Source organism: Myotis myotis, unplaced genomic scaffold, assembly GCF_014108235.1.
Source record: "Myotis myotis isolate mMyoMyo1 unplaced genomic scaffold, mMyoMyo1.p scaffold_m19_p_2, whole genome shotgun sequence".
Classification (NCBI taxonomy): Eukaryota; Metazoa; Chordata; class Mammalia; order Chiroptera; family Vespertilionidae; genus Myotis; species Myotis myotis.
In genome coordinates, this window is record NW_023416324.1 from 151,375,350 (window position 1) to 151,497,352 (window position 122,003).

Genomic DNA, 122,003 nt, shown 5'->3' on the forward strand with positions numbered 1-122,003 from the left:
ATTACTGCCATTTATGTAAAATAATGTACTGTGACCAAGTTATTATTTTTTGTGACCAAGTTATTTAATTGGGAAATAAAGTGCTTTATTTAAGGAGACTAGTTGGTGTTTCTTGGTGTGCCTCCTGAACTCCTTTGCTTTAAGAGAAGCCAGCAGTGTAGCTTTAGGTCCCAGCCTGTGGACCTAAAACTATCATATTCCTGGTGGTTACTTTTCCAGTTTTGTAGGCCAGGGATACTGCTTATTGGGCATTTTGTTAGCAGTAAAATTTCAAATCATATTTTTAAGATAACCCAGCCAAGGCCTGGCTGGTGTGGCTCAGTTGGTTGAAGTGTTGTCTCATACACCAAAGGCTGTAGGTTCAATTCCCAGTCAGGGCACATACCCATGGTTTCAGGTTTTACATACACACACACACACACAGATAGCCCAGCCAGAAACATAGGTCATTTACTAATTTGTTTTCCTATGTCTACTTAGAAGGTTCTATAAGTAGGTAAAAAGTTCTTGCTGGCTCAATCAGAATATGGGTTGCTAAAGACTCAATTTCTAAATGATGCTTGAGGTGAAATAAAAATAAAAGAGTTTAAGAGAGAAAACTTAAGCTCTACGGGTGAAACCCTGCATGCTTACTTAAGGGCTTCACCTATACGTATAGGCTTGGGTGCTAATATAAGCCAATAGTCTATAACTTACTACAGTTATGAAAACAGTGATTTAGATGGAAAGAGATTAAATATGAGTTACTTTTATTCCCATTTTCTTTGGTGGCCATCAGTCTTAAAAAGTTTTTTAGAGGATAACTATGGAGACAGGGATATTGTAGAAGAACTAAAGTTTGACTTAGGGTGTTTTGTCATGTCTGAGTAAGTCACACATCTTCCACAGAGAAGGACAGAATCATTTTGCAGGTGGTATAGCTACAGCTTGGTATCCCTTCGAAGAAGTAAGAGATGATGACAGAATTTTACTTTACCAACTCATATTTTCAACCTACCAAATAACAGTTACCTCAGGGTACAAGGGACTTTCTCATTTTACTCTGTGCTTTTTTTTTTTTAATATATTTTATTGATTTTTTACAGAGAGGAAGGGAGAGAGATAGAGAGTCAGAAACATCGATGAGAAAGAAACATCGATCAGCTGCCTCCTACACATCTCCTACTGGGGATGTGCCCGCAACCCAGGTACATGCCCTTGACCGGAATCGAACCTGGGACCTTCAGTCCGTAGGCCGACGCTCTATCCACTGAGCCAAACCGGTTTCGGCTACTCTGTGCTTTTATCTACTACTTGCATTTGTTGTAATAAATGTGTTTTGTAATGAAAAAAAAATTCTAGCAGATAATTCAGTTCACAGAAGGGATTGTCTTTATAGTCTTTAGCACCTTAAAGATTAAAACATTCTTTGAATGAAAGATAAACATCTTGATATATAGATCAAATTGAGGTCTAGAAGCAGATCAAATATTATTTAGAGGTAGCAGTTGGGAGCATGACCAGATATTTTAACAAACTGCTGGACTTCCCTTCCTGCTTATCAAGGCGCACTGAAGAAAAATGTGTTTGGTGCCCCACTTTCTCTGAAATTAGGATACGCTGTTATCCATTGCAGCACTGCAAAGACTACCTTTGATGCGTGCCTTTCCATTAGGGGTGGGCAGAAAGGATGGAGTCCGGCAGAATGCTTGTTGCAGATGCTAAGGTACTAACTAGGTGCCTGGCCACATATGACTCCTTTTCTAAGTGCTCACTACTTTTAATTTCTTTTTAACTAAAGTTACATTTGCTAACAACTCACGTTAAGCTATAAGGACATTTTCCTCCACAAGCTCAGGCAAGCAAACACGTCCTTTTTAAAGTTTATGATGCTAAAAATACAGACGCTGCATTTGAACAGTGGAACAGGAACAGTTCCTGTGGCTGATCCTGCTGGGATAAATGCTTTAGTGAACTGATTAGCAACCCAAGAGAAATAAAAGAAGGAAGTACAAACTAAAAAAGAAGTCCTTTAATCCAAGGAATACCTGACAGAACCACCATGTAGATGCATGTGCATGTGGGTGGGTGGTGCTAACACCTGTATGGACCACGGGCATTCCATCCTAAGCATGGCGCTGGCTTGTGTTCCCTGGACACCAAGGACCCTTACATGAGGGCGGGTATCTGACGCTGGACAACCAGAGTCACGGTGGGGCCAGCGCCTGGAAGTCCGGAAGGATTTCAGCTACCTTCTTACGGAGTTGCTCTCGCCTTTCTTCTCTTAATCTTTCCTCTTTCATAAATTTTGCAAACTTCTTCCATGTCTGAAATGTGATCCAGAGAATCCTCCTTTAAGAATAAAAAGGGAAAAAATGTAAAATATTAAGGATAAGTTGACTTTCCATCTGAAGTACATGTAAGAATAATCCTTATGTGACTAAAACATTACTAAGGTATGTAAATCACAACTGGAATTCAGGCTGAGAAATGCTGTAAAGAAAAGAAAGCCACAGAAGTGGATGGGAGTGACCAACAGGTTCTTTTACTTTCCCTTAGGTAGCCAGGGAAGGCCTGTGTGAGGAGGTGACACTCCTGTGCCTACACAACAGTCTGTACGCCACAGAACGTGGCGGCATCTGCCACATTAAGCTCATAGGAAATGACAGACACCCAGTCACCAAAGAAGGACAGACCATTTGTTTACTCTCAAAGGGAAGTGCGTAATAAAATTTAGGGCATTTCTATCCAAAATGCTTACAATCACACAAAACGAAGGAAAACTTACACCTTATTCCTCAAGGAATTTAGATTAAATAAGACATCACTGTATTACAAACATTAATATGGCATACTGTGTGATTTGAATTACATAAAATTCCAAACCAGGCAAAACTAAACTATACAGCCTTGAAGGCTGCATGCTTGGAAGGCAAAAGTGAAGAAACAAAAAGGCAGGGACATGCTCCGCACAAAGCTCAGGAGGAGTTCACCTTGAGGAGGAAGGGCTGGCCCTTGGGCAGAAGCCAGCGGGACCCTGGGGGCCATCAGTGTCCTACTTCTGGACCTCAGTGGTGATGACATGGATGTCCCCTTTATAGTAATTCATTAAGCTGGACTTGCATGACTTAAGCACTTTTCTGTATTAGTGTTATATTTCACAATAATGTTAAAAAATTGAACTTACAAACCTATGTGACATAAAGAATACATACATTTGCTTAAGTGTGTTCATGTACTTCTCATAATTTTATTCTCCTGCCAGTCCCTGTGAAGCAGAGAAGACGGGCACCCTCCTCATTTTAAAGACGGGCCCTGGAGTTCCAGGGGGGTGGTTACTATCTTGTTTTCATCACCAAGTCAGTGGGTGAGCTGGAACACCTCTGCTGGTATCGCTGAATGCCCAGCTCTCCTAGCCTCCACTTCCTCTTTCTGGACATGTTCCAGGTACAGAATATATTGCAGGGCAATTATGCAGTCAAAGAGTGACTTTCCTCAGAGATCAGACCCTCACCTGTCACTGTGCTCCACGGCAATCTTGTGCTTGCTCTGAGAATCGATCCGGGCCTCCCTGACCATGTTAAGCCAGGCCCTGCAAATCTTCTTTTGAAGAAAATGCATACACAGTGTTTGTACTTCTTCCTCCAGGTCAGTCAGGTACTGGGGATAAGGAAAGGAACAGAAATGAGTCAAATAATGTCACAGACAAAGAATTAGAGCAAATAAACAGTACAAAAGAGAAAGAATAGAAACAAACACAAGACAAAGGAACAAAGGACACTGGAGGCAGAAAGAGAAAATGTGGCAGCCAAGCAAACAGCATTATTTCCTTGTCTGAAGGAAATAATGGAACCAGAGGGGGGGAAAACAGTAACAATGTCAAGGGGGTAGATTTCTAGTAAAATCACTTGAGCAATTATGGGATAAGAAACAAGTATAAAATCAAAATTTGATATAATGACACATAATTTATAGAGACAAACAGTGTGAAAAGAAATGGGCTTAAGATTTTATATCAACAAAAAGTTAACGACATTTCCACATTCATTTCTAAGCAATGCATTAGATTGACTATTTTACATTGTTCTTGAAAAAACAATGACTGGACATTCTGGATTGCATCTAATTTTCTTATAGGGATTAAGTAGAGACGTATTCAAAGCTCCCTTCCTGTGCCTTACCCGCTGCCAGCTCCGGAGGACTCTCCTAAGCAACGTTTGGGAATAGCATTGATCGGCCTGGGCCGTCTTCCTAGCCAGGCTCTCCTGACTGCAACGGAGCCAGCTCAGCAGGCACTTCCTCTGCAGGGCCAAAGAATGATGTTCTTCGGCCACCTGGATCATTTTATAAATAAGAGAAGGAAATTATTCCTTGCATTGTAGATCACTTAAGGAAACACACATTCATTCCCTTGGCAAATGATGCTTCAAACCACATGTAGTAGAGAGAATATCTTAAGGACATTCAGCCTATGTCCCTAAAGCTTTGATTACTGACTCTATTTTATGGAGGTTTTAGATTCATCGCATGCATAGCCTTTCAGTGCTGACTCCCTGAAGACCACAGTGACTGGCTGGTTATCAGGAAAATGGAATAAACAGCCTCCAAAGCCATTATTTCGCTTGCACCGAGTTTTGAAGTGGGTGGCTGGCAATGTTCTCAGTTTGTTCTGTTGGAGCTCAGACAGCAACTCCATAACAAACCTCTCTTTTTTTATGTACTTAACGACTGTCTAATTGAGGAAATGCCAATACTTTCAATTAGTTTTGTAGAATGAGCTGTCACCAGCACTGAAATTTAGACATTATCAATAAACCACAAAACCATCTGATAGAAAAATAACATGATGAATAATTTAATGTCTTACCAACTTAAAAGGTCAGAGCAAAATTCTTTCAAAATAAACAACTCCGTTTATAGATTTTAAAAAGGAAGTGTTATATTCTTTCAAGAGGTAAGAGGAAAAAATCCTTCCCCCTTTGTTCTCTCCAATTACATATTTTTCTAAGCCTGTCTAGCTACCCAGCATTATGAATGTGATTGACCCAAACCAAACTCTTGGCAGTCATAATTCTTGGTCAAAATGAGCATTACAAGAGGTCTCTGTGGCACCTGAGATGCTGCCTGTCCTGATTTCTGTCTGGGGACCAAAAGGCAAAGGCAGCCAGAAACCGTAGCCTCCTCCCCTCCCTTCTCTTCATCCTCTGGGAAAACGGAAACAACCAGAAAGAAAACGATTCTCAGAAGGCTCCTTAAAAGTTCTAAAAATGGTTGTTGGAATAGTTGGAATAAATGGAATATAGCATGAGAAAGAGAAAATTCTGAAATGTCTAAATTAAATTACAGTGACCGGGAAGTGAAAGAACGTTAGCCTGTTAATGACTGCTCATATTCCTCCCATTGCCTGTTGGAGCTTCAGGTTAACTTCCAGGTGGCTATTTCCACAGGTTATTTCTACCAGCACCACCTAACTCAGTGGTTCTCAACCTTGGCTGCACATTAGAATCACCTGGGAATCTTTTTAAAATCCTGATTTCTGGGCCTCATCCTCCGGAAATTCTGTTTCTTTGTTACTAATGTTGTGGCCCCACCCCATAACAAAGAAACAGAATTTCCGGAGGATGAAGCCCAGAAATCAGGATTTTAAAAAGATTCCCAGGTGATTCTACTGTGCAGCCAAGGTTGAGAACCACTGACTAACTCCAGGAGCCTCGGCTTGTTAGCACGTGCGTGCACTCTCCAGACTTGCCCACAGCCAATCCACAGGAGGGAACATTTCTCTATGCTGGCCCCGCTCCCCCTTCTCCCCCTTCTTTGCCTACAGCTAATGAGAATTCTTCCAGATTACCTTTCTTCCACCTTCCCTCTGCTCCATGTACAGAAATGCTTGCAAGACTCTGGGACCATGGGCACACTGTTCTGCTCAGCCATGCTCCTGGTGATTTAGAGTCTATGCTGCTTTTGGCTAGCATTTTGGACCAATAAACCTTATTTAAAATCACAGTTGTCATGGAAGTTAATTTTATTTTATATTTTTTAAAATTGTTTTATTGCTTAAAGTATTACAAAGAGTATTATATATGTCTCCTTTTTTTTTCTCCCCTTGACCTTCCCCTGGCCTCTCCTACCCCCCCCCCCCCCAGTGTCTTGTGTCCATTGGTTATGCTTATATGCATGCATACAAGTCCTCCAGTTGATCTCTTACCCCCCCCCCCCCCCCGAACCCTCCTCGGCCTTCCCGCTGTAGTTTGACAGTCTGTTCGATGTTGCTCTGCCTCTGTATCTATTTTTGTTCATCAGTTCATAACGGTCTTTATTATCCATGAATGAGTGAGATCATGTGGTATTTTTCCTTCATTGACTGGCTTATTTCACTTAGCATAATGCTCTCCAGTTCCATCCATGCCGTTGCAAATGGTAAGAGTTCCTTCTTTTTAACAGCAGCATAGTATTCCATCGTGTAGATGTACCACAGTTTTCTAATCCATTCATCTGCTGATGGGCACTTAGGCTGTTTCCAGATCTTAGCTATGGTGAATTGTACTGCTATGAACCTAGGGGTGCATATATCCTTTCTGACTGGTGTTTCTGTTTTCTTGGGATATATTCCTAGAAGTGGGATCACTGGGTCAAATGGGAGTTCCATTTTTAACTTTCTGAGGAAACTCCATACTGTCTTCCATAGTGGCTGCACCAGTCTGCATTCCCACCAGCAGTGCATGAGTGTTTCTGTTTCTCCACGTCCACTCCAGCACTTGCCGTTTGTTGATTTGTTGATGATAGCCATTCTGAAAGGTGTGAGATGGTACCTCATTGTTTTGATTTGCATTTCTCAGATGACTAGTGACTTTGAGCATGTTTTCATATGTCTCTTGGCTTTCTGAATGTCCTCTTTTGAAAAGTGTCTATTTAGGTCCTTTGCCCATTTTTTGATTGGATTGTTTTTCTTCCTTTTGTTTAGTTGTATGAGTTCCCTATAAATGTTGGAGATTAAACCCTTATTGGTGATAACATTGGCAAATATGTTCTCCCATGCAGTGGATTTCTTGTTGTTTTGTTGATGGTTTCTTTTGCTGTGCAGAAGCTTTATATTTTGATGTAGTCCCATTTGTTTATTTTCTCTTTAGTTTCCCATGCCCTAGGAGCTGTATCAGTGAAGAAATTGCTTCGGCTTATGTCTGAGATTTTGTTGCCTTTGGATTCCTCTAGTATTTTTATGGTTTCCCGTCATACATTTAAGTCCTTTATCCATTTTGAGTTTATTTTTGTGTATGGTGTGAGTTGGTGGTCTAGTTTCATTTTTTCGCATGTATCTGTCCAATTTTCCCAACACCATTTATTGAAGAGACTGTCTTGACTCCATTGTATGTTCTTGTCTCCTTTGTCGAATATTAATTGAGCATATTGGTTCGGGTTGATTTCTGGGCTCTCTATTCTATTCCATTGATCTATATGTCTGTTCTTGTGCCAGTACCAGGCAGTTTTGAGAACAGTGGCTTTGTAATACAGCTTGATATCTGGTATTGAGATCCCACCTACTTTGTTCTTTCTCAGGATCGCTGCAGCTATTTGGGGTCTTTTTTTATTCCAGATGAATTTTTGGAGAGTTCGTTCTAGTCTGTGAAATATGCCATTGGTATTTTAATGGGAAGTGCGTTGAATTTATAGATTGCTTTAGGTAGTATGGACATTTTAATGATGTTGATTCTACCAATCCAAGAACATGGTATGTTCTTCCATCTGTTTATGTCTTCCTCTATCTCTTTTTTCAACGTCCTGTAGTTTTCTGAGTAGAGGTCTTTTACCTCCTTAGTTAAGTTTATTCCTAGGTATCTTAATTTTTTTGGTGCGATGGTAAATGGGATTGTTTTTTTAGTCTCTCTTTCTGTAAGTTCACCATTGGTGTATAGAAATGCCATAGATTTCTTGGCGTTAATTTTGTATCCTGCTACATTCCTGAATTCATTTATTAAGTCTAATAGTTTTTTGATGGAGTCTTTAGGGTTTTTTTATGTACAATATCATGTCATCTGCGAATAAGGACAGTTTTACTTCTTCTTTTCCAATTTGGATGCCTATTGCTTCTTCTTCTTATCTAATTGCAATGGCTAATACTTCCAGTACTATGTTGAACAGGAGTGGTGAGAGTGGGCATCCCTGTCTTGTTCCTGTTCTTGGAAGTTAATTTTATTTGTTTAACAAGCACATGTGAGTTTAAGGGAAAATGCTAAATAATCCTTCTGAAGAAAGTGATAGAAACAAACGAGGAATTGTGTAACTGGACCCTTCTCCTTCCTTAATTTTTTCTATCCCTTCCTGGAAGCCAACTCTGATGGGTGAAGAAGCCATCCCTTCCTCGTACTGCCCTCCAGAACTTTCCATTTTACTTTTTATTTTTTTAACTTTCAACTGGTGCCTGGCACCTACATGACCCTCCGATTTCTACGCAGCACAAAGGCTGCCAGAACGGGCAGGATTCTTGGAAGATGGTGATGAGCTCCTCCAGCTTTGTAACCAATGCGCTGTGACTCTGAGCTAGCAGCTCTCTTCTCTAGGGCTTAGCTCCCTTGTCTACAAAGTGAAGGAGATGCAGAGGGCTGCGAATGTTCTAAAATTCTATCTGGCTGTGATAGACTGAAGAGTGGCCCTTCAGGGATAGCTTTGCCCTGATCCCTGGAACCTGTAAGTAGGTGACCTTACATGGTAAAAGGGATTTTGCAGATGTGATTAAGTGAAGGATCTTAAAATGGTGAGAATATCCTGGATTATACGGGAGAGTCCTAAATATAATCACAGGGTCCTTATAAGAGGGAGACAGGAGGATCAGGAAGAGATTAGAGTGATTTGAGGAAGAGGCTGTGAGCAGTGGAATGCAGGTGACTGTTAGACACTAAAAACGGTAAGGAGACATTCTCCCCTTGGAACCTCCAGAAGGAACTTGCCCCACTCGCAGTTTGACCTTAGCCTAGTAGGTCTGGTTTTGGACTTCTGACCTCCAGAATTTTAGGATAATAAATTTGTGTTGTTTTAAGTCACTAAGGTTGTAGTCATTTCTTATAACAACAACAGAAAACAAATACACTGGTATGACTAGAGAGGTGACTCTCAAAATATGGTGCTCGGACAACTTGTATCAAAATCCCCTGGGCTACCTTTTAAACATGCAGAGTCCCTGATACACACTCCCCTTCCCACTCCCCACCCCAGCCAACAATCCAGACTTACTGAAAATACTTGGAGGTGGGACCAGGAAAGTGCATTTTTGTAAGTTCTCCAGATGGTTGTATGATCAAGAAATTTTAGAAATGCTGGTTTCAGATCTGTGATTTTCTGTTTTTATTTTAAGTGGGTTTTTCTCTATTTAAAGCCTATAATTGTTATTTTGAGCTCAAATTCCTGTTTCTATTTTTACATTCTTCTGCATAATTTTTAAAAATATTAATTTACCCATAAATTCTATTTTGTTTCTAAATTTCATACCTTTCTTGATTTTACTCCATCAAAAACAAGGACCAAAAAAAGAAGAGCTAATCCTTGACTACCTTTCCTTTGTGTATTATAGTTAACAATAAAGAAATAGATAAAAGCCAGATAAAACTAGGAGCACTCAACTGGATAGCAAATTATCTGATATGACCAATCTTTGTGGTTATATATTACTAGAGGTCCAGTGCACAAAATTCATGCACAGGTGGGGTCCCTAGGCCTGGCCGGCAATCAGGGCTGATCAGGTTCCTTGCCTATCTGCCTCCTGTGTCTGTCACCACCCACCCCCAGTTCCCCATCCCATCCTGGGGGGAGGGACCTGGGAGGTGGGCCACCAGCCCCAAGGAAGGAACCAGCCCTCGGCCCCCCCTGGGAAAGGGGCCATGCCCGCCGCCACCCACCCCCAGTTCCCTGTCCCAGGTGATTGGGGCCTGTCGGCGGGGGCGGCGGGGAAGGACTGGGAGGTTGGCCTGCAGGCCCCATCAGCAATCAGGGCCTGTCGGCTGGGGCAGCTCCTGTGTTGAGTGACTGCCCCCTGGTGGTCAGTGCGCACCATAGCGACTAGTCATTCCAGTCACTTAGGTTTTTATATATATAGATAAGAAGCAAATTTTAATTCAAATTTCAGATTTCATTTCCAGATTCATTCACTCAGAAGACTGAGGAGTCAGCTCACCCATATCACTACTAGAAAAGCCAAAGCAAACTAGCAATGGCTGGGGGCACAGATGGGTCCAGGCCTCCAGATAGGATGGATTCCCCTGCGCTCAGGCCTGACCACCACAAATGTGCACCCTCAGGTATGTTGGAATACTCAATAGTTCCAGAGCCACTGGTAAGGAGACTGAGGACAAAAAAAGTCAGGGACAAAAGAAAGATAGTGGGAAGGGCATTTGGGGAAAACAAAAAGAAGGAAAGAAACTGTGAAAATAGGAAGAGAACAAGGAGAATGAAGGGTGAATAAACTGGTGAGGTAGGATAAAAAGCAGCCTAAGTCACATTCACAGAGGTATAACCTGCAGCATTACTTGATTTAGTGGGACTCTTATGATATGAAGCATTATTGTTCATCTTTAATCCTGGTTTTCACAACCAAAACTACTAGTCTTACACTGGTCAAATGTGTAAATAAGAGTGGTTATCACTGGTACACATTACTGAGCTTATTATTAACTAGAATTCTAAAGGCAACATTTTATGCATTTTGGGCTTCATAATCATTTAGTTGAATGATCTATGCCTAGATAAATTTGAATTTCGATGATATTTGATTTAATATATCTTTGTGTGGCAGAGTGGTTGCTATTCCCTGTAATAGGATTATATACCCATACTAGAGGCCCGGTGCACAAAATTCGTGAACAGGGGAGGGCCCTCAGCCTGGCCTGCACCCTCTCCAATCCAGGACCTCTCGGGGGATGTCTGACTGCCTCGCAATCCGGGACTGCTGGCTCCTAACCCCTCTGCCTGCCTGCCTGATTGTCCCTAACTGCTCCCCTGCTGGCCTGATCACCCCTAACCGCCTCTGCCTCACCCTGCACCCAGGACCTAGGATTCCCTCCTCTGGCTGGTTGCAAGAACCCGGGATCTGGGCTTCCCTCCTCTGGCCGGCCACAGGCACCCAGGACCTGGGCCAGCTTTGCCCAGGCTGGCTGCAGCCACAGGGGACCGTGGGTGGGCGGCTTTGCCCAGGCTGCAGCCGGAGGCGCTGGCGCCCAGGACCATGGGGCAGGCGGTTTGTCCCTCTCCTGGGCCACAGGCACAGGCGCTGGCACACAGGAGCGCGGGGTGGGCGGCTTGTCCCTCTCCCAGGCCGCAGCCTTGCTGGTCCCCATTCCTCTCTCACGAGCTCATTTGTGCCTGGTTGGTCCCCATTCCTCTCCCCCAGTGTTCAGTGTCTGAGCCGTTACGGCATGAGGGTGTGATGACCATTTGCATATTAGCTCTTTATTATATAGGATTCTTTGTGTATGATTTCATAGTATCTCCCAATGGAGTAGATGAGCCTCTTTCACTTCTTAGTGACTTTTAGTTTAGCGCTATGATTTGCTCTGGCCAACAGAATGTTAGTAAACACAATACAAGGAGAGGTTTCACATGGGTTTACAGAAAAGGGTTTGGCCTTTGTACCTCAGACATTTGCCAGGTGAAAAGCATGCCCTGAATAGCTGCTATAGCCAGAAAGACTGGCTGTGGAGAGACCTGAACCCAATCCACAACTGGTCCACAGACGTGAGTAAGAAATAAATGCCCGAATTATATATATGCCACTGATATTTTGGGGCTGTTTGTTATGTAGCTTTACTGCAGCAGGAACCTGACTAACAGACCTATGGTAATTATTTTTCTCTTTATTACACATAGTTAATAGTGAGAGAGGTCTCTATTTGTCTTATCTGTAAAAATTTAGCTTTTTTCAACCTAATCAATTACAGAAATCTTTCTTTACCTTGGAAGACCAAATCTAAACTCTTACACAAAACAAATAAATACAAACACTCACTTCATTTATCTTTCTGGCTTTTCAATCACCAAACAATACCCAAATCTAATTTTATGCTATTTGAAAAGTCAATTTTCTAATTTTGAGGGGTAAGAGTATGACACTATACCTGGATGTTTTGCTTGCTCTGCATTCTCAATCTCTTCCAAGGCTCCAGACCCTTTTTCCTTAGCAATACCCTTTCATAATGATCTTTGGCTATTGCTTCCAGCTGCTGGTTCCTCTTAATTCTCTTCTGCTGCTCCAGTTCTTTCTGAAAAAAATTAAAAAGTAAAAATGGTGAGGAGGGACCAAGACGACAGCATAGGAGGCTCCTCAACTTCCTTTTTCCTTCAGATGCACTGGATATACAGCCACCCACAGAGAATTGCCTCTGGAAGAAATCTAGAAACCAGTTGAATGACTTCCATACTGGGCGAGTAAGAAAATAAAGCTGAGAAACACTTTTGTCATAAACTCATAGTTGGCACAGCACCATACAATAGGGAGGGAACTCCCAACTCCCAGCTTGCATTTGGACTGCACATCTAAAACCCCAGTTTTTAAAACAACCACCCAAAACACCTGGATTTGAAAAACACTGGAGCTTATGTCCACAAGACACACAGAACTATAGCAAAGAAACAATTCTTACTGGCTGAAAACTTCCCTAACATGGGGAAACAGATATCCAAATCCAAGAAGCCCAAATAATATATATGTATATGTATGTGTGTATACATACACACACACACACACACACACATACACTAGAGGCCCAATGCACAAAATTTGTGCAAGGGGCTTGGTCCTGACAGCCCCAGCTGCCTCGGCCCTAGCAGCCCTAGCTGCCCCCACCCATTGGTCGTTCAGAGAGGTCGTTCCAGAAGGTCGTTCTGCCATCCGGTCTAATTAGCATATTAGCTCTTTATTATATAGGATGACTCTAAAGAGACACACACCAAGACACATTATAATTGAATTGTCAAAAGTTAAAGACAAGGAAAGAATCTTAAAAGTAGCAAGAGAAAAGCAACATGTTACATATAAGGGCAATCCCATAAGACTACAAGTGGATTTTTCAGCAGAAATCCTGAAAGCAACAGGGAGTGGAGTGATATAGTCAAAGTGCTGAAATAAAAAGGACTGCCAACCAGAAATGCTCTACCCAGCAAAAGTGTCCTTTAGAATTGAAGGATAAAGGGTTTCCAGACAAACAAAAGCTGAAAGAGTCTATCACCATTAGATCAGCCTTATAAGAAAGGCTAAAGGGACTTCAAGTTGAAACAAAGGATGCTGATTGGTAACATGAAAACATATGAAAGTATAAAATTTGCTGGTAAAGACAAATTCAGAACACTCTGACTTTGTAAATGGTAGTAAATGAATCACTTATAACTCTCGATTGGCGGTTCTCAACCTGTGGGTCGCGAACCCTTTGGGGGTCGAACAACCCTTTCACAGGGGTCGCCTAAGACCATTGGAAAACACATATATAATTACATATTGTTTTTGTGATTAATCACTATGCTTTAATTATGTTCAATTTGTAACAATGAAATTGAGGATCACCACAACATGAGGAACTGTATTAAAGGATCATGGCATTAGGAAGGTTGAGAACCACTGCTTTAGATAAAGATTAAAAGACAAAGTGTTAAAAATAACTATAGCTATGATAAGTTGTTAATAGATAAACAATGTAAAAAGATATATATTATGACATCAAATATATAAACAGTAGTGTAAAAATAGAGCTTTTGTGTGCATTAAAAGTTATCAGCTTAAAATAGACTATAGCTGCAAGACATTTTATGTAAGCCTCATGGTAACCAAAAAATATAAACCTATAGTAGATATACACACACAAAAAAGAGAAAGGAATCAAAGCATAACAACTAGAAGAATCATCACATCAAAGGAAGAAAGAGAAGAACAAAAAAACTATAAAACAGCAAGGAAATAGTTAAGACAATATAAGTCTACACCTATCAATAATTACTTAAATGTACACAGACTAAATTCTCCAATCAAAAACATACAGTTGCCCTAACTGGTTTGGCTCAGTGGATGGAGTGTCGGCCTGCGGACTGAAGGGTCCTGGGTTTGATTCCGGTCAAGGGCATGTACCTGGTTGTGGGCACATCCCCAGTGGGGGGTGTGCAGGAGGCGGCTGATCGATGTTTCTCTCTCATTGATGTTTCTAGCTCTCTATCCCTCTCCCTTCCTCTCTGTAAAAAAATCAATAAAATATATTTTTAAAAAAAACAGTGGCTGAATGTATAAAAAAGAAGACCCAACTGTATGCTGCCAACGAGAGGCTCACTTCAGCTTTAAGAACACACACACAACCATTTGCAACAGCATGGATGGAACTGGAGAGCATTATGCTAAGTGAAATAAGCCAGTTGGAAAAAGATAAATATCACATGATCTCACTCATAGGTGGGATATAATGATCAACATAATTTGATGAACAAGAATAGATCCAGACACAAATGGCAGGGGAGGGGTGGGTTAGAGAGCAACTAAAGGACTTGTATGCATGCATATTAGCATAACCAATGGACACAGACTCTGGCGCGGTGGGGGCTTGCCTGGGGTGGGAATGGCTGGGGAGTGGGGGGGGGGGTCAATTGGGGAAAAAGAATATCTATGTAAAACTTTAGACAATAAAAAAATTCAATAAAATATAAAACAATGAAGAAAAAAAGAATACATACAGAATGAAAATGAAGGGGTGGAAAAAGATATTCCATGAAAATTTAAACTAAAAGAGAAAGGGTAGCTATACTTATATCAGACAAAATAAACACTAAGCCAAAAACTTAACAAGAGACAAAGAAGGTCATTATATCAGGATAAAGGGGTCAACTCAAGAGGCTATAACAATTGTAAATATTTATGTACCCAACATCAGAGCACCTAAATATACCAACATACTGAATGGAGAAATAGACAATAATACGATAACAGTAGGGAACTTCAATAACTTACTTTAAACAATGGATAGATCATCCAGACAGAAAAAATCAATAGGGAACATTGGACTTAAACTACGTGTTAAACCAGATGCACCTAACAGACATACACAGAACATTACATCTAACCGCAGCAGAATGCACATTTTCTCAAGTGCACATGAAACATTCTCCAGGATAGATCATATGTTAGGACAGAAAACAAGTCTTAATAAATTTAATAGATTAAAATCATATCAAGTGTCTTTTCTGACCATAATGCTATTGAATTAGAAATCAATTATATATTCATTCTTTATACAGTAAATCTCCCAAATTGATTTCATTCACTTTCAGAGCAAGAAAAATATTGACGTTTTTGACTCCCAGATTCCTTTCTATAATCTTGATGTCTAGACTTATATATTCACCTGCCTATCTGACATATTTATTTGGATGTCTAATAGGCATCTCACATTTAACATGTCCCTCTTGTAGAGGCCTTTCCTCCTCAGCATCCAGCAGCTCAAATGTCACCTTCCAGAGAGTCCTTTCCCATCTTGCTTCCCCTATCAGACCTTCCCTTCCCTACTTCTTTCGCTGTTACGTATTACCTGTTTTCCCAGCTAGCATATACATTTTTGAGGGCAGGGCTTTTGTTTGTCTTCTACACTGCTCTATTCTAACACCTAGAACAGTGGTCGGCAAACTGCGGCTCGTGAGCCACATGCGGCTCTTTGGCCCCTTGAGTGTGGCTCTTCCACAAAATACCGACTTCTGCGCATGGGCCACCAAGTTTCAATCGCACTGTCCGTGCGCGCCCGCACGTGGTATTTTGTGGAAGAGCCACACTCAAGGGGCCAAAGAGCTGCATGTGGCTCGCAAGCCGCAGTTTGCCGACCACTGACCTAGAACAATGCCTAGTACATAGTAGATTCTATAAAGATATTTGTTAAACAGACAAATATGCTTGTTAAGAAATTATGGAAGACTTAAAATCTTACCTGGTCTTCTCTGATAAATTTATCTTTTTATCCACAAACTTCATCAACTGTCTATCAATCAAAAGCATATTTATATAGCCATAAAAGTCATTGTCTGATAAGGGTTACTAGAAAGTAAGCTTTTAACAAAGATGCGCACTGAGATGTTAGGAGGGGTTTAGATTTTTATTTTTAAAAGGTCCTTGTGTGAGACCTGTGAATGGCCAGGTTACTGCTGCACCTGACACTAAAGGACACTAAGCCACCATTGGACTATCACTGACCATCCTGTCCCAGGTGGTACTTCCTGCCATTACCAGTGGCTCCCTCTCTGAAGAATGAAGTACATCTAGGTCCAGGGGAATTTCAGGTAACAAGGATCTTTCAGAGAGGACAGCCAAATCTTGATCCTGACCCTGGAGGACTTTTTCCTCAATATGGAGGACAAATAGGTCATGAGCTTTTTCCTGAGGAATTCTTCCAGTTCTTTTATCCTAAAACTGATATCGCAGGACTTATCTTGCATTTTCTATCTAAAGAAATATATGTGAGTTCCCTAGAGAACTTCTTTACCATATCAACAGTCGGGTTGATTATCTATGTAATTAGAAATTATGGTACCACTTTTGCACAATTTGCTGATAAACTTGAGCAAAAATGTACCCAACTAAAAGAGGTGAAGCAGGCTTCCATCAAGCACATACAGAATATGACTGACTTTGAGACGTCAGGCACAGGTTCAGAAATGTAATTATCTTTTTTCTTTTTTTTTTTTAAAAAGATATATTTTATTGATTTTTCACAGAGAGGAAGGGAGAGAGATAGAGAGTTAGAAACAGCGATGAGAGAGAAACATCGATCAGCCACCTCCTGCATATCTCCTACTGGGGATGTGCCCGCAACCCAGGTACATGCCCTCGACCGGAATCGAACCTGGGACCCTTCAGTCCGCAGGCCGACACTCTATCCACTGAGCCAAACCGGTTTCGGCTGTAATTATCTTTTTGATGTCCAGAAGAATAACAATGCTATGGCCTTGAAAGTCGCTGACTGTGAATGGCTCTATAAAGTATAAAGGAGGTAAGAATCACCTCAAAAAAGGAATAAGACCACAAAAGATAAACTGGGTGGAGAAACATACTGTGTGGAGCATCTATGCTAGAGCAAAAGGAGATAAAGGCCCAGGGCATTTTAGAGCTAAAGCTCTTGGCAAAGAAAGCTCAAACACAGCCAGTCTGTAAATGCATCTATCTCAATTGAGACAGCTACCAACAATTGACTTAATAGAAACTAGTTATGTGACAACATCTTTTTGTCTATTGTTGGGGACTGAAATTATATTTCATGTTTCCTAAAAAGGAAAGATTTCAGCTTGGTATAGTGAGAGAAATTAAATAATTTATTGGTCAGTAATGTTTTTCTCATCCTTCTTGCCTTGCACAAGCTGTATTCTTCCAGCAAGAAAAAGCTGGACAAACAGCAAATTAGTAACTTTTTATGAACCAATCAGAGAATTGAAGCCATTACAAATCTGGAGAGACAGGCACCTTTAGGGAGACATAGGGCCCAAGCATTTGCTTATCTGAGGCAGAAGCCACCATACACCATATGAGCCAGTAAGACAATTAAACTAGAAATTTTGGCGAATTGCTGGAGGCCAAGAGTAGGCCAGCATGAGAAAAGTGAAAGCTCCTGGGGTCATAGTTATAGGGAGGTTCCCCCCCTTTGTGCAGGCCTTTGTTCTAGGAACTCCACCAGGCTCTCAAAGAGAGGATCAAGGAGAGTCCAGAGAAGTTCCCACCATGGTTCCTCTGGCAGGGAGAAAAAGCAACCACTGCAAAATCTGCCCAGACCATTCTCCCTTAGGAAAAAGAGACTTCATCTGCAAGTGGCACCACCTGCAGGCACTGGTGGAATGCCACTGTAGCTGTGGGAAGGGGACTGTCTAGGCCACTGCCCTATCTCACCTAAGTGGAGGGGGAACCTCACAGAGTGATGGCCTTTCTGGTCACAGACTGTACACTGGACACTAAAAGAAGGGAACAGAGGGCAGGGAAAACCTCTACTTCTAAAGTAGGAGCAGAAATTCTCCTGAATGCCCAATACTGTGCACTCCAAAGAGTGAGATTTAATCAGAACATTAGAGAATGCTACCCCTTGTTCATACCCTACTCAGCATGCTAACAAACCTCCAGTAATAACAATGGAATACAGCTGAGAGAGCTGCTAAGAGACAGATTCTCTCTGGAGAATAGTACAAAGGGAAGACCTAAGGCCAAAAGACGAGACAAAACAAGTCACTGGAGGAAACTGAAGTGTATGGTACCCACAGCAACAACAAACCTCAACAATAGTAATCATTAACACACTTCAAAAACAGCCCTACTCTTGGCTAGATTATCACACATCTCCACACTAAAAGCCTGTTTATCTCAGTTTCTATTGTCCTGTACAACATGTCTGGCTTGCAAATATATCCTATCTAATAAAAGAGAAACATGGTAATTAGCGTACGACCGCTACCCTTCCCATTGGCTAATCAGGGTGATATACAAATTAACTGCCAGCCAAGATGGCGGCCGGAAGCCAGGCAGCTGGAAGCGAACATGAGGCTTGCTTGCTTCAGTGACGGAGGACTCCAACGTTCCCCGCCTGCCGCTGCCAGCCTCTGGGCTGCAACTCTAAGCAACTATGTAACAAATATAGAAGCTAAACAAAACCCCAGAAACCTGCTTTAGTCGCTGGGCTTCAGCCAGCAGGATCGCAACATTGTTATAAATACAGAAGGTAAACAAAGGACAGAAACCTGCTTTCAGCAGCGGATGCCTAAGAGCTGGAGCCTCAGAGCTAAAGCTGGCCCAGAATAAAAAAAAAAAAAAAAAAAAGGAGCGGTTGGGAGCTTCAGTCACCCACCAGCCTGAAAACAGCCCTCAGCCCCTCACCCAGACTGGCCAGGCACCCCAGTGGGGACCCCCACCCTGATCTGGGACACCCTTCAGGGCAAACCAGTCGGCCCCCACCCGTGCACTGGGCTTCTATCCTATATAGTAAAAGGGTAATATGCCTCCCAGCACCAGGATCAGCGGAGCCACAAGGTCTCCAGGCACCGGGATCAGTGTGACAGGGGGCAGCGCCCAAACACCCTGATTGCCCTGCGGCTTTGTATGACAGGGGGCGGGGCCACAACCTCCCTATCCGCCCTGCTCTGTGCCTGATAGGGGGGAGCTCCCCAAACCCCTGATCGCCCTGCGGCTCTGTGTGTGACAGGGTGTGGCGCCCCAACCCCCCCACCCCACGGGCCCTGCTCTGTGTGTGACAGGGTGCGGCGCCCCCCCCCCCCCAAGGGCCCTGCTCTGTGTGTGACGGGGTAGAGCCATAACCTCCCCATTGGCCCTGCCCTGAGTGTGACAGGGTGCGGCGCCCCAAACCCCTGATCCGCTCTGCTCTGTGTGTGCCAGGGGGTGGTGCCCCAACTCCCCTATCGGCCCTACTCTGTGAGTGACGGGGGGAGCTCCCAAACCCCCTGATGGGCCCTGCTCTGTGCGTGACAGGGGGTGGCGCCACAACCTGCCCATCGACCCTGCCTTGAGTGTGACAGGGGGCGGTGCCCCAACCCCCCAATCAGCCCTACCCTGAGCGTGACTGAGGGTGGCATCGAAACCTCCCGATCCGCCCTTCTCTGTGCATGACAGGGGCGGCACCCCAAGTCCCCAATCAGCCCTGCTCTGAGCCCGACCAGGGGCTGCACCTAGGGATTGGGCCTGCCCTCTGCCACCCGGGAGCAGGCCTAAGCCAGCAGGTCATTATCTCCCGAGGGGTCCCAGACTGCGAGAGGGCACAGGCCAGGCTGAGGGGCCCCCCCTTCCCCCCAAGTGCACAAATTTTTGTGCACCGGGCCTCTAGTATATATGAATTTGTGCATGGGTGGGGTCAGGCCAGTGGGAGTGGGGTGGGTGGGGGGGGAGGGTGCAGGGGCACTGATTGGGGCCAGGCCAGCTGGGTGGGGCCGCAGTATGCGTCACAGTGACTGGTCGTTCCAGTCGTTCTGGCGTTCCAGTCACTTGGCTTTTATATATATAGATACATTGGTATGTCAAATATATACAGGGTTCCCCCCCAAAGGTATACACACTTAAATAGCTGATAGCTCAATTTTGAAAATAAATTGTATTTTAATAAATATTGCCTTTATAATTATTAAAAGTTTGTGTATATCATTTTTGGGGGGGCACCCTATATAGATGACATACCAAAAGACAAAAAATAAAGCCTGGAAAGGTAAAGCAATCATCATCAGAAGAATCAGATATGATAAAGATGTTGGAAATATCAGAGAGAGGTAATTTTAAATAATCTATGATAACAGTGAAGGCTATAATGGAAAAGGTAGTCATCATTCAATATCAGACAGGTAATTTTAGCAGAGACATGGACAAATATAATAAAAGTAAAATGAAAACATCAGAAATTAAAAACAGGGTAACAGAAGTGAAGAGAGCCTTCAATGGGCTCTTCTCTAGATGTTACCCAGTTAAGGGAAGAATCAGGTAACCTGAAGTTAGGGCAATAGAACTTATACAAACTGAAAAGCAAAGAGAAAAAAGACTGAAAACACAACAGGTCATCCAAAAGCTGACCAAATACCAAACAATGTAACACAAGCATAAGTGGAATCCCAGAAAAATGGAGGTGAAATATTTGAAGAAATGAGTAAACATATTATAAAATAACTGACCACGTATCTAAGAAACGTAGAGACCACTAAGCAGGGGAAAACAAACAAACCATACATACAAATATTATATTCAAAGTGCTGAAAGCCAAAGGTAGAAAAAAATCTTGAAGGTAGCTGAGGGGGAAAAACTCACCTTACCCATTGTTATGGACTGAATATGTATGTCCAGATAGATACACTAAAGCCCTAACCCCCAGTGTGGCTGTATTTGGACATAGGGCCTCTAAGGAAGTAATTAAGGTAAAAATGAAGTCTTTAGGGTGGGATTAGTGTCCTTATATGAAGAGAAACCAGAGAGCTCACATGGTCTCTCCCCCTCGATGTGCATGCACTGAAGAAATGCCATTGGTGGACACAATGACAAGCTAGGAAGAGAGCCCTCACCATAAACCAGCCATGCTGGACCTCTGATCTCAGACTTACAGCCTACAGAACTGTGAGAAAATTAATTTTTGCTATTTAAGCCACCTACTCTGAGGTATTCTGTTATGGTAGCCTGAGCAGACTGACACCTATAAAGGAACAAAGCTAAGAATTAAAGCAAACTTCTTGGTTTTCTTGCCAGAAACCAGCCAAGCAAGAAGACAATGAACTAACATCTTTAAAGTGTTGAAAGAAAAAACTGTCAACCCAGAATTCTATATCCAGCAAAAATACCCCTCAAAAAAATGAAGGAGAAATAAAGACGTTCTCAGATGAAAAAAAATAAAAGGGAATTCACTACTAACAGACTTACACTACATGAAATGTTAAAGGAAGTTCTTCAGGCAGAAGGAATAAGATATAGATCTTATTTAGATCTTAAACTTAGATCTACACAAAGAAATGGAAGAAATAAAGGTAAAACATAATCTTCAGCTTATTTTTAATTACACTAAAATATAACTATTTATTTTTTTTTTATTTTTATTTTTTTTAATATTTTTATTGATTTTTTTTTTACAGAGAGGAAGGGAGAGAGACAGAGAGCCAGAAACATCGATGAGAGAGAAACATCGATCAGCTGCCTCCTGCACATCTCCCACCGGGGACATGCCCGCAACCCAGGCACACGCCCTCGACCGGAATCGAACCCGGGACCCCTCAGTCCGCAGGCCGACGCTCCATCCACTGAGCCAAACCGGTTTTGGCAATATAACTATTTAAAGCAATAAAAGTAACAAGGTATTGGGCATATGTATGAAATATATAAAATACATGAAATATATGACAATAATGGTGAGAGACTGCAAGGCAAGGATGTCTCCTCTCACTACTCTTACTCAACCTTGCACAGCAATACCTAGCTAGTGCAATAAGGCAAGAAAATAAATAAAAGTCATACATATTGGAAAGGAAGAAATAAAGGTGTCTTTATTAGCAGACTACATGGTTGCCTATGTATAAAATTCCAAAAAATCCACAAAAACCTCCTAGTAAGGTTGCAGGATACAAGGTCAATATATAAAAATAAATTTTATTCCTACATGCTAGCAATGAATAAATAAAATCTGAAGTTTTAAAAAGACACCATTTACAATAATACCACAAAAAGGAATACTTAGGTATAAATCTAACAAAAAATATGTAAGATCTGTGGGAAAGAAATAAAAACACTCATGAAATAAGTGAAAAATCTAAATAAAGACTCAATATTGTTAAGATGTCTATTCTTCCAATTTGATCTATAATTCAATATGATCACAAACAAAATTTTAGCAAGAGTTTTTATACATATCAACAAGATTAGTCTAAAATTTATATCAAATGGCAAAAGAACTAGAATAGCCAAAACATTGTATAAAAGAATAAAGGGGAGAATTCACATTTAATATATTCAAGATTTACTGTAAAGCTACAGCAATCAAAGACAGTGTGTTACTGTTAAAGAAATATACATAAAGATCAACAGAACAGAACAGAGAGCCCAGAAATAGACCCACATAAATACAGTCAATTGATTTTTGACAGAGGTATAAAGGTAATTCAAAACAACTTAATATTAGAAACCACTAAAATTACATGGAACACATGTTGGAAAATGCTACTTCAGAACCCTTATGTAATTTTTAAGGGAGGTAACGGGGCTGTTTCTAGAGATTTCTTAGGCTGTCTTAGCAAGGGATGAATTATAGTACATGCCTTTTGCTCCATGGACAAGCTGAACCATTCTGTGGATACTCAGTCAGCCTCTTTTCCCAGCCACTCCTACCATTACCCAATGGGCGCATAAACAAAGTGGCCATGGTGGCTATACAAGGGCTCAGCAATGCAGACTTCCATTCCCCAAGGCTGACTGGCTATGGCCACTGCTGATTGCCCAATCAGACAGCAGCAGAGACTAACACTGAGTCGTCAAAATGGCACCATTTTCTGGGCTGACCAGCCAGCTATCAGATGGCAGGTTGATTATATTAGACTGTTTCCATCACAGAAGGAGCAGAGTTTTGTTTTTAGCGGAATAGACACTCTGAATATGGATTTGCCTTTCCTCTAGACAATGCTTTTGCCCCAAAATACTACCCATGGACTTACAAGGTCTCATTTATGGACTTACAGAAAGTTTATCCACCATTGTATTCCACATTGGCATGGCTTCTAATCATGGAGCTCACTTTACAACAAAAGAAGTGTGGCAATGGGCCTATACACATGGGACTTGTGTGTTCTACCATCCTGAAGAAGCTGGCTTGACAGAATGGTGGCATGGTCTCTTGTAAATGTTTTTAAATTGATTTTAGAGAGAAAGAGTAAGGAAGAGGGAGAGAAACATTGATGTGAGAGCGAAACATCAATTGGGTACCTCCTGTACACCTGCTACTGGGTATAGTGCCCGAAATCCAGGCCATGTTCTTTGACAGGGGATCAAATTGGTGGGTGTAGGGCTGGCATGATCTTGTGAAGACTCAGTTGCAGTTCCAGTGAGGTGGCAATACCTTGCAGGTTTATGGTAAGGTTCTCCAGAGGGCTATATATGCTCTGAGTCAGCATCCAATATATGGCACTGTTCTCCCCATAGTCAGGATTCACAGGCTCCAGGAATCAAGAAGTGGAAGTGGGATTGGCACCACTCATGATTACCTCCAGTGATCCACTAGCAAATTTTTTTCTTCCTTTTCCCACAACTTTATGTTCTGTTAGTCTAGAGCAGGGGTGGGCAAACTTTTTGACTCGAGGGCCACAATGGGTTCTTAAACTGGATTGGAGGACCGGAACAAAAGCATGGATGGAGTGTTTGTGTGAACTAATATAAATTCAAAGTAAACATCATTACATAAAAGGGTACAACGGTCTTTTTTTTCAATAGTTTTATTCATTTCAAATGGGCCGGATTCGGCCCCCGGGCCGTAGTTTGCCCACGGCTGGTCTAGAGGTCTTGGTTTCAAATGGGGGAATGCTTCTATCAGGAGACATAACAATGATTCCACTGAACTGGAAGTTAAGAATGCCACCCAATCATATTGGGCTCCTTATGACTCTAAATCAACAGGCAAAGAAGGAAGTGCTGACTGGGGTGAATAAACCTGACTACTAAGCGAAACTGGAGAGTATACTGTTCCACAGTGGAGGTAAGGAAAAGTATTTCTGGAATACAGGAAGCCCCTTAGAGTATATCTTAGCATTGCTATGCCCTGGGGTTAAGGTCAAAAGAAAACAACAACAGCCCAATCCACACTGGGCTACTCAGGAATGAAGGTTTGGGTCACCTCACCAGGTAAAAAACTGTGATTAGCAGAGGTGCTTGCTGAAGGCAAAGAGAAGAGTGGGTAGTAAAGAACATAAGTTATAAATACTAGCTACGCCCACTTGGCCAGTTACATAAATGAAGACTGTAATTGTCATGAGTATCCATTTCTTATTTTGCTATGAATATATTTATCTGTGTATGTATCTTTGTTTTCTTGCCTTTCTTATTCTATTATTATGTAACATATGATGTATTGGCTTTATATCACGGTATTTAAGTATTATTCATTTTACATTATAGTACTTAAGTTATGGGATATCAAGGAGAAGAAGAAATATCACTCAAAGACTTTACCTCATCTTCTGGGGCAGAAGTTAGAGCATTTCTGATTGTATGTGGGATAGTTGTATCATGTTAGGCAGAATTATAATGTTGTTATTTCCTTTTTTGAAGATTATGTTGGTTTCATATGTGTATGGATAACAAGTTGACAATGAGGTTAACTCAGCCGTGGGCAAACTACGGCCCACGGGCCGGATCTGGCCCGTTTGAAATGAATAAAACTAAAAAAAAAAAAGACCTTACCCTTTTATGTAATGATGTTTACTTTGAATTTATATTAGTTCACACAAACACTCCATCCATGCTTTTGTTCCGGCCCTCCGGTCCAGTTTAAGAACCCATTGTGGCCCTCGAGTCAAAAAGTTTGCCCATCCCTGGGTTAACTTGTGATGGTTAATTTTGTGTGTCAACTTGCCTGTGCCACAGGGTACCCAGACTAAGATTATTTCTGGGTGTGTCTGTGAAGGTGCTTTTGGATGATATTAATATTTGAATCCATGGACTCAGTAAAGTAGATTGACCTCCCTAATATGTATGAGCATCACCCAATCCTTTACAAGCCTGAATAGAACAATAAGGCAGAAGAAGGAATTTGCTGCTTTTGCTTCCTTCCTGCTTGAGCTGGGACATGGTCTTCTCCTGCCCTTGAACCGGGATTTGTACCATCAGCCTCCTAATTTCAGGCCTTCAAACTTGGCCTGGAATTATATCACTGGCTTTCCTAGGTCTCCAGCTTCTGGATGGCAGGCTGTGGGACATCTCAACTTCCATAATCATGTGTTGATTCCTTATAATAAATAAATTTTTGTATATATATATATACATATATAATAAAGAGGTAATATGCAAATTAACCCTCACACTCTCACAAGATGGCTGCCTACACCAGGCTGGCTGGGGGGTTAGTGAGGGACAACCAAATGACTGAACAAGCAGGCTGCGTGGGGCGACCAGGAAGGCAGGGGGGTTAGTGAGGGATGACCAAACAACTGAACAGCAGGCTGCGTGGGGCGACCAGGCCAGTGGAGGGGGGGGGGCTGTGAGGGGCAACCAGGCTGGCAGGGCGGGGCAGTTAGGGGCAACCAGGCTGGTGGGGGGGGTGCAGTTGGGGGCGACCAGGCTGGCAGGGAGGGGGTAGTTGGGGGTGACCTAGCCAGCAGCGGGGGGCAGTTAGGAGTGATCAGGCCAGCATGCAGAGGCAGTGAGGGGTGATCATGCCAGCGGGGGGCGGGGCGGGGTGCGCGTGAGAGCAGTTAGGGGCGACCAGGCAGGTAGGCAGGTGAGTGATTAGGAGCCAGTGGTCCAGGATTGTGAGAGGAATGTCTGACTGCCAGTTTAGGCCTGGGGTTGGGCCTAAACTGGCAGTCGGACATCCCCCAAGGGGCCCTGGATTGGAGAGGGTGCAGGCTGGGCTGAGGGGGACCCCCCTCTTGTGCACAAATTTCATGCACTGGGTCTCTCTCTCTCTCTCTCTCTCTCTCTCTCTCTCTCTCTCTCTATATATATATATATATATATATATATATATATCTTTCTCTGGAGAACCCTAATATAATTTCCCATTCAAATCTCTTTCCTTTGAAAATGCCTCTAATTTCTTCCAAATCTTCATGGATCTTGCCTGCACAACTCTCTTGATCTTGTTTGGTCTGGGTGGCACAAAAGAGCATATGCTATACTATACCATTACTATACCATCTTTGATAGGTATGTATTTTAAGGACATATGTTTCCAACTAGAATTTAATGACCTTGAAAAAAAAGAGTTTTATCTCTTACTTTTTTCTCCATCTATTTTCTTCCATTTGTTCATTTATGCACTCATTCGACTCATTTGCTGAGTTCTTTTTTTTTTTTTTAAATATATTTTATTGATTTTTTTACAGAGAGAGGAAGGAAGAGAGATAGAGAGTTAGAAACATCGATGAGAGAGAAACATCGATCAGCTGCCTCCTGCACATCTCCCACTGGGGATGTGCCCACAACCCAGGTACCTGCCCTTGACCGGAATCGAACCCGGGACCCTTCAGTCCGCAGGCCGACGCTCTATCCACTGAGCCAAACCGGTTTCGGCATCATTTGCTGAGTTCTACTATATGCTCAGTACACTGCTAGCCAATACAATAGTGAGCAACTTCAGACTGCTCCTTCTACCCTTATGGAGATTACAGCTTAGGAGATGCAGATACGAAAAAAACAACCATGGAATAGATGCATAATTAAAGCCCTAGTAATGCTTTGAAGGAAATATACTCAGAGTCCACAGAGAGTGACCTAACCTAACCTTGGGTGAAGAGGAAGGTGGGCAAGACTAATCTGGAAGAAGTCATATCGAGCTAAAATGTAAAGAAGAGTAGATTTTCACTAAATAGAGAAAAAGGGTGCAGGTGAGAAAAGAGTGTTCTAAACAGAAGGTCTAGGGTGGGGAAAGTGCACAGGGTCACACAATTGACCAGACAGACACGACTAACCATTTTCTTCAGTCTCTTCTCTTCTCGTTTTTTCTCAAGTTGAGCCTCCTTTTCTTCTGCCTCCCTCTTCTGCCGCTCCTCCTCTTGGGCCTTTAACTGGGCCTGATCAAGATTAGAATTTGTAAAAATCAACACCCTCGATTTGTATGGAAATATGATCCTTAAGTTGAGACTGAGAGAAGTATCTACCAAAGTGTCCACCCCGTCTCTGGAGGAAGCTTGCACTTTGTGATAAAAATAGAAACCCAACCAACAAGTGGTCAGTTGTGGAACTTGAAGGTTTCTCCAAAGAATCGTCTTCTCCTTGGGAAGATGAGACTAAGCATGAATAAGACCATTAACTTTTTATCATAAAAATGATTACTTTCTAGTTCTTCTTTTCATCTGTGAAATACTAAGTCCAAACTATATATAATGTGGGAAAATTTGTTCTTTCATTCATTTAAAAAACCCTCAAAACTGTTAGTAGTATCTATTTTTTCTTAGTAGCACAACATTTACTTCTGAAGTCCAGGTCAAAACTTCGAAAGATAAGAACTCTCTACTTTTGCAAACCTGTCAGGTTGGACATCTACCTGTAACACACTAGTCTTGGTTATCTGTCAATCTTCCAATGTGCTAGTTCTCACTGACATCTGTAACATTTCCTGCTACACAAATGATATTGATGTTTTCCCCTTTATTTTCCTAAAATTGTTACAGAGTTCAGGCCCGTAGGCCAAAAGCCATTTCCAAAGTTGGTATAATTCTATTGCCTCAATAAGCTTAAACAAGCTAGGCTTAACATTTTTTTTTAATAAACACTTATACAAATCCTTTCTCTTGCCTCAGTTTGCATTCTTGATATATTACCAATTTTTCCTCTTCTTGTTTTTGTTTCTTCTCTGCCAAGATCCGCCTACGTTCAGCTCGCTGCGCTGCTCTCTCTTCCATGGCTAGAAAATAGTAAGAGTTCCAATATAAAAAATATAAGGAACACTGAAAAACAAATGTCTCCATTTTACAGTAAAATTTGGTGTTATTAAGGTTTTCTTTTAAGTTGAGTGTTCACAATCTCAGAAATATATGTATAAAATTTCTATAAAATACAATTATATAAACTATAGGTATGTATGTATATCCCCTGTAAGTTAAAGACCTATGATCTCATCCTCAACAATAATGAGCAATTTGCAGATTATGTTTTTAGTTACATTTCTATTAGAATAATGTTTATTGGTTTAAATTAGATAATGTGCCTTGATGATACTTTTAGTATATGAAACTGAGAAACCATAATTTTAATTTGATAATTCCTTTAATGAATGTAGAAGGTGTTAATTATACTTAACAAATACTTTGAGAAAAGAATTACTCCCACTGAATCCACTAATTTTTCCCAAGTCATGATACATACATCTGTATATGTAACAACAACCACCACAAACTAAAGTTTAGGGTCACAATGAATACATTTTAATCTAGTTTTAAGGCCTGGATATCCAGATGGGCAGGAAATGGAACTGTACTAAGCATTTGGAGAGCTGGCATCTGAACGGATTTGAGTGTCAGACTCCTGTTCTTGACAGTCTATTAAATATCAATCCAAAAGAAGCAAATGTGCAAGATGGCCTGATAATGTGACTGTCATCAGCCAGGACTTTCACAGGAAGTGGAGCATGGGTGGGAGGAGTACCAAGTTCTGCTCACCCAAGTCAGCCAATGGTTACTTTTGGTTCCTTGTGTCATATTATAGAGGAAGAACATTTAAGTCCAAGTTTTAAGAATTAATAAACAAAACACTCACCAGGCTGTCTTACAGATATTAAGTGTCTGCTTTGCTGGAAAAGAATAGTGGGGTGCCACAGATGGCAGGAGTGAGGATGCCTTTAAGGAGGCAGAAGCAGACTAGAGGATTAAAGTGAGAGAACCCTGAGAAGTGGAGCCTCTGGTAATATGTCCCTTCCCATCTTTTCTGGAGCTAGACAGTCATTAAAGACTGCATGCAAGGTAGCCTGAGGTGCTAACTTGTTGATCAAATAATAAGAAAAGTAATAAGTGGGCATTTTTAAATCATCCTCAGTGGACACAGATGGCATAAACTGCTGTCCTAGCAGTCAATGCAAAGACTGCTAATTTCTTCATTACAGGAATGAACTTCAGGCACAGTGTCCTTCCGATGACCTCAATTTTGGTTAGGGCAGCAATCTTGCCATAGGTGAAAACTCAGATTTATAAAACACAATCTAATTGTCAAAGTGCCTACCACACATACAAACACATGTACAATGGTTGACTAAGTAGACAGTGAAAACAATTAGCAGATTCATTGCTGGGTTCTAAGGAATGCTTCTCTTCCAACAGTATTGTTTGGTTTAAATAACGATGTCTATGTTATCAACAATTCTATTAAATTAAAATGTGTGGTTTACAGATTTCATTACTAAAAGCCTATCATCAAGGCACAACTCATTATAAAATGATGTACTAACTTAACATAAATTGCTATAAATTTTAATGTTAACAAAATATAATGATAGGCGATCTTGATCAATGTTTATTCTAGGCAGCTACTCAGAGTTTTCTCATTTGTGTATGTGTCCCATTTTTTAAAAAATCACAATACAAATCTCAAATTAGAGGAAAATGATACACCGCCCAGCAATTTTTTTTTATTGGCCGGAAAGGCCCAAAGTTTGGCAGAAGAGGCAGGAGAAAAGTTGTGGAACGCTCTGGTGTATTCCAGTTCTCACGCGTCTCCCCACCTTAGACCGACCAGGTTCTGCCAAGCTCAAAACCCAAGAGTGGCCTGAATTCAATCCCAGCACACTCTACTCCACCAGGGAAGATAACCACCACCAAGACCAAACCAAGACAGCCCTGCCTTTAAGTATGGGATGGGGTGATATCAGCTTCCTTGGGTTCCTTCTGGGTCCAGAAAGATAATTTTGGGAGTTGCTTCTACTACCGTCAGTCCCAGGGGAAGCAACAGGAGAACTAGAGAAGGAAAAAAAAAAAGAATTCAGACCAATAACCAGTGTTGTTCAAAGCCCTTGCGCCTGAGGAACTCAAAGAATTTTAAAAACTGTAATCCTTTCTCTCTGAGATAACCACGCATTATTACACCCACTGGATAAATTGGTGTAATAAGGCATGGAAAGGTTGAGTGACTGGCCTGCACCTCCAGTGTGTGAAGCACTCCCACTCTCACCCCAGTACTTCAAATCAATAGTGTCACCCACTTATCCTACCATCTGTCACACATATTGAGTATATCTCAAGCACCTCTGAAACCATCCTAAATGGCTTTTAAGAAATTTGGACTCTTATTTCAGGCTCAAAAATGTTTACTTTTATCCAAAACAACTATAAATTTAAGCTAGATAATTGACCATCCTGAGGGACTGCTCCATTTGGACCTGATACTGTCTGAACTGACTTCTCAGCACTTAACATGATCAGAAACCCATTAAGTCAAGCTAAAGCAAGTAGGTATTTTTCTCTTTTATTGGTAAAAAGAACTCCTAGACCAGTGATGGCGAGCCTTTTGAGCTCGACGTGTCAGCATTTTGAAAAACCCTAACTTAACTCTGGTGCCGTGTCACATATAGAAATTTTTTGATATTTGCAACCATAGTAAAACAAAGACTTATATTTTTGATATGTATTTTATATATTTAAATGCCATTTAACAAAGAAAAATCAACCAAACAAATGAGTTCGCGTGTCACCTCTGACACGCGTGTCATAGGTTCGCCATCACTGCTCTAGGCAGTTGCTTGCCTTAAAGACCTATTTATATCTGCCATGTACCCATCACAATGCATGGGCCTATTTGATCTGAGAGGGCACAACAAAAGGAAAGCAGAGATCACGGAGCCTGGAAGCCAGGTAGAGTTCAGGAGCCCGTCTACCACAAAGTGAAAAATTCCAAATAATGAGTCCAGAGAGTGTTCTGATGCAATGGACATACTTTGAAAGCACCTGGCAGGTTCTTTCAGGTTCTTCTTCTCTGGGGTTTGACAGCAGGCGGCTCTGTGTGTCCATGAGGGCTGCATTGCGCTCTGCTGCCCACCGAGCCTGTGCCAGCCTCTGGCTTTCCTTCAGCTCCAGAATTGTTTTGTGCTGTTCCTGAAGTTTCTTCTTTTGCTTCTCAATCAGCTGCTGCTGGAAGACATGGCGATTGTGGAAATGACCCATGCAAATGGGCTTTGCTTTCTGGCTGGTGGTTCTGAGCTTCTCGTCGCTGTCAGGCTGCTGGGAGGCCTCAACATCCAAGGTCTTATGCGGCTTATTGTCAGAGGTATTCAGAGGGACATTCTGGAGGGGAACTTGCAAGGTGCTCTTCGTTGGTCTTCCTAGGTGGGGGCTAGGCATGCAATCACTGCTCTCTGAGGGAGGCTTTTCCCACAAAAGGGGCCCGGCAGTCACCTGAGAGAGAAGAAAAAGGTTACAGAGCACAGCTGTTTGAAGGACTGTGCTGCTGAGATCCAACTTCAGCCAGTTAGCATCGTTCTGTTCAATGGCACAACCACCCCACACCCCAGTCAGAGGTCCTGTGCAGCTGGCCTGGCTATCTCACAGGCCGTCAGTCTTCACCCTGGGAGCCACTCTTAGAATGTGCAATGCTGTTGGCCAGGAAAACTGTGTGTGTGTGTGTGTGTGTGTGTCGGGGGTGGGTGGGGGTTGGGTGGGGGAGGGAGGGAGAGAATAGCTACAGCTGTACAAACCACTGACATGGGCCAGAACATTTGTAATCAGAAAAGTGTGCTCTCATAGATATCTAATTTGGATAGTTCATTTGTAAATTAGACAAGATTACTCCAGATATATAACACAGGAATTTTAATCTGCATGAAGTAACTGAATTCTGCAGAAAATTGAAAATTCTGTGGCAAAGGATATAGTTTTTCTCAAGAATATTTGAAAACTAAAGAATCTACACTAATAAAAGAGAAACATGGTAATTAGTGTCACTCTGCTACCCTTCCCATTGGCTAATCAACGAGATATGCAAATTAACTGACAGCCAAGATGGTGGCCGGCAGCCCGGCAGCTTGAAACTAACATGAGGCTTGCTTGCCTCAGTGACGGAGGAAACCAATGTTCCCCGCCTGCGGCTGCAGGCCTCTGAGCGGGCAGTTTAAGAAACTATGTAACAAATACCGCCGGACTTCAGCCAGTAGGATCGCAACATTGTAAGCAAAGGCCAGAAACCTACTTTCAGCAGCGGAGGCCTAAGAGCTGGAGCCAAGCCTCAAGCTGGCCCAGAATAAAAAAAAGGAAAAAAGGAGCGGTTGGGAGCTTCAGTCACCCCCCAGCCTGAAAACAGCCCTCAGCCCCTCACCCAGACTGGCCAGACACCCCAGTGGGGACCCCCACCCTGAAGGGTGTGTGACCAGCTGCAAACAGCCATCATCCCCTCACCCAGGCTGGCCAGGCACCCCAGTGGGGACCCCCACCCTGATCCAGGACACCCTTCAGGGCAAACCAGCTGGCCCCCACCTGTGCACCAGGCCTCTATCCTATATAGTAAAAGGGTAATATGCCTCCCAGCACCAGGATCAGCGGAGCCGCGAGGCCTCCCGGCACTGGGATCAGCGTGACAGTGGGCAGCACCCAAACCCCCTGATCGGCCCTGCTCTGTGTGTGACAGGGTGCGGCACCCCAACCCCCCTCCCCCCCCACGGGCCCTGCTCTGTGTGTGACGGGGTAGAGCCATAACCTCCCCATCAGCCCTGCTCTGTGTGTGACAGTGGTGGCGCCCAACCCCCTGATCCGCCCTGCTCTGTGGGTGATAGAGGGTGGCGCCCCAACCCGCTGATCCGCCCTGCTCTGTGTGTGACAGGGGACGGTGCCCCAACTCCCCTATCGGCCCTACTCTGTGAATGACAGGGGAGAGCTCCTCAACCCCCTGATGGGCCCTGCTCTGTGCATGACAGGGTACGGAGCCCCAACCCCCCTGATGGGCCCTGCTGTGTGCGTGACAGGGGGCAGCACCCCAACCCCCTGATTGGCCCTGCTCTGTGCGTGACAGGGGGTGGCGCCGCAACCTCCCCATCGACCCTGCCTTGAGTGTGACAGGGGGCGGTGCCCCAACCCCCCAATCGGCCCTACCCTGAGCGTGACTGAGGGTGGCATCGCAACCTCCCAATCCGCCCTGCTCTGTGCATGACAGGGGGCGGCGCCCCAACTCCCCAATCGGCCCTGCTCTGAGCCTGAGCAGGGGCTGCACCTAGGGATTGGGCCTGCCCTCTGCCACCCTGGAGCAGGCCTAAGCCAGCAGGTCGTTATCTCCCGAGACTGCGAGAGGGCACAGGCTGGGCTGAGGGACCCCCCTCCCCCGCGAGTACACTAATTTTTGTGCACCGGGCCTCTAGTACCTTTATAAATTTATATATATAAAAGCCCAGCAACCAGAACGATGGAATGACTGGAATGACCGGTTGCTATGATGTGCACTGCAGTGGCCAACCGGCCCAACCGGGGCCCCAACTGGCCCCGCCAACATCTTGTGGCCCCTCCCCCTGGCTGGCCTGGCCCCCTATCAGCCCCCCAAACCCCAATCGGGACTGGCTGGCCAACCTCCCTCATCCCCTCCCCCACTGGCCCGGCTCAATCGGCCCCATTGGGGTGGGCTGGTCAGACCCCACTCTAGTCAATAATACTCATTAAAATAGCTCTTTAATAATAGTTATTTCATTGCTTCTCTTGCCACTAGTAAATTAATCACAGGGTATTTGTTTTCAGACTAGAGGCCCAGTGCACGAAATTTGTGCACTGGGGGAGGTGTCCCTCAGCCCAGCCTGCACCCTCTCCAATCTGGGACCCCTCTGGGATGTCCACCTGCCTGTGGGATCGGGCCTAAACCGGCAGTTGGACATCCCTCTCACAATCCGGGATTGCTGGCTCCTAACCACTCACCTGCCTGCCTGCATGACTGCCCCTAACTACTTCTGCCTGCCAGGCTGATAACCCCCTAACTGCTCCCCTGCCGGCCTGATTAATATCTAACTGCTCCCCTGCCGGCCCGATCGCCCTCAACTGCCCTCGCCTGCCAGCCTGGTCGTCCCCAATTGCCCTCTCCTGCCAACCTGATCTCACCCCCAAGTGCCCTCCCCTGCCAGCCTGATCTCGCCCCCAACTGCCCTCCCCTGCCAGCCTGATCTCACCCCCAATTAACCTCCACTGCTGGCCTGATCTTGCCCCCAACTGCCCTCCCCTGCAGGCTTGACCCCCACCCCCAACTGTGCTCCCCTGCGGCATGGTTGCCCCCAACTGTCCTCCCCTGCTGGCCTGATCTTGCCCCCAACTTCCCTCCCCTGCCATCCTGATCTCGCCCCCAACTGCCCTCCCCTGCCAGCCTGATCACCCCTAACTGCCTCTGCCTGCCTGATCGCCCCTAACTGCCCTCCCCTGCCACCTGATCTCGCCCCCAACTGCTCTCCTCTGCCAGCCAATTTGGTTCTGATTGGTTGGTTTCTATGCCAGTCAGCGTCTCTGGGCCTATCAACGGGGCCTGATAAAAAAGGCGGGGCTGATCAGCAGCCCTGGTGGAGGCCTGGAGAGAAATGGAGGCACAGCTGCTGACCAGGCCCAGAGCTAAAGAGAGAGGCAAGTGCTGATCAACAGCTGCCACAGAGGCTACGGATTAGACCCTGCTTCTCTCTTCAGGCCTCTCTCTGGGCCTGATTCACAGCCCCCTCAGCAGTGAGTGTTGGGTCACTGTGCCTGCAGCCATAGCAGTCAGTGCTTCCAGTTGGTCGAGCCTCCTAGTTGTTGTGGATGTGATAGACCCAGGGTTTTTATATGTTAGGATTAAGGCCTGGATTAAAGTTTAGAGTCCTAGTTATTCTAAAACAATCTATTTGTGGGAAATATTGGCACACCCAGGATCAATGGACAAATATCTGTGTTACATAAGAATAATGTTACCTAATAATATTTTGTATTAGCACATGGCTTAATGGTTATCAAAGCTTTATCATTTATATCTCATTTACTAGACTGAGGTATTACAATTACAAGTTCTATACAGAAGGAAAGAAAACAGAATTTTTAATCAGAAAAATTTATCCTAGCCAAAATAATGTCATAGTTAAAAATGTCTTTTCTAGAATGGTTTGATGCCATGGTCTAATTTCTAACCAGTTTTTGATTTTACCATCTGCAGTGGTATAAGGATAAAAATACTGTGAACTATCTTACATATCTTAGAAACCTCTAGTGCTAACAGGGTGCCATACTTGGATACTCAAAGATATTTTTCATGATGATGGAAATATTTTCTTTATATTCAGCTGAAGTGAAAGATGTGGTATGTGAAAACTCTGACATGTTAAATACTTTTAAAAATGACCTTCTATTTCAGAAATGTCAGTGGACATTTATTCATGAGAACACCTGCTTAAGTAATTTAGCATCAAGCGGGGTACATGTTTTAGGCCCTTTTAAACTTTGTGGTAATGACATATTATTAACCCAGCAAGGCTGTAAAAGCCTTGAGTACAGCAACAAGATTTCTTTTGGATCATATAACTCTTTAAGGTGAAATTACAGAAAGAGAGAAAAGCTTACTGGTACAGATTGTACTTAATAGAACAGAACTGAACAATCTGGCTTAATCAGAGAAAATCACCTATTAGCTAACTGATAATTCTGAAAAATTTCAAGGTATAATATATGTGTTTATAGTAATTGAGTTCATATGATTGTATAATTAATGCGCATCTAACTAAAGATATTATATTTTCACTAGAGACCTGGTACACAAAATTCATGCATGGAGGGGGGCATCCCTCAGCCTGGACTGCACCCTCTCCAATCCAGGACCCCTAGGGGGATGTCTGACTGCCGGCAGTTGTACATCCCTCTTGCAATACGGGACCACTGGCTCCTAACCACTCACCTGTCTGCCTTCTTGATCACTCCTAACCACTTTGCCTACCTGATTGCCCTTACCCACTCTGCCTGCCTGCCTGATTACCCCTAACCTCTCTGCCTGCCTGATCACCCCTAACCACCTCTGCCTGCCTGCCTGATGCCCCTAACTGCTCCTTAGCCAGCCCGATTGCCCCTAACCACTCTGCCGCCTGCCTGATCGCCCCTAACCGCCTCTGCCTCAGCCTCTGCCACCGTGGCTTTGTCCAGAAGGATGGCCGGAAGACATCCCATCTATCCAGTCTAATTAGCATATTATCCTTTTATTGGTATAGACTAGAGGCCCAGTGCACAAAAATTTGTGCACTTGGGGGGGGGTCCCTCAGCCCGGCCTGTGCCCTCTCGCAGTCTGGGACCCCTCGGGAGATAACGACCTGCTGGCATAGGCCTGCTCCCGGGTGGCAGAGGGCAGGCCCAATCCCTAGGTACAGCCCCTGCTCAGGCTCAGAGCAGGGCCGATTGGGGAGTTGGGGCGCCACCCCCTGTCATGCACAGAGCAGGGCAATTGGGAGGTTGTGATGCCACCCTCAGTCACGCTCAGGGTAGGGCCGATTGGGGGGTTGGGGCACCGCCCCCTGTCACACTCAAGGCAGGGTCGATGGGGAGGTTGCGGCGCCACCCCCTGTCACGCACAGAGCAGGGCCCATCAGGGGGGTTGGGGCTCCGTACCCTGTCATGCACAGAGCAGGGTCAATCAGGGGTTTGGGGAGCTCCCCCCTGTCATGCACAGAGCAGGGCCAATCAGGGGGTTGAGGAGTACCCCCCTGTCATTCACAGAGTAGGGCCGATAGGGGAGTTGGGGCACCACCCCCTGTCACACTCAGGGCAGGGCGGATCAGGGGGTTGGGGCACCACCCTCTATCACACACAGAGCAGGGCCGATCAGGGGGTTGGGGCGCTGCCACTGTCACACTCAGGGCAGGGCCGATGGGGAGGTTATGGCTCACCCCATCACACACAGAGCAGGGCCCGTGGGGGGGGCGGTTGGGGCGCCGCACCCTGTCACACACAGAGCCGCAGTTGATCAGGGGGTTGGGGAGCTCCCCCCTGTCACTCACAGAGCAGGGCCGATAGGGGAGTTGGGGCACCGCCCTCTATCACCCACAGAGCAGGGCCGATCAGTTGGTTGGGGTGCTGCCACTCTCACACTCAGGGCAGGGCCGATGGGGAGGTTATGGCTCTACCCCATCACACACAGAGCCGCAGGGTGATCAGGGGGTTGGGGAGCTCCCCCCTATCAGGCACAGAGCAGGGCTGATCAGGGGGTTGGGGCGCCTTCCCCTGTCACGAACAGAGCAGGGCAGATAGGGAGGTTGTGGGCCTGCCCCCTGTCACACACAGAGTCGCAGGGCGATCAGGGGGTTTGGGCGCTGCCCCCTGTCACACTGATCCCGGTGCCGGGAGGCATATTACTCTTTTACTATATACGATAGAGGCCTGGTGCATTGGTGGGGCTGGCTGGTTTGCCCTGAAGGGTGTCCTGGATCAGGGTGGGGGTCCCCACTGGGGTGCCTGGCCAGCCTGGGTGAGGGGATGATGGCTGTTTGCAGCTGGTCACACACCCTTCAGGGTGGGAGTCACCACTGGGGTGCCTGGCCAGCCTGGGTGAGGGGATGATGGCTGTTTGCAGCTGGTCACACACCCTTCAGGGTGGGGGTCCCCACTGGGGTGCCTGGCCAGTCTGGGTGAGGGGCTGAGGGCTGTTTTCAGGCTGGGGGGTGACTGAAGCTCCCAACCGCTCCTTTTTTCCTTTTTTTTTTTTTTTTATTCTGGGCCAGCTTTAGCTCTGGCTCCAGCTCTGAGGCTTCTGCTGCTGAAAGAAGGTATCTAGTTTGTTTCGGTTCTATAATCGAAACACTGTAAAACTCCAGCTCTGAGATCCCGGCAGGCTAAAAGCTGGTTTCTGGGGTTTTGTTTAGCTTCTATATTTGTTACAGTGTTTTTCAAACCGCAGGCTCAGAGGCCGGCAAAGCAGGCGGGGAACGTTGGAGTCCTCCGTCACTGAAGCAAGCAAGCCTCATGTTAGTTTCAAGCTGCCTGGCTGCCGGCTGCCATCTTGGCTGGCAGTTAATTTGCATATCGCCCTGATCAGCCAATGGGAAGGGTAGCGGTCGTACACTAATTACCATGTTTCTCTTTTATTAGATAGTATTGTTCATGTTATACTTTACACTCTGGAAAAGATTAGAGTTTATCTAATAACTTACAGAGTCTCTTATAGCCCTTCATTTTCTCTAATTTTTGCTCAATTTTTTTACAACCCAGATAAATTATTGATAAATTATTTTGATTTTGATTTCAGATATTTGGAGACCCTTTTACTTGAGTCTAAATTATGTAAGTATTTTAGTAATTTTTCTGCTTTACACAGGAAAAAAAAACTTTCTGCTGACTTCCTTTTTTTCATTGAAAGGTAACAGTGGAACTCTGTAAGGTAAAAGGTTCCACACAGCTATTTCCCAAGATAGAAGACTCTCCTGGGTCTCAATGGAAACAAAATCCTTTGACTGACATAAAGGTAGGTAAACTGCTTAGGGGAAGAGACCAGGATGTTACATAAGGCACAATAAGCATCCTCATGATCCCCTTTGCTGAGAGACTAAGCTTAAATGAAAACTAACTACTTACTAGCAGGAGTCAGAGTAAAAAACAAGGTTGGGGACCCTCTAGTGCCCACTTCAATTTCACACATCTGAGTTAAGTACTTAACAGCATTATGTGGAGGGATGGAGGGGCCTGGGGTGGAGGTGAGCAGGTAGAGCGCCTCCTTTGAAAGGCTTTTCAAATACAAGTGCAATTATGAAAGAAAAAAACTGGTAGGATTGCCTTTATAAAAATTTAACTGTGTATAGCACAAAACACTATAAATAAACCAAAAAGACAAATGACAGAATGAAAAAAAAATTGCAAAACATAATAATAAAAGCATCAATGGTCTTAAAAATATAAAGAGCTCCTATAAATAAGAAAAAGATAAATAATCAAGTAGAAAAAAGGGCATGAAGACAAGTCACTATGTATCTATCTTACTATATATATTTTCATTTACTACATATATATGTAAATGGGAAATGTAACAAATGTTTAACCTCAGTAGTAAAAATCCACAGCCCTGGCTGGAGCTCAATGGTTAGAGCTTTGGCCTACGCACCAGGGGGTCTTGGGTTCGATTCCTGGTCAAGGGCACATACCTTGTACCTCAGTTGCAGGTTTGATCCCTGGCCGTGGTCGAGGCGCATGTGGGAGGCAACCAATCCATAGGTCTCTCTCACATGGATATTTCCCTCCCCCTTTTCCTTCCCTTCCACTCTGTCTGAAAACCAATGGAAAAAAAATATCCTTAGAAAGGACTGAAAACGACAACAGAAAAAAAAAACCCACTTGCAAATGTTGAAGCAATAATATGAAAATATTTTACCTGTTAACTTGGTAAAAATGAAAAATATGTTAAAATATGTTCTCAGAAAAGAAAACAGGCACTTCCTACGGTACAACCTTTTTGGAAGGGCAACTTGGTAAGAGTCTTTAAAATGTGCATTCTATTGTTAGGTAATTATCCAAGGTAAAGTATTATGGACGTGTGCAAAGATTTAGCTACAAGGATGTTCACTGAAGCTCTGTTTGCAATTGTGGCAAACTGGAAACAACTTAAATGTCCAGTAATAGAGGAGGAAGTAAACAGATTCTACCTTAAAATTCATGATAGAATATCATGCAGCCATTACAATATGATGGCACATAATGGTAGTCCTTACTTCATGGGTGAATATTCATCAGGTTCACCTGCGGAACTTTAAAAAACTACAAGGGCTCCACTCCGAGATTCTGAATTAGTGGTCTGATTCTACAGTATATGCTCAGTTGAGAACTACTGTTTTGAAGACTTACTGACTTAAAAAAATTCTCATGTTATATTATGAAAATGCAAAAGATATCTTTTAGAAAAGCAGAAAAATATTATTATTAAAAAGAAAAACACATGGCCTTCCTTTTTCTGTATTATGGCAGATTAATGTTCTCAATGATTTGACTGAAGAAAAATTTAAAGCTAAATAAAATACTGAAGAGCAAACTTTGGATATACCTGAATAGAGAAAAGACTAGATGGCTCTACTTCAACATGTTACTGGTGGTTATCTCCAAATAATGAAATTATAGGCTATTTTTCTTTTTCATCTGTCATTTTCTTCTACCAAATTGCTACAATTAATATCTCTGATTTTTCTCACTAGAAAAATAAAAACATAAACATTCCCCTCTTATAAGTCACAAGGCTCATTTAGGAAGAAAATGTATGATCAAATAAGAGGAATTCAAGAGTTGTAAACAATGCTTTATATTATCTGTTCCTGAAGGAGTCTTTCTCTTAGTTGTTTTAAATTTCCTCTATTATGTCCCTCCTAAGCTTGAGCTACATCAAAGTTTAAATCTATAGTAATAAAAGGGTAATATGCTAATTAGACTGGATAGACCAGACATCTTCCGGACGTCCTTCTGGACAAAGCCACGGTGGTAGGGGCCAAGACAGAGGCAGTTAGGGGCTATCAGGCCAGCAGGGGAGAGTGGTTAGGGGTGATCAGGCAGGCAGGCAGAGGCAGTTAGGGGCTATCAGGCAGGCAGGCAAAGGCAGTTAGGGGCGATCAGGCATGTAGGCAGAATGGTTAGGGGTGATCAGGCAGGCAGGCAGGTGAGCGGTTAGGAGCCAGCGGTCCTGGATTACAAGAGGGATGTTCTAGGGGTCCGGGATTGGAGAGGGTGCAGGCCGGGCTGAGGGACTCCTCCCCCGCCTCCCTGCTGTGCAGGAATTTCATGCACCAGGCCTCTAGTCCTATCTAATAAAAACAAAAAGGGTAATTAACTGTACCTCCGCTATGCTTCCCATTGGCTAATCAGGGCAATATGCAAATTAACCACTAACAAAGATGGCGGTTAATTTGCATACGCAGGCTCCAAGCGGTGGAGCGAAGCCAAACAGCCCCGAAGCCGCGAGAAGCAAGGCCTCACCGCCCCGGGATCAGTGGAGCCGTGACGCCTCCTGGCCCTAGGATCAGCAGAGCCACGAGGCCTCCTGGCACTGAGATCAGTGGAGCCGCGAGGCCTCCCAGCACCAGGATCAGCGGAGCCGCGAGGTCTCCCAGCACCGGAATCAGCGGAGCCACGAGGCCTCCCGGCCCCTGAAGCAGCATGACAGGGGGCAGCACCGCAACCCCCAGATCAGCCCTGCTCTGTCCGTGACAGGAGGTGGCGCCCCAACCCCTCCCCCCACATGGGCCCTGCTCTGTTCCTGACAGGGGCAGCGCCACAACCCGCAGATTCGCTGGCTCTGTGCGTGACAGGGGGCAGTGCCCCAACCCTCCGATTGGTCCTGCTCTGTGAGTGACAGGAGGTGGCGCCCCAAACCCCCTCCCCACCATCGGCCCTGCTCTGTGCAAGACAGGGGGCAGCGCCCCAACCCCCTGATCAGCCAGCTGTGTGTGTGACAGGGGGTGGCGCCACAACCCCCTGCCCATCAGCCCTGCCCTGAGCGTGACAGGGGGTGGCACCACAACCTCCCCATCAGCCCTGACTTGAGTGTGACAGGGGGCGGTGCCCCAACCCCCGAATCGGCCCTACCCTGAGCGTGACTGGGAGTGGCATTGCAACCTCCTGATCCACCCTGCTCTGTGCATGACAGGGGGTGGCGCCCCAACTCCCCAATCGGCCCTGCTCTGAGCCCGACCAGGGGCTGCAGGGCAGGCACCTAGGAATTGGGCCTGCCCTCTGCCACCCGGAAGCAGGCCTAAGCCAGCAGGTCATTATCCCCCAAGGGGTCCCAGACTGTGAGAGGGCACAAGTGGGGCTGAGGGACACCACCCCCTGCCAGTGCACAAATTTTTGTGCACCGGGCCTCTAGTGTGATTATAAAAAGAGGATGCAGTTCAAAAAAATGAACACTGATTGAAAGTTAACCTTTGTGCATTACAGCAGCTCATCTTTTAGATAGCCTAGGCAAGGCAACCTGACAATGGCTAACATAGCCCAAGCTACCCAAGTGCAAAGATCAAATGCAAGTGATTAATAAGCAGGAAGACTAAGCAAAAGAAAAGCAAAGTACCTCTCCTGTAGGCGGCTCCACCGTGGCTGTTGCCTTCTTGAGTAGACTGGTGCCTACTGACCCAGCTGCACTGAGTTTTCCTAGTGATGCTGCCTTCAACAGCTCACCCATTTTCTTCCTTGTTTCCTCCTTTGTTAGAGCCAGCTCTTTCTTTAGGATCTCTGCACGATGCCAATGCTGCCATTCTGTAAAGTGGTGGCGGAGAACGTGCTTCCGGTGATGCCAGTGCTGCCATTCTGTAAAGTGGTGCTGGAGAACGTGCTTCCTGTTATACTCAGCGGCCAGTTGTTGTTTTCTAAGCAACAAAGCACTTCCATTAAAAAGGATAAGCCATTTACAGCTTGTTACTTGGTGATATAAATGAAACACAAGTCCAGAGGAGTCCCAGAAATTCTCCACTTAGCTCCACCTTATCCTTCCATTTCAGCTAAAAGGAACTGGTTTATAAAATTCCCTGGTGTAAAGGGTCTGCTCATGGGAGGCATTGGCACTTCAAGACATTACCTCAGAAGAAAGAGTGACTATTCTGTTCTATCATGTCACAAAGACACATTACATTTTTTGATTACCATAAAATAGCTTCTAGAGCTTTTGGAGGGGAAGGAGCAAAAATAATAGGTATGTAAGTAAGTACTTTTTAAAATATGAGGGAGATATCCAGCTATCTGGGAAACCTAAGGAAGACAGAAATTTGGGAGGAAGGGAAAGGAACAAAACTTTAGTGAACTGTCAACAATTAAGTATAAGACTTATAAGTGTCAACATGAAACTAAGAAGGTAGATCTGGGAAGGGAGGACTTACTTGGCCAGGGAATGATTATCTGAAAAGAAGGACTCACAGACCCTTTAACTAAATGATTGAAGGACCGCCCTGTGAAGATAATTGCTAAACACTAGACACGTGTGAAAGGCAAAGACAGGCACTGCTCCCATGGAGCTCCCTCCCAGGCTAGTAGGGATTCAGGTTCATTCTCTTCCTACGGAAGAGCTCCTGGAAACGTCATGAACATTAGGGGAACTGACTGAGTGGAGGTAGGAAGTACCAGCTACATGCCCTCCCCAAAGGGACTCTCCATTAGGAGACACCTTGGAGCGGCCGTTGAGAATTCAAGCCTGGGTTTTCTGAGCTCCATCTCTAAGTGGATGCTTACTGTCCCCGAAGAAGTGAGGTATAGAGCTTGGAACTTAGTCGCATCAGGGGTCAGCTTCGAAGTTTAAAACCTAATATTGTATAGCTACCTACTTGATTTTATCTTGTAAAGGGGAATCAAATAAGTTCTCTATAACACTGTATGCATATCCATTTCTGTTAAATAAACATAATGTTTAACTTCCTCATAGACTTTCTGGGGTCATAACAAAATCATAAAGTTCTTAAGTCAAGGTGTCAGGAGAACCTTTCTACGGTTCTTAAATACTTAAGTGACTTTGAAATCTTTTTGACCAACACCTACAGTAAGAAAAAAATGTTACACTGTGATTCAATATGCAAATTTATGTGTGCATGTGTGCATGTATGAAACAAAACTATATATAACTGAAACAAAAGTTTCACCAAACAATATTTACCCTATTATCAGAGGCGCACTCAGATATTTCTGTTCTAATATGTTCTATTTCTTTAAAAAAACATAGCTCATCTTGAGCTTGATTTCAGGACCCACTAAAGAGTTAAAGCCCTTAGTTTGAAAAAGACTACTTTAGAGTCACAGACTTTAGCCTATGTCAGAGGAGTTGAATGAAACAACAAATTAATGAGAGTAAAGTTGATCGAAATGATGCATTGCAGGATAAATACTAATAGCAACTCTGCAAAGAGTATTTTTTATTATATTTAATTGCCTCTTTATAATGAATTAAATAATTGAATTGTTATTCAATGAATACTTAGTGATTGATAGATTTTGTAATGAAAGTACAATATAGGTGGTAATAAGTATTTATATTTTATTATACTCTGATGGAAATAAAGTATCTAATATGAGATGAAATAACCTTGAAATAAAAATTTTAGAGGACGCAAGAATAATAAATAAGATAGCAACACAGGTAAGAACAAAGCTCCAACCTGGCCCATGAGACACAGTGGTGGAGCATCGACCTATGAACCAGGAGGTCATGGTTCAATTCCGGGTCTGAGCACATGCTGGGGTTGCTGGCTCATTCCCCAGTAGGGGGCGTGCAGGAGGCAGCTGATCATGATTCTCTCTCCTCATTGATGTTTCTATCTCTTTCTCCCTCTCCCTTTCTCTCTGAAATCAATAAAAATATATTTAAAAAAACACACACAAAGAAAAACAAAGCTCCAAAAACCCTACAGAACTTTACATAATTAAGTGAAAATCATCAATTTTCACAGGAGAATGTACATTGCTCTGATTAATGTGAAATTTGATTTACAACAATCTTGCTCAGAAAGGAGGAGTGTGAAATTTACCTGAAGTGTTAATTTCATGTTTTTACAGCATAAACAAGCCAAAACAAAACTGAGATTTTGACTGTCAGGGAAAAGATTATTTGGACACTATCAAAAGGCAAAAAGAAGAATATATTTGAAGTATAACAAAAACTCAAACAATAAGAAAATAGGTACCAAAAATGCATGTTCACTATAGTGCTTAGAGCAGGGGTGGGCAAACTTTTTGACTCGAGGGCCACGATGGGTTCTTAAACTGGACCGGAGGGCCGGAACAAAAGCATGGATGGAGTGTTTGTGTGAACTAATATAAATTCAAAGTAAACATCATTACATAAAAGGGTACGGTCTTTTTTTTTTTTTTTTTAGTTTTATTCATTTCAAACGAGCCGGATCCGGCCCGCGGGCCGTAGTTTGCCCACGGCTGGTTTAGAGCCTACTCTATAATGGTTTTGCAGGCGGTGTGAAGATCTATTTAAGATATTGGTGTTTGTGGGTCGATGTGGAAGCCAGGGGTCCAGAGACAAGGCTGGGTCTACTCCTGTGCCCTTGCAGTTCACCTCAGCAGTGACAATATTCCAGATAAGCCAATTTCTATACTTTTAAAAAGATGACACAGAAAACATAAATATTTCTGAAAGTGAAAAATCACTTAAAAGCTCAACCAGATGTGATTTACTTAGGAATGTTAAGCTAAAGAAATCGTTTCACAGCCCCAGTGAGGTTGGGACAGCCCCGGTGAGGTTGAAACGACCCCGGTGAGGTTGGACGGCCCGGTGAGGCTGGGAAGGCCCGGTGAAGTTGGAATGGCCCCGGGGAGGTTGAGACGGCCTGGTGAGGTCGAGACAGCCCCGGTGAGGTCAGGACGGCCCCGGTGAGGTTGAAACAGCCCTGGTAAGGCCGAGACGGCTCCGGCGAGGTTGGGACGGCCCCAGTGAGTTTGAAATGGCCCTGGTTAGGCCGAAATGGCCCTGGTGAGGTTGGGACAGCCCCGGTGAGGCCAAAACGACCCTGGCGATGTACGGCACCGGTAAGGTCGAGACGGCCCCGGTGAGGTACGGATGGCCCCAGTGAGGTACGGATGGCCCCAGTGAGGGCGGGACAGCTCTGGTGAGGTCGGGACGGCCCCAGTGAGGTCAAGACGGCCCTGGTGAGGATGAAACGGCCCCGGTGAGGTTCGGACAGATAATGGGGACCAGTATAGACTGATGAACAGGGTTAGATGCAGACGCAGAGCAGCATTGAACAGACTGTCAAACTACAGTGGGAAGCCTGGGGAAGGTTGGGGGCGGGGGGGCGTTAAGAGATCAACCAAAGGACTTATATGCATGCATATAAGAATAACCAATGGACACAAGACACTAGGGGCTAGGGGCCGAGGGAATGTCAAAGGGGGGGAAAAAGGAGACATATGTAATACTCTTTGTAATACTTCAAGAAATAAAAATTATTTAAAAAGAAAAATAAAGAAATCGTTTCAGACACAGGCTACAGATAATCACTGAATGCAAGACAGAGTTCCCCTATGGAAAACATCCTATCCCAGTATGCTGCCAAGATGAAATCAGGGAATTTGTGGCAAGATCATATAAACTGAGCATCACAATTATATAACTGCATGCAGATAAAGGCCATCTCTAAAGACCTAAGAATATAAAATATAAAAGGCTTAAAGAGGAATTTAAATCTGAACCATGATGCTTAGAACCAACAACTCAAATGATACTTAGTGGTTGGTGCATATTATAGAACCAGGAAGTCAGAACACTAACAGAACACTGGGCAAGTGACTGAAAGTTTCTAAGCTTCAGATTCCTCCTCTAAGTAACGTCACCCTTAAAAAAAAGCCCTATGCTGCCTGTCCTACGTAGAACAAATTCTCATGTAAGGTAATAACACTATCTTAGGACATTTCTAGGTATTGAAAGAATGTCGTGAATTTTTAAAAAGGAATGAGCTCATGAACACAGACACTGGTGTGGTGATTCCATGGGGGGGTGGGCAGGAGGTAGGTGGAGGTGGAGGAAGATATAGGGGAGATAAATGGTGATGAGAAAAATATAAACAAAATAAAGAAAAAGAAGGAGCCCTAACTGGCTTGGCTCAGTGGATGGAGCATCAGCCTGTGGACTCAAGGGTCCCAGGTTCGATTCCGGTCAAGGGCATGTACTTTGGTTGCGGGCACATCCCCAGTAGGGAGTGTGCAGGAGGCAGCTGATCGATGTTTCTCTCTCATTGATGTTTCTAACTCTCTATCCCTCTCCCTTCCTCTCTGTAAAAAAAAAAAAAAAAATCAATAAAATATATTTTAAAAAAGAAAAGAAAAAGAAGGAAATGAGAAATGACAAATAAGTAACCACATACTAGTGATCTGCTTGTGTGCCGAGATCTGATGCAGAACATAAAAACAGCAGTGCCACTAACAGCTGCATTTGGGATGAGCAGCTTCAGCAGGAATAGGAATGGAAAAAGGTAATGTTTTCAATAATGTACCAGGTAGCCCCCAGGGAAAACGTGGAAGACAATACAGTTCTATTATAGAGCTTAACAGGAGCCAGACAATGCAAGTCTGTCCTCCTGCCCCTCTGACAGACATATCAGGTTTATCAGCTTCAGATGCCATTCAGTTTCTGGATACCCAGGAGTGCATGGAGGGAAGGGCAATATAACATGTTAACAGAGGTACTCCACAAATGACTGCCCAAAAGAATGCTGAAAGTGGGGACTACCTGACACCCTCAATCCCACTGACATTTCTTGGTTTCTGCTTGCAGCAGCTACCTTTGAGTTTTTTACTCCACCTTTAATATCCCAACCTTCTTTGAGCAAAATCACCCACCTAAATAACCTAAACCAAGTTCTAGAACAAAAAACAAGATGCACAGAGCCAGGGATTTTTAGGAAAGCAGCACAAAGTACAGTTTGTGTCTAATAGATCCTTTCTTCTCACATATTTCAGCATGACTTGTCATTTGTTAATTACTTCTCTTATTTTTCATCTGCAACCACCTTAAGTGAATTACAGTATAGTTGAAAAAAACATGGTTGTCTTAGGGAAGCATCACCTGTAAGCTTCTTAACATGGAGCTGTGTGGTATAGAAAAAAGCATCTGACTCTGAATCAAAAAGACCAGGATCTAGTCCTGGAGAAGCTACTCTTAACTTTATGACCTTGAGAGAATTATTTACCCTCTCTGGGCTTTACTTTTACCATCTGTAAAATGAGGGGCTGGATTAGACAAGTGTTCAGGTGCCTTCCTGCTCTAAGATATTTTTGCTCTAAAGTTTTGTAGTAAAAAATTATTATAACTTAAATATTTTCTCTCTTCCATTTTTTTTTTATGAAGGTGTTTAATGGAATGTTTGTGTATGTGTGTCTACGCAAGTGTGTGATGAGTAGGTGTGTAATGGCTTTGTAACATATAGAATTAAAACAAAAAAGTAGTACCCATTCCAAACATTTAAAAAGAGACATCTGAAAATAATTCACAGATATGAGACAAAAAGTTCTGAGATTTGAATAAAAATTGGCACATTATGAAATCCCCATTTAGTGTTTTTATATTTAAACAGTTTAATTGCAATGGACTCTCAAGTTCTTTAGATTTTTTTTCTACAGGTGTCTTCTGGCATGTAAACTTCACAAGCCACTTTTAACTTTAACATCTCAATTTCTACTCCTTTATGCCCTTACTCATGTTGCTCCCCTTTTATAACACCTCCAGTTTCCCTTCTTTATCCAACAAATCCATTTCCAGCTATTCCTATTTCAGTTAGACTTAATCCCTTATGTCAATCACTAGGTCCTGAGAATTTAGAAATGAATTATGAAAGAGTTCTCTATGTTGACTTTTTTAATGAAAATTTTCTATAGCATACTGTAGAAAGTAAAATTGACTAGGCACCCCTCTTGCTTAAAAACCTTCAAGAATTTGCCTCTATTTACAAAAAAAAATATTTAAACTCCTTGTCCTGGCATTCAAGGCCTTTTGCAAGTTGATAAACTTTACAACCACATGCTTGATGATCGCCAGCCAATATGAATGGCTACACTCCATGCCATCACCTTGTCTCCCCATTCCCACTTAGGAGCATCCTACTTACTGTGCAGAGCCCAGCTCATGACCCATCTTCTTGATAAAACCTTTCCTGGCACTCTGTAGTACAGAGTCTCCTTAGTTACAGCGACACTTCCCTCTGCTAAGGTCTTATCAGAGGGGATGCTTTACACAGTTTATAATGCTATTCAATAGCTCTACTGTTTCTAGATCTTGTTTTCCCCACAAAATTGTGAGTTCTTTGAGGACAAGGAGCCATGCATCAGTCTCCTACAGATCCTTCCCAGGGCCTAATGCTGTCACATGGTTGTACAATTCCAGGGGGTGTCATTCCTTTCTGCATAACAATGCCCAATGCTTTCATATACCATCCCTTTAGTTTCTCACCCTGAATGAATAACAGGGTTGTTGGTAGAGAAGTGAGCAAATATAAAAACATGAACTGCCCTCTCCCAAAGCAACAAATTGTTCCTTCTACATATATGATTTTGGTTCAAGAATGGAAAGTTAAACTTGGAAATGAAAAGAACAGAATGTATTTAAGATGATGGAGCAAAGAAAGTTTTACTTGAAGACAAATTTTGTCATTCACAAGAATAAGAGGAAGTTGATAAAAAGGTGTCAAAACCTCTACACAAGATGAAGAACAAAAGATGGGGGAATGGGAGGAATAACTCTTGGCAGGTCTGTCCTCCCAGATGGATGTTCTCTGTGTCCCTAATTAATATTCTATGTGCAGATAGTGATTTCTACCAATGTGAATTACTGGCATATAAACCGAACTCTGTCTTCTGAATTGTAAAACAGTCCAAGTGAAATGCTGCTACATCTGAGGACAAGGGAAAAAGCATGATACCTGCTTCCTTTATGAAAGGAAAGCATGCACATTATTATATTTTTATTAAGTAACCAGAGGCCTGGTGCACGAAATTTGTGCATGGGGGGTGTCCCTCAGGCTGGCCTGCACCCTCTCGCAATCCAGGACCACTGGCTCCTAACCGCTCACCTGCCTGCCTGCCTGATCACCCCTAACCGCCTCTGCCTCAGGCCCCTGCCGCCATGGCTTCGTCCAGAAAGACATCCTGAATGATGTCCGGAAGGTCGTTTGCCTGTCCGGTATAATTAGCACATTACACTTTTATTATTATAGATTTTTCTGCTTTTCGGTTAGATTTTTCTAGTTTGGGATGCAACAGAAAACAATTGTTAGCACATTTTATAAGCAGGTGAGATGATTCCAGTGAACAGAGTTTGAGAATTCATTTCTGGATTCATCAAGAGGAAGGTTGTCCTAGATAAATGCACTAGAAGGGCTTTCATGGTAAACAATGGTACCTGTTTTCTTCCCTGAGCTCACGCTCCATGGCTTGGGTCTCCCGCTCCAGCCTCCGAGATCTCGTGTAGTCTCTCCAGGCCTTCAGGACCTTCAGTTGAAACTTCCAGTCAGACAGAGTCCCAGCTTTCCCCAGCTTAATCCTGTGGTCAAGAATCAGCTTGTGCCAGGCAGAGAAATAGCGCTTTTGACACTACAATTGGAAACATTTGTAAAATCACCACTGATCAGCACTAGTGTTTCTAAAATAGAGCCCTCTCCTCAGATTTCTGCCTCACACTTTTTCTAACAAAATTAGCAACTGTTGTGTTAATAGAAGGGGAACAGATCAGACACAATTACTTTATGGCTAATAATGACAAGAAATATTCAAGTCATGCAACTGAGGCACTCTCAGCCTCATGACTTAAACTAAAACTTCATCCTCCTTATAAGGCACCAGTTCTATGGGGAGCTGGAGTAACAGTCACATTTAAGGTCTAAGACAAAGGGCTTGTTTGAGAGGCTTGAAAGACCTGCTTCCAACAGGATCTCCTGTGCCAGGCTCTCTTGGAATTTACAATACCAACCATTTAATTTATCCCTGTTACTAATTCTGCTGATGTCCTGCATGAATGAACATGGGAGGTCCCATAAGGATGGAGTGGGTTCTCTGGTCCCTGGGAACAAGACAACTAAAAACAGTAGCTTGAGCTGGGTGACCCCTAACTATGTTAGGGCCTTGGTGGAGCAGGCCTAGAGAGAGTGAGACACTCAGGCTGCCTGCAGTCTCCCACTGTATGCATGTGACAATAATCAGACAAGGTCTGCTGACCCTAAGGATGCCCTAGAGAAGTGCTCATGGCCCTTGTCTAAGAAAACTCTCTGAGATCTAGTCCTTGTCTGTATCTTCTACTTTCACAGCGAACTTTATGTTCCTGGTACTCAAATTACTTTCATCTCTTGGCCTTACACTAACCATACTGTTTCACACTTTTCTATCTATGGTCATCCTAATTCCTCCCGCCCTTTCTTTCCTCTCCCAACCCTGAATACTTCAGGAGTCACCTCCCATAGGGAGCCCTCCTATTACCCATCACTCTCCCCAAATGTCAGTGCCCTTCCAGAGCAATCTATGCCTTCTTCAGTCAAGACACTCAACACACTGCATTACAATCACCTGTTCACTGGTTTGCACTAGACTGGGAGCCTCTGGAAGGAAAGACCCCGGCTCCATAAATGGGAATGACAAGTCTGGGAGCGTTACCAAGTATGGGGAGCACTAAATGGAAAGCAACCTCATAGGAGGTGCCTCTGTGGGAGGTCTGAGGGATGCCTGATGTCCAGCAGCAAGAACTTGGTAGCCCTCCCAGGATCAACCCGATTTACTGCTTCTTTCTTTATAAAAATACTTATCTTTCACTATTTCAACATTTATTAAGTACACCACTGTGTTTGAATTTGGAAACTCTGAACAAAGTTGCTTAAGATATAGATTTTGCGGTGTCATAGGGAGAGAGAATAAATTAAAAGATTGATAATATAGGGAGTATCCACTTGGCCAGAAATATTTTCCACATAGAAGACCAGTCATATTCCCATTTAGACAAAATACAAAATCCTTATTTCCATCAGGAGAAACCAGGGAAAACTTTAATAAACCCTTGTTCCCCTTCTATTATGTCAAATGAGGGCACATTTTCTGAACCTTTATCTCAGATTCAGTAGAAGGAGGGAGAGAAGGTGGAAGAAGAGAGAAACAGCAGAAGGGAGATTTGCTGAATATAGAATATCCTTAAGTCACAACAAGGAAGAAAAACAGCTGCCAGGTGGAGGGGTTATGCTTTTTGCATTACATCTGTTTATCCCACAAAATACATCATGAAAAAATGTTCCCTTGTGTGCCATAGTCAAAAGAAAATATCCTTTACTTATGAGATTCATTTAAGAGATTCCTCTTGAATGACTTGATTTTTATCTCCTAGAATATGTCTAATGATGAAATAGCACAAACATAATCCACTTTGACAATAACACTATTTACTAATAGTTTCCTTCTTAGATTTCTACATTCCTTTTCTCTCTAAGTTCAAAGCACCCTACATGTCCTATTTTATTAATTCGTAGACCATCATTAGAAAATGGAGACTGCAGATATCATTATACTTTACCGTACCAAGCTGAACTTCAAGTAGAGAAGGGCTAATGACTAAATTCACAAAGTAAAGAGTTAGTGGTACACCTACAGCTAACATGGAAACACTCTGGCATCCTGACGACCTTACTCTCTTAGACAAAAAGTCTCTCCTCACAAGGAAGGCATGTTCTTTGCTTTTTTTTTTTTTAATGCTGAAAGAGAAAGAACTTGATATATAACTTACTAGGGTTAGAAAAGCACTGCTAGAACATCTGAATTTAAAAATATATATATATTTTATTGATTTTTTTACAGAGAGGAAGGGAGAGGGACAGAGAGTTAGAAACATTGATCAGCTCCTCCTGCACACTCCCCACTGGGTATGTGCCCACAACCAAGGTACATGCCCTTGACCAGAACCAACCCGGGACCCTTGAGTCTGCGGGCCAGCGCTCTATCCACTGAGCTAAACCGGTTAGGGCTAGAACATATCTGAATTTAAAAGAATGAATTCTACAGTCAATCTATTTCTTTTAAAATACTTAAGTGTAGATTTAGATAGCAAAATGATCAGTTTTAAAGGTCTAAAATTCCGTTTCACTACACAGAAGTTAATAGCAGGAAAGTGACAGACTTCCTTTTTGTCCCGAGGGTTAATGTTGCCCCTCCCTTTCTTATTGAGTAACATTGGTTAGTAAGATTATATAGGTTTCAAGTGTACAATTCAATGATACAACATCTGTATATTGCACTGGGTGCCTACCAACCAAAGTCAAATAACCATATATTTGATCCCCTTTATTCTTTACTACCCCCTACCCATGTACTTTTCCTCTGGTAATCACCATACTGTTATCTGCGTCTATGAGTTTTTGTTTGATTATCTTGTTTGTTTATTTGTTGCTTTTAGTTTTATATCCCACATATGAGTGAAATCATATGGTTCCTAACTTTTTCTGTCTAACTTATTTCACTTTGCCTGATATTCTCAAGACCCATCCATGCTGTGTCAAATGGCAGCTTTCTTAACATCAGGTTGCTATTGTTTTTTTATTGATTTCAGAGAGGAAGGGAGAGGGAGAGAGAGATAGAAACATCAAGGAGAGAGAATTGTTGACTGGCTGCACGCCCCCTACTGGGGATTGAGCCCACAACCCGGGCATGTGCCCGGATTGGGAATCGAACTGTGACTTCCTGGTTCATAGGATGCTCAACCATTGAGCAACACCAGCCGGGCAGCTTGCTATTAGTTTTTATCCTGCCTACTAAAAAATGGAATCCCATTAAAATTTTAATAAAAAAATAAAAGTATGAATGAAGAATAGCTAATTGGTTATTCTTGACTCACAGCAAACATTATTCAGGCAAACAGGAGCCCACAAATTGCTTAAAGGAAAACATTTGGGAAAGGAAAATACTCTCTGTCTCCTCTGGGAGATGCAAGCACTCTGATTCAGAAGGGACGAGAAGTGGCACGCGTCCATAGTCATGACCTACATCCTTTCTATTATAAGTTCCTGCTCTCCCAGGTCAGTTTCTCCTCTTTGGTTCTACACTCCAGAACTATAATAGTGCTTTCTCTCTTAGCTCTTTGAAACAGAACTAGTATTTAAAACCACAATTGGGTTGGAAGAGATATATACTTTGTTGAAGACAGAACTTAATGTTTTAACTAGCTGGACAACCAGTCTGACCTCTCTCCATTCTTACTAGCTTCAGTTCTCTCTGCACCATGTTTTTATTTCTGATAGATTTTCAAATACAGGGATGGGCAAAAGCAGGTTAATAATAATAATAAGTAATATAACAATTAACGTATAAATAATAATGCAAGAATAAACTCCATGTTTCACATACTCACAACTTTAAAACTACTTTTGCCTACCCCTGCATAGTAATGCATTCTTTTACTAACTTCCACATCTCTTTACATAGTTGTGGTGATAAATAAGGCTTCATACAGGTCAATAAAATACTGGAAATCACTGTGGGAAAGACTGTTCCCAAGTACATATCTATAATAATTTCAAAAATAAAATACAAAATGAAATTTAGAAACTTTTTAAGTGAAATGCTTTTCTCCTCTCAAAGTCTGCTATAAGACATCATTTAGTCATTAAGGATTCTGCTCAAGAGAAGAAATGATAGTTCGCCCTGCCAAATTTATTACCTGCACTCAAGTTGCCCTCCTTGTGTTGGCAAGAAGGCTCTTCCCTGAAGTGTAATCACACCACTGTCACTGGGAGTGATTGACATTGGGTGGAACAGCAATTTGCTATCTAATCTTCATTGTAATTTTAACCCTGTCACTAGCGATGCTTGTTCTGATTAATGAAGTGGGTAACTCATCAAAATTCCTCAGCTACTTCCCTTTGTCAGAAAGCTCAATGATAATTGCATCAGAATTCTCTGCTATGGAAAACTAAACAATGAATTGTAAAGAGGACAAAAATGTCAACAAGTTTACAATTTATTTCTACGTAATGGAACTAACTGCGGTGCAACTAGTGGTCTAGGGGAGTTGGCCAAGACTCGAGCGTTAGGAACCAAGCTATCCTCTCCCCTGGGCCCTGACTCCTTGCTGCTCCCAGGCCGAAAGGAACAGACACTCTATCGCTATACAAGGAAGCGATCCACAACTTCTTTTTTCCTTTTGTGGATTACTGTAGCTGGGTGAAAGACGCCACAGACCATCTGAAGTGTCTGGGGTTGGAGAGAGGAGGATGTTGGCAAAATAAATGCCCCAGGAAGGAGCAGCACTGAAAAGTGGTACCCTGCGAAGCACCCTACTCCTGATTTTTGTAATTTTCAAAAGAAAACAGAGGAAATCATTGTGTCTCCTACCCTCAGCCATATACATATGCTCCTATAACTAAACACATTAGGGAAAATACACAGTGCCAAGACTTGACGTGCTGTTGAGTTCCACGCAGAAATCTGGCGGCCTAAACTTGACAACTGTTGCTGTGTGAAATGCTACCTTTGTCTATTGGCTCTGGACAAAAAGCTACATCCTTGTTATATGCTGGAAGATGTGATGCTGATTTTTACATCTGTATTTTTTATTTTCTTTCTTTTTTAAACTTAAAAAATGCTAATTATAAAAATTTAACAAACACATCCAAATATAGAACAGAAGAATTAAACCCTTCACTCAGCTTCAAGAATTATCATCCTATTAACCAATGTCACCCCAATATATTTAATAAAAATAAAAAAAAGAATTATTAACACTGTGCTAATCTTGTTTCATCTCTCCTCTCCCTACTTTCTTTTGGAGTATTTAAAAATAAATCCCAGACATCAGACATTGTATCATTTCACCCATAAAAGCATCGATATGTATTGCTAACATAAGGGCATTTTGTAAATTCTTCTTAATTTTGTTAAGAAGTTTCAATCAATAATACTGCTGTAATGAGCTAATTCTGCTTCACTCTAGTAGAATTCAGAGTGCAATTGCTTAGTCTTGCCATACAGTAAATTCGTAGCCAGTAAGACTCTCTGGGATCTTTTAAAGAAGAATGACCGTAACACAGCTATCACCAGCCATTCAGATAAGGCTCCTTTCCCCACATGGCCTGGACCATGTTTTTAAGAGGGAAGGAAGACTTACTGCTCCTCATCACCTTCTCTGTCCTTTCCTTTCTTCCCCTTCTAGACCTTCTTCCCGGCTCTAGGAGTCCCCACTCCCTGCCCACTCCCCCCTACACCCAGACACACACACACACACACACACACACACACACACACACACACTGCCAAAAGTACAGCTTACCTCAGAATATATTAGACAAATGCTCAATTCACCTCTACAGTAGTCCAACAATAAGACAATGATATGATGTCATTTGTTCCTCACCCATATTGGTCTCAAGATCCTTATAAATATATTCACCTGAAATGTCTAGTGTTTAGGGAAAAGGATATTCTACTCTGTAAAAATTTAGAGGATGAACTTTATTTGTGCCAAAAGGTTCTTTTCTTAAAATTTCAAAGCGGAATTTAGTTTTTTTAAAAGAAAAAAAATCATATATACATGAATGGAATCTGTGGGATCAAAAAAGGCTTCATGTTTGAAAAACAAAACACCAGTGCAATGTGTAAATTGGCCCTCACTGTCCCTTCTGAGAGAATAAGAAACCTGGGTTATTTGTTGGATGAGGGTAAGGAAGAATATAATAACAAAACAAACAACCTCCTTACCAATCTTAGAATTTTACTTGGAAGTTGTCCAGAGAGTTGGCTATATGTATACCAACATGATCCTTGGCAATAAACTTAGAGGATAGATTTACACAACTCCCAATATTCTTCATGTGTGCCTGACATTTCTCTTTTCGGTAGTTTTATTTCCAAAGAGGCTTTTCCTTCATTTCCTTCCCCAAACAGACAACATTGCTGAGAGGATGGTTGCTATGGTTCAGTTCAGAAATTGTTTTGCTTCAGTAGTGTGTAGGCAGTCCTGATAAAACTAAGATCTTTGGGAAGAAATCATGCTATATAAACGAGGTACTTAACTACAGTTCTCATCACCTTGTCAGAAAAAAAATCCAGGCTTTTTCCCCCATACATACCCATGCTTCCTTGGTTTAGTTTGGGGTGACCTTCTCGAAGGCACAATGCCACAAACATAACATTAACAATGACTCTCTAACAGAAAAACCCAACCAAAAAGCAATTTTGGTTCCCCATAGAATAAAGATTTAAGTTAGTGTCAACCCATCTTTCATTGTTCTTTTCAACTTTCACAAGTAGGAAAGATTGTAGACTTTTTATCTTATTAAGAAAACATGAAATGTATTTCAGAATAGGGTGCAAAATTAAGAAGGCTGTTTTCCAAATGGTGTAAGAACTTCATAATCCCTTGTGTTGTTTCTGCTAATTAGCAATGACATGTGGATTGCTGAATCTCCCCAAGAGATTTCACTGTAAGATCAAAGAAAAAATAGGATAGGCTAGAAGTAAAAAATTTCTATAAAAAATCTATAGATTTTTTTCATAAAACAATGAGGCTTAGAAATGAAATGTGTGGGAAAGGTGCATGAATAGTGCTGCACATGAACTTGTGTTTTAATGAGAGCCTGCTCTGTTTCTCTCAGAAAGTCTCCTATTAAATAACATGCTCCAAATGTGATATTAAGAGATTGTTTGGGGTGTTGCCTGGCCGGTGTGGCTCAGTAGTTGAGTGTCAACTTATGAACTGCGGGGTCACGGTTCCATTCCTGGTCAAGGTACATACCTGGGTTGTGGGCTCAATCCCCAGAAGGGGGCATTCAGGAGGAAGCTGATCAATGATTCTCTCTCATTATTGATGTTTCTATCTCTCTCACTCCCTCTCCTTTCCTCTTTCTGAAATCAATTTAAAAAACATATAAAAAAATAAAATCTTAAAAAAGAGGAGTTTGTTTGGGGAGCAAATACAATCCAGAGCCAAAGCACAAAAAGTACAGGAATTAATGGAACCCAAACTAGAGCAACTCTTTAAAACATATTCTTTAAAGTCTTCTTGCAAATACTCTACAGAGACAGCTGCTGGGTTTGTGCCAGTGACCCATTCTGAGGGTGCTGACAGGAGCTTCCTGTTATTTAGCCGCTCACTGCAAGGCAGCTAGGCATCTTTCCTCTTTTTATCCTGTGGCCATATTTAGGCTGCTGAGTATCCAAGTTTCATTACCCAAGGGCAGCTCCAGGCTCCTTTGGAATAGGCTAGGAATGTGGGCTGGGACCAAGAGAATGAGCCCAGAGGGCCTGCTACTCCAATGGCATTTACCTGAGGACCATCCTATCTCCAGCCAAGTCAATGTAAAAGCCTGACAAGCATTGTGGTAGATTTTCCCCATGTCTCAGATACACCCATACACACTGGGGAAATCTAAATTAGAGGTTCACTAACAATCATCACCCTGAAAGGGAAGGAGGACCTAAGTAACTCTGGAAAACAATATTTTGGCTAATAAGGCTAAAAACAAAAATAATGGCATAAATATTATACTCAGTACATTTATTTCCATAGTTACATGGGTTAGGTATTCTAAAACTAATTTATAATATACTAAGATTAAATAAGTAAGTAAATATATTTAGATAATAAGCTTCAGGTTATTCACTGTCAGATAAAAAATTCTAGATAAGCAAGAAGGAAAGGCTATGCTAAAACCTGTGGTGTTGGGTTAGGATTGAAGTTATTTTATTGTATACTAGAGGCCTGATGCATGAAATTTGTGCACTCGGGGGCGGTCCCTCAGCCCTGACTGTGCCCTCTTGCAGTATGAGAGTCCTCGAGGGATGTCCGACTGACGGCTTAGGCCCACTCCAGGACATCCTTAGCGCTTCTGCAGAGGCGGGAGAGGCTCCTGCCACTGCCGCTGCGCTTGCCAGCCATGAGCCCAGCTCAGGGCTTCTGGATGAGTGGCGCTCCCCCTGTGGGAGCACACTGACCACCAGGGGACAGCGCCTGCATTGAGCATCTACCCCCTGGTGGTCAGTGCACATCATAGCGACCGGTCATTCCACTATTCGGTCAATTTGCATATTAGCCTTTTATGATATAGGATACACAAGATAGATACAGAAATAAGTTACAAATAAGGAAGGGGGAAGGATTGTATGACCCTGTGTGTTGCACTGGACCTGGAGGCACCAGTGTGAACTCATGAATTTTAATATGCATACTGACAGCCACAGAAATAAATAAAATGTGTGTGCACGTGTGGGTTTGTATACATACACATATTTCCCATTATGTCTGCCGAGAGGGGAGGGCCTAGAGACAATGACATTCCAGGAGCAGTGAACATACCTAATTCCATGATCTTGGTTTCTAAATATTATTCTCCAATAAAAGGAACCAGGTTCCATGTAGAAGTGGTTGATTCCACGGTTAGGGCAGGGAAAAACAAGATTAGCCTAAAACATCTTGTGGTGATAGACAGAAAGGAAGTACCCAAAAAAGATGGGTTTTGAAAGGGCAAAAGAGTCAACTTGAAACATTTCCTAATGGCCAAAGTTAGAACAATTTGAGTAAGAAAGTAAACAACAAAAATATTAGGTTATAACCCACAAAATAAAATAAATACCCATGAGTCTATATTGATACAGACAAATTATTGAATAAATGAATAAATAAATAACTGGGGAAGAAGAGGTAGTTTTTCCTTTTAGAAGAATTTCAATTAATAAATGGAGAAGAAATGAGGGAAATACAAAATTTTCATTAGACAAATATCACATTATATAATTGCTACAGGCAAGATCCACCAATGGATGCTAAAATTAATAGGTGAAAGTTTAAGAATAAGCAGGATAGCTGCATAATTTCACAATATTTTCTCTAAGACATTTATGGGTTACAAAGGGAAAATAGTAACTTTACAGTGGGGAAACCCATCAGACACAATCTTAAGTGATCAAGGTTAACATCAGCAGTAATAAGACATATTAATGTTATGTACCCCCAATATGATGTGCTGAGATGGGCAGAACCTCACTTCTTGTCGTATTCTTACCAAAAATGCATAATCTCAATCTAAGCAGAAGAAAACATCAGAAAACCCAAATTGGGAGACATTCTACAATATGCCTGACTAGTACTCTTCAAAAATGTCAAGATCATAAAAGATAAGGAAAGATAGGAACTGGGAGGAGACTATGGACATAACAACTAAATGCAACACAAAATTATGGACTGAGTCCTAGAACAGAAAAAGGATATAACAGAAAAACTGGTGACATTCTAATCCTATATAATAAAAGCCTAATATGCTAATTGTCTGACCATTTCTTCAACCAATCACTATGACACACATTGATCTCTAGGGGGCAGATGCTCCGACTGGTAGGTTAGTTTGCTGCTGGGGTCCAGCTGATCGGGACTGGGCGAGATGGGCCGGACACACCCTGGAGCCCTCCCGCGGTCCCTCCCCGGCCCCGATAGTGCACTGGTGGGGTCTCTCGGCTATGGCCTGCACCCTCTCGCAATCCGGGACCCTTTGGGAGATGTTGGAGAGCTGGTTTTGGCCCAATCCCTGCAGGCCAGGCTGAGGGACCCCATTAGTGCATGAATCCGTGCACCGGGTCTCTAGTAGAAGCTATCGTTTAGTTAATGGTATTTAATGGTATCATACCAATGTTAATTTCCTAGTTTTTATAATTACACTATGCTTATGCAAGATATTAATTTTGGGGAAAGCTGGGTGAAGGGTATTCAGGAACTCTGTGTACTCGTTTTTGCAACTATTCTGTATGTCTAAGATCATTTAAAAATAAAAACTATAATAACAAAGTATAGGTTCAAATCAAGCAGAATCTGACAAAGTGGAGATAATTCATTCACAATCTCATGTTTACATACACTGGCTGGTCCTTCTAAAAATTGAGTAATCTGTTTTAGCAGGGCACTACATTTGTAAAATTCTTATGTGTCTAAAATTCATACCTAGCACTTATATCTAAAACATACATTATTATTTCTTCTTGTATAGTGGACTTCCCCAATAAAGTTTAAAAGTTAATCTTATTGGGAACATATATCTTATTCATCTCTCACTGGTTGGGTAATATATCGTGGCACTGTTTCCTTATGTTTCTCAAGATGGCCCCCTGAGTACTCATTTGCTTCCTACTTTCTTTCAGAAATCTGACCTGTTACTGCAGGAGGTCACACCCACTCTGTCAGTCTCAGGAAGGACACAGCATCTAAGAGTCTTTGCCAATCTTTCTCAAAATGTTAATCCCAATTCTTAACATTTCCTCCTACCACACTTCCCTCTTTATTCCTAAAGTCAAAACTCTGACCAAACTCTTGTTGTTTTATATCTGAATTCGTATGACTTCTTGACCGTCAGTCTAAAAAGCCACCATCAAATATGTTTAGCTTAAAAAAAAAAATCGGCTCAGTTGGGCTTAGTGTTACTTTATCCCATCTCTGATGGAGCTTTTGTCATTTATGCCACAGAATGCGAAGTAAAGAAACATTACAATTCCCACCTGGTGATTTTCCTTGTAAGTTTGGATTACGAACTCTTTCAGTTTCTTCTTTCTTTCTTTTGCCATTTTTTCTTCCTCCAGAAGAGTATGAACATCTTGAAACATGCCTTTTTCTGGATATTTTGGAGAACTTTCTTCTTGCTTTTTCTTCTCTCTATTATAACAATTTAAAAATACACACATGAACAACAGACTTAACAATGAGTAATTACAACAGACCATAGTGGAATGACGACTGAATTTTCCATCAGGAGACACAGATTTTTAGATCTGGCTTTAAAGCTACATAATAGGGTAGGTTTTTTTGAGCCTTAGTTTATTCCTTTTTAAAATAAAATACAGGTAAAATGAAATAAAATTGTTATAATGTACTCTGAAAAGTAGACATCTCTATAGACATTTTAGTAAAGTATCTTTATTGAGTTTAATATTGAGTGATATTGTGATCAAAATTTGAGAGTTAACAACTACTAGGTATTCTCTAACAGACATAAATTCTCTCTCTTCTCATAAGGGTGGCACAAAAAAGAAATGAGATTTTTACAATAAGGCATTTATAAGGTTTCTAGGGAGAAAGATAATAAAAGAATCAGGTGTTATTGAGTAAGAGCAGAATTTATATTAATCTTGAAAGAGCTAAAAAGAGAAAATACCAGAACTTAATAAAAATAAAGAAAAGGCCTTCAGGCAAGTCACAAGAGTCTGTTAGTAACTTCATTGCTCATCTTTCTGGTCATCCTCTTTCTCGCCCAATTATTGATTCTTTCTTATCTAGGTCATCCTTATATTTATGTAAGCTCATAGCCACTGCCTTCTTGTTGGAGTATATTAAACTGCATAGGTATGTGAATAAGGTCTATATACTACTAATGTGGTAGTAAACATTAACACCAAGTCAGGAATCAGGATTCATGGACTTTGGCCACAAATCAGCTGTGAAAACTCAGGCAAGTCACCCAGCCTTTCTCCACATCACTTTACATTTGTGGGAACTCAAACTGAAACTGGGATGTCCGAGTATTCTGCAGACATTCTCTCACTAATTCTCTTATCTCAGTGGTTGGCAAACTGTGGCTCGTGAGCCACATGTGGCTCTTTGGCCCCTTGAGTGTGGCTCTTCCACAAAATACCACGTGGGGGAGCACATGTATAGTGCGACTGAAACTTCATGGCCCATGCGCAGAAGTCGGTATTTTGCCAACCACTGTCCTATCTCATACAAGGGAGCACACGGTGTTATATCTTATCTCATACAAGGGAGCACACAGTGTTATATCTTACCACTTGGTTAAGGTGGCTTCTCCAGTACAAAGTTGCTATTTTCCCCTTTGTAATTAATAAATCTCTTAAGGGAAGCTCCTTTGAAACTATGCAATGAAGCAGATTTAGGTTAGCTTACAAATAAGTTAAAAAACCCTACCAACAATACAATTTAACTGAATTTTTCCAAACTTACCAATGCCACACGACACTGTATTAGATGGTTTTAGGCAGATCATAGTGGGCATTTAAAGAAATACAGTTCTAATGCCATGGATCTGATTTTTAAAAATAAGTATCTGTTGTGAAAGTATCTGCTCATTGTGAAAAAGTGGAGGTATACAAGCCATCTATAGTCCTCCCAGAAAAAACACACTAACATGTCAGTGCTATTTCATTGCAGAATCGTTGTTTATTAATTCCTCCACTATTTATTAATGCCTGCTATCATAAATAATATTACTTTAATTATCTTTGCGCACAAATCTTTGTCTGGATTTCTGCTCATTTTCTTAGGGCAGGTTCCCTACAACTGGAAATTCCCAGGTCCTGATAGCAACATTTTTATAGCTCTTGTTGTTTATTGCCAAATTGCTTTCTTGAATGCTTAAATCAGTTTATCCACCTAGAAGTATAGCACAATTCCTCTCTCACTGTAACCGGGGTATGATTTTTAACTTTTAAAAGAAATGACAGGTCAGTGAACATCTGCTGAGTGCCCACTGGAGAAGAGCTTCCTGCTACCATCAAATGTTACTTGCTTCACAATTTATTTTCGGTCTGCCGAGGTTTGTCAGGGCTTAAGAGCAATCTGAAAGGCAAGGCTGACCTCAGCAAGAACTCACGGAAACCCTGGTGACTGCTTTCTAAAAGGAATGGCGTCCGGAGGAGGCCTGAGCCTGGCACTTGAAAGCGAAGTGCAAGTCCACCGCCGAGCTGTTTCAAATGGTGTAGAATGAGAGTAATCAAGAACACAGGGGGAAAGCTGTGTGGGCTGACGGGGTGGGAGGGATTATCTAATAGTCTTGCTGGCCTCTCAGTTTGAGTATTCAGCCACTTCAGGCACGCTGTTCCAAGGCTTTTGCAGCTCATACATCAGTGCTATTTCTCCCAACAAATACATCAGTTATTTCATTTTTGAAGCTCATTTTTTTCATGAAGATTCATAACAGTCCTACATCCTGTGAGAACTATTTTGTTTTTCTTCTTATGTTAGATACTAGTGGCCCGGTGCATGGATTCCTGCACATTGAAAGGAAATCAATTAGAAAAAATATTTTAATATGGCTATTCGCCCTTTTTCTATAATAGAAGTGTCAACCAAATTGACACACATGCAATTGGCACCAGCAAGAGCTTTATATGTAGTGTGCATGCACAAGTCAACTTAGCCTTTTACAGATATAGAATAAACTTGCTTAATTAGACCTGCTTTCTGATTTAGCTAAACTTTTTCCAGCCCAGTGAAGCACCGCAACTCCAATTTCTCTTTCAGGTAATTGTCAGCAACACAACAGTAAATATCAACACAAAGCAGATTGTAGATCACGCAGGGAGACAAAGGGTAAAATATTTAACTGCAGCAGTGTTTGACTATATTCTGCCCAGTGAGAAAACCTGAAATCATTTTCAAGGTCCACCATTTCTTACTTCTTTTCAGTTGGGTGAAGTTTCTAAACTTTCTAAATCTGTTTTCCAGCTAATGAAAAGAAAATAGGATTCTACCGAGTCTCCTATCTGCCTACTCCAGGACTTCTGTGAGGATCAAATGAGATGAGGCACGGGAAAACACTTCACAATTTGGTTAAAATGTGAAATGTTTACACCTGGCTATAAAGCAAGTTGTCTTCCTGGGCTGAAGAAACTGCAAGGAGGCTAATCGCTAGGGAGAGGAAGCTGGGTGTTGCTACGTGATGTCATTACCCAGTGCCCACAGTGACCATTTCTGGGCTGGGCTATGGGTCGTATTTTGTGCCATGGGGTCTTGGCAGCATTGGCTGTGATTTGGTGGGGTGTTGCTCCAAGGTGGTGGCGGGGCCTGTGTCCCACTTGGAGGAAGCCGAGTATTGCTTTGTTGGCGCCAGGTCCATGGTGCTGTTTCTTTGTTTGTTTGTTTGTTTTTAATATATTTTTTATTGATTAAGATATTACATATGTGTCCTTGTCCCCACGTTACCCTCTACCCCCCCAACCCCCCCCGCTCATGCCCTCACCCCCCCCGTTGTCCATGTCCATTGATTAGGCCTATATGCTTGCATATAAGTCCTTTGGTTGATCTTTCCCCCTTACCCCCACCCTCCCCTACCTTCCCTCCAAGTCCTGACAGTCCAAGCAATGCCTCTCCGTCTCTGGATCAGTCCTTGTTCATCAGCTTATGTTGTTCATTATATTCCACAAATGAGTGAGATCATGTGGTATTTATCCGCTCTCCAGTTCCATCCATGCTGTGGCAAATGGTAAGAGTTCCTTTTTCTTCTTCCTCTTCTTAAAGAATACCTTTCAGCATTTCATATAATGCTGGTTTGGTGGTGATGAACTCCTTTAGCTTTTTCTTATCCGTGAAGCTCTTTATCTGACCTTCTATTCTGAATGATAGCTTTGCTGGATAAAGTAATCTTGGTTGCAGGTTCTTGCTATTCATCACTTTGAATATTTCTTGCCACTCTCTTCTGGCCTGCATGGTTTCTGTTGAGAAATCAGCTGATAGTCGTAAGGGTACTCCCTTGTAGGTAACTGACTGTCTTTCTCTTGCTGCTTTTAAGATTCTCTCTTTATCTTTTGCTCTTGGCATTTTAATTATGATGTGTCTTGGTGTGGTCCTCTTTGGATTCCTTTTGTTTGGGGTTCTCTGCGCTTCCTGGACTTGTAAGTCCATTTCTTTCACCAGGTAGGGGAAGTTTTCTGTCATTATTTCTTCAAAAAGGTTTTCAATATCTTGCCCTCTCTCTCCTTCTGGTACCCCTATAATTCTGATGTTGGTACGCTTGAAGTTGTCCCAGAGGTTCCTTACACTATCTTCATATTTTTGGAATCTCTTTTCTTTTTTCTTTTTCGGTTGGGTATTTTTTGTTTCTTTGTATTTCAAATCTTTGACTTGATTCTTGGGATCCTCTTGTCTGCTGCTGGATCTCTGTAAATTATTCTTTATTTCAGTCAGTGTATGCTTAATTTCTAGTTGGTCCTTTTTCATGTCCTCCATGGTCTCACTATACTTATTGAGGGATTCATTAAATTTATCGGCGGTTTCCATAAAATTCTTGAAAAACCTTATAAACGTGGCCTTGAACTCTATATCCAATCATTTGCTTTCCTCCATTTCTGCCATTTGTGACCTGTTTCTTTGTCTCCGCATTTTGGCAGCTTCCCTGTGTTGATAGAATGGCCCTGCGCGCCAGGTGTCCTGTAGGGCCCAGTAGCTCAGCCTCCCCAGTTACCTGGGGTGGACACTCTTGGTGCACTCTTGGTGCCTTGGTTGTTGTAGAATCACTGGGAGGAATTGACCTCCAGGCCAATTGGCTGTGAGAATCAGCTGTGTCTAAAGTGGGAGAACTTCTGTGCTGAAGACACCCTTCTAGGGCAAGACTTGCTTCAGTGGGGCTTTGGTGCTCACTGAGTCTGCTCCCTGAGTGTGTCCCTTATGGATCTGAGGAGTTGCAGTCTGGATGGTTCCCCTCTGACCACTGGGTACAGTGGCTCCTGGATCTAAGGAGGTGCTAATTCAGCCTCTGCCTGAGGCCACACAGCAGGAGCCATGAAGAGGCTCAGCTGTGAAGCAATGCAAGCCGCTGCGGGGCCTTGGGCCTTCTCTTGGAAGTTCCGGGTCTGCCTGGCTCGGCTGCAGTTAGGTACATTCACATGCAAAAGTCTCTGCCGCAGCCTGGGTGGGGCGGGGTCTCAGGGAATCAAAGGGCGGATCAAGGAGCTATGACTGATTCTCCGCCCGGAGTCGCGGGTCTCAGTGACCCGCTAATTGCTGCAAGCACCTCTGAGGGAAAGCCGCCTTCAAGTTCACCCGCTGCCGGACAGACCAGCTTCTCCCCGTATGAGTCCTGGGTCCCCAGAGACTTCCCGGAACCAGAGTTCAGAGCAGTCGGGGGCTTGTGATTCAAAAAGACAGCCGCGTCCTCAGGTGCCACCCCCTTTACTCGCGCGCGCGAGCCGGCCGTACCTCTGCACTTGTACCTTTGCACTTCACCTCTGCAGCTCCTCTGGCTCTCAGCATGCTTTTCTTTCCTTCTAGTTGTAGAATTTACACTCAGCCAGCCTTTCTGTTGTTCTGGATGATGTTTGCTCTGTCCTTTGTGGTAATTTTCAATTGTTGTGTGAGGCGACAATTTCCCGGTGTTTACCTATGCCGCCATCTTAGTTTCTCCTCGGTGCTGTTTCTTTGTAAATGGCCAGTGCATGTCACAGCAGCTCCTGCATTGAGCGTCTGCCCCCTGGTGGTCAGTGAGCATCATAGTGACTGGATGGTCAGAGGGACACTTAGCATATTAGCCATATATATATATATATATATATATAAATAAAGACTAGAGGCCCGGTGCACGAATTCATGCACCGGTGGGGTCCCTCAGCCTGGCCTGTGCACTCTCGAAATGCGGGACCCCTTGGGGGATGTCAGAGAGCCGGTTTCGGCCTGATCCCCACAGGCCAGGCCGAGGAACCCCACCAGTGCATGAATCCCTGCACTGGGTCTCTAGTATGCATATAAGATCTTTGGTTAATCTCTTCCCGCCCTCCCTCCTCTCCCCTTCCCTCTGAGATTCATCAGTCTGTTCCATGTTTCCATGCCTGTGGTTTCTACTCCTGCATTGAGCGTCTACCCCCTGGTGGTCAGTGCGTGCCATAGCTATTGACCAGTCGGCCAGTTGGCTGGTCAGCCGGTTGCTTAGGCATATATATGCATATGTATATGTATTTGTATATGTATATGTATATGTATACATATATTCTTTTTCTCTATCAGTGGCAGTGGGGCAGTGGTGACCTCCGGATGATCATCAGAAGATAAGACTTATGCAATTCACAATAGGGTGAGACACAATTAAACCTTAAGAATGTTCAGGTAACCTAAGAGATGCAAACTTACCAATATAATACCTATTAAAAGTGCAAAACATGTTGAAAATGATGATACTCTTCAATGCTGAGAAAAGTGTGGGAAACTGGCCTACTGCCAGTAATAGTATAAATAAGTCCAACCCATTTGGAAAGCAGTTTGGCAATATTTCAAGAGTCATAAAAAGGCCTATACCATTTGACTCAGTAATTACACTCCTAAGAATATAATTCAAAAGAATAAAAAAGTTCTATGCTTAAGGATGCTCAGTGCACTACTGGTGAAAAAAATCTGAAATAGCTGTAATGCTTACCAGTATAAGGAGGGGAGATCATTGCATAAATTATGGTATAGGACAGTGATGGCAAACCTATGATACGCGTGTCAGAGGTGACACACGAACTTTTTTTTTTTTTTTTTGGTTGATTTTTCTTTGTTAAATGGCATTTAAATGTATAAAATAAATATCAAAAATATAAATCTTTGTTTTACTATGGTTGCAAATATCAAAAAATTCCTATAATGTGACACGGCGCCAGAGTTGTTAGGGTTTTTCAAAATGCTGACACGCCGAGTTCAAAAGGTTCGCCATCACTGGTATAGGAACTCAATGGAGTAAGATACAGATCTTAGGACTCCAATTAATGTGATAATTGCAACCAGAATAACAAATTAAGGCCCTGGCTGGGTAGCTCATTTGGTTAGAGTGTCGTCCTGATACGCCAAGGTTGCCAGTTTGATCCCCAGTCAGGACACATACAAAATCAACTAATGAATGCATAATAAGTTAAACACAAAAAAGAATAACAAATTAGATGTACTTTACAGCTGCAATTAAATATGTTAAAGGACCAAACCAGGAAGAAATACATGGAAAAGTGAAAGAGTTAATTTGTTAAGATGGTGGAATAGTGGGTGATTTCTCTGTTGTGTTTTGCAAGTTTAATGTTTGTGCATTTTAAAAGACTTTGGAGTACTTCCAAAATGACTGCTTAATACACTGCTCATCACAGCTGGCTTACATTTTCCATGCTTCCTGCACTGTGTGCCTCCTCTCAATTATCTCCCTCCGCAGCTTTACCATCTCCCTCTGAATTGCCTCTTCTTCTTTCTTGGCCTCCAGAGCCTTCCTTCTCTTCTCTTCTTGCACCAGATACTGAGCCTCTAAGAAGGCAGATTTTTTCAGGGTCTTTTCAATTCTCTGGCGCTCCAGTTCTTTCTCCCGTCTTAAGCGATTTTCTTTTACCTTAAGGAGAGAATACAAGGGGAAAATGCAGCCTTTCAAGTAGAAAGGGATTTACAAAACTGTGGAACACATTTTAAGTTCAGAATAGACCCATTCTGCTCCAGAACCCCACCATTTATCAGAATAATGGAGAGAATTCATTTGTTTACTGGGTAAGGACCAATACGAAATTTTAAGTGAAGTTAGTTAAGATGACTCTCAACAATTAGGGAATAATCTGTACCATGAAAAAATTGAAAATCTAATGGGTCAGCTGCCAAGTTCTGAACTCTTATTTAGTAATGATTTCTCATCAATAAGATTTTACAAATTGCTCTATTTATTTAGGCCATGCCTGCATACTACTTATAATTTTGAAAAGATTACTATTTCGGTGAGGCTACATTGTTAAGGATAGAACAATGACTTACAGATGGCCCCTGATTTTTAATGGTTCTACCTACAATTTTTTGACTTTAGAATGGTGCAAAAGCAATACATGTTCAGTAAACCATACTTCAAATTCTGAATGCTGATCTTTTTCTAGGTTAGCGATATGTGGCATGACACTTTCTCGTGATGCTGACAGCTGCAGTGAGATGATTTTGCCCACCTGTAGGCTAATGCAAGTGTCCTGAGCATGTTTAAGGTAGGTAGGTGGTACGTTAGATGTATTAAATGCATTTCTGACTCATAATATTCTCAACTTATGCTATATTTATTGAGCTGTAACCCCATTATAAGTCAAGGAGCATCTATATTGCCTTAAGGAACACCACAATATTTTATTCATTTCCATGATGATTTAAATATTGTATATTGATGATTCTGGATCATACTTGAAAACCAAAACCATGAACTTCACAGGTATTTCTGAATAAGCACAATAATTTTTAAAACCTATTAATTCTTTAGAGGCTTGACTAGCTATGAATTAAGGAGTGTTCCTTTCCCTCCTGCTTCATTTAACTTTACCTGTATCTTACCATCCAGTTATGACTTCTAGATAATGGCTATCTCTTATTGAAACTTCTTTTCTCCTCTCTATCATAAATCTAAACCAGGATATACTTCTACCCAGTTTTCCTAACATCCCCAGTGCCGATTAGGCACACTTTATGGTTTAAAGCAATCAGAGATTCAGTGTTATAAAAAGGTGGCACACGTGTATAAACATTAATTCAGTTCAGTCTTAGTTCTGGACTTGTGGCAAAGGCTGGGCCATTCTGATTTCCTGAAGCTCCTCTACAAAGTGTCAGATGCATCTTTTTCCTGTAACCTACTATTCCCTTTGGAGAAAAGAAAGTTTCCATATGCCTTTCTAATTCAAAACAGCTGAACTAGATTTAATTCAGATCTGTCCTCCCTTTCAAATTATCACAAAATGAGTGAATTTTTCAGTTGTCTAGAAAAGAATTACCATTCTAACATTCAACAGAATATTCATGATATTAATATATTGATGTCTCAATTCAAAAACCAAATTCAAGCAAAACCCAATCTACCTATTTGTAATAGGAAGAACCACATCCAAATTAATAAAGTTTAACCCAACACTGTTGGTCAAATTCAATTATTCCTTTTTTGGGGTTTTCTTAAATAGTTTTCTATCCTCAGTTTATGAGCATTATTTTTCTTCTGAAGTTCTTATATTTTACTTTTATTCTTTCTAACCAAACGACAGATGGCACCCTTTTTCATAATAAGGCTTCAGTCTTTATTTAAGCTTATTAAATGTATTATACAAAGATTGCTTCCTGTTATCCATTTTAATTTTGTTTTTCCCTCCCACCTGCTTATGTCTTATCTCCATGGTAAGACGAGGGTCCTTCTGCTGCTTCTTGCCATGGTTTCCACTCATTTCGATATCTTCCAACATCCCAGAATCCACCACATTTTTATGGAGCAGATGGTCTATAAATTTTTGAACAGTGCTACTTTCCTCTTCTTCCTCCAAGTAGCCACATAAATCTGGAAGGAACAAAACAATGACAAAAAAGGAAAATTTAAAAAATTTAATATAATTTCCATATTTATATAAATAATCCTGGTACAATAAAAATACAATATTGTGAGTGTTTAATAAATAGTAACTGATAATGCCAATTGCATGAGTATAGGCCTCAGTAATTAACTACAACTAAGAGGGGAAATAAAACCCTCTACTCATGAATTGCTCTCACCCAAGTCACTAAAGACTCCCCCACTGTCAGATTTAAAATATGTTACTTTAATCTAAACATCCTTGAGGCCTCTACTGCTTTTTAAAAAAATGGCTTAACAATTTACAAAAAATTGTAAATATTTATTTATTTATTTATTTATTTGTTTATTTATTTATTTATTTTTAAGCCAGACTTCCATTTCAAGGGAAACTTTTTAATTTTTTATTTTTAAAATATATTTTTATTTATTTCAGAGAGGAAGTGAGAGGGGGTGAGAAATGGAAACATCAATGATGAGAATCATTGATTGGCTGCCTCCTGCATCCCCCGCTACTGGGGATCGAGCCAGCAACCTGGGCATGTGCCCTTGACTGGACTCTAACCCAGAACCCTTCAGTCTGAAGGCCGATGCTCTATCCACTGCGCTAAACTGGCTAGGGCTAAACCATAAATATTTAAAGTTTACAATATTTTTTGACATACATATACCAGTAAACCATCACTACAGTCAAGATAATGAGCATGTCTGTCAGCCTCCAGAAGGCCCGCATGCTTATTTGTAATGTCTCTTTCCCACTCTTCCCCATGTTCTCTGCCTTATCCCAAGCACCCACAGACCTACTTTCTGTCATTATAGACTAGAGCCCGATGCATGAAATTCGTGCAAGAGTAGGCCTTCCTTCCCCCGGCTGCCAGCACCAGCTTCTCTCTGGCACCCGGGACCCAGGCTTCCCTCTGGCTGCTGGCAGGCACCCAGGTCCCAGGCTTCCCTCCAGCCTCTGGCAGGCACCCAGGACCTGGGCTTCCTTTGCAGCCCTGGCTTTGTCCACAAGGTCGTCTGGAAGGACATCTGGTCTAATTAGCACATTACGCTTTTATTATTATAGATTAGGTTATATTTTCTAGAATTTTGTAACAATTACATCATATGCTATGTACTCTTTTTTTTCTTCTTGGTCAGGCTTCTTTTATTCAGCATAATTATTTTGAGACTCATTCATGTTGTATCAATAGTTTATCATTTTTTACTGCTGAGTAGTATTCCATTGTATGGGTATATCACAATCTATTCACTCATTCACCTGTGGATAAACATTTGGGTTATTTTCAGATTTGGGCTATTACAAACAAAGTTGTTATGAACATTTGTATATAAGTCTTTGTATAAACATATGCTTTCTCTTCTCTTGGGAAGAGAAACTTTTCAAGAAACTGCCAAACTGTTTTTTTCCCAAAGTGGCTATATGATTTTACCTTCTCATGAGCAGTATGGAAGTATTCTAGTTCCTCTACATCCTGACCAATATTTAATTTAAACCATTTTTAAAAGGTGTGTAAGTGGTTACTCATGGTAGTTTTAACTTTCATTTTCCTAATGACTCACAATATTGAACATCTTTCCTGTTGATGCTCTGTTTAGTATACCATGTAGTTCCACACATTATTAAAAATGGGGTCTTAAAGCCTCCAGTTGTCATTACTGAATGATCTATCTCTCTCTTCAATTCTGTCAGTTTTTGCTTCACATATTTTGGGTCACTTTTTATTGATTAAGGTATTACATATGTGTCTTAACCCCCCATTGCCTCCCCACCCTACTCCCGTTCATGCTGGGGAATTTTTGTTAAGTATATATATGTTAATACTTACATTTTCTTGATGGATTGACCCTTTGGTCATTATAAAATGCTCTTCTCTGTCTCTATAGCATTTCTTTTATCTTGGTTTATTTTTTTCTGATATTAGTAAGCTGCTCTTGTTTTCTTTTGGTTACTGTTTGCATAGTATTTCTTTTTCCATCCTTTTACTTTCGACCTATTTATATATTTGAAACTAAATTGTGTCTCTTATAGACAGGATATAGTTATGTCATATTTTTAATTCATTCTGCCAATCTCTATCTTTTTTAAAAAAAAAAATCCTCACCTGAGGATAAATGTCTACTGGTTTTAGACAGAGAGAGATAGACAGAGAGAGAAACACTGATGTGAAAAACATCGATCAAAGAGGGAACACAATATTATTTTCTGTGGCACTAATGGGTAAAAGTTACTGAGGACAAAATTCTAATTCTTCTAACTAAGAGAGAATGCTGTGAAGATCGGAGCCTCACAACAGCTGAATGGGCTCCTCCCAAGTGCAGCCTCTCCACCCTGGGAGGTGTTCAGCAGAGATGACAGCACCCCACCGTAGGTATACTGGAGAAGGATCTCTGTCTGCGGGGTGAAGAGAACAGTTCAGACTAGGTAACCTTGAAGGATTCCTCTAACTGTAAGAACTCATGACTTTGTGATTCCTGAGTTGGGGATTTATAGCGTCCTAACAAGGGGAATGCTGCCAGGTGAGTTCACCAAGGCATGAGTAATGCACGAGGAGCTGCCACTACTGTCACTATGCCTACCATTATGCTCAGGGGAAAAATCTCAGGTTCTTTGGCTACATTTGAAGAATCATCACAAGTTAGCTATTTAACTAGCTCTGTGTACAAGTAATTATTTTCCCTATAAAGATATAAGAAGCATTTTGTAAATATAAAATGATATACGGATGTCTAAATGTAGTCTCTAAAGTAAATAGCCATCCAACAATATATAGGAAGAGGCACTCTTAAACAGCATTATTTACTATTATAATCATCCTATGTAATAAAAACATAATATGCAAATCAACTGAACGGCCGAACAGCGGAACGACCATCCAGATGACCATCTGGGACCACACTATGATACCCACTGGTGCCAGGCCAGCCAAGGCGGGTGCAATGCGATTGGTCGGGGGCCCAGCCATCGCCCCATGATTGCCCCGCAGAGGGAGGCCCAGGCCATTGGCTGGCAGGGCAATTAATCGGGGGCTCCATGGTTGCCCCGCAGAGGGAGGCCCAGGCCACCAACCAGCAGGCTGCAGTGGTGGGCAGGGTCTCCCTCTGCGAGGGAAGCCTGGGTCCTGGGTGCAGGTGGCTGGAGGGAAGCCTGGGTCCTGGGTGCTGCAGGGAAGCTGATGCTGGCAGCCGGGGGAAGGAAGGCCTACTCTTGCATGAATTTCATGCATCGAGCCTCTAGTAAGAATTATAAATAATAGAATATTTTAATTTAAAAAGACATCATGAATTACTAAGAACATAGATAAGTAATTTAAATTGAATCAAGAAAAATTAAAGCCAATTATAAAACTAAACAACACACAGGAAAGTCAAATAACATTTATTATTCAAAACAAATGAAAAGACTTCTTAGACACATTAATTGGATGTTAGAGCTTTGACCGATTAGATCAGTTCTTACCATCAAACCTGTCATATTTCAAATGACCACTGGCTTCTAACACAGGAGGGACACTGGATACAGTGTCTTCAGCTTCCCCATCACTTGCTAGTTCTTGCTTGAGTTTGGTGTCTAACCAGTCATTGACCAGCTCCTGAGCTATCAATAAAACAAGAACATCTTTTAATATTTCAGCTACTTCAGAGACCTTTCTTCATTCAGTTTTCATTCATTCAGTAAATATTAATTGAGCACTGATCATGTGTCACGTGTTATGCTAGAACGAAACAGGAAAAATAAAACCTACCAGACCATGAAGCTTACATTCTAACTGGGGAAGAGAGACTATAAACAAGTAAGTCAGAAAAACAGAGTTGGGGAAAGAGAAAAGGTGTATAAGAAATGGAAGATAGATGTTGATATTTTTAAATTGGGTGGTGAAAGGAGGCCTCACTGAGAAGATATTTGAACAAAGAAGGAAAGCAAGTGAGGAAGTGAGCCACATGGCTATGAAAGGAAATATTATTCTACATAGAGGGAAAGCAAATGCAAAGGCCCTAGGACAGGAGAGTGTCTAGTGTGTTGGAGAAATAGTAAGTAAGCAGTGGCTGGAGAGAAGTGAGTGAAGGAGGTTGGAGGAAACTGTAATGTGGGGATCAAGTTTAGAGCAGTGGTTCTAGATTAGGGTGAAATCGTGCTCCAGTGGACATCTGGCAACGTCTGAAGTCATTTTTGGTTGTCACTACTGGGGGAGGTGACATTGGCATTTAGCAGGTAGGGACTAAGGATGCTGCTAAACATCCTACAATGGACACAGCAGCACCCACAAAAATTATCACAGTGCTGGGTTGAAAACCCCTTCTTTAGAATCTTGACACCATTCTAGGTATTTTGGCTTTTACTCTGAATGCAATGGGAAGCCACAGGAGGGTTGTGAGCAGAGATCACTCGACTATGATGTTAAAATAGCCTATAAGGGGACATACACGGGAGCAGGGCACACCATCTGGGAGACAAATGCAACGATCTAGGAGAAGGGTGATGGTGGCCTAGGAGTGGAGGTATTAAAAATGGCCATTATAAAAAATAATGTTTTGAGGTGAAGTTGACTTGATTGCTGATGGACTGGATGTGAGATGTGAGAGAAAGAAATCTATGGGTTTTTGGCCTAAGCAATTCCAAGGATGGAGATACCACTTACTGAGCCAGGGAAGGCCCAGGGAGCAGCAGGTCTGGGGGAAGATAAGTTCAGTTTTAGACTTCAGTTCAGTTTTGAGTTGGTTATGAGACATCCAAATAGGGATGTCAAATAGGTATTGGCTACACGAATCTGTATTTCAGGGAAGAGGTCTAAGCTGAAGAAATAAATATGGTTGTTAGCATACAATGGTACTTAAAGCTGTAGAAGTGGATGAGGTTGCCAAAGGAGGAAGGACTCACCCTGAGAAACTCCAGTATTTAGAGGCTGAAGAGAGAAGGCAGAACCAGGAAACTAGGAAGGAGCGGTCATTGACACAGGAGAAAGACTATAAAAACTGAATGGGATATCCTGGGAGTCAACTTCATTTGGATTCCTTTCTTAGTGGTAGCCAGAAAATCTTCTTAAATATATAGGTGAGAAAATGTCTACTTTAGCATTACCTTAATCATTATTATCATTATCAAACAGTTTTTATGGGTAGGGCAAGGAGATTTCAAAGAAAAATGTCTACTTCAGCATTACCTTCATCATTATTAGCATTATCACACAGCTCTGAGGAAATGGAGTGTTTCTATATATTGAATGATGCTAAAAGATACTTAATATAGATAGGAATGTATGATATATAAAACAGGAAAAAATGAATCAAGGTAGTAGAAACTAAGTGTAAAAAGTATACCAGCACCCTGGCTGGTATTGCTAAGTGATTAGTATGTCAGCTCATGCACTGAAGGGTTGCAGGTTCAATTCCTGATCAAAGGCACATACTTAGGTTGCAGGTTCTATCCCCGGCCATGGTCAGGTGCGTGTGGGAGGCAACCAATCCATGTGTCTCTCTCATATCAATGTTTCTCTCTCCCTCTCCCTCCCTCCCTTCCACTCTCTCTAAAAATCAATGGAAAAACATATCCTCGTGTGAGGATTAACAACAACAACAAAAAGTATAATAGAAGCAAACATCGGCTTTCAGAGGAAGTCAGGGAAAGGTAGCAGATATTTGTTGAGTAACCTGTGTCTGATAATTCAGATATTTATATGTATAATAACTTACATACAGAATAATTCAGATCTACTAAACACCATTCATTGATAAAGAGGGGTTCACAGTATCCCCCCCCCCCCTTATCCATGGGAGAAATGTTCTAAGACACCCAGTGGATGCCTGAAACAGTGGATGGTACCAAATCCTATGTGTAATGTTTATCCTATACATACATACCTATCATAAAGTTTACTTTATAAATTAGGCACAATACGAGATTAACAATAACTAATAACAGAACAGTTATAACAATGTACTGTGATAAAAGTTATGTGTTCTCTTTCTCTCTCTCTCTCTCTCTCTCTCTCTCTCTCTCTCTCTCTCTCTCAAAATATCTTATTGTTCTACACTTACGTTTTGATTTAAAAGAAACACTTATGGCTTCTTTGGCATATCTGAATTGCCAGCATCACTACTCTTGCACTTTGGGGCCATTATTAAGTAAAATAAAGGTTACTTGAACATAAGCACGGTGATACCGTGATAATCTATCTGATAACCAAGAGACCTACTAAGTGACTAATGGGTGGATAACGAATATGTATATTAGCTTCTGGGCAGTAAAATAAGCAAAAATTAAAGACAAGAGAAAGGAAAGCTTTCTTCCTGAACTCTGAAATTCATTATAGGTTATGCTTTAATAAGTTGTACTCTAAAGAGTTGTTAATTTCACAGCAAAAAATTGAATTATCTTACCTTCTGCATAGATTTCATCATGATCCTCTATTTGCTCAGATGTTTCCAAATCTATCATTTGGCCCCAAAGACTTCTGGATAAATCTGAATTTCCAGCTGAAAATGATTTTGAAACTCCAAATTCTGAGGCTTTCTCCACTCTCTTTAATGTAACAGAAAAAGAAATTCAATAGGATGACGACTTTGTTCAGAGTTAGAAAATTTCTCTCTAGTCCTCAAGAATCTGTTTTTGTTTTTTTAACCAGCTACTAAAATAATTTCATTTTTCCATTTTTGAATGAACTGTGAGGCTTAAACATCCACCTAAAATACTTTCATTCAATAAACATGAAATTATAGTATTTTACCAAGTTTTATTTTTTTATTTTTTAAAAATATATTTTATTGATTTTTTACAGAGAGGAAGGGAGAGAGATAGAGAGTTAGAAACATCGATGAGAGAGAAACATCGATCAGCTGCCTCCGGCACATTTCCTACTGGGGATGTGCCCGCAACCCAGGTACATGCCCTTGACCGGAATCGAACCTGGGACCTTTCAGTCCACAGGCCGACGCTCTATCCACTGAGCCAAACCGGTTTTGGCATATTTCACCAAGTTTTAACAGGTGTTCACAATGTATACATTTGAACAAAATGTTATGTAAACTTTAGGTAACTTTTGTTTGCAGCGGTTCTCAACCTGTGGGTCGCGACCCCTTTGGGGGTCGAATGACCCTTTCAGGGGTGAGACGACCCTTTCACAGGGCTCGCCTAAGACCATTGGAAAACACATATATAATTACATATTGTTTTTGTGATTAATCACTATGCTTTAATTATGTTCAATTTGTAACAACGAAATTGGGGTCACCACAACATGAGGAACTGTATTAAAGGGTTGCGGCATTAGGAAGGTTGAGAACCACTGGTTTAGAGCATTAGTTATGGGCCGCTGACACTTGAATATTTTTAAAATAAAAATATAATATTTTATTAGTTTCCATGCTATTAAGATTTGCATATGAATGTGAGTTAGAGGCAGAGCAGCTATACTTCCTCAAATTACTACTCTGTAAGGAACCTGCCACCGCAGAGGCAAATTATAGATTCAACAAAATTGGGATACATGGTCACTGAATTTTAGTCTTCAGGATATTTTAACTCAACAGTAAGAATCTAGTAAAAAGTTGGCCAAATTCAGGGGTTTGGGGAGGAATTGGCAGAGGTGGACAAACTTTCTTGGCACTTTGGCTTACCTGCACATTATAAATGAACTAACTTTACAATTAAACCCCTGCTTTCCCCCTCCCTACAAACCAGCTTTTCTCCATGCCTGTTGTGTTCCCAGTCTTGTAACTTAGGTAGTGACAACTCCTTTCTTTCAGTTCCTAAAAAAGCTTTTGAATCTCCTCTCCTCTCTCTCTCTCTCTCTCTCTCTCTCTCTCTCTCTCTCTCTCTCTCTCCCCCTCCAGATACAATATATCAGGAAATCTATTTTCAAAATGTATCCAGGATATGACCCCTTCATGTCATCTCTACTGCTATTATCCTGAAAGGCACCACAATTTCCTGACAAGTTTTCTATTATAGTCTCCCACCAGAGAGATCCCTTCAAAATGAAAGGTGTAACATGTTAGAACTCCACTCAAAAACATTAGTTTGAGTACAGTTCATGTTAGAACTCCATGGGTCCCTATTTCATGCAACTCAGAATAAAAGTCTAAGTCCTTATAATGTGTGTTATGGTCCTGCACCGCCAGGCCCTTTGTGAGTTCTCCAACCCCTCCTCTGCTACTTTTCCCATTGCTCCCTCTACTTCAGCCACACTGACCTCCTTGTTCATTCCTCCTCAAATATGCAAGCATGTTCCCAGCTCAGGACCTTTACACTGAGCTTCCCCACTCTGCTGACTGCTCTCCCCCCGATATTCATATGACTGGGCACAAGCACTAGAAGATACTAAGGATTAGAAATAATGTCTATATTTCCTTGTTTTAAAATATTATATCCTTACCATGTATTTTCAAAAGAAACATATAAGAGACAGGAGAGGTCCATCTTAAATTATATTTCAATGAAATAAACATTGTGTCGATTGAACAACTTATTCTTTAAACTAGTTTATTGAATGGTAGCTCTGTTACCAGCTTTATAGTGAACATGAAGGGAAAAACAAAACTAAAATCTTCTGTTCTGAAAGAGTTCACTGTTTCTTGGTTTGTTTCATATAACATGTATGCAATAACTCAAAAACAATTCTAAAGCAATACAGGGTGATTAAACAAAACCGTAAATACCTTCCAAAGTTTATTACTTAGTAGCTATGTTACAGATAAGCATATAGTTTATAAAGGAAGTATCTCAGTTATTTCCATGAACTTAAACATTTTCAATACAGACATACTTTGGAGATATTGTGAATTTGATTCCAAACCACTAGTAATAAAGTGAGTATTGCAATAAAGTCCCACAAATTGTGGGGTTTCCCAGTGCATATAAAAGTTATGTTTAGACCAGCCAGCGTGGCTCTGTGGTTGAGCATCCACCTATGAACCAGAAGGTGACAGTTCAATTGCCTGTCACAGCACTTGCACAGGTTGGGGCCTCAATCCCCAGTAGGGGGTGTGCAGGAAGCATCCAATCAATGATTCTCATCATTGATGTTTCTATCTCTCTCTGCCTCTCCCTTCCTCTCTGAAATAAAAACATATTTTTTAAAATTTGTATTTATACTATACTGTAGTCTATTAAGTATGCAATAGTATTATGTCTAAAAAATACATTATTGCTAAAAAATGCTAACCATCACCTGAGCCTTCATCAAGTCATAATCCTTTTGCTGGTAAAGGGTCTTGCCTCAATGTTGATGAAATCATACTAATTGTGAAGTGCAATAAAGAAGAGCACACGAAAGAGAAGCATGCCTGTATGTGCTCCTGATATGCCATGGCACATTAATTCTATTGTCCATGCTAGACAGACTCTTAGTAGAAAATCACCATCGATAGCAGAAACAGCAGCTACAAGGCACTCCTACATTTCCTCAAGGCTGAGAAGTACAAACATGAGTTTCTTGAATGTGCAAACTTCATGTTCATATGTAATAGTTTTGGGAGTAATATATTTTCAAAAGTACTCACTTCTTTTTTAATCACTCTGTATACAAGCAAATGTGTGTGTGAGTGTCAAAATAATTCCGATGAAGAGTATGAGAAGAGGAAATTAGGTGGTTGAGGTGAGGGGGGAGTTGTTTACTGAGAGGGGCGTCTCAAGCTGAGCTTTAAGGGAAGGATCTGAATTAGCCTCTCAAAGAGGAAGGGTATCCCAGGATGGGGATCAACATGAATCAAAGCAAAGAAAGTCTTATCTGATGGAGGGAAAGGAAATTAGCCTTACAGGGAGTCACACAGAGTATCAGTAAACGGGTTGTTAGAGGTAGACTGATAGAGGGCATTAAATGCCAGTCTTGATTTAGACTTTCATCTGATGGCATGTAGAATCATGAAGGCTCAAGATTGAAGAACTGACACGATGAAAATGTTTGAAAAGCTCAAAGTAGCAGAATGTACTGGAGTAAGAAGATGAGTTAGTCTAACAAATTAGGATGAAGATGAATTGTAAATTGTAGTAGACAGTTGCATTTTGGGTGAGCTATCCCAAGACTTAATAGTTCTACCACATCTGTCTGATTCTAAGTGACTTCAACATCCCCGAGGAAGACCCACACACATTTCCCAGCCTCAAGGTTTGCCTTGATCTCCTGTATTCCAACAGCTTTCCCTTTCATTGGACTTCAGCAACCCAATGACTGGTCATCCTGAACCATGTCATACAGAATTTTCCATTGGTCAAACCAAATGATGATAACCTCCTCTCCAACATCCACCTCCTATCCATGTCTCTCTTTCACTCCCCTACTCCATAACATTGGTGTTGCATCTAACCAAGTCCTCCAGTCACCATATGCCTCCTCTTTCCCTCAACCCAGGAGTCTTTTAAAAGGTTCCCTTCTTTTCCTACTCTGTGTGAATATTCAGCTACTATCCTATATAATAAATTCCTAATACAGTGGGGCCTTGACTTACGAGTTTAATTCATTCTGTGACAGAGCTCGTAACTCAAATTACTCATATGTCAAATCTAAAAGTGAACGAGTGAGACACATGATGCTGGGCTGATGTTGTGGCGTTCACTGTGACATTTGCTGCGCCAACTAGCGGTAGGGTATCTGAAGCTGGCCCGTAACCCGAGTTTTAGCTCGCAACTCAAAGCAAAAAATCGGCCGAGAGACGGCTCGTATCTCGAAAAACTCATTAGTCGGGACACTCGTAAGTCAAGTCCCCACTGTATGTAAATCTACCAAATGGCAGAACAACCGGTGACCATGACACACACTGACCACCAGGGGGCAGAGATGCTCAATGCAGGAGCTGCCCCCTGTTGGTCAGTGCACTCCCACAGGGGGAGTGCCACTCAGTCAGAAGCCAGGCTCATGGCTGGTGAGTGCATTGGTGGTGGTGGGAGTCTCTCCTGCCTCCGCAGCAGCATGAGGACCCCTTGGGGGATGTCTGCCTGCTGGCTTAGGCCCACGGAGAGAGGGCACAGGCTGGGTTGATGGAGCCCCCACCCCCAGTGCACAGATGTCATGCACCGGGCCTCTAGTCTATATATATATATATATATATATATATATATATGCACACACACACACATATATATATATATATATATGTATATATATATATATATATCTCCTATCTAATAAAAGACAAAAAGGGTAATTAACCATACCTCCGCTACGCTTCCCATTGGCTAATCAGGGCGATATGCAAATTAACTGCCAACCAAGATGGCGGCCGGCAGCCACGCAGCTGAAGCGAGCAGGAGGCTTGCTTGCTCCAGTGATGGAGGAAGCCAAGGTTCCCCGCCTGCCGCGGCCCGGCTCTGAGCTCCAAAAGCAACAGAGTTTCAATTATAGAAGCTAAACAAACCCCAGATACCTGTTTTCAGCCAGCTGTGGCCTCAGAGCTGGAGCCGGCTCTCAGCTCCAGTGACAGCAACAATGTTTCAATTATAGAAGGTAAATAAATCCCAGAATAAAAAAAAGAAAAAAAGGAGAGGCTGGGAGCCTCAGTTGCTGGCCAACCTGAAAACGGCCCTCAGCTCCTCACCCAGACTGGCCAGGCACCCCAGTGGGGACCCCCACCCTGAAGGGGGTGTGGCCAGCCTGAAAACACCCATCAGCCCCTCACCCAGGCTGGCCAGGCACCCCAAACAGGACCTCCACCCTGATCCGGGACACCCTTCAAGGCAAACCAGCCGGCCCCCACCCGTGAACCAGGCCTCTATCCTATATAGTAAAAGGGTAATATGCAAACTGACCCTAACAGCAGAATGACTGGGAATGACTGGTCACTATGACACACACTGACCACCAGGGGGCAGACGCTCAATGCAGGAGCTGCCCTCTGGTGGTCAGTGCATTCCCACATGGGGGAGCTCTGCTCAGCCACAAGCCAGGCTGATGGCTTCCAGTACAGTGGTGGTGGTGGGAGCCTCTCCTGCCTCCTCAGCAGCGCTAAGGATGTCCGACTACAGTTTAGGCCTGCTCCCCGCTGGCAAGTGGATATCCCCCGAGGGCTGCTGGGCTGCCAGAGGGATGTCTGATTGCCATCTTAGGCCCAATCCCCCCAGGGAGCAGGCCTAAGCCAGCAGGTGGTCATCCCCCGAGGGGTCCCAGACTGCGAGAGGGCACAGGCCAGGCTGAAGGCCCCCCCCCCCCCCGAGTGCACAAATTTTTGTGCACTGGGCCTCTAGTATGTGTGTGTGTATATATACACACACATATATACATATTATACATATACATATACATACAAGGCTAATATGCTAAGTGTCCGACCATTCAACCATTCAACCTGTAGCTATGATGTGCACTGACCACCAGGGGCAGACACTCAACATACAGGCATGGAAACATGGAACAGACTGATGAATCTCAGAGGGAAGGGGGGAGGGGAAAGAGTGGGAAGAGATTAACCCAAGATTTTATATGCATACTAGAGGCCCGGTGCATGGATTCCTGCACTGGTGGGGTCCCTCGGCCTGGCCTGCACCCTCTCACAATCTGGGACCCCTCAGGGGATGTCGGACTGCTGGTTTCAGCCTGATCCCTGCAGGCCAGGCTGAGGGACCCCACCGGTGCACAAATCCGTGCACTGGACCTCTATTCTAACATAAGCCTCACATCTCTTGTTCCTTTGCCTTTCCACTGAGAACTTTCAGGACTGGATCAATCTGATCTATCAATTTTTGGTACCACAAAAAAAAAAACAGGATTACCTGCTTCAGTCCAGTCCCCAGTGCTGTAGTTACACTGACCTTCCTTTTCTCTTTTGAAGAAAGCCCTGCCTAAATCTTCACCATACTCCACATCCTTTGCATATACTCCCTCCTTTTCCACATAACAAGGTCTTAGCTGTTTTTGAGCGTGTGGTCCACTCAAGTGGATTTGGAATTCTTAGGTCCAGAGGTTATAACTGTTTAGGATATACCTACAGTTGTGATATACTAGGGAGCAAAATCAGAAAAGAAGATAAACAAGTTAACAGAGAGGTAGGAGAAGCAAGAGAAAACAGTGTTTAAAAAAGATAATAGAGGAGAAGATTTCTAGAATAATAAAGTGATAACTGGAGAAATGAACATTAAAAAGTTTGAGGACAAAGAAGAGACCATTAGTAAGTCATTTATGACAATTTCTGAGGAGTGGTAAGAAATAGAAACTGGAGTAAAATAATTGTGGACACTAGAGGATAATAAAAATACAATGGTAAGAAGTCATGGCTACATATCCAAACAGGTTAGATTAAGAAACAAAACAAAACAAAACAAAAACAAGAAAGAAACTGTATGGCAATCAGAATGATGGAGGGGTCAAATGAGGACTCACTGTTGTTGTTTTTTTTTTTCGATAGATTTGAGGACATAATGGAAAAAGAGCTATTGCAGAAGTTTTAGAGGAATAATAAAACCTAACCAAATGAGGACTTACTGATTTTTTTTCAAGATGGGCTATTTGAGGACATAATGGAAAAAGAGCTACTGCAGAAATTTTAGAGGAATGATAAATATCTAACCGAGTCAAGCTGGCTAACAACTACATGAAAGAGGAAAATGGCTCACCGATATTAGCAACCCCTCACCACGTGCTTCCATTACACCAGTAATTCTCCCAACAGCTTTGTTTATCCCTCACTATATAGTGCACTTGCCCTGCGCACTGTTATTTCTAGTGCCCCAAACAGAGGGCTAGCACTTAGTAGGCACTTAATAAATACTGGGTGGATGAATAAATGGTAAACAATGATATCTGGCCTAGGTTCCATTTGGCCTGATGCTCATAATGTCTATCAATTCAGATAAGTAATAACTCTTCAAAATAGTACCAGGTAGAAGAATATTTTCCCAGGAAAAGCCGCATGATTTTAAACCATGTGGTGCACAAATGAACTGAGTATGGCAAGTTGCCAAATTGATACTCAGAGGCATGCACTTCAAGTGGTTTAATGGTATTTTCAACTTAATTGGTAGTTGGACTAAAAAATATATACATTTCAGGTCTCAGACGTTACCTAATCCAATCCCCCCACCCCCTCACTGAATCAAACATAGTTTTCATTAGTCCTAATATTAAGTGACCATTTAGAATCCACTTGAAAACTCTTGTGATAGAAAACACTTATAAAAATGCCCACTCCATTTTTGGATTGCTCTAGTCAGTAGAAGATTCTTAATTGTGATGCACACATAGCTTTTACCTAGTGCATGGGTCCTGTAGGTTAATGTAACTACAGTAGTCTTTCCAATCACCTGAGGAAGGCCTGTCCTAAGGCTTCTCCTCTCCTCTCCTCGCCTCAAGAGCTAAGGCAACATATATAGTCACATGGGAGCAAAAACAACATATGTGCAAAATGGAGACCTATTTGTATTTCTTTTCCATCTGATTATGTCTGACTCTCAATTTTCTTTCTATCTTAATTTGTGCAATATCCTTACCTCAATCCAGTGTCCCACATTGCCAGGGTCAAAAGCAGGCTGTGGAGAATATATACAGAATATTAATACATAGCAATATCATTACCAACTTTGCCATTTTAATCTATCCTTCTGACTAAAGTACATGGAAGTGTCCTTTATTCTTTCCCCAAATTGTTTCATTAGAAACTTCAGCAACAAAAGCACTCAGAAGAATGATAGGAAGAAGAAACACGGAGCCTTCTCTGGGACATCTTCTGAATGTTTTTATCTCCTGCCGAGGCCCACCAGATTCTGATTCACTTGGTTCGGGGCAGGGCCCAGGAATGAGCATTTTTCAAGCTCTCCTGGGTTAAGAGCCAAGATAGAGGAATGCTAGGTATTATGTTGTTTATAAAAACCCAAACACTGATTGCCAGATTTATTCAAGTGTCACAGAAGCAAATCTGCTTAGAGAAGGGTCTGACCTTCTCCCTAGGCCAGTGATGGCGAACCTATGACACGCGTGTCAGAGGTGACACGCAACTCATTTTTTTGGTTGATTTTTCTTTGTTAAATGGCATTTAAATATATAAAATAAATATAAAAAATATAAGTCTTTGTTTTACTATGGTTGCAAATATCAAAAAATTTCTAAATGTGACACAGTACCAGAGTTAAGTTAGGGTTTTTTAAAATGCTGACACGCCGAGCTCAAAAGGTTCGCCATCACTGCCCTAGGCCCTCTTTTTCAGGAGTAGCCTGTAGCATGAGGCTTCCTTTTATTTTTTTCTTTAATCCTCACTGGAGGATATTTTTCCATTGAGTTTTATGGAGATTGGAAGAGAGAGAAAAAGACAGAGAGAAATATTGACATGAGAGAAACACATTGATTGATTGCCTCTTGCATAGGCCCTGGGCTGGAAAGGAGCCTGCAACCCAGGTACGTGCCCTTGACTGGAGTCGAACCCAGGACCCTTCAGTCCACAGGCTGACGCTCTATCCACGGAGCCAAACCAGCTAGGGCATGAGGCCTTTTTATCTTACGTACAGTAGGGATATTGTTTGGTCCAATAAGAACTGGGGGAGGGAGGTACAGTGAGGGATAATCCATCTTCTACTGTTTTACAGAGCAGAAAATGAAGTAGAAATCACATGAATTTCTACCAAGGTCAGTTACATATTAATCAGACAAGTCATACACCTCCTTTCTTCACTCTGTAACACTCAAAAGCTTGGAGAATTCCCCCTAATAGTCACTTAATGAATAGAGGTATTTGCTTTGCTAATAATTCAGGTGGATTTTTAAATAAATAAGGGAATATCTAAACACGGAGGAGGAAAAGATATAATAATTTCACTTACATAACAGTTCACCTTCAAAGTGCCTTACAGAGAACTTATTAATGCAGCTGTGCTGCTGAATAATTTTGTTACTGCAACAAAGAGCTGATTCTATTAAAACACAACTGAATTTTGAGGAGCTCTTGTGATTTTACCATTTCATCCTCTAGGCCAGCGGTTCTCAACCTTTGGGTTGCAACCCCTTTGGGGGTCGAACGACCCTTTCACAGGGTTCGCCTAAGACCATCCGAAAACACATATATAATTACATATTGTTTTTGTGATTAATCACTATGCTTTAATTATGTTCAATTTGTAACAATAAAGTTGGGGGTCACCACAACATGAGGAACTGTATTAAAGGGTCGCGGCATTAGGAAGGTTGAGAACCACTGCTCTAGGCAGTAACAATAGCACTAGCAGCAAAAATCCTTCCTTTGGAGTCCTAAGAAATTGTCCCAAATTTTTACTTTTCATCATCAAATCTATATCCATAACCTTTTTTGGATCCAATGGAACTGGTACATTACAATAGACTCAGACTGTTTCCAACTCTCTGATGCCCCAATCTGCACCCTCCAGTATCTGGGACAAGATACTCACCAAGTGAAATATATCCAGTGTGTTATTTAGCTGGTATATTTAGAACAAACTGTAAGCACAGTTGCCTAGGGCCCTCAGAAAGGCTACATGTCTATAGGTTAGATTTTTAAGAAAGTATAACTTAAGGGTGAAAACAGCTGGTGAAACTGCTCTGGGGCGGAAAGCTGAGAAGCCAGCTCCATTTTGGTACTCTCACCTACATTTAAGGCATTTATTTTTGTGGCTGTTAAAAAGGTAGTCTGCGCAAAGCACACCTCCTGTGACTGACTTTGCACATGCCATTTACATATGTTTCAAGTTTAAAATGGGGTTAGTTTTCCATGGCATGCTAATTCATCAAAAGAGGGAACACATACAAAGAGGGTCTATTTTTAAAATGATGGTTGAATTTAGAAATTCAGAATCAAGTATTGACATATTCAGTATCCACTTGCATTTATGAATTCATTTTAGATATTTTGTAATCAGGCCGAGAACTTAACGTGAAGATCTTCCCCTGCCAATAAAGACCAGTTCCCTGATTTGCAAAACATAAACAATAAAAATGAATGTGCGGGAATTTCTCCAAAACTGTGGGGTGGTAGTAAGGAGGCGAAAGAGGTCGTGAATTCTCTTCAACCGGACGAGCACTACCAGACTCTCCGGTTTGTAACAAGCAGAAACTGAAGTAGAAATCACATAAATTTCTACCAAGAAACAGTTCTTCATGATGCTGCCCACCAAAGCCGCAAGGTACTCAGACCCCAGAGTTCCTAGGGCCCCTTCACCAGGGCAACGCTGGCTTCAGGGCGGTCAAGGCAGGGGCGGGCCAGGTGAGGATGCTCTGGGCGGAAGAGGGAGGAAGCACAGGCAGGGACGCGACTGGCCTGGGAGTCAGTTACGGTCCCGGCGCCCCGTAACTCCCGATTGGGATGGATCACCTTGGGACTCAGCTTCCTTGTTAATTGTTTCCAGCGACTCAGCCCCGTCCTCTTCCTTGAGGAGGACCCTTCCTGGGGCGCCAGCAGCATTTTCCAGGTTCAGGCCGGGAGCTGGGCCGAAGCAGAAACACCCACTCCTCTGCCCACTCCGCTACCGCAGCTCCCTGGGAATTGTAGTTCCCCCGCCAGCAAGGAAGGCAGGTGCGGGGCGCCGGCGAACCACCACTCCCAGGAGGCTTTGCGCGGGTGGAGCCCGTTAGCTCGGTTACCCGTGGCAACGGCAGCTGTCCAAGGTCCGGGCTTTCGCTTGAGTTCGCGAGATTACTTTTGCCTTTTCCTGGCGCCCGGTGATGACGCAATGCTCCCTGATTGGCTCTGCATTCGAGGCGGTGATTCTGCAAGCGGGACACGTGGAAGCGAGCTGTGGGGAGGCTGAGGGGTCTCCAGACAAGAACAGTCGGGAGGTTTGTAGGTGAGTGCCCCCTCTCCCTGAAGGTGTGGGGACTACCACGGGTGATGAGTCGCGTCGCGCCCAGACACTTCCTGGTTGTGTTGCGCTAACTGTTGAGCTCCCCACCACGAATCCCCTTGCCTTCTCTGGGTCTCTCCTGGTGGCTTCCGTGTCCAGATTCTCCCAAACCGTGCGAGCTTTCTCCGCATCTCTGAGTAAAAGGGACCTGCTTTCAACTGGCCTCTGCTGAAGGGTCAAGTTATCAGCCGAAAGCTTCCCCCGGGCCGCCCAGGTTGCTGGAGCGGATGGGAGGATCCCGCATCGCTGAGCCCAGCGCTCCGCGAGGCCTGGAGGTGGCTCCTGGAGTGGCGGTACATCCGTCCTTATGGACCGAGCATGGATGTTTGAGTGGACAGTCCATTCTGGAGCGCAGGGGTGCATTAGGCAGGGTAGATGTTTAGAGCGGGAGCTTTGGACCAGCTACTTCGTGGCTGCATGACCTCAAGCGACTTGCTTAATAACTCTCAGGCCCCTCGGCAAAATGGGGGCGGTAGTACTGAAATATTGGAGTCTGGTAACGATGGAAAGTCAGTGTATATGTATAGAACCCTTCCAGGAAACGTAAACTAAACTGGACTTGAGATTGGTGAAAACGAGATCAGGGAAGCCGTGCCCTCAGAACTTTGCAGTGGTCTTGGGATCCGCTCCGTCTTCAGGGTCCGTCAGAATGGCGATGGTTGATTAAACTGTGATACCTACGCCCGGGCTGGGTAGCTCAGGCGGATAGTTACCAGTAAGTTGGGTAGAGCGTGGACCTGATACCCAAGGTTGCGAGTTCCATCCAGGTCAGGGCACATACAAGAATCCACCAATGGATGTATGAATAAGTGGGACAAATAAATGGAGCAAAATGGAATAGGTGACTTTAAAATTATATCTTAACATTGGAGTAACATAAGTAAACGTTGCATATGTTCATGGACAAGGTTCAGGACCTCTAGTGGGCTACCCGCCTATAAGAGTACAACCTCCCCAGTCAGACTTCTATGATTTAAGTCCTGGCTCTGACACTTCCCAATGGTGACTTCATTAGCCTCGGTTTACTCATATGTAAAATGATCAGTATTTCCCAAGCAGTGTGACTTTTCTCTACACATTGCAAGGCTGAGAGTGAGCCTTGGCTGCATAGCATTCTTTCTATGATTAGTCTTCACTTTCGTCCTTCCATTTGTTTGGATTTTATCAGGTCAGACAAAAATTCAGTAACTGAATTTAAATGGGGTTGATGTCATCATATTGCTCAGGGACTTTTTCCCGTTCCCCTGGATATATAAAAAAATCTTAGGCTGGAAGTCGTCGTAAACATGCTATAATTAATTTTTTTGTAGGTTATATTTGCAAAATGTTTAGTCTTTAAATGTCTTGAAACTTCTTCTGAATTTAATGATCTTTTCTTATCAGGACCTGGAGAATCCCTCAGGATGAAGCTGAGTCTCACCAAGGTAGTTAATGGCTGTCGCCTAGGAAAAATAAAAAACCTGGGCAAAACAGGGGACCGCACAATGGACATTCCAGGCTGCCTTCTATACACCAAGACTGGCTGTGCCCCACACCTGACCCATCACACGCTGCATAGTATCCACGGGGTTCCTGCCATGGCTCAGCTCACACTGTCATCGCTGTAAGTAGTGGACTCAACCATTCCAGGTTTCTACTTTGGCAGCAGCTTAGTTACCTTAACTAAGGTACAGCAAAGCAAAAGACTTTCTTGCTTATATGTGTACAATTTGTAGATTTTTTTAGAATGAAATCAGAAGAAATATATCAAATGTTATACATCATCTGGCCCTAATCTGGAAGGCACGGGTCAGACCTCCATGTTAAAGGTGCTTCACTTTTCCTCTGAACCCAAGGTTCCTCATTGCCACTTCCCCCAAGGGTGACCGGGGTAGGGGCTGCCTTTATGCACCAATCTCAAAAGATTTCTCTGTCCCTGCATGTGTACTTGCATGTGCTACTTATGGAAACAGAGCTAATGGAGTTAGACCATTTTGTGTATTGTGCATATTGACCTTATCCTTTATTGAATAATCTGCTCTAGATGAAATGACTGCAGTATCCTCCTATATAATAAAAGGCTAATATGCAAATTGTTCCCTCCACTGGGAGTTCCAATGGGGGGGGCAGGGTGGCTGCCCCCCCACCCCCAACTGCCTGTGGCACCTCCCCCTCTCCCCCACCTGCTGGACCCACCCCTGCACAAATTTGTGCACTGGGCCTCTAGTTGTGTTGATAATAAACTGATTTGGAAGGAGACGGGGAAGAAGAAATCGAGATATTCTGGAGCAGTTGAACTTTGCCAGTTTCTCTTCTCACAGAACCACTTGCAGATTGAAAACCTTTACTCTGGCTAATGCATCTAGCCTAGTGAGTTGGGACTCTTGAGTAATGGTGTTAATGGTGTATTTGTTGTTCAAGACTACATTTACTGTCACGTGGCATGTTTGGGTGAGAAGAGGACTTCAGTTGTATCGAGTGTCTGTGGAATGATTCATTATTATGTATTTTTCTGTTTTACTTACAGTGCAGAATATCACGAAGTCTTGACAGAATATAAGGAAGGAGTTGGAAAGTTTATAGGTAAAATTAATTAAGTTATTCATGTGTGCCTTATGATGTATTAATTTGGAGTTTGGAGGTGCTGTTTATTCTTTGATCTTTCATTCATACATTTGCTGGTTCATTAATTTAGTAAGCATTTAATGAGCATCTGAGAACCAGACATTGGGGATTCAAAGATGAATAGGGAACAGTTATTGCCCTCATGGAATCCAGAACCTAGTTGGGATAAAAATAAACAGGTAATTCCGGTAGAGTGGTGACTACATTTGAAGATTAGGGGTATGTACATGTATCATGAGAGCCAGAGGGAAAAGCACATAACCTGCTGTAGGGTACATGTGGAAGGAGGTCAGAGTAAAGAAAGAATTTTTGAGAGAGAAGTTGAGGGGCTCCTTAGCTGGATCAAGGAAGAGTTAGCCAGGCCAGGAGGGGGTGTTAGTAGACAGGTATGGGCAGATATTCCAGGCATAGAGCAAAGACCTAGAAGTGAAACACTGCATGGAATTTCCCTAAGATCCAAAGGATTTTTGTTAGGTTTGGGCCTAAAACATAAGGCAGAGGACAAAGAGTTTATGTACTGCTACCTTCTGATGTGTTAATGTTTTCTTTTGGTCCAGAACTAGGATTTTAAATGCAGGGGTATATGTCCATTTATTTATAGGAAAAGCTTAGCAGTGATAGCTGGAGAATAAATTCTTCTGCAGACCATTTTCTCCTGAAGCTTTTTCCAATATCTAAGGCTCACTTAAGTGAATAAAAATCCTGTTTCCATTGGTTATTCAATAGTCTGCTTGTGAGAGAAACTGCATGATGACTTGTTTGTCACAAGGCCCTATGTTTCAGTAGAGGAATTTATGTAATACAGTTTTTCTTGATATGAGACCAGTTTTAATAACCAGCTTTAAAGTATAAAAGTCTAAAATTAAGTGAAAATAGCTAATATAAGCTTTCTACAGATAATTGTAGCAGTTGAGATTGTGGAAAATGAGGTGAAGAACTGCAGAGATATTTTTTTAATTTGCTTTATTTTGGCGGTCTGTTTTCATTGAAATTCTATTCTTTTTTTCTTATGAAAATGCAGGCTAGCATATGAAATTTAAGCACATATGGTTTGCTAAACTTTTTTTGGATTTTTTTTTTTTTAAAAACAACTTTTTTTGACTAAAGAACCTAAGAAACTATCATCTTGAGTCAGTGAAACTTACTGAAAATGAGATTCATTTGCACTATCCTACAGCTTTTAATTCTGCATCTAGGGACTCATGATGTGGGATGGCTTTATCATTAATGAGATTATCTTTTGATTAGATCATTTCATCTTTCCAGGAGCTAGTTCCCCTTGCATAGTAACTACAATGAACATAATTGATACTAAATTTGTCTTCAAAGCAAATCGTGTAGGGTCAGCGTGTCATTAAACACTTTCATTGTATCTCATCCTTAGGATATACCTTCCCTTTGAAGCAATGCACTGTGTCATTAGAAATGAACCTTTGCAGTTAATTTGTTTAGATTAGCGGGTTTCAAAGTATTTTTCATTCATGTTGACAGGCCCCTGTATTTCTAAGTGCATATATGAGCCATTTACTGGGCTCAGTGTTGCTTTATCTAGCAGTATACATCATGAAGCTGTTCTGGTACAACACAGTGTAATTGTTGATATAAGTGCTTTCAAGGGTTCTTGTTTATGTTTATACAGGCATGCCAGAATCGCTCTTGTACTGCTCCCTGCACGATCCAGTCAGCCCCTGCCCAGCTGGTTATGTAACAAACAAGGTATGTTCTCAGACATTCCTCCAAGGCTACAACTTTGTCCCAGCAAGTCAGCCTCCTGTATCCCTCTGCCTGGGATGTTGACCCATTCCTGACCGCTTTTTGCCTTCTCTTTATTTTTATGAATATAATAGGATGGGTGGCTTACAGGAGTTAAAGGAGATCTGCCTGAGGATGGGATTAAGGTAAAGAATGTATCCTCAGCTTTCTCTTGTTACAAAAATTTGGGGCTGGAAAAGGGTTAAGTACATTCTAAAAAAAGAAATTGCCATGATGGTAGAAAACGGTAGTCTTTTGATACATGCTTTATTTGCAGTTTTAACAACCTCAGGAGGAGTGGGGAAAGTTGCTGATGAGTGTTATCACGTGTCCAACTATATATAGTGGAACCTCAGTGTAATACTGCTTGTTTTTAGAACAGAATTTAAAAAAACTGGGTCCACTTTTTAGCTAGTGAAGAGGAATATCAAAAGGACTTCATTAAAAGTTTTCTCTTGAGACATGGCCCCATTGCATTGTCCTTGAGGACAGTGTTGTGGCAAGGTTTCAGTACAGTGTAGGCAGAAGGAAGTTCACAGTTGTGAGTATGTGAAACACAGGTTTATTCTTGTATTATTACTTATTCTTATATATTTTTTCATACGAATAACTGCAAATCTCCTTTGCCTACCCCTGTATACACTACTACTTTACAAATGCAATTCCTTTCCCTGCACCCAATTTATTGATGTCAACAATATGTATTAATCTTACTAAGATTACTATTTTAAATTACTCTTCTGCTTTACACTTCTTTTTATCTTGTAATTTGTATTCAAAAGAAAATATTTTGATGTCAGTTATCTACCCTATTTATAAAGGAGAGAGGATTCATTTAAACATGCCAAAATAAAGACTGTGTGTCGCTTCCCCACCTATGTCCTTGTCAATCTTTTCAGAGAAGAGAGGAGCTGTAGGAGAAGTAACCAAAGGAACATATAGAGCAGTGGTTCTCAACCTGTGGGTTGCGACCCTTTGGGGGTTGAACAACCCTTTCACAGGGGTCGCCTAAGACCATTGGAAAACACATATATAATTACATATTGTTTTTGTGATTAATCACTATGCTTTAATTATGTTCAATTTGTTACAATGAAAATACATCCTGCATATTGGATATTTACATCACGATTCATAACAGTAGCAAAATTACAGTTATGAAGTAGCAATGAAAATAATTATATGGTTGGGGGTCACCACAACATGAGGAACTGTATTAAAGGGTCGCGGCATTAGGAAGGTTGAGAACCACTGATATAGAGGTTCTTGTGTACTATGGGATTTATGTCTTAGCACATAAATTCTGTATGTAACTCAACTTGGTAATTGCTTAATGATGTGTAAGGCCCTAGACCAGGGGCCCTCAAACTTTTTAAACAGGGGGCCAGTTTACTGTCCCTCAGACCGTTGGAGGGCCGGACTATAGTTTAAAAAAAAGTATGAACAAATTCCTATGCACACTGCACATATCTTATTTGAAGTAAAAAAACAAAATGGGAACAAATACAATATTTGTATTTGCATGTGGCCCGCGGGCCGTAGTTTGAGGACCCCTACCCTAGACTGTGCTTTTGGGGCACAACATGAATTGGGATACTCTAGTCAAATATACAATGGTGTGCTGAGGGCTCTCATTTCTATAAAAGAAGTAAGCACACATGTCTGAAAGAACATGGGTGAGGCAATTGATCATGCCAGGGAAGTTTGGGGAACACATTAGAGTAGGTGATATTTGAACTCTGTCTTGAAGGGTCCCAGGCAAAGGAGTAGGGGAAGCGACTTCAGTCAAAAGGAGTGATGTGATCAAAGACAGAAGAATCAAAGTCTGCAGTGTATTCAGGAACAGCATGGGTAGAGTGGGGTGGGCGAGACTGGAAGACTGGGCTTCTAGGAAAGTGTAACAGAATTCTTGGGAGCAAGCTCAGACGTTGGCTTGTATGGCCCTTAAAGGGGCCTTGTTGAGCAACAAGGTTCTTAGAGAATTTGGAGTTTAGTATAGGAACCCTCTTTTACTCACCATGTCTAGGATGTTGAATTGCTACCATCTCTAGTTGTAAAGAAGAATTAAATTGAGAATTGCTTTAGCATTCTGTTATTTGCATTTCACTCTTGCTAATTCCCCATCGTCTTGTTCATTGGCAGTCTGTGTCTGTGTGGGGTGTTGGAGGACGAGTGGAAATGACTGCTTCCAAGTTCATGGCAATTCAGCAGGCCCTTCAGCCAGACTGGTTCCAGTGCCTCTCAGATGGAGAAGCATCTTGTGCGGAAGCAAGTTCCATAAAAAGAGTCAGGAAGTCTGTTGACCGATCGCTGCTATTCCTGGATCATTGTCTGCGACTGCAGGAAGAGTCAGAGGTAAAGCTGTGCATCTCACTGCTACTCTTTCTTGGAAACTCTTGCTAATTGCCATTGCATGACACCGCCTCTTCTGTTCTTCCTACTTCTCTGCTCCTTGCTTCTTGGTCTCTTGTATGCTCTCCTATTCTTTTTTTCCTGACCCATTAATTATAATTGCTCTCTAGGATTTTGTCTAAGGTTCTCTTTACATCCCACTGTATGTGTTCTCATTAGGCAGTCTCCCCCTTTTTTTTTTATTGCTGATAATTCTAAAATACTAGGTACAATCAAGATCACACTGTTTAGCTTCAGGATCGCATAACTACAGGGCTTTAGCTGGGCTCTATTACTAGAATATTCCTCATGCACATCTTAAACTCAGAGAAGAAACTCCGTATCTTTTCTCTTCAAACCTCTTCTTCCTTTTGCTCTCTATCAATGCTCTACTTCAGTTTTTGGCAGCCACCAAGTTTCTCAACACAGAAAGTTGAGTCTTTCAAGACTCCTTTCAGTATCCAATTTAATCTCCAATATTCACTCTCCTTTGATTCCATCTCCCTAAATATACCTAGAATCTGCCCCCTCACCACCCTTATCACCATCTTAAGGCCTCATAACTTCAGATTGTCTTATGTAAATAATTACTTAATTGTTCTTTCTGTCTCTGTTCTCCATTCCACCCAATCCATCTTCAGCCCTGCTGTCCAAGAGATCTTCGTAAAGCACAAATATGAACCGGTTGCCCACTTTCCTAAAAGAATTTGAGGTTCTCCACTTCAGCTCTTACATGGCGTGGACGGCCTGCAGACCTGGCCTCTGCCTGTTTCTCCACCCAGTGTGGCCTCCTTTCTCTGTGGCTGGCACTTGCAGTTCCCTGAGGCATTTCCTGTTTCAGGGCACTGTGCCTACATGCAGACTTCCTTCTGGTCTGCTGCTTTGTTCTTATTCTCAGCCATATTTCTCTTCCTTCCAGCTCCGGCTCATTTATTCCATTGTTTTCATTCGAGGAAACTGCCCCTGACCCTCCCAGGAAGTTCTTTTCACTCTTTGCCACTCCTTTCATTTGGATGTAGCTATACTATAGCCCCAATCGTATTGTACTGCAATGATTTATGTGTTTGTCTATTAACTGTGACCTCCTTAAGCTCAGTTTCTGTGTGTTATTTTTTATCTTCATCATGTAGCAAAATTCCTGACACCCTCCGTAAATACTGATGGTGAATGGTTATGATGGCTGGAGAAGGAGCTGTAGCTGTAAATAAGGGCTCCTGATAGCAGAGTTGGTAGTGACGTTGGAAAAGGAAACGTTCACTAGGAGAACGCAGAGGAGGTAGGAGCTCAGGAGATAGTGACCAGAGGGGAGAATCTGGGTCTGATGATTTAGGTGGTCGTCCTGAGCACCGATTAGTTTTCACTATGGCAGGTGCTTCCGTTTGAGGAACATTGTCATTTTGAGTTTACCCATAAAAATGTAATTTGACTAATACAGTTAGTATACACGAAATAATGAGAGGAAACTTAGTTGTCATTCAGAATAGAACTCTCAGTATCTGCAATAGGAGTTCAGCCTGGGACACTGCTGTGGGTCTGAATTGCTAGTGTTGCTCACTAGCCATTGTTTTGAGCCAGTAATTATCCTTGTAAAGTGAGTAATGTTTGATGAGTAAAAAGGACAGAGTATGACAGGACATGGTTATCAGAAAGGCCAGATGCGCCTCAAGTATTTCTTCTATGTTATACTCAGCCTCACCATTTCATACTGTTTTTGTGTGTCGGTCAAATGCTGGGATTCCTCTCTGTACCCCTTATGTTTATGCTATTGTCTTGATATGATTATTAATAGTGCCTCCTATACTCTTTAATGTGTTCCATTTTAGACAATAACTATATGTGACCCTGCTTCTTATACCCATGAAACGGAATTTCTCAGATAGGGCTGTGTCAGTCACACAAAGTAACAAGCCTGTGTAACTCTGCTTTGTATGTCTGCATACATCTTTTTCTTTTCCAATGATTCCTTCCCCTCTTATTCATTGGATCCTCTTATTTTGAGTGCCCTTAAGTGTTGACACTCCTGAAGGTTTCTGTTGTTGGACTTCTTTTCTTCTTCATACATTCCCTAGGCCAGAGATGGTGAACAGGTTTCATCCCAAGGTGCTTGGAGCTGTGCCCGGTACGAGCAGGAAGAGAGTGGTCTGTTAGGCATGTCTGCCGTGGAAGCAGGAGTCAGGAGTGGCTGCCCAGTGCCAAGGGCCTACCGTTCTAGCTTGGGCACTCACATTTGTGTATCTCACATGTCCATAATCAGGCCTCTGCCGTGGCTAAATGTGTATGTTCCACTGATACCTCAAACTCAGAATACACAAATCAGGATGTTCATCTTGTCTCAGCCTCACTATTTTTAAAAAAAATATATTTTATTGATTTTTTACAGAGAGGAAGGGAGAGGGATAGAGAGAAATATCAATGAGAGAGAAACATCGATCAGTTGCCTCCTGCACACCCCCTAACTGGGGATGTGCCCGCAACCAAGGTACATGCCCTTGACCGGAATCGACCCTGGGACCCTTCAGCCCACAGGCCGATGCTCTATCCACTGAGCCAAACTGATTAGGGCTCACTATGTTTTTTTTTGTTTTTTTTAGGATTATCTGTCTGCTCTTCTCAGCATCTCCCTGGACTTCCAAAAAGGAGCCAGGAGTCATCCTAGAGTCTAGGACAGCTGTGGGCAAACTACGGCCCGCGGGCCGGTTCTGGCCCGTTTGAAATGAATAAAACTAAAAAAAAAAAAGACCGCACCCTTTTATGTAATGATGTTTACTTTGAATTTATATTAGTTCACACAAACACTCCATCCATGCTTTTGTTCCGGCCCTCCGGTCCAGTTTAAGAACCCATTGTGGCCCTCGAGTCAAAAAGTTTGCCCACCCCTGACCTAGACTGTCCTCATCCTCTTCTTGGACAACTAATCAGTTGTTGATTGTACCATCTGATGAGGTTTCAGATCCACCCCTCTTCACCCACTGGCACTGCCTTAGACCAGGTCCTCTTGGACTTTTACTTGGGTTATTACATTGCCTCCTGCCCCATCCTTTAGCCGTGCTCCCTCTTAATTCACTCTCCACACAATATCCAAAGTGTTCTTTCTGGAGGAATAGTGTGATGATGCCCCTCCTGTTTAAGAAGCAAAATTCCCTCTTCATAGCCTCCCTCCCCACCCCTCTGTTCTACCAGAAAGCCACTGTTGACTTGTGTATTTCCTTGCATAGCTTATATTTACAGTTACATACACATAATTACATATATGTGTGGTTTTTATAACATGAATACAATCATATGTTCAGAAATTTCCTTATTCCTTGCTTAACAATATCTTGAAACTCTTTCCTCGTGAATATATTTGTAGTAGAAATTTGTAGAAGTGAAATTTTAGGATATAAAGATGAAACCACAGACATTGTGATACGTGTTGTGTACATGCCCTCCCATGAGGCTGGACTAATTTTTACTTTCTAGTTATCAGGGTATGTAAGTACATTTTTCACTTTCACTTTCACTGTGTTGTTATCTTTGAGCTTTTTTGTCAGTGTGATGGGCAAAAATGGTATCTAATTGTTTCCAATTTGCATTTCCTCACTGTGTGAGGTTTAGTAAGCTCTCCATATGTGTACAGGGCATTTACATTTCTTTTTCGGAAGTTCATATTTACATATCTGTCTAGATCTCAATAGGGCTGTCATTTCCTTAGAGGATTTTTGGAGCTTTTTCTGTGGTGTAGATGTTTACCTATTCCTCCAAAGAGTAAGTTTTCCTTTGCCCTTGTTGATAGTATATTTTACTAGAGAAGGTTTAATGTTTTTGTACTGAAATATGTCAGCCTTTTACTGTAAGTTTTAGGTTGCTTAGGAAGGCCTTCCTTAGACCAAGATTAAAAAAATATTTAATATATTCTAATATTTGCATAACTATATTTTTTTATGTTTAGTTTTACTTTTAAGGATGGTGTGCAGTAGGGTTTTTTTGTTTGTTTTTGTTTTCCAAATGGATAGTCCATTGTCTCAACCAAATAGTTTAGAAGTTCCTAAAGTTGAGTCTAATTAATAATGACTTGGCGGGGACCTCAAGCAGGCCTGGATAGTCATTTAAACAAATTGAAACTATCCCTTTGTCTTTTTCCTCTTGTACCTGCTCAGCATGCATTTAATTTAATCTAAGCTAAAGCATGGCTGCGTTTGCCGATTGCTTCAGTTTCTCCACACAGTCTTTTCATACTTGGGTGGCTTTCAAATTGTGCTCTTCGGAGCAGAGACAGCACCATTCCCTGCATGCTTCCCACTGAGATTTTGTCTGTCCATTGGGCTTCTTTGTAAGGTTCATTTAGATTTTAGACAAAGGTCTCCACTCCTGGAAATGGTTAAAATTGTTCAGTCTTTTTTTACCTTAGGTCCTTCAGAAAAGTACGATCATTGGAGTGATTGAAGGTGGAGATGTGATGGAGGAGAGGCTGAGGTCAGCACGAGAGACAGCCAAGCGGCCTGTAGGTGGCTTCCTTCTGGATGGCTTTCAAGGGAACCCGACAACTCTGGAGGCTAGACTGGACTTGCTGTCGTCAGTTACCGCGGAGCTGCCAGAAGACAAACCGAGGCTAGTGCTGAGTTGGATGCTGGCTGAGCTTCATGGGCGGCAGAACTGGAGTGCTGGGGGTTGAGTATTGTGCAGTCTATACATGGGCATGTCTTTCAATGTTTTTTTTAAATAAATATATTTTATTGATTATACAGAGAGGAAGGGAGAGGGTAGAGAGTTAGAAACATCGATGAGCTGCCTCCTGCACACTCCCTACTGGGGATGTGCCCGCAACCAAGGTACATGCCCTTGACCAGAATAGAACCTGGGACCCTTCAGTCCGCAGGCCAACGCTCCCAGTTAGGGCTCTTTCAATGTTTTGATGTTGTCCTTTCTGGGTTGAGTCTGCTGAGGCTGACCACAGGGGGAATTTCCATCGAGGCTGTCCTGTGGTTGGTTCAGGATGTAGACCAGAGGACAGTTGCCATATGAATGAATTTATTTGATGCTCATTCTAAGTGAGGACAGGTGCCATACTGTTTCTCCTCATTCTTGTGCTAAATGCAAGCACTGTTCCTATGCATTAGAACATGGTTTCCAGGGACAGGTATAAGCTGTGCGGACTCTGGCCTTCCTCAGGGAGAGCTGAGGATGAATCTGTGCTGCTAGCAGAATGAAGATGGGCACTACTAATAAGAACTTCATAGATTTGAGGCAGCGGTATCATATTTTGAAATTGAGGGAGCTGGCAACACTATTGTTCTTTCCATAAATCCCAGGTTTTACTGTGGGCTGGTGAGAAGGGATGATCTACATGATTCAAAGCTAAAAGTCCTGAGTTTCTGGGTGCAGCTGATGTCTTATTAGACTACCCCCAATTTTGTTTTTTTTAAAGAATAGTCTTTTTTCCACTTGGTGTGAATATTTATGCTCTTTCCTATAGATATCATAAGAGGTCTGATTATGACGTGCTGCTTTATACCCCTCGGGCTGTTGGCTAGTATCTAACATGCAATTTTACTACTTTTTAAAAACAGTTATAACTTGCAGTAAAGTGTGTGAATCTTATGTAGAGCTTGATGACTTTTTACACATACACACACACTGTGTAAACACCAGCCAGAATGATATCTTTTCATCACCCCAGGCAGCATTTGCCCCGATTTTAACCCCATTGTCTGTTCATTGCTCCCCCTCCTAGTCCATTCCGGTACAGACTACAATTTAGCGTTAGTATTTCTAGTCTTTTTCTGGACTTCTCTGAGTTAAGTGCTCACAGATGTCTGTTACTGGATTTGAAAGCTGGGATTGTTTTTCTTTCTATAAGTGTGTAGAAACTCCAGCTTCAGTTGGAGAGGAGGTCTAAGACATTACGTTACTTGAGGGAAACTGTAGTCAGAAAAATCAGCATATATTTAAGGGTTCTGGTTGTTTAATATTACATAAGCCTTTTTTTGGACTTCTTTTAGAAATCAGAGAGTCTGTAAGCTTTTCTCTGCCAGTTCATAAAAGGAACTATGGGTAGAAAAACAAACATAAAAAACAGCAGCCAAGCAGCCCTGATCTAGCATCTTCTGGTGTTGTTTTAGTGGTAAAACCTTGGTTGAGTATTAATATTCTCAGAATGCCTTGCCCATACCTCTAAAATTACCACCTCATCCCACCATGCAGACGTTTTATTCATGGTGAAAATATAAAGAAGCATAAATAAGGCCAACTAGATTCCTAGATTCTGTGGGCATAGTTGAAATTCTGAGAGCAAGAGTTGCTTTGTAAATGAACCTATGATAAAAATGCCTTTCTGGAACCAATTATAAAAATGAATTATAGGCAACATACAGTTAAAATATAGAAGTATTTGAGGGGGAACTAAAGTACACAACCTTGCACTCTTAAAAAAAATCCATGTGGATAGGTAGGCTATAAAAGTTCAGTCTAAGACTAGGGAGGTTGTTCAGCACAGATGAGAGGAGGAAGAAAACTAACCTTTACACTATGCTTTTTCAAATATCTCATTAGTTCTCCAAACAGTTCTGTGAGGTATGTATTCATGCTCTTATCTATAGTAATAAAAGGGTAATATGCTAATTAGACCTGACGTCCTTCAGGACAAAACCAGGACACAGGGAAGCCGGTGCCGGCAGCCAGGGGAAGGAAGGCCTACTCTTGTATGAATTTCGTGCATCGGACCTCTAGTTTTTAAAATGAGAAAACAAAAACTCAGAGAGGTTAAGAAACTTTCCCAAAGAACACAGCAAGTAAATTAATAGCAGAGCTCTCTAGCCCAGCTCTCTCTGCCTCCCAAGTAAAGGTTCTTTCCACCACATCTTATTATTTGCTGCCTGCCATGCTAACTATGACTGATGGTTTTCATTATTATTTTAATGCCCTCGTTGAGTCCTGGCATTGCCCTCATGTCAGTGTTCTTATTTTCACAGGCTCATCTGTGGCGTTAGCCTGCCAGATGAGGTGCTCGAGTGTATTGAAAGAGGAGTGGACTTATTTGAGAGTTTTTTCCCTTATCAAGTGACAGAGCGGGGAGGTGCCCTGACTTTCAGCTTTGATTACCAGCCGAATCCTGAGCAGACATGTAGGTCTTTTGAAGTTCATCTCAGTGTTATCCTTAACTTTCTTCTGTTTCCTATCAGTTGTGGCTTGTGATGCCAGCCAGAAATATGGGCATATTATAAAGCCAGCCTTTTATAAAACTTCATCTTTGTTTCTTATCTGTATGCTCTGGCATGTTGGTCCACACAACCCAGGTACTTAATACTATACACATAGCTCATCATTATTAGCAGGTAATTTTGGAGTTAGCAGAAGCAAAAAAAACAAACAAACCACAACACACACACAAAACCTCTTCTATTAACAGCCTGAAAAAGACCATTCACAGTGAATAGTGATGAAAATCTAAGAAAAGAAAACCTTGAACTGCTTGGTAAAAGTTAATTTGTTTTTTCACAAAAGAGTTCTTGTCTGCTTTTTGCAAATCCTTTGCTATTAAAATACAGGGAGTCTCACCACCCTGATCCTAGCGTTACTTTTGCTTTTTTGTGCACACTGAGATGTGAAAGCTGTTTTCCGTTGCGATTATTGCTTTGAACACTGCCATTTTATTTTATTGTTTAGTTATTCAGAAGTCAAGAAAATCAGTTTCCGATTCTGCCATTTAACTGGCAGTAGTAAAGGAACCGGGATGCTGGCTTTGGGCTGGGTCCCTTGAAGCACCTGCCCAGTTTTTCCCGAGAATGTTGCATGCCCAGTGTTTCCTCAGGCCTCCCTGGGTGTGCGGTCCTTTCCCGTCCTGCTGTCATTTGAACTCGTCCTCTGTCACCGCCAACCTTAAATTTGACTAGGGCTAGAGACTTCATTTAAAGGTTCATTTTATTCCCCATAAGTTATCAAAATTTCATTCAGAAGATGTTACACTTTTATAGAGCAACTTAAGCATTAATCTAATTGGAATTACTCGGAAAACAAAATAAATCAGGTTGGCCAAATTCTTATATATATAGGAAGTCAATTTTACTGTCTTTTAGACCAGAATATAATGTATGTGGGTAGGTGTACCATAAACACTTTATAAATGTTCATGACTTTATTTACAAGCTTAATTATTTCCACCAGGACATAGGTAGCTTAGTCATTCCGTACCATGTATATGCAAAATTGAAAAAGAACCTGATATTGTTCCTCTTTGGCTACAGAAAGCTTTTTATTTATGATTAGGAAAATTGAAATCGTTTGAACATTCTTATTAAAGTATTATTAATCACACTTGTGTGTATAGTAATTTATAGTCCTTTGCCAATTACAAAGTGAAAATTACAAAGGAATAAGTTGTCTAATGTAGACAGCAATTCCCTGGGTGAGGATTTCCCGAAAGCCAGGCTTTTATGGGTTCCCATGTCACCACGCAAATTCATGGCAGCAAAGTATAGCCCTGGGCTCATGCTCGGGTCACATCCTCTTTTTCCTTTAACTTGGACCAAATTACCTTCCTAGGACCATCTGCCCATTCTCCTTGGGCCAACCCTGAGATTGTTATTACTTGTTCCTAGAAATACTCATCTACTTGTCCCTTTTTAAGGCAGCTGGCTCTGTGCTTGGGAACTGGTGCTTCTCTTGTAAACCAGGAATGTTTTTTTCTTTTTTTTTTGACTGGAATAACCATTTGTTTTTGTTTTTTTGTTTGTTTGTTTGTTTTTATTAATTAAGTTATTACATATGTATCCTTATCCCCACGTTACAGGAATGTTTTTTTCTTAAAGCAAAGAGTTCAGGGGAATAATTCAAGTCCCCATGTAATTCTGAATAATCTGAGTTCCCTGGAGGACTGGAGTCTCCATACAGAGTACACAAATTTAAACCATATTCTACTTTCAATCTATTTGGAACATAGGCAATTATAAAGCCCAATTAGTTTGCATGTGCATTAAGATATGACATAACACACACATTTATTCACATAAACACAGTAACTAGTTTTTAAAAATCATTTCTTGACAGTAAGATTATATTATGTACTTATAACCATAATTTGTTTAGATATTGTTGAATCTCCAAATTTTAATATTATAGATTTATAGATAATGGGTCTATGATCATCATATACATATTGCTATTTTTCTTTTTAAATATATTTTTATTGCTTTCAGAGAGGAAGGGGGAGAGAGGGAGAGAGAGACAGAAACATCAATGATGAGAGGGACATTGATTGGTTTCCTCCTGCATGCACCTCAACCAGGGCCAGGAATCAAGCCTGCAACCAAGTATGTACCCTTGACCGGAATTGAACCCAGAACTCTCCAGTCCTCAGGCTGACACATCCACTGAGCCAAACCGGCTAGGGCCATATTGCTATTTTTCTTATGTCATTTCCTTGAGATAGGATTCAAGAGTGGAATTACAGAGTCTAAGGGCATGAAATAGCAACTAAAATACGATACTCCCAAAGGCCACTCTTTATCTGACTTTCATTCAAGACTTTTTGTTGGTTTCTCCTTCAGTATTACAACAAAATGGGACTCAGGAAGAAAAACAATATGTGGATCAGTCAAAGAAAATGAAAACAGCCAGTGGCAACCAAGAAATGACACCATTTGAAATTAATCTGAAGGAAAAAAAGTAAGGATTTTTTTTTTTTTTTTTTTTTTAGTTTAGATATTGATTTCTGACTTTTAAATTTCAATCTGTTTTAAAAGTTTACATTACTGTTCCCTTTTCAGTTTATGACTTCATAAAATACTTATAGTTGGGTATTAGTTAGGCCTTCTCAAATTCAGTTTCAGAAAGTCCTTTTTCTGCAGAGGAAGTTGTGTACTTTGTCTTATCAGAAAACTGAGCCTAGTTAACTACTGTTTAAGAAGAGCTGTCATAAAGGTTAGACCAAACCCATTGTTTGCTGTTTTTTACTCCTTCCAATTACTTTAAATAATGACAGAACAAAATAGGGATTTCAAGATAAAATACAACATTTTTAAAAATTTTAAGGAACTTACTATAGTAATGCCTATCTAGTAATAGTACAGATTTGAAAGTTTATGAAAGAATATGAAAATCCTAGTTTTCATCTATTCTCTAGGGCAGCCGTGGGCAAACTACGGCCCGCAGGCCGGATCCGGCCCGTTTGAAATGAATAAAACTAAAAAAAAAAAAAGACCGTACCCTTTTATGTAATGATGTTTACTTTGAATTTATATTAGTTCACACAAACACTCCATCCATGCTTTTGTTCCGGCCCTCCGGTCCAGTTTAAGAACCCATTGTGGCCCTCGAGTCAAAAAGTTTGCCCACCCCTGCTCTAGGGGCTTCTTAATTGTAGGTGTGAAATAATGTTTACCACATTTAACATCTTAAAAAATAGCCAAGGAGTTTCATTTCTATTTTTTAAATGTTACGGTAATATGAATGGTTACCACTAAAGTTCTCTGTATGTTATAGATTTAGCTGGAAATGGGAGTTTTCTTATATCAGCGCTAGATTGGAAGTTACGGAGACTTGGAAGTTGGGATCCCAGCACTGCTCGTGCCTGTCTGACACTTTCCAGGTCATTTGACTGCGTTTTAATAGCTGATAAAAGGTAGCACATATCGTGCTTAGTGTGTGCTCAGCAATGTCCAAGCCTTTTCCTATATTCACTCATTTAATCCGGGGAACAGCTCTGTAAGGTGGGCATTGTTACCATTATAGATGAGGAAACAAAAACAGAGGGAGGTTAAGTGACTTGCCCAAGTAAGCTCTGATCCAGGAATCAAACCCAGGCATTGTAGCTTCAGAGCCCTCCTCATAGCCCCCTTAGTGGTCCTCATCAGTAAAATGACAACAAAAATGCCTGTCTCCAAGGGTGGTTGATGAGATTAAAGAGGTAGTATATAAAAAAGTGGTTTGTAAACTGCAAAACGCTATGCAAGTGAAAGGTCAGACCATGTCTTCTGATACTAGTTTTGGTGGCCAAAGGAGCAATGTGCATTCATCAGAACAGCATTCCTGTTATTACAGTGTGACTGACAGTGCTCAGCCTGAGGGAGCGAACACAGGACTCTCTTTGCTGCTCCCTGTAAGCCTCAGGCTAGAAGGTTATATTCAGCTGAGGAGGACTGCTAACTGGGGCCACATTGCCCTCTTAAGCAGGTGCCCAGCTGTACATTTGGCAGTGATGCTATTAACCATATTCGTTATGCACCGGCAGAATAGGCCGCCTAGGTTGTGGAGTTCGTATATTCCTCACTTTCTGGAATGTCATTCTAACTTCCTTCCTCAGGTACCGCGAGGACTTTGACCCATTGGTGAGAGGGTGTTCCTGTTACTGCTGTAAGAACCACACTCGTGCTTACATTCATCACCTGCTGGTGACCAATGAACTGTTGGCCGGAGTCCTGCTTATGATACACAACTTTGAACACTACTTTGGATTTTTCCACTCTATCCGGGAAGCACTGAAGAGTGACAGGCTGGCACAGCTGAAGGAGCTCATCCGCAGGCAAGCATAGTGAGCCTGGCACACAGGCCTGACTCCACATTGAGCCAGTACCACTGCTGTTCTGTGGGAAGCGGAGAACGAGAAACCATCTTAGCTTTCATCATTTATGTTTGAGAATACGGTCTGCTCAGATAAGGAACGTCTGTACCAAACTGCCCACAGGAGGCTAAAGAGCTTTTTTCTAAAGACTTAAGTGACCTGGATTGATCAGAAAGAATTGAACCATGACCTTTAATATTTCTGTGCTAACTCTTTTAGTCAGTAGAGATTTGTTTAGTCAAAAGCGTTAGATGTGAAGAGACAGCCTTGAAGTGGCAGTGATGAGATTCTGAGGGTACACTGAGGTGCATTGGAGATTAAAGGGAGATGATTGGTCATGAGCAGCATGGCCTTGTGGCCTCATGCCTATTGACTGGAGAAGGAATCTGCTTCATTCAGGCATTTTCTTTGTGCTCAGGGGCCTCTTTTGGGTACTGCCTTCCAAGCTGCTCCAGCAGTATAGTCAGTCAGCAGTGGCTCTTTCGATTTAACCAGGCGCACATCTCCATGGAACGTGGGGCTCACACATTGCTCCTCTGACCGATTGCTCCAATGCACACGCCTTCATTTGGCTACATGGCTACGTGGTCTATTTCTGACTTGTCTCCCTAGAGCTAACTGGAAGCTTCCCTAGCTGCGTCTGGTTGTGCAGGTCCACTATAGTCTGCCCTTTAGGTTCAGTAATAGTCTGACCACATAATAACTGTAGCCTCATCACTTGGGGAGATTCCTCCACCATATGTTCACTTGGATAGAGCTTCAGACTGGCAGTTAGAGGATTGGGGTTCAGTGCTACCCACCCACCTCTTCATGCCTGTTTCCTCCTGAATCATTGGGGACAGGCATGTGGATCGGACTAAATGAACTTCTGAGATTCCATCTAACTCTAATATTTGGGAAACAAATAGTTTTAGATCAGAGTCATAGCCTTACTTACAGTTCTTGCTTATTGATCACCATTGGCCTGATGAAAATGCAGCGGAGCCAGGAGTCAGGCAATAATAGAGACATTTCAGAGTCTAAAAAGAGGTTTGGCTGTGGATTTTGAAGTGGTTGGTGAATTGGCATTAGCAGATCCTGAGGCTGGAAAGACCTTCCTGGATCATCTCTGATCCTGTGAGTTTTTTTACTCTTCCCAAAGGAGTGACATTTGTGTTGATGGTTGTGACAAGTGATTTGTATATTTTTGTGTGCTTTTCTATATTTATGAAGTTTTCTACAAGAACATACCTACACAGCCCTGTCTGGTGTGGCTCAGTTGGTTGGGCATTGTTCCATGCACTGAAAGTTGCTAGTTCGATCCCCAATCAGGGTACATGCTTGGGTTATGGCTCGATCCCTGGTGTGGGGCATGCAGAAGGCAGCCAATCAAAGTTTTGCTCTCACATCAACGTCTCTCTCTCTTTTTCTCTCTCTCTGTCTTTCTCTTTCTCCCTCTCCCTAAAAATTAATTTAAAATATATACAGACATTTATACGCATAGTTTTTGTCAAAACAACAACAGAACCAAAAAGAGGCCTTTGTTTTTGTTTTTTTAAAAAAATATATTTTATTGATTTTTTTACAGAGAGGAGGGGAGAGGGACAGAGTTAGAAACATTGATGAGAGAGAAACATTGATCAGCTGCCTCCTGCACACCCCCCACTGGGGATGTGCCCGCAACCAAGGTAGATGCCCTTGACTGGAATCGAACCTGGGACCCTTGAGTCCGCAGGCTGACGCTCTATCCACTGAGCCAAACCGGTTAGGGCAAGAGGCCTTTGTTTTGTGTGTAGGACTGTGAACTACATTTGTTTTATATTATTGTGCTGTATTTTGCTGTTTGTTTATTTTAGTGGGTGTTACTAAGCATTTTTAAAAAATTATGTGGTTACTACATTTTTATGTGTTGGATGCCCATCTATATGGTTTAACTTTATTAGATGGGAGTAATTCTGTTTTGGAATTCATAACTTTGGAATTCATGGGCATTCCTATTACCTCTCTCCATGAATGGTACGGGTACTTATGAAAGAATCTCTGTTCTCAAGGATCTGATTGTTTTGAAATATATTGGATGGGACTTGTTCATATGTTTATATTCCTTTTCAATGCCAAATCCATTGTTAGAGGACTATTAATAAATATCCCAGAATTTGTATAAAATGTATGAGTTTTATGTTCAAAACACTGAAATTTCTGCCCAATATTGTCCATTTTTCTGGGTCTTTTTCTTATTAGCATATTTGAAAAAAATGTTTCTTTAATGAAACCTATTAAAGTCAATGGCCAGTAAACATTTTGAACTAAAAATATACTGTCTTATTTCCTGTAACTGGTAGTGGATCTACTAAACAAAATATTAAATTTCCATGGTACCAGAAATAGTCTCCAATAGAAAAAGATTTTTCTACATTTATTCCATCTGTAGTCATTGTTTTAAGTGTGCTCACACTAAATGCAGAATCCAGGGAGACTCAGGGATGCATCTGTCTCTTTAAATTATATAATTAGGGATCTTAAGGCCATGCTTAGCACATAATGAAAATAATAACTACAGTCTTTGGAGCATTTTTAATGTGCCGGGCACCTCAGTACATGCTTTCCATATATATCTCATTGACCTGTAGAGTAAAGCTGTCAGGTGTTGATATATTATTCCTGTTACTGAGTTTCAGGAAGGTTGAGGGCCCTGCCTGAGGGCCTACCAGGAATTTCTGGAAGGTTGAGTAGTTTGCCTAAGGTCTTCCTTCCACTAGTTAGCTCCCAGGTTAGACTTTGGCTCCATCTGACTAAAATTCATCAGTTCCCATTGCACTAAGTAGCTTCTTGCTTGTGACTTGCTCCTGGGTTAAAGGACTAAGAGAAGCAAGGACTGAATAGAGGGGCCTCTGTCTTAAGGGACAGATGCTTCTGGAGCCTTGCTGGCACTTGGCCCCTCGCTCCTACTCCTGTAACGGAATAGCCGGCACTGCGATGTGTAGCTACAGTACCATGCTATCACCTGTAGGTCTAAGTGCCATTCCTTGTCCCTAAATCCCTCTCACCCCCCAGTTTGGGGACTACTCCCACCCTGAACTGTGTTGAAAGGGTTTGGGTCTCTGATGGGTTCAAGTGGACTCTTGGATAATCAATAGGAGTCTGAGGTTTCCTGTATGCCTTGGGGGAGGAATATTTTATTCTCTGGGAATAAAGGGAAAAGATTCTTCTAAAACATTTTAAAATCAAATATTAGTATAATTAGAGAATTTTAATAAAAACTTCAAACAAAGACCATCCAAAGGCCAAGATGAGAGTGTGAGAGCAACTATCTTACCCAGGATGTTTTTTTCTGTTGAGGCAGCTTGGAGCTCACTGAGACCCACAGAGTTAAATGATTACCCTGTGCCTTCCTGATTAGGAACAGGCTGCTCTCTGCAGTTTGATTAGTCTCGCTCGTAGCTACGGGATTACAGCTTATTAAAACTGACAGTGCTGTGTAGGGCAGGCAGCCAGGAAGGTCAAACTCACATGCTGAGCCAGCCACCAGCAAGGCTCTGCCTTTACCTGAAGGTTTGGTGTAATTGGCATTCATTTAAAAATTCTTTTCCATTTCTTTCCTTTTAAAAAAAAATACCTTTCAGATCTCTTTCTCATTTTACACCTTTTATCTCCCTTATTCCTCATAAGAGTTCCTGACTTATGACCACATAATCCAAATAACAGTGGGTACAGAAGAAGAGCAAGTCCAGTGTACTAGTAAGCTATGTGAGTTCGGGTCACCATACATCCTCACAGTCCACTGTCCACAACAATCCCGGTTTATGTCTGTGGTGCAGGCATAATTACTAATAGCACCCCCTTTACTCTCAAAAGTGCCCTAGTTTGGACAACAAGTTATGTGGCCACCCTAGTGTGAGTGGTAGAGGTGGCCCACCCGGAGAGAGCACAGGTGTCCGCCCAAATCGGACAGTTGCTACCCACTCGCCAACCGCGGCAGTGCCTCCAATGCTGTGCTGTCAGATCTCCTCAGTCTCGTGGAGAAGCCAAAAAGCTGAATTTTCAGGTGAAATCTCACCATTTTTAAGTGCTGGATCAATTTTTAAGGCCCATCAGCAAATGAGTGGATTAAAAAACTGTGGTACATCTACACAACGTAATACTGTGCTGCTATAAAAAAGAAGGAACTTTTACCATTTGCAACAGCATGGATGGAACTGGAGAGCATTATGCTAAGCTAAATAAGCCAGTCGGAGAAAGATAAATATCACATGATCTCACTCATATGTGGGATATAATGATCAACATAATTTGATGAACAAGAATAGATCCAAAGACAAATGGCAGGGGAGGGGTGGGTTAGAGAGCAACCAAAGGACTTGTATGCATGCATATTAGCATAACCAATGGACACAGACACTGGGGCGGTGGGGGCTTGCCCCGGATGGGAATGGCTGGGGTGGGGGGGTGTCAACTGGGGAAAAAGAAGACATATGTAAAACTTTAGACAATAATATATATATATATATATATATATATATATATATATATATATATATTCTGGTAGCCCAACAAAACCTAGGTGTGCCTAGTTTGTAACCTTTGAGTTAGAATCTGGAGGGAAGTTATTTTTAGCAGTTTAAAATTCTCAGTGGCTCATAAAATACACAGAAAAAGCACCTCAAGTTTCTAGCTCCTGCAGCTGATCACAGGTTCCCACGTGCAGAGATTCTCATGTTCTCCCGACTTCATCGCATGATCACACAGCTCCCAGGACCACTCTAAAAGGCTTAAAGGGGCAGGAAGCATGATCTATCTTATGGATGGGAACTGTTAGGTCTGGGGGAGGAAGGCTAGCAGTTGTTGTGTCTTTCCTCTTAGGGAGTCTGAACAGGCATTTTTCTTCCCAGTTACCACTCCGGCTGTCCTACATCTTACCCTATTTTCTGCTGGCTCTGCCCTTTCAGGGGCGGTAATGATTTCCCAGTTCTCACTTCCCAGTGATCCTTCTGACTTCACAAAACCAGTTGCTACAAAGATATAAGGGCTCCCATTGCACCGTCCAGCATTAGTCCTCTTTGACACAGTGAGAGCTCAATTATGTTTGTCAAGTGAACGCAAATCCTCTGAGCAGTTGAGGCGTTAGCTGCAGACTTGAGCCTACTGAGCACTGGTTACAAGTGACCCGCGCAGCAGTACGTGGTGGGATCCTGACTGAATGTCTTGTCAGTGGTGCTTTTATTTCCTTTGTGCTAGGCAAGCTCCCGATGACCTGACATTTTTGTTCTTCTTTTACTGGGTTCTCCTTCCTACCATTAGCATCTTCTAGTGCTGGCCTCAAAGCAATTTCCCCTGCCCTGACAAGAGGAGCTCAGAGTGAACTTTTCTTTTGTTCTCATTCCTCACGCTCCACTTTGAGCCCGGGCTGAAGTTGCCAAGGAGTTCAAACAGCCCGTGCTTCCGCCAGTGTGCGTCAGAGGGATTAGCACGTCCGCTCTGCACACTTTCCCTAATGTTCACCTCTTTCCCTTAAGTGCTGTCCCCTGCCGTCTGCTCCTTTGTCGGGGAAACACACTTTCTCTTATTATCACCTTGTTCCCGGCCTGTTTCAGATGGCTTCGGCTCGCCTCTTAACAAAATCAAGATGTTGCTATTAATGTTCATCTCTTTCTTTAACAGCTTAGCGTCACCTTCTTTTATTTAGTCCTTTCCTTCTTCCCTCCCAAACCATGTAATCATCTCTACTTCAAGTAAAAGTTTCATAACCATTTTATAACTACTTCTTTATAGTTGTTATCAATAAGGCATGAGTGGAAGGAGATAAAGGGGAGAGGAACTAAAAGAGGGGGTTAGAGGTCCTCCGATAACTGAGAAACAGCAAGCGTCTGCAAGATTCTTCTTTTATGAGGAAACTAGGCAGGATTAGCCCTCAAGACTGAACATCACGAACCCAGTGGCCTAGTGAAGTTTTCCTCCAGTTTTTATGGATGGAATGGGAAGATGGCCTCCCCTTAGAGCCAAGTTCTCCCCTGTGAAAGGAGACCATCTACCAAATTATTAGAATATTGCTCAGAACCATCCCAGAATCATTTATGTTGGTCATAAATCCTTTCAGGAAATCCAGTTACATAATAGATAGGAGCTTTTCAAACCACACCTCCAAAAAGCTAAAATATTTACCCATATTTTTCAGCATTTAATATTCCCTACTCTTTTTGTTCGTTTGTTTAACAATCTTATATAACATTTCCATCACAATTCCATTTATTATTCCCCATAATGCCAGCTGAAGAAAACATAAACTATGTGACTATACTCAGTTCCCCACACAGTAATTCCACATCAAAGGAGAAGAGACTAGAACAGGGGTGGGCAAACTTTTTGACTCAAGGGCCACAATGGGTTCTTAAACTGGACCGGAGGGTCGGAACAAAAGCATGGATGGAGTGTTTGTGTGAACTAATACGTGTTAACACTGCTGCTGGTGAAGGAGCAGAGGGGAGAGCAAGAGAACCCTCCGCTCTTTCGGCTCCGCGGGCCAGATAGAACAGCCGAACCGGGCCGGATCCGGCCCGCGGGCCATAGTTTGCCCACGGCTGGACTAGAATGACAGTATGTTCAATATTTTTTGGTATCTGATTTTGGTTAAACTCTCGAATTTCATGTTGTTTGAGTATTAAAGTCGCTTCCAGTCGTGTTGAAAAGTCAGTTCAATTTTACTTTTCCATTTGAACATTCAGCTACTACCACAAATTCAACATGTCAAAAAACAAATTTAGTCCTAACCAGTTTGGCTCAGTGGATAGAGCGTCAGCCTGCGGACTCAAGGGTCCTGGGTTTGATTCCGGTCAAGGACATGTACCTTGGTTGTGGGCACATCCCCAGTGGGGGGTGTGCAGGAGGTAGCTGATCGATGTTTCTCTCTCATCGATGTTTCTAACTCTCTACCCCTCTCCCTTCCTCTCTGTAAAAAAATCAATAAAATATATTTAAAAACAATACAAAACAAATTTATTGTCTATCTTCAATCAAGCTAGTTCTCCAACGTCCTTGCCTCTGTCCACGGCACCAGTCTTCCAGTCGATCCAGCTGGAAAACTGCTTCCTTGGCTAAATAAAATTATGTATAGAAGCAATGGGGATAAGTTATTTCAAGGGAGAGATCAATAAGACTTGATGACTGGCTCAGAGGATGCAGGTAAGACATGATTCAAGGAAGATTACCACCCATCTAGCCCTTGTTCCCTTGTCCCCTCCCACTCCTTTATTCCTCCTTTAGTTCTACTGTGAGGAGGCTAAGCTGTCTTGAATACTATCTCATTGGGATACTCCCTGGTAAAAACCTTCAATGGCTCCCCAATGTCATCCAGAGCAAGGCTCAGCTGGCTGATGAATTTCTAGACCTGTCATAATCTGACCCTATCCAATTGCTACAGTTTTCTCACCTTTTCCCAATAGTCATATCTTAATACTACCATTCTTCAAGGTCCAGTCCAAGAACCAAATCTTCCACAAAACATTGGCTTTTCTAGGTACCTAGACTCTCAGGATTGGAAGAAGGGCTTTTATTCTGGCTTCCCTTGTTCATAAAGGCACCAACAACCAGCCCACTGGGCATTTGCTTTGCTCAGGCCTTCCGTTCTGTAAGCCTCCCCTCCCAACCATACTGTCAGCTCTTTGAAGGAAGGCTAATTCCTCAGTATTCTCCTTGTCTGCCTCCCCACTCCTGCCCCAGGTTGCAACACATGTGTCTACTGAAATAATTAAAGGGGAACATGTGGCTAGTTTTCTATAGTATGTCTATACCCCTCTGCCTTTAACACATGGCTTGTCCCTTGCCTCTTTTCATTACACATTGCTCAATACTTCCTGTGCTTTACAATATTACCTTCTCTACTGTTCATGGCATGAGACCCAGAAATCAGGATTTTAAAAAGATTCCCAGGTGATTCTAATGTGCAGCCAAGGTTGAGAACCACTGTGTTAAAGGATACAAAGCAGGAAGGAGATCCAGGATTTCAACTGGGTACTGTGACTTGGAAGCCCAGGATTTTTCTATTTCACTTCCTCACCACCCAACAATGTATGTTCCTTATACAGAGAATCTGCTCTCCTCTAAGAACTAAGGCTTGATGTAGATGGAGGCTTGTGCCAACAAAACTTCCTCGTGTGATCACCTCTCCTGGTTGCCCTCTGGGCCACTCCCATAATTACTATCTGATACACTAGAACTGTGAGTCACGATGACTTAATAACTGTTTTCTTTACCCTTTTTGGTCCCAGAAATCTGTAGCTGCATTTTAATGATGATAGGGCTGAGGAGTGACCCAGAGATGGCAATTTTGTCTGGTCAAAGACTCATACATCCTATCTAATAAAAGAGAAACATGGTAATTGGCGTACGACCACTACCCTTCCCATTGGCTAATCAGCGAATATGCAAATTAACTGCAAGCCAAGATGGCGGCCGGCAGCCAGGCAGCTTGAAACTAACATGAGGCTTGCTTGCTTCAGTAACGGAGGACTCCAACGTTCCCCGCCTGCCTTGCCGGCCTCTGAGCTTGCAGTTTAAGAAACATTGTAACAAATATAGAAGCTAAACAAAACCCCAGAAACCTGCTTTCAGCGAGCCGGGATCTCAGAGCTGGAGTTGATACAGAGTTTCGATTATAGAATGCAAACAAACCAGATACCTTCTTTCAGCAGCAGAGGCCTCAGAGCTGGAGCCAGAGCTAAAGCTGGCCCAGAATAAAAAAGAAAAAGAAAAAAAGGAGCACTTGGGAGCTTCAGTCGGCCTGAAAACAGCCCTCAGCCCCTCATCCAGACTGGCCAGGCACCCCAGTGGGGACCCCCACCCTGAAGGGTGTGTGACCGGGTGCAAACAGCCATCATCCCCTCACCCAGGCTGGCCAGTCACCCCAGTGGGGACCCCCACCCTGATCCAGGACACCCTTCAGGGCAAACCAGCCAGCCCCACCCATGCACCAGGCCTCTATCCTATATAGTAAAAGGGTAATATGCCTCCCAGCACCGGGATCAGCGGAGCCGCAAGGTCTCCCAGCACCGGGATCAGCGGAGCCGAGAGGCCTCCCAGCACTGGGATCAGCATGAGAGGGGGCAGCGTCCAAACCCCCTGATCACCCTGCAGCTCTGTGTGTGACAGGGGGCGGGGCCACAACCTCCCTATCTGCCCTGCTCTGTTCATGACAGGGGAAGGCGCCCCAACCCCCTGATCAGCCCTGCTCTGTGCCTGATTGGGGGGAGCTCCCCAACCCCCTGATCGCCCTGTGGCTCTGTGTGTGACAGGTGCGGCGCCCCAACCTCCTCCCCGCCCCCCCCGCCACGGACCCTCCTCTGTGTGTGACGGGGTAGAGCCATAACCTCCCCATCGGCCTTGCCCTGAGTGTGAGAGTGGTGGCGCCCCAACCCCCTGATCTGCCCTGCCCTGAGTGTGACAGGGGTCGGTGCCCCAACTCCCCTATCGGCCCTACTCTGTGAGTGACGGGGGGAGCTCCCCAACCCCCTGATTGACCCTGCTCTGTGTGTGACAGGGTATGGAGCCCCAACCCACCTGATGGGCCCTGCTCTGTGCAAGACAGAGGGTGGCGCCGCAACCTGCCCATCGACCCTGCCTTGAGTGTGACAGGGGGCGGTACCCCAACCCCCCAATCGACCCTACCCTGAGCATGACTGAGGGTGGCATCGCAACCTCCCAATCTGCCCTGCTCTGTGCATGACAGAGGAAGGCGCCCCAACTCCCCAATCGGCCCTGCTCTGAGCCCGAGCAGGGGCTGCACCTAGGGATTGGGCCTGCCCTCTGCCACCCGGGAGCAGGCCTAAGCCAGCAGGTCGTTATCTCCCGAGGGGTCCCAGACTGCGAGAGGGCACAGGCCGGGCTGAGGGACCCCCTTCCCCCCGAGTGCACAAATTTTTGTGCACCGGGCCTCTAGTTTACATATAAATGAAAAGCAAAAGGCTTCATCCAATCTGTTGAGGACCTGAGTAGAACAAGAAGGTAAAGGAAGGATGATTTTGCTGCTCTCTTGCTTGAGCTGGGACATCCATTTCACACTCCCCCACCCCATCAGTGTTTCTGGTTCTTGAGCTTTGGACTTGAAACTTACACCTTTGGCTCCTTTAATTTTCTCAGGACTTTGGGTTTGAACTGGAATTATATGACCAGCTCCTGGGCCTCCAGCTTGCAGGTGGCAGGTCAAATTATAGGACTTCTTAGCCTCCATAATTGTGTGAGCCAATTCCTATCAAAAATCCTCTCTTGCCCACCCCCCTTTCCCTCCCATTACTTCTGTTTCTCTGGAGAATTCTATTAGACATTATTTTACCACTCTGGCTGTGGCAGCTGCTGGGATAATAGTGATTCTTGAACACAGAGGTCATTCTCTTTGTGGATACATTTTTAGGAGGCTTCGTCGACCTCATTGTGACTGTGGGCATCATGGGAATTGGCAAAGGTGTCTCAAGCCCAGTTCAGAAAGATCATATAGACCAGTGATGGCGAACCTATGACACGCGTGTCAGAGGTGACACGCGAACTCATTTTTTGGTTGATTTTTCTTTGTTAAATGGCATTTAAATATATAAAATAAATATCAAAAATATAAGTCTTTGTTTTACTATGGTTGCAAATATCAAAAAATTTCTATATGTGACACAGCACCAGAGATAAGTTAGGGTTTTTCAAAATGCTGACATGCTGAGCTCAATCACTGATAAATACCAAGCCCTTTCCAAAGTATTATGCCATTTATAATCTCTCTGGCCTATGCCCCTCCCAGAATTAAAATGTGCCCACTGCTTTTTATGGGTTGCTGGTTTGCATCAGGAGAGGGGAAGGAGTGAGTAACAGTGTTCATCTTCCAGGGTCCCATCAGGTGATCCTCTCTTTTTCTCATGGGTCCACGATAGTCTATGGAATCCCATCCAGCCAAACAGAGCATGAAAACCACCTCTTGATCAGGGACTCCCCTAATCTTGGCACCAGGGATATTGGTCAGTCTTATGCATCATCACCATCCTAAGTCCCTCCAATACCGAATTTTCATCCAGACAAGAAAAATTTACTCACAACTGTCAGGCACTCTCAGCACTTGGGATTCCATGACAAACACCCCACAAAGAACACTTGCCTTCTTGGAACTTACAAGTCAGGAGCAAACTCCAAAATTACACATATTTTACAGAATTAGAAAGCTTCAGTTTGCTCAGATAATCTATCAAATCATATCCCGACCACAAAAGTAGGTGATTAAACTGTCCTAAGAGATGAGAAAATGTGAAAAATCACTAGATGACAATATCTATAGATAAAGAAAATAAAGCTGCTAAAGTTTTTTTTTTTCTTTCTATTTATAATTGAAGGACTAGGACTGCAGCTCAAAACAATGAGCCGAGTTCGCCTCTTCCCTGGCTGCCTGGATCAGCTCACACTAACTCAGATTGAGTGGCACTCACCTCGAGGCTTCCAACACATCTGTATTCCAGTGTTCTTCCTCACTTTACCTTAGCAAATCCTGAGCAATTCCTTATCTCTACTCTCCTCCCTCTATCTTAGTCTTCTAGATGGCTTTGTCTTTATAATTTTTTAAAAGTGAAATAAGTCATCTAAGGGGACAGTAAATTGTTATCTCATACAGCACTCCTATTTTCTCAGCCTTTCCTTTCACCCCCATGTGCATAGGGACAGAACAATTCATGATTTAAAGAACTCACTGCTCAGACTTCCTGGCTCAAAATTCTCTCTAAAGACCTTCCTACTCTTCTTCATACTTAAAAACTCTGCCCTTGATATTTTCAGGCAATATATCTATGATTAAGCACAAATAGGAGATACTCCTTTATAGATAGGTCATGCTTTCCAATTTATATTTTCTTACACATAATTTTTTTCAACAACTTTCTAAAGTAGACAGGACATTGATCATTGCCCTCATTTTACTCCCGAGGAAGTGAAGGAATAAGGATTTACTCTTTAAAATTTGTCAACTGTGGAAGGTGGTCTTGTAATTGATGTTGATAAAAGCAGGACAGTTAGGAAATGGAGATCCCCAGCTATGAGGGGTTACAGAAGTGCTTTCTTCACTGGGTTCCACTCACGTACTTCTTTAGATGCTGGTAGTAGATGGGTTTGCCTGGTACAACAAAGGTGTGCTCCAGAACAAGAATAGAAAGTACTATTTCAGTTCAACAGAAGCAGAGCCTGGGAGAGAGAACCCCAGGGGCTTACATGGATCCTGGCAGGAGGAAAACAAGCAGAGGAAAAAAGGACAGGAGGCGAGCGGGAGGGGGAGGAGAATTAGCAACAGAGAAGGGAAAATGTGTGAAATAATTCACCCCAGCTTTGTCTTTATGAAAATTTAATATGTGAAAATTCCTCCTTGAAAATGAGATAAATAAAGAAGTAATTATTTGCATTACAAATTATCTCTCCACTTCAAAAGAGTATTTACCACAGGTGTGATTCTTTGATGTGAGAGTTTAGAAAGGAATCTGACTTGGGGGAGGTGGGAGATTTAAATACTAAAATTCTGATTATAATGTAATAGGAAATAATCCTGTCAGAAACGGGGAGACATCTGAAGAAGGAGGTGGATGTATGGGGAGCTCTTGGCAGAGCTCAGGTTTTTAAAGGACATGAACAAAAGACAGAGCAAGGGGATTTAGATAAACTGGAACACAAAAGATTGTCATGAACCTTCAGAAACAGAATAAAGGAGGCTAAAGTCAGAAATAAACCTAGCTTTCCAAAAGTGCTAACGGTTGTTTCAAGAACCCTAAAAGCTTTGCTTGCGGTAAGGAGGAGCCCACACTTGGAGCGACTTGCTCTTTGAGTAAGTAAGGTGGTCCAATGTTAACAAGTTAAGTAGTTCTTACTTTTTCCTATTGTTTATTTTGCTTCTGTCTTCTCCAACATGCAAAAAGATGGAGAAAATTGTATTTCTCTTAGAGGGTGTGGAAGGAATATATTAATATCCACCCACTTGAGCATACCTACTTGGGATATTCCCAGGTTCTGGGTATCAAAGACAGGGGAAGACTTGGAAGTCCTGGAGCCAAAATTGGGGAGAAAGGTGGTGAGGAGATGATATAGGAGAGAGACAAAGCCCCTCCCCCCCCCCCCTCTGCTCAGATTTTGGGTAAATTCCACTAAAATTTATTACTTGCTTAGTGTGAATGGATTTCTTAAGGAAATAAAATACGGACTCAGCTTGACTTTCTATGGGATGTGGGGAAAATAGAAAGCAACTCTTAGAGGCAGGAGCCAGAGGAAAGGGACTCCAGGATATGTCACTTTTAATTTTGAAAGTAAGGTCAAGTGAGAATTAAAGTCCCACATAGGTGAGAGTGTAAGAAAACATAGAACCTCTCTAACTGGATTTAGGTTTATAGAGGTAGAGGAATTGAATGGCAGGAAATTGGAATAATGTGCAATGCAGAGAGGTTCTCAGAGCCTCTATTAATAATCCACTGGGATTATAGCAAATAGGAGAAGTGCCTGAAGACTGAAGGCTTTTCCTAAAGGGGAACAGATTAGATCTACCAGCTATGGGTCAGTAAACCCTGACATCCATTCTGCTGCAAATGATCAGTCTAGGGCTAAGCCAATCCTGGTTTTCTTTTCTTTTTTTTTTTTTAAATATATTTTTTATTGATTTTTTACAGAGAGGAAGGGAGAGAGATAGAGAGTTAGAAACATCGATGAGAGAGAAACATCGATCAGCTGCCTCCTGCACATCTCCCATTGGGGATATGCCCGCAACCCAGGTACATGCCCTTGACCGGAATCGAACCTGGGACCTTTCAGTCCGCAGGCCGACGCTCTATCCACTGAGCCAAACCGGTTTCGGCTCTTTTCTTTTCTTTTTCTTTCTTTTTAAATATACTTTTATTAATTTCAGAGAGGAAGGGAGAGGGAGAGAGAGATAGAAACATCAATGACGAGGGAGAATCATTGGTCAGCTAACTCCTTCATGCCCCCTACTAGAGGTTGAGCCTGCAACCAGGGCATATACCCTGACCGGGAATTGAACCGTGACCTCCTGGTTCATAGGTCGACACTCAACCACTGAGCCACACTGGCCTGGCTAATCCTGGTTTTCCATTCCCCTTGCCAGGATGCAGTGCTATAGTGTCTTAATCCTGGTTAATAGGACACAAGGGGCAATCTGCCAGGGGAACAGGCAGAGAAATGACAGGAGGAGAAGACTGGTTCTGCTGCTGTTGTTGGCCATTTTGGTATCAGATAGAACTCTTGGAACTGTTCCATATTACCTTGTATTTATGGAGGTGGCGGTGGGGAGCCAGCTTGAGAGCAAAGCCAGTATTGTGAACTTAGTAGAAAGGTAAGCTGAACCCATGAGGGCATTGCTAAACCACTGCTCTGCCAGCCTGAAACTCATACTTCCAAAGACTTCTTTATAAGTGACTAGAAGCCCAGTGCACGAAATTTGTGCACTGGGCGGGGGGGGGGGGGGGAGTGTCCCTCAGCCCAGCCTGCACCCTCTCCAATCTGGGACCCCTTGGGGGATGTCCGACTGCTGGTTTAGGCCCGATCCCGGCAGTCGGACATCCCTCTTACAATCCGTGACTGCTGGCTCCCAACTGCTCGCCTGCCTGCCTGCCTGATCACCCCTAACCACTTCTGCCTGCCAGCCTGATCACCCTCTAACCACTTCCCTGCCAGCCTGATCGCCACATAACTGCTCCCCTGCTGGCCCGATTGGCCCCAACTGCCCTCCCCTGCTGGCCCAATTGCCCCCAATTGCCCTCCCCTGCTGGCTTGTTAGCTCCTAACTGCCCTCCCCTGCAGGCCTGGTCGCCCCCCAACTGCCCTCCTCCGTTGGCCTGGTCATCCCCCCAACTGCCCTCCCCTGCTGGCCCAGTCGCCCCCCAACTGCCCTTCCCTGCAGGCCCAGTTGCCCCCAACTGCCCTCCCATGCAGGCCTGGTTGCCCACAACTGTCCTCCCCTGCTGGCCATATTGTGGCTGTGGGTGCCACCATCTTTGAGGGCATGGCAGTCAATTAGCATATTCCCTCCTTATTGGCTGTGGTTGCCTCCATCTTTTCGATGGCATGAGGGTCAATTAGCATATTCCCTCTTTATTAGATAGGATATTAATAAACTTCCTCAAAATGTAAGGCAATTTGAGCCAGGGTTTACTAATATTTGGGGCAAAGAAATCCTAACTGATACACTGGGATATATTGAATTAAAAAACCAAACAGTTCACAAATATTTTCACAGTGTCGCTGATATGAAAATAACTTGCAGGCCAGATAATAATACCTGGAAGAATATTTGTGCTGGCTGTGCTAACCTGTGCAAGACCTACACATATTGTCTGACTGTTAGGATATAAGCCTTAATGTTTTATCAAAAACATGGCAACATTCCATTTGAAGATAATTTAAATCT

General features: G+C 42.5%; 2 protein-coding genes across 3 annotated transcripts; one reads left to right on the forward strand and one right to left on the reverse strand.

The window, feature by feature from the left end:
- Nucleotides 1-1,838: 1,838 nt before the first annotated feature.
- On the reverse strand, nucleotides 1,839-87,941 carry CCDC191 (coiled-coil domain containing 191). The gene is made up of 17 exons (XM_036352363.1): nucleotides 87,801-87,941; nucleotides 84,976-85,014; nucleotides 76,941-77,082; nucleotides 74,023-74,160; nucleotides 70,369-70,547; nucleotides 68,374-68,597; nucleotides 61,030-61,183; nucleotides 49,928-50,118; nucleotides 42,119-42,413; nucleotides 31,058-31,515; nucleotides 29,969-30,081; nucleotides 27,958-28,040; nucleotides 27,106-27,207; nucleotides 12,078-12,221; nucleotides 4,161-4,313; nucleotides 3,494-3,639; nucleotides 1,839-2,331 (listed from the first exon to the last, which is right to left on the reverse strand). Exons 1-17 carry the CDS (start codon nucleotides 87,888-87,890, stop codon nucleotides 2,187-2,189), a joined length of 2,796 nt encoding a protein of 931 aa, XP_036208256.1. The 5' UTR covers nucleotides 87,891-87,941; the 3' UTR covers nucleotides 1,839-2,186.
- Nucleotides 87,942-88,149: 208 nt separating this feature from the next.
- Nucleotides 88,150-110,419, forward strand: QTRT2 (queuine tRNA-ribosyltransferase accessory subunit 2). Of its 2 annotated transcripts, XM_036350609.1 has the most exons (9): nucleotides 88,150-88,272; nucleotides 89,713-89,932; nucleotides 90,836-90,891; nucleotides 92,573-92,649; nucleotides 94,828-95,040; nucleotides 99,467-99,666; nucleotides 102,027-102,178; nucleotides 104,601-104,718; nucleotides 106,355-110,419. In XM_036350609.1, the coding sequence occupies exons 2-9, from the start codon at nucleotides 89,733-89,735 to the stop codon at nucleotides 106,581-106,583; spliced, it is 1,245 nt and encodes a 414-aa protein (XP_036206502.1). In that variant the 5' UTR covers nucleotides 88,150-88,272; nucleotides 89,713-89,732; the 3' UTR covers nucleotides 106,584-110,419. The 2 variants fall into 2 exon arrangements, with proteins under 2 accessions (XP_036206502.1, XP_036206504.1); XM_036350611.1 differs by lacking the exon at nucleotides 102,027-102,178 and having other exon boundaries at nucleotides 99,467-99,725.
- The last annotated feature ends 11,584 nt before the right edge of the window (nucleotides 110,420-122,003 follow it).

Coding starts and splice junctions, on each gene's coding strand:
- CCDC191 (XM_036352363.1), bottom strand. CDS start 87,890: ATGCTGCTGGCGCCCCAGGAAGGGTCCTCCTCAAGGAAGAGGACGGGG. Junction 77,083..84,975: donor ATGTGGGACACTGGATTGAG/GTAAGGATATTG, acceptor GTTACATTAAAG/AGAGTGGAGAAAGCCTCAGA. Junction 74,161..76,940: donor TGATGAAATCTATGCAGAAG/GTAAGATAATTC, acceptor TTTTATTGATAG/CTCAGGAGCTGGTCAATGAC.
- QTRT2 (XM_036350609.1), top strand. CDS start 89,733: ATGAAGCTGAGTCTCACCAAGGTAGTTAATGGCTGTCGCCTAGGAAAA. Junction 92,650..94,827: donor CTGGTTATGTAACAAACAAG/GTATGTTCTCAG, acceptor GTTCATTGGCAG/TCTGTGTCTGTGTGGGGTGT. Junction 102,179..104,600: donor GCCGAATCCTGAGCAGACAT/GTAGGTCTTTTG, acceptor TTTCTCCTTCAG/TATTACAACAAAATGGGACT.